General features: G+C 35.9%; 1 protein-coding gene across 1 annotated transcript; it reads right to left on the bottom strand.

Moving 5' to 3' along the window:
- Positions 1 to 9883: 9883 nt before the first annotated feature.
- Positions 9884 to 66780, bottom strand: LOC308428332 (small ubiquitin-related modifier 2-like; the record flags this gene model as incomplete). Its single annotated transcript, XM_080926743.1, has 3 exons — positions 9884 to 10227; positions 58225 to 58276; positions 66640 to 66780. 3 exons carry the CDS (start codon positions 66778 to 66780, stop codon positions 9884 to 9886), a joined length of 537 nt encoding a protein of 178 aa, XP_080782869.1.
- Positions 66781 to 123216: the final 56436 nt, after the last annotated feature.

Genomic DNA, 123216 nt, shown 5'->3' with positions numbered 1-123216 from the left:
AAACTAAGTGAACAAAGCTCATATGAATTCACAGAGAATGAAGCAACAATCACTGGGTCTATACAGGGCAGCATTCTTTCCTTGCCCTAAGGAGTGTTTCAAGGTCTTCCCAACTTTCTCTTCTATTAGGTTCAGTGTATCAGGTATTATGTGGAGGTCCTTAATCAACTTGGACTTGAACTGTGTAGAAAGTGATGAGAATGGTTCAATTTGCATTCTTCTACACACCGACTTCCAGTTGTACCAGCATCAGTTGTTGAAAATGCTGTCTTTTTTCCACTAGATATTTTTAGCTTCCTTGTTAAAGATACAGTGACCATAGGTGTGTGGTTTCATTTCTGTGTCCTCAATGAAGAACTGAGTTGGAATTTTGATTGGGAGTACAATGAATCTGTAAGATGGTCATGTTTACTATATTAATCCTGTTAATCCACGAATTTAGGAGGTCTTTCTATCTGTTGAGATATTCTTGTTTCTTTCTTCAGAGATTTGAAGTTCTTGTCATACAGATCTTTCACTTCTTTGGTTAGTGTCACATCAAAGTCTGTTATATATTTTTTTTAACTAATGTGAAGAGTCCTGTTTTCCTAATTTCTTTTTTGGGCTGTTTATCCTTTGTGTAGAGGAAGGCTACTGATTTAAGCTGATTTTATATCCAGCTACTTTGCTGAAGTTGTTAATCAAGGATAGGAGTTCCCTGATAGAATTCTTATGGTCACTTAAGTATACTTTCATATTATCTGCAAATAGTGATATTTTGATTTCTTTCTTTCTTATTTGTATCACTTTGACCTCTTTTTGTTGTCTAATTGTTCTGGCTAGAACTCCAAGTACTACATCAAATGTAGGGAGAGAGTGGACAGGCTTGTCTAGTCCCTGATTTCAGTGTAATTGAATCAATTTTCTCTTTATTTCTTTTGATGTTGGCTACTGGTTTGCTGTATATTACTTTTACTATGTTTCAGTACAAGCTTTGAATTCCTAATCGTTCCACAACTTTTGGAATGAAGGGGTGTTGAAATTTGTCAAATGCTTTCTCAGCATCTAATGAGATGATCATGTGGTTTTTTTCTTTGAGTTTGTTTATATAGTGGATGACGTTGGTGGATATATTGAACCATCCCTTCATTCCTTGGATGAACCTTGGATGAAGCATACTTGATAATGATGAATGTTCATTTTGATATGTTCTTGGATTCATTTGTGATATTTTTATTCAGTATTTTTACATCAATGTTTATAAGGGAGATTGGTATGAAGTTCTTTTTCTTTGTTGAGTCTTTGTGTGCTTAAGATATAAGCATAATTGTGGTTTCATTGAACGAATTGGATAGTGTTCATTCTCTTTCTATTTTGTGAAATAGCTTGAAAGAGAATTGGTATTAAGTCTTCTTTAAATGTCTGATATAATTTTTAACTAAATCCACCTGATCCTAGACTTTTATGATTGGGAAATATTGATTACTGATTCTATATTTTTAGGGGTTATAGGACAGTTTAGATATTTTCTCTGATTCCGGTTTATCTTTGGTAATTGGGATCTGTCTAGAAAATTTTCCATTTCATTCAGATGATTTTCCAGTTTATTTGAGTAATGGCTTTTGTAGGTAGGATCTGATGATTTTTGATTTTATTTATTTCTGTTGTTATGGCTCACTTTTAATTTTTAATTTTGTTAATTTAGAGTACTCATTCTGTGTCCTCTATATAGTCTTACTAGGGGGTTATCTATCTTGATTATGTTCTCAAAGAACCAGCTTCTGGTTTTGTTGATTTTTGTATAGTTCTTTTTGTTCCTAGTTTTTGATTTCAGTTCTGAGTTTTATTATTTCCTGCTATCTATGCCTCTTGAGTGCAGTAACTTCTTTTTGTTTTAGAGCTTTCAGATGTGCTGTTAATCTGATAGTGTATGCTCTCTCCAGTTTTTATTTGGAGGCACTCATAACTTTTAGCACTGTTTTCACTGTGCCCTATACGTTTAGGTATGTTTTCCTTTATTTTCATTAAATTATAAAAATGTCTTTAATTTTTTTCTTTATTTCTTCCTTGGTCAAGTTCTCATTGAATAGAGTACTGTTTACCTTCTATATGTATCTGGATTTTTTTGTCATTTTCATTTTTATTAAAGACCGGTCTTAGTCCATAGTGATCTTCTTGCATTTGTTGAGGCCTGTTTTTGTGACCAGTTAGGTGGTCAGTTTTGGAGAAGCTACCATGAGGTGATAAGAAGAAAGTATATTCTTTCATTCAGGATGAAATGTCCTATAGACAACTGTCAAATCTTTTTGGTTTATAACTTCTGTTAGTTTCACTGTGTCTTTGTTCAAATTCTCCTTCTATGAAAAGAATGTAGTGTTGAAATCTCCCACTATTATTATTTTTTTGTGTGTGTGTGCAATGTATGTTTTGAGTTTTAGCAAAGTTTTTTTTATGAATGTGTGTGCCCTTGAATTTTGAGCACGGGTGTTCATAATTGAGAGTTTATCTTGGTAAAATATTTTTTGATGTGCATGAAGTGTCCTTCCTCATCTTTTTTGGTATCTTTTGGTTGAAAGTCAATTTTGTTAGATATTAGAATGGCTACTTCAACTTGTTTCTTGGGATCATTTACATAGAAATTTATTTTCCTTCCTCTCACTCTGATATAGTGTCTGTCTTTGTCACTGAGGTGCATTTCATCTATGCAGCAAAATGCTGGGTCCTGTTTACTTATCAAGTCTGTTAGTCTTTGACTTTTTATAAGGGAAATGAGTCAATTGCTGTTAAGAGATATTATTTAATAGTGATTGTTTTTTTTCCTTTTACTTTTTCTATTAGAGGTGAAATTTGTTTGTGTGGATATCTTCTTTTGTTTTTGTTGCAGGAAGACTATTTTCTTGAATTTCCTAAGATGTAGTTTCTTTCCTTGTGTTCAAGATTTCCATCTGTTATTCTTTGTAGGGCTGGATTTGTGCAAAGATATTGTGTAAATTTATTTTTGTCATGGAATATCTTTGTTTCTCCATCTATAATAATTGGGAATTTTGCTGGGTATAATAGCCTGTGCTGGCATTTGTGTTTTCTTGGGGTCTGAATGACATCTGTCTAGAATCTTTTATCTTTCATGGTCTCTGTTTAAAAGTCTAGTGTAATTCTGATATGTCTTCCTTTATATGTTATTTGACCTTTTTCCCTTACTGCTTTTAATATTCTTTCTTTCTTTTGTGTATTTGGTACTTTGACTATTATGTGACAGGAGAAATTGCTTTTCTGGTCTCATGTATTTGGAATTCTGTGAGCTTCTTGTATGTTCATGTTTATTTTCTTTTTAGGTTAAGGAAGTTCTCTTCTATAATTTTATTGAAGATATTTATTGTTTTGTAAGTTGGGAATCTTCACTCTCTTCTATGCCTGTTATTCTTAGGTTTGGTCTTCTCATTGTTTCCTGGATTCCCTGGATGTTTTGGGTTAGGAGATTTTTGCATTTTACATTTTCTATGTTATTTCTGCCCCTGAGATTTTCTTTTCTATCTCTTGTATTCTGTTGTTGATGCTTGCATCTTTGATTCCTGATGTCTTTCCTAGGTTTTCTATTTCTAGGGCTGTCTCCCTTTGCAATTTCTTTATTGTTTCTATTTTCATTCTTTGATCCTGTATGGTTTTGTTCAATTCCTTGTCCCAGTTGGAGGTATTTTTCTGTATTACTTTAAAGAAGTTATTCATCTTCTTCCTCAACTCATCTATCATCCTCATGAGATATGATTTAAAATTTAAATCTTGCTTTTCAGTTGTGATGGGGTTTTTAGTACTAGCTATAGTGGGAGAACTGTGTTTTGATGATGCTATGTAGCCTTGGTTTCTGTTCCTTACATTCTTTTGCTTGCTTCTTGCCATCTGGTTGTCTCTAGTGCTACCTGCTCTCGCTGTCTCCAACTGGAGCCTGTTCTACTTGAGATCCTGATTGTATCAGAACTCCTCAAAGTCAATGTTTCTCTGTCATCCTGTGATTTGGGGATTCTGTGATCCTGGAATCCTGAGTGTGTCAGAGCTCTTGGGAGTAAAGCTGCCTCTGAGATACTGGAGTCTCAGTGTGACCAAGCTCCTAATGTCCTTGAATGTGTCAGAGCTCCAGTGTTCCTGAGTGTGTCTGCTCTCCTGGGAGTCTAGCTACCTTTCTCAACCTGGCCCTGTTAGCATACCTCTGATCCTGTGATCCTGGGCATATTAGAGTGCCTGGCTGACAGGCTTCCTCTGGACATTGTGGGATTGGGTGTGATACCAGAGCCCAAGGTCTGCTCAGGGCTCATGTTCAGTTCAGAAGGGGCCAGGGCCATTGTCTGGGCAGGGTTCCTATGTCCCTAGATTTGGGGGGCGGCTCTGTTACTACGGGTATTGGAACAGATGTTGTGTTCTCCTCACCTGTGATCTTGGGTGTGTTAGAGCACCTAGGTAACAGGCTTCCTCTGGGTGTTGTGGGAGTGGGTGTGGTGCCAGCACCCAAGGTCTGTTTAAGGATCAGGTTCAGATGTATTCTAATTATTTATTGTTACCTTATTTTTAATTTTTTTCTTGTTTTTTTTTTTTTCTTACCAACTGTTTTCCTTGTTCCAGTTAAGCATTGGCAGCAGTGTTCTTGACTGATCATGGGTGAGAATCTCTATCATTTCTAGGAGACACAGCCTCCCATTAGATTTTCTAGTCCTCAGGTTCTTCCAGTCTTTCTGCCTCCTCTCCCATGAGGTTTCCTGATCACTAGCTGTGGGATTTGTTTTGTGGATGATTCTACTGTTGTGTACTCTGCAGGCAGTTCTCTACAATTTGATGAATTGTGGTTTTTCTGTAATGGTCTCTAATTTATTTTTTTAAAGCAAAGCTTCCTTGATGAGGGCTGAGAGCTACAGTTATGTGTTCCTCTTACTGCCAAGATCTGAGTGCTATGATTTCTCCCTTAGGGCTATCTTTTTAAATTTTTACAATATATTCGTTTCTCACACTTTACATCCTGGCTATAGTTCCTCCCGTTCTCTTTAGGTATATCTGTATATGTTATTATTGTTCTGGTATATAGATGCATAACTGGGTAAGACAATAGGTTGTATCCACCTTGTGGAAGCATATATAACACTATGAAAACTATGAGCATACTGTAAAAGTTAGTCCTCAGATCAAAGGCTTTTAGGTTAGATTGAGTTCAGACACTCTGAGTCCTATGTTTAAAGAAGAAAATGTTCTTAGCAGTAGGGACCTTACCTTCTACCAATGTGAGCAACCAAAAACCAGGGGCACCAATGACAGACTGAATTGTTTGGGGCTTGGACTCCTTTGAAAAACAACTCAAATGATGCTTCTTCATGCTAGATATTGTTGTTATTTATTTTATTTTCAATTTTTTAAAAATAGTCTGTGATTCTTGGGGGAGTACTTTTAGCCCAAGTGATATAACTTTATTTAAACCTTATGTATTTATGCACATGTATATGCATATACATATAACATTTACCTATACATTAGGTAAATAAATTATGTATATATATATATATATATATATATATATATATATATATTTCTACATATTAGGTAAATAAAACAATATGACTCCTTAGAGCTTTTATTGGTCTCTACGGTAAAGATCCCTCCAATGCTTGTTTTTCCCTATTTCCATTTAACACCACACACATCCTACTGTTCTCTTTAAACCACCACTTCATGTGCCCATCCTCATGCTACCTTTTTACTTTCCTTAGTTCTATTGCTATTACAGCTGTATTCTTACCTCTAAAGATTGAGAGAAAAGAGCCTTCATTGGGAGATATTATGTGTCATTTCTTCTTCTATGTCTCAGGCACCTTACTCATTGTACAGTTTTCTAGCTCCATCCATTTGATCCAGATTTCATTTTTCCTTACAACTGAGTTCTGTCCCATAGTATTTAGTAGATTTTCTATATACTAAGAAATGAAGAACATTTTCATTATCTGTTCTTCAGTTGAATGCCATTTAGGTTGTTTTTACTTCTTACATGTGTTTAGTGGCAATGAACAATGCTGAGCAAGCATTTATGGAACAGAATGCTTGAGACCTTTGGTCTTGTGCCTAGTCGTAGGGCACATGATGGATTTAATCTTATACTTTTGGGAGTTCTCAACACTGGTGTTCAGAGAAGCTCCAGTAATTTGCAACCTTACCACTAATGGAAAATCATTTCCCTTTTCTGATATTCTTGCAAGAATTTGCTGTTGGTTGTTTTTGTTGTTTGTTTGTTTACCTTAACAAATTTGACTACTGTAAGATGAATTCTCTAAGTTGTTTTCATTGTAACTTCTGAATTTTCCTAATTGCTAAGGATGATGGACATTTTAAAATACATTTTAAAATATTTTTTTCTGCTTTTAAGCACTCTCATTAAATATTTTAGCCCATTTTAAAGGGCCTTTAAAATATTGTTCATGAAGTTCTTTATATATTAGCATAGATATTCTGTCTGATGTAGCTGTCAAGAACTTACAATCTGATAATTTCTTTGTTATCTGACTGATTATATTCTTAGCTGCGCCGAAGCCTTTTAGTTTCATAAGATCTCATTTGTCAATCCCTGGCCTTAATTCCTGAACAAATAGAGCCCTATCAGAAAATGGTTTTCTACACTTATATCTGGTAGCATACCATTTATGTTTTCTTTATGGCCAGTTTTAGTGTGTAAGACTTCACATTCAAGTCTTTGATACATTTGCAGTTATATATGTGTAATAATCCAAAGTATTATGTACATGTCTAATTCTGCTCATGGCCATCTAGTTTTCACAGCACCTTTTGAAAATGGTATCTTTTCTCTACTGTTTTTTCTGTCCTGGCTTTCTTAACAGTCACATGGTTGTTGTGTGGCTGTAAAAAACATAGTTGAAAAGAACATATCTGTTCTATGGCTATGAAGAAACACCATGACAGAGGTTGTTGCATGTAACTTTTTGCTACTCTGCCTATTCTCCAGGAATGAGTTGCACTACCAGCCTCCTTCTAGCTTCCCTTTAGCCCACAGATAAAAGAATCACAGTTGTGTCCTTTCAACTTGCCTTCTTGGAATAATTTCTGGGCACTACTATATCCCTCCAGGGAAATGTGCTATTGTCATTACTCTTAACTCTACCCCTCCCACCTGCCCTAATTTTAGTTGATCAATTGAACCTAGTGCCTGCTGAACATCTCTGATTACCTGCCTATAAGAGCAGCCATTGCCCTCTGCTCTTCCGAAGACCTCACATGGCTGCCTGGTTCTTCTCTTTCCAAAGCATGTCAAACTGTCTCTCCTTCTTGTATCTCTGCACGCCTCCAGGCACACGGACATCCCTTCTCTACCTTCTGCCCAACAAGTGGTCCATGACTTGTTTTATGGGTAGGTCAAGGACTAATAGGGGAATTGTATCTTTGCATCAGAACCTCCCCTTCATAAGGTACCTTTTGAAACCATGGCATTGAATTAGGGTCTTGCTTACAGCTTCAGAGGCTTAGTCTATTGTCATTATGTCAGAATATAGTAGCAGGATATAGCTTAAGGTTACCTCCTGAGCTTTAAGCAAAGAGATATCCTAAGCTACACAGCAGAGATCATAAGCAGAGAGGGACTGAGGTCTGGTTTGCTTGTACTTTAAATACCTAAAGGTTAATGCCAGTTACACAATTCTTCCAACAAGGTCACACCTCACCATCTTTCTAATTCTTTAAACTCCCCATCCTTCTAATCCTTTCAAGGAGTTCTGTTTCCTGATAAGGGGATATTAAAATATATGAGCCTATGCGGTTTATTTATATTTAAACTCCCACCCTTATATTTGAGTCTTCTATTTTGTTCCATTGGTTTTCATTCAGTACATTTCTGTTTCTATTACTGTGTTTCTGTTTTAGATTTTGAAATATAGAATGGTAGTATCTCAGCATTGTCATTTCTCCTAGCACTATCTGGAGATTTTGTTCTTCCAACTGAACTATAGATTTTTTTTTTCAATTCCTTTGAAAAATGAGATGAGGATTTTAATTGGAATCTCATTGAATCTTTAAATAACTTTTGGTAGAAAGATAAGTTTAACAATATTAGTTATATTAGTACATGGATATAGGAAGTACCATTTTTTAGTGACTGTCAAGATTTAAAATTTTCACTATAGAGGTCTTTAATCTTCTCTGTTAAGTTTATTTCTAGCTATTTTATATTATTTTAGGCTACTGTAAACATGAATATGTTCATTTCTCTTTCTTAGGTTGTGCTGTTAATATATAGTAATTCTACTGACTTTGAATAGTTAATGCTAGATTCTGCTACTTTGAACAAATTGTTAAGCATTTTTAGAAGATTATGTCGATTAAATCATTTAATTTATATTTTTATGCACATCATTTTGAAATATAGACAGGTGGCCATCTTTTCTGTTTGTTTATGTTTAATTTTTTCTCTCTAGATCAGTTGCGTTAGCCAGCACTATACTGAAAAAAAGTGGAGATAGAGGATAATCCTATCTTATTTTTATTTTCAATGAAATTCTGCCAAGTTTTTCTTCATGTATAATGTTGGCGGTAGCTTTGACATATATAGCTTCATTGTGTTCATATTTACTACAGTCCTATTCTCTCTAATGTTTATTATACACGACTTTTGTGTGTCTATTGAGACTATCATTTGATTTTTGGTTATAAGTGTATTCATGCAACCTATTACACTTTTTGACTTGCATATGTTGAATTATCTCCAATTCTCCAATATAAGCCAACTTTGTTATATTGTTACTTTCTCTTAGAAAATATGTTTATATATGTTTAGCAAGCATTTTACTGAGGATTTTTAAATCTATAGTTACAATGCAGAGTAAGCTTTTTTTTTTTTTTTTGGAAGATTCATCTATGTGCAAATATAGGCTGCTTCTGTAGGTCTTCTTTGAATATGAGTTATATGAGTTAGGAGTCTGGACCTGGGCTTCTTCAGTGAGCAAGCTCTTAATTACTGTCTCAGTCTTCTCATTTGTTATCAATAGGTTTAGGTTGGAATCTCACCCTGATTTAAATTTGTTTATTGGAAAAATCTAGACACTCATTTGTTTCTTTTACATTTTCTAATATATTGGAGTATTCAGTTTTAAAAGTATTCCATTATAATACTGTTAATTATTTTGTGTCTGCTTTTTTTCTTGCAAGTTCCTGATTCATTTAATTTGGGTATTCTTTGTGTATATATATGTATATATATATATGAATATATTTATTGGCTAGTTGGGCCTAGTGTCTGCTGATCTTATTATTTATTTATTTATTTATTTATTTATTTAAATTTCTTTATTTTTTTAAACAAGAAGTTTATTTAAACAACAAGACAGTTGACTTGAAGGGAAAACTATCTAGGATAATTTTGTTTAAGAATAATTTATCTCTACTTAAAGACAGATTGCCCTACATGTAACAGCTACATACAAAAAAGTTTTATAAAATTGTCCTTCGTTTTACAATATTAAGTGAAAAACATTAAAATTCTCCAATCGAACAAGGTATTCAAGAATTTTGTGTTGTTGGGTTCTTTTGCTAAAGCAATGAGAGCAAAATAACTTACTGGAATATAAAGAGAAGAGTTTAATGAGCCACTAATGGAGAAGGGGGTATTTTCACCGAACCAGTACTTTCCCCAGACCATCTCCATCTGATGTCAACCAAAGGAGAGCTTTGGGCATTTAGTTTAAAAAAGGAAAAGAAAAAAAAAAAAAAAAAAGAGAGCAACATGCTTGTGCACAGTGCACATACACCAGTTACTTTATGTACAACAAAGAAATGAGGACAGGGAGATGGAAGAAGAGAGAAAACTATACTGCAGTAGTCAGCATGTGGTGGCACCAAATTGCGGCTGTCTAATTGAGGATGTATTCTTGGTCTATAACAAAATTCTGGAGTACACTAGCAGGTTTCCTTTACAGTAGTCACCTCCTGTCTGCCGCTGGAACACATCAATAGTATCATCCAGCTCCATGTTCAACTGTGCAAGTGTGTCTGTCTCGTTGATTGGTTGCCCATCAAACTGGAATCTGATCTGCCTCATTGACAAACCCTGACATTCCCAATAGGCTTTCATTAGCTTACTAAGTGGTGCATGCCTCTTAATCTTAAACTGCACCACAGAACCATCCTGTCCCGCCACCTTCAGATTAATATGATTGTTGATCTCCGTCTTGACTCCTTCCTTGGGTTTGGTGAGCACTGGCGTCTCCTCAGCTGCTGCTTCACAAAAGAGGCATCAGGTCCGCACTGAAGGATCACACAATGAGCACCAGGGAGTGGCAGAAGTTGATTTTAATTTCTTCCCTCACCCCCTTTTATTGAATTTTGTTTTGGCTTTGGATTTTTAAGATACAATTTCTCTGGGTAATTCTTGCTGTCTTGAAACTTACATTGTGGACCAGGCTGGCCCGGAACTCTGAGATCTGCCAATCTTTGCCTTCCAAGTGTTGGTAATGAAGGTACTAACTACCACTACTTGATCTGACTTTATGAGCAATGATGCTTTGCCTGAATGTAGGTCTGTGTGAGATTGTCAGATCCCCTGAAACTGGAGTTACAGACAGTTGTGAGCTGCCATGTAGATGGTGGGAAATGAACTCAGGTGTGAGGCAAGGTTATGGTACTAAGGTTGTGTTCCCTAATTGGTTATTCATTTGTCAGTAAAGAAAGTGGAGGGGTGGGTAGCCATTGCTGAGCGAAAGGTACAGGCAGGACTTCCAAGCTTCATGAGAAAAAAGAGATTCAGGGAAAGAGAAAGAAGCTTTTCTGGTATGCTTTGGAGGAAGAAGAACACAGCAATCATGTGAGGTCTTACAGAGAGCTTGGGCCTGCAGCTTCTTCTACAGGAGGTTAGCCCAGGATATTTGGTAGGTGCTAGGTGGGACTAGTCACTAGTTTTAGAGCAGGTATAGAGATGGAGATAAGAAATTGGTAAGGGCATTTTCCTAGTGGGAGATATCTGTGTCCAGCAATTGTGCCGGAAAGGCAAGTTGAAAAGTGAAAAGTTGTGTGTGTCTTTTATCTGTAGATTCAAGGGGGTGGAAGTGGGCTGTAAGAGAGGTCACCTCACAGAGTGTACAGATGGAAGGAGCCAGAACATGGTTCAGTCTTGGGCAAAGGTAGTAGTGCTTTTAAACTACAGCCAACACCCAGGTCCTCTGGAAAAACAGTGCTCCCAACTGCTTGAGCCTTCTCTCCAGCTTCTTGTTTATCTTTTCAAAGAACCAAGTCTTAGACTTTATTGTTTTGTTATTTTTCTTGCTTTTGTCATACGTCTGTCTTGATTTTTATTACTTTTGCTGTCTCCTGAATAAGGGTTTGGCTTCTTCTTTTTCTTTTTCTTCTTCTTCTTCTTCTTCTTCTTCTTCTTCTTCTTCTTCTTCTTCTTCTTCTTCTTCTTCTTCTTCTTCTTCTTCTTCTTCTTTCTTCTTCTTCTTCTTCTTCTTCTTCTTCTTCTCCTTCTCCTCCTCCTCCTCCTCCTCCTCCTCCTCCTCCTCCTCCTCCTCCTCCTCCTCCTCCTCCTCCTCCTCCTCCTCCTCCTTCTTCTTCTTCTTCTTCTTCTCCTTCTTCTTCCCTTTCTCCTCCTCCTCCTCCTCTTCCTCCTCCTCCTCCTCCTCCTCCTCCTTCTTCGTGGCTGTTGTTATTGATTTGTTTGGTTTTTAAAATTGCATTCTTGAATTATTTATTCATTTTCTTTCTGAATTTATAGATAAATTTCTAACACCTAGAGCTATACATTTTTTTTATTCAACAGCTTTCAATGTATTCCAGAGTTTGTATTCTAAATACAGATTTGTTTGCTAGTAGGTTAAATTACAGTGACTGAAATAACATGCAGTTCTTTTAATGTTTGTGAATTTGTGAAGTTTCTTTTGTGTCCCAGGAATTGGTTTATTTCAGAGAGCCTTCCTTGACTGTAGACCAATTCTTTGGTTGTTTAAGTGAAGAATTATATACATATCTGTTGTATATTTGATGTAATGTATCATTTCATTCTGTCAGTTCTTTGATTGTTGTTTTGTCTAGATCATCAATATACTGAAGATATAATCTTTTCTTAATTAATTGATGTTAATATGCATGTTCAGTTCAGATATTATTGTTCTAATAAAATTGGCTGCACCAGAGTTTGGTCTGTGTGGTAGTTTTGATGAAAATAGCTGCTCATATATTTGAACACTTAGTCTTGAGGGAAGAATTAGGAAATGAGTCCTTATTTGAGATGTGTCATTGGTATAAGATTAAGGCTTCAAAAGCCTCTCACCGTCCCTAGTGTATTCTATGTGGATCCTGCCGTTGGATCAAAATATGTGATAGGAGTTGCTAACCTGAAACCGAACTTTTGGTCCGCCATCATAAACTCTTTAAACACATATACTCTCATATACACTTTAAAACTAAAAGCCCCATTAAATACTTTCTCCTATAAAAATTTCTGGGGTAACTGTTTTTATCACAGCAATAGGAAAGAAACTACTACTCAAGTTGGTACCAAGAAGAAATGAATCACTGCTGTGACAAACCTGATCATTGTGTGTGTGTGTGTGTGTGTGTGTGTGTGTGTGTGTGTGTGTGTGTGTGTGTGTGTGTTTTGTTGTTTCTTATAAAGATGAAACATTTGGGGTTTTGGAGTAGGAAAGTGGTTGATGGGTATAAATGAAGTTTAATGAGATTGAATAGCAATTTGGAAAATGGGCTGACAGCTGTGCACATGGTGAAAGGACAACTTCAGAGATGTCAGTGGGGAACAACATTGATAACTGAGTTAGAGACAACTCTTGCTATGTTTTGGCAGAGAAATATTCTGCTTATTCTTCTTTCTGCCTTTTCCCTAAGACCTTTTTTGAAATTAAATAAATGTAATGTTTAAATTGAATTGATAGAGAAAATGTGTAAGGCAGTGCATTGGCTGTGCCATGTATCAGTTATATGCAGGTCTAGAATCAAAGAGCAAGTTGAGCAAAAAGAAATACCCACCATTCGTTTAGATCAAAGTAAGGAACCAGAAGTATGTCTCTGATTTAAAACTCTAATTTCTACCATAGCAAAGAATTTATATCCATGTAGAAAATTGAGTTTCTTAGAATTGGTGATAGATATTTTTGAAAACAGAAAATTGACAGTAATTTTAAAATTAAGCTCATTCTTCTATATATGCCCAGCCTCTAGGAATAATATATGTGAATGTATATATATGTATACATGTATGTATATGATATATATGTATGTATCATATATTTATGAAATCCTTTAATAAAATGCTCTAGCTTTTATACTAAATAAAAACACTTGGTGTTGTAGTAATTATGGAATTTGAATTTCCTAAAATTTTGTGATGAATATCTTAGTAGAATTTAAAATATACTTTAGTTTTTGCTTAAAGCAATTGTCAATATGTTTACCAGGATAATTATTAACCTTGTAGTTTCATTTATTTTCAAAATTGATTTAAATAAAGTACCTGACAGATTACTTAAACTTTGTCTCAACGATTAGTTATACTAGAGGTTGCCAGAATTATAGAAAAACTACCTGACAGTACTCAGTCTAAAATGTTATGGTGCTCTATAGAATATCTTTCTATCAAAATGAAGAAAAACACATTTTAATGAGTCCCTAGAGATTACTCCACTGACCATAGAAGAAGTAGAAGGCATCTGCATGTGAAAACCTTAAAATATATAGAAATTCAGGAACTTGCATACCTAGGGTATTTGACAGGTTCTCAAAAAGGAGCAGAAAGCAGTTACAGAGAAAAAAAATAAAGTTTTTAAGCTATAACTAAGGAAGTAGAGTTTGGAAAAGAAAATGCATTTCTAAGTTTTATTATTCTCATCATCTTGTCCACATTGTTTTTAAAAGCATAAATGAGGAGTGTAACATCAGTGAAAACACTGCATGGAAGAAAGCCAAGAACTTGCTTTTCTGACCCGTGCTTGCTGTATCTTACCCAAGCCACTGGTGTTACAACAATTATGGTCAAGTCTTATGTGTAGACTTTAAGACAGGTTTAAAAAAAACTCCATTTTTGTTCATTAATGTGGTAACTCCAGACACATATGTGAACTTATTTCTCATTTATATTACTTAATCACTATTGACTTAATTTTGGTGATCTAAAGAACTGAAACCAGATAAAACTAATAATGGTATCATAACCTAGATTTTCTATACTTTAATCCATTTAGTTGTGTTTTGGAATTAGGGCTTAAGGCTAGGTTCTTTGCATGCTAGAAACACACTTGCTACTGCTGAAGTACATCTCCAGTGAAAAGTGTTATTTTTTACAGTGAGACAGCTTAGGCAGATGATTTCCACTATAATTTGTATTGGAAGACACCTTTGCTGTCTTTCTGTTGCAGCATGATAAAAATATTGGATTTTGGTGCTCTTGCAACCTATTTCAGTGTGCAGCAGTGGTTACATTTGGTATTAATTTTAGTTTCATCAGCTGGAATATCATTCAGTTTCCCTTCTCATGAAAAATGTGTCCTCAGACAGCTGTTGTACACAGAAGATAATCTCATCAGATACGTTCATCCAAGCCACTGCAAAAGAACCCAGACAGTACCAACTCACTTGTCTCTAATTTTTTTTCTTTAATCCATGATCTAAGGCATTAAATTTATATTTTATCCATGGTTATTCTTCTTCAGTCTCACTAAGTAGTTTTGAAAAATTATTTAATGAATGTTCAACTGACATCTTCATGTTCTAAGAAATTTAGCACAAATTAGTTCAGTAAATTTTGCACACCTAGAATTTTTCTTTGTCTATAGAAAAAGTTATTAGTTGGGATATATGGTACTGCTTTTTTAAAAATTGAAAATTACTAATATAAGTTTTTTTAAGGTCATTTTTTCTTTTTATAATTGAACAATTTTATTTTAAAAAACAAAGATAAATGTACAGATTTTAAACATTTTTGCATAATATAAGTTTAAGACAAAACAAAATACAAATTTTAAAATTATTTTATTTCAAAATAGTATTTAAAATAAAAAACTTAGAAAGAAAATATTTCTAGTTTGCCCTGTAAATAAGAATCACCAACTGATTTTTTTTCATATTGCTAGAAATGTGAGTTTCTCTTATAACTCACTGACAGATTTATAAATCTGACAAATTTGTTAGCCTAGCATAAATAAGTTATTTCATTTTAGCATAAAGAAGGGGAGAAGGCATACAGTTTTATAGTTTGGGCAAAGAGAGTTTAGGTTGGAAAGCCTTCATTTCCAGATATTTTTCAAGGGACCTTTATGCAGCACCCCATCTGCACATTTTCATCATGCCTGTCTGCCTCGTGTGAAACTGATTAGCAGTGGTAAGAATCCTTCAGAGTTACAGACTTAGGGATTCCCGGGACGTCAGACTAAGTTTGCTGGTGCGGTATGATACCCACAACATCCTTCAAATGTCATCAGATCAGAAAATGATGTGCTGTCAATGTTCCCGGAGAGACTTTCTTTTGATTTTAAAGATAGATTAAAATGCTCATCTTCTTGTACTAGATGGATGAAGTTAGAAATTCATGGATGAATGCAACAAATAAATTTAAAATGCTTATGAATGTTACTCAGTGTGAATAGCAAAAGAGGAACTATTTGAGGTCATAGAGAAAATATAAGGGAGATGCCACCAATAGCTAAGATTGTCACTGACCTATTTATTATTTACATAATGTTAATCATTTTTAAAAATCAAATGATACCTCAAATTTCTTCAAGATCCTTGTACTTATAAGCTTTTAAATGTTTCTTCCATTGGAGTTTATCATTTATTTGTAAAATTAAGGCTAAAACTCCTTAAAAGTATGATTTGTATTAAGTTGCAGTGATACTACCATGTAACACTAGAGGTGGCCATGATGCTTTTTATAGAATCTTAACAACTGAAACACCAAAATATATAAACACAGCATTGTAAAAACAGTGCAGTAAATACAGTTAGTTTGTTTTAGTAAAATGACTTCACAGTTTTTTTCTTATTTTCTTTCTTTCTTTTTTTTCTTTCTTTCTTTTTTTTTTTTTTTTTTTTTTTTTTTTTTTTTTTTTTTTTTTTTTTTTTTGGTGTGATCAGGTTTTGGGGTAAATTTCAATCATTAGTTCAAATAGTAGAACCCATCCAAGACCGAAGTGTTGCACTAGATCATGGAAGGTAGAAAAATGGTCATTGTATTTGAAAATAGAAGACAAAAATAGAAAAACATGCCTGCACCCAGAGCTGACCCAGTTGCTCCATAATCTGTACCCAGACCCCACTGGAAGAGAGCCAGTCTCCCAGAAATGCTGATAAATCCAGGAACACAGGTGAGACCATCACCTCTGCTCAAATTCCTGAATTAAAAAATGCACTCAGACCCCCTCAGGACACAGAAGAAACATTGCTCACTTCCTTCTCTGAAGCAACAGTTACACTTACATCTAAACAGACAAGGACCCAAATAAAAAGGAGCACCTCAGACCAATTTCACATATGAATATTAATGCAAAAATAATCAATAAAATTTTAGCAACCTGAATCCAAGAACACATCAAAACAATCATCAATCACAATTAAGTTGGCTTCATCCCAGGGATGCAAGAATAATTCAATGTATGAAAATTTATCAACATAATCCACTAGATAAACAACCTCAAAGAAAAACACCACATGATTATCTCATTAGATGCCAAGAAAGCATTTTAGAAAATTCAACACCCCTTCATATTAAGAGTCTGCCAAAGATCTGAAATTGAAGGCTCATACCTAAGGATAATAAAAGCAATATACAGCAAACCAGTAGCCAACAACAAACTAAATGGTGAGAAACTTGAAGCAGTCCCACTAAATTTAGGGACTATACTAGGCTATCCACTCTCCCCCTACCTATTCAATATTGTACTGGAAGTTCTGGCCAGAGCAATCAGACAGCAAAAAGAAGTCATAGGGATACAAATTGTTAAAGAAGATGACAAAATAACACTATTTGCAGATGATATAATTATATACTTAAGTGACCACAAAAATCTTACCAGAGAAGTCCTACAGCTAGCTGATAAACAATTTCAGCAAAATGGATTGGATATAAAGTTAACTCAAACAAATCAGCAGTGTTCCTCTACTCAAAGGATAACACGTTGAGAAAGAAATTAGAGAATCCACACTGTTCACAATAGTCACAAATAATATAAAATACCTTAGTTGACTCTAACCAAGCAAGTGAATGACGAGAACTTTAAGTCTCTGAAGAAAAAAAAAATCAAAAATCTCAGAAGATATAAAAATATCCCATGCTCACAATTGGCAGGATTAATTTACAAAAGTGGCCATCTTGCAAAAAGCAATCTACAGATTAAATGCAATCCCCATCATAATTCCAACTCAGTTCTCCAATATATACAACAACTCAAGAAGTTAGACTTCAGTAAATCAAATAACCCTATTAAAAATGGCAGATGTAACTAAACAAACAATTCTCAATTGTTTTCTCAAGGAAAACTTTAACATTCTTAATCATAAGGGAAATGCAAATCAAAACAACTCTGAGATTCTACCTTACACCCATCAGAATGAATAAGATCAAATACTCAGGTGACATCAGAAGCTGGCAAGGACCACTTTTCCATTGTTGGTGGGATTGCAAGCTGGTACAACCACTCTCTAAATCAGTCTGGAAGTTCCTCAGAAAATTGAACGTAGTACTACCTGAGGACCCAGCTATATCACTACTGGGCATATACTCAAAAGGTTCTCCAACATATAACAAGAACACATTCTCCACTATGTTCATAGCAGCCTTATTTATAATAGCCTTATTTATAATAGCCAGAATTTGGAAAGAACCCAGATGTCCTTCAGCAGAGGAATGGATACATAAAATGTGGTACATTTATAAAATGGAGTACTATTCAGCTATTAAAAACAACGACTTCATGAAATTCTCAGGCAAATGGATGAAACTAGAAAATATCATTCTGAGTAAGGTAACCCATCACACACACACACACACACACACACACACACACACACACACACACACACACACACGGTATGCACTTGCTGATAAGTGAATATTATCTCAACAACTTGGATTGCTCAAAAAACAATTCACAGACCACATGAACTTCAAGTAACAGGAAAACCAAAGTACAGATGCTTTAATTCTTCTTAGTAGAGGGAACAAAGACATTCATAGGAAAAAAATATGGAGACAAAGTTTGAAGCAGAGACTGAAGCAAAAGGCCATCTAGAGACTGCTTCACCTAGAGATCCAGCCTATATACATCCACCAAACCCAGACAATATCACTGATGCCTAGAAGTATATGCTGAGAGAAGCCTGATATAGCTGTGCCCTTTGAAGCTATGCCAGATCAGGTCAAATACAGAGGCAGATGCTCACAACCAACCATTGAACTGAGAATGGGATCCCCAGTGAAGGAATCAGAGAAAAGATTGAAGGAGCTAAAGGGTTTTCCAACCCCACAAGAACAACAATAGCAACCAACCAGAGCTCCCAGGGACAAAACCACTGTCTAAAGAGTATAAATGGACGGACCTATGGCTCCAGCTTCATATGTAGCAGAGGATGGCCTTGTTGGGCTTCAGTGGGAAGAGAGACCCTTTGGTCCTACCAGGGCTCAATATCTCAGTATAGAGAAATTTCAGCACAAGGAGGCAGGAATGGGTTAGTGTGTAGAGGGGCACCCCATAGAAGCAGGGAGAAGGAAGACGGGATAGGGGCTTATGGAGGGGAAAGGGGAAATATTTGAAAAGTAGATGAAATATGTCAAAAATTAGAAAAGTGCCAGTCAAAATCATTAAATATCAGTAATTTTTTATTGAGTCCAGGTTTTAGTCTAAATTTATTATCTGAGGGTCAGTAGTACAGCTAATTTCCCAGCATTCAAACAAGTGACATATCAAAAGGTACTTTTTTTCCCCTTTATTCTTTTTCTCCACATGTCTTCAATTCTAAATTTATATGATGTGAGCTTCTCTTTACTTAGAATGTATTTCTCTGATTATATTATATGATGATTATTTATGTGCATGCTACAATTACCTTAATGACTTGTAAGACCACTCAAGTAGTAGACAGTCATTTTTTATATTTGACAAAATATGCCTGCAAGTTTGATGTCTTAGACAAATAAACAACAATATTATAATTTAAGAAAGTGCAAGTACATGATGAACCATTTAAAATCATTGTAGTGGTCAAATAGAGATGAGAGAGAGACAGAGAGAGAGAGAGAGAGAGAGAGAGAGAGAGAGAGAGACAGGGACAGTGACAGAGACAGAGACAGAAACAGAGACAGAAAGAGAGGACTTTTAGTGTTCTGTGAATCTGGGGTCGACTTTATGTCCTGATTCCATAGACAGCAGTTACTACCACTCCTGGGGTTTTACATTAAAAGTGGTAGCAACTGAATAAAACAGAAATTAAGCCATGATGTTTAGCATTGTTTAACCCACTATGTTCAGGTATCATAACACTGTTTTCCCATGTTATGGTACCTATTAGGAACTTGCTTACTAGGCAAGGTACTGTCTTATTTGCATATTAAGGGTACCACCTATAGAGCAATAATATACTCACTAATTTCCATCTAATATTTGTAGGGTTTGATGGATTCATGTGGAGTCAAAGTAAGGAGGAAAATCCAAAGGCTGAGCCAAACATAATCAAATAAAAATCTAATAAAACTTTAAACATTTCAGACATACTGTATTGCAACTGAAATATATGCTGGGTAACTTAAAACTTGCAAAGCAAATATAAAAAAAATAAAAAATTGCTTATCAGATCAAAAAAGTAAGAATAAACTTCATGTTAATGAATGCATTAATTTTACTTCCTTTATTATTGGGGATGGGTGACGTTGCATTCTGTTATCATTTGCACTCTATTCATAAACTCTGTTCTTATTCTCTACTATCAGACATGTGAACACGTAACACTAGGTCAGAATTAGTCATGCAATGTTCGAAGTAGAATAGGAAGAAAGTATAAAGGGTGGGGATGTGAAGTCCTGTAATATGATGCAGTCTCAAGCTACTGAGCCATTTTCGAAACTAGCATTTTCTTCTCAAATAATCTTTTAGCAAGATGGTCCCTCAAGACTTTTCCTGTGTCTCTTTCTATGTGCATGGGTTTCTAGGTTCATATCATTCAGTGCTGTGGCTCTCTACCCCCAGCACAGAGCTCTATTTGTCCTGCTACATTCATACAGACCTCTAACTCACATGCACTCTAGAGTATGAACTGAGAAGAGAATTCCAAACATTTCTGTCTTCAATGCAATAAAGAAATGTCCTAGAACATCTTCTCTCCCTGACCTGGCTCTTTCATAATCTGATGTTAATGGCCCCCTAGGAGTCTTTGCATAGAGGGAGTTTTATTTTCCCCTCACCACCTGGTAGTCATTCACAATTTATGTGTAGTCTTGAGAGGGTAGATGGTAGTAATTACAGTACAATGAATCTTTCAAAATGAGTTAAAATAACTCAGTGTTTAATAGGAAATTCAAAGCAGGAGATCAGTACAGAAGGATCATAAAATATAGCCTCAGGTATTATTAAGAAATATCAAATAAGTACATTAGCAGAAGTGGTTTTAAGCAAGGCAAAATTGTCTCCAATTTACCATTTAGTCTACAAACCACAGTATTTTACGAAGGGGAAAATTTCCTCTGAGCTGTTTTATTCGTAAAATTAATAGTACTGGCATATGTTAAGAGAAAAGGTAGATTTTCATAAGAAGATAGATGTTAATATTTTAATTATGTTACCAGAAAGGTACATGAGGCATAATACACATGCTTTTGGGTTTGTTGAATACTGCTTTTCTTTGGTTACTTCGGTTAAAAGCAGGATGTACCATAACAAAAAATTCCTATGGTTTCCTGAATTCCATAGTTAATATCCTCCATTATCCCGACCTAACCTTTATGGACCAGAACAATATTTTTATATAAAGAAGTTATAATTACAGATTAGTAATTAAAGTAAAACATCTTCCTTTGCTCAACTTCTATGGAGTCAGAAAAGTTTAAGACTTCAGAAACCTTATATGCACTTATCAAGATTATTTTTACAGTCCAATTCAAACAATTCCACCACAGATATGTATATAATTAAAAGAAGGTTTTCTGGCAAATGTCTGTAACTTCATTGTTACCTTGTTCTTTACCAAGAATTAGGCACTTACATTTAGTGTTGAGGAAAGTGTCTGTAATATTGGGAAGCAGAGGAGTGCTGGGAAGTTAGGGCTGACCTTGATAACAAAGGTAGAGGGGGAGCAATATTAGGCTTTATTGGATCTAAAAAATAGAAAGAAAATGAAAGGGAAAAATAAAAAGTGCATGCTTCTTTTTTATTATATTTATCTGATTTTTTTGTTTCCTCATACCTAATTTTTTTTTAATTTTCTCTAAGCCCAAATGTATAAAGAACCCAGAGAAAGGACAATTGGGTAGATAGCCAAAGAAAAAGAAATAGCACTCACAGTTGTTAAGTTTTCATGTTCTGCTTTTTAAAAATGTCTTTATATCAACAAGATAAAATTAGACAAAACAGAGAATAAAATTCAGTATCTGAGTATATGAATGCATTTCAAAGGTACAAGAAATCATTTGTCTTATTCACTGTAGATTCTTTTATTTTAAGCATATTTATTCTTATCTCATATATTATACTCCATTTACAGTTAACATTCTCTTCACTCCTCCCAGTGCTTCCTTTCCAGCTCCCCTCTGCCCTAAATCTACTCCTTCCCAGTTTTCACTTCAGAAAACAGTAAACTTTCCAGAGATGTCAAACCAGCACAGCATAACAAAATGCACAAGAGTAGGCACAAACCCTCATACTAAGTACAGGATAAAATCCCATTGGGAGAAGATGGATCCCAAAAGTAGACCCAAAATGTCAAAGACACCCTTCATTCCCACTTTTAGGAAACTCTTTTAGGAAATCACCAAGTTGTATAACCATAACATACATGGAGAGGCCCAAGCTTAGACCTACACAGGCTCCGCGATTACTATTTTTGTCTTTGTGAACACAGATGAGCCCTTCTGTGCTGTTCTTCTGGTACCCTTGACTTCTCTAGCTCCTACAGTCCTTCCTTTCTTTTTCTGTGACTGGGAGTAGATGATGTCAAGATGTACGCCCAAATGTTTCTCAGATCCTTGATGGATTCTAGTATGCTACTTTCTACTTTAGCATACTACAGGGGCATTTTAATGGAACATATCAATAAAGTAACCACGCTGTTTTATTTTTATTGCAAACTTGATACATCCTTGAGTCATCTGGAAAAAGGGAATAGGATATATTGGGTACATGGTTTTCTCTTGCTCAGAAACCTTCATAAATGCATATACTTCACTCCTCAGTCTTTCTCCTCATTTTAAATCTTTGAGGTTGTATATCTCAGTGCTATGTTTTTGAATTGGTTGAGTTTGCCTTTCTGTCTTTTCTTGCGCTGTTAAATGTTCAGTGAATAAAGGTACTAATCATGATATGGTGTTGAAGAAACGTAGCTGAAGCAATCTCACTGAGACTGAGAAAGACTTTAGGAATATACCAAGTTAAGTAAAGTCATTTTGTATTAGAACATGTCCATAAATCTATGGAAACCAAGGAGTGTATTGTGGTAATTTAAATGAAAAATTTTCCCATGGGCTTGTGTAATTGAGCCTTCATGGTCATAGGTCCCTAGGGGGTATTAGTGATGTAGAATGTCATGAAGAAGTATAGCTTTGCTGGTGGAAGTACTTTAATGGGACCAGGCATCCCGAGTTTGTAGCCTTGGTCTGTTTTCGGTTCATTGTCTCTACCTCGTGCTTGCAGTTGAACCAGTTACGGTATCTCAGTTTCTTGTACTAGTCATCCACAGCCATTTCTGCTCAAGAACTCAATCCTCTGGTCCTGTTTGCCAGAGTTACCTCTTTCTTTTGTAAGTTTCTTTTGGTCATTGTATTTTATCATAGGAACAGAAAAAGAACGAATGCAGTAGACATTTATTTCTCCTGAACCAATTTCTAGAGGCTGTGACTAAGCAACATGCTTACTGAATATGTCTTTTTGGACTTCCTGAGTTCTGCAGTGTATAAAGCCTGTTCTCGAAGGCTGAATTATGCTTTAGTTCTCAAGACACATGGGCAGACACTCTGCATATTTTACTTTTTCTAGAACCTTCCCTTGTTTAAAAAAATTAGTCTTGATGTATAAGGTTGCTCTGTCTTGAACAAAAACTTCTAAGTTTCATCTATTAAGAGAGAGTATACATTTGTGTCCTGTCCCAACATTGGGTTTGGCTACTGGGGAGGCAATATGCGGGGAGCTTGATGGTGTTTATCCCACTGGTGCCTTAGCTGGGCATGTGCTGTGCTCCGTAGAGCACTCAGACACTGCTTGAAGCATGTGAAAAGAGAGTGCGAGATGTGGGAAAGCCAAAGCTCAGATTTCCTGTCTTCCTGACCTCCAATCAGTGCTGGGGAACCACAGAGAAGTCAGGAACATAATGTTAGGGGTCAAGGTCTGCAATAAGGCTGAAGGCATGGTGGTTCTCAGACTTTTGGACATCCAGGTGCTGCTGTGAGTCTTGTAAGAACTGAGAATGGAAGAGACTCAAGAACTGAGGATGAGCCTGGGGCCAGGGGAGGGGTGATACAGTTTAGTTCAGTGATGATTGTCCTCAGCTTTGTGAGGGTTGTCTGGAAGCAGAGAGAGACTTTCTGTGGAATACTTAAGCTGTGGCTCAGTAGTTGAAGACTGTTCCTGTGCTCTGTATGATGGTTCTTGAAGAAAGTGACGGTCCACGGTTCTAAACTGTTTTTGACTGTTTATTGAGGAAAATTCATGTGTACCAAATTCTTAGTGTGGACCCAAGATTTAATATGTTTTGCAGGGAAGAATTTCTAGGTAGAGAAGCTTATTGGGTAAAGCCTCAGGGCTTCTAGGTAGCTCATTAACCTGCAAAACTATTCTGGGAATACATGACCACAGGCTATTTTTCTTTATGTGGAAAGTGTGGTATGTGATCCAGGCCAGGAAACTGGCAGGGAGGGAAGATGGTAGGTGTAGGGGGGTACTTACCATCTCAGGCATGTACCTGAGTTTCTGGGGTCTCAAACCTGCTCTACTTTACCAAGCTTCCTGGCACGGTTTATCATCCCATAAGAGTGTATTGCTCACATCAGGACCCTTTTCATTATGCTTTGTGCCTTTTAGTCTTTCACATTGCTATCTCTCCTTCCCTTTTCTTTCACATCTACATTCTGCTCTTTTCTTTAAATAAGCCAACGTTTCATCTTACTCTGACAGTTATTTTCTGTGGCTAAACATCACTTATGGAGATATTGTTTGTTTTCTATTTATACTTTGGGATATCTTTTAACGTTTACTAAGTTCTATGATTTCACTTTGACATAGAAACACATGTAAATGTGTGTGTATACACATTCACTTAGACAACTGTTCAAAATTCCATCAGAGCAAATTTCAGCATCTCTTCAAAGAGCACATGCTATATTTGTTATGCTTTGATAGCCTTACCCAATACCTTGTTTTGGAAGCCATTGACTGACTCTATTATTTGATTCTTGGCATTTTCTTAGGCATGATTTTGCTCCTTGTATGAAAAACCTCAGCTGCAAAAAGAAAGATAAGATACAATGAAGAATTCACTTGTTAAGTGAATATTGGGCAATAGATTTTGGCATGAATGTAGCTCCTTCTACTTTCTGATCTGTCATCCTCAGCATATCCTCAAGGCTGCTCCACAATAAAGATGGCTGCTTATAAAGTCATCACATCAGCAACCCAGAAAACAGGTAAGAGAGAGCAAGGAAGACAAATAATGCCACTGATCAGTTATTCAGAAAGGCAGAAGCAGGTGCACCAAAAGTCCAAGGTCAGCATTGTTTTACAGAGTGAATTCAAGGAAGCTGTTCCATTACTATTATTTTAAATAATGAAACTAAGTTGTCTTAAATTCTGTTAACAGACTTTGCATGTCCTCTGGAGGGTTTAGAGATGTGAACTCATAGTTAAATGCATTGCATTGTGGTTATTTACTAGGATAACAAAGGGAGATTGGATAATAGATGGTAATAGGAATTCTCCAATTCAATGCACTTTTATTTCAAGGCTGACCAATTGTGTTACATAGAGGTAAAAGAACAGTGCTCAGAGAAAGACTGAAATGATTCACATTCATCCTGACAAATGGAATGGGGAAGCAACTCTGGTTCAGCTGAGATAGTCAGCTCTGCACATACTTCCTTACAAACACCATTTTAGTGTTTACAAAGGAGATAAAGCAATCCTCAAGAAAAGGATTTATTCATTTTGAAATATAGTTTAGTTTCCATCAAGTGTTGTTAGTTTATATTGAAGACTCTCTCTCTCTCTCTCTCTCCCTCTCTCCCTCCCTCCCTCCCTCCCTCCCTCCCTCCCTCCCTCCCTCCCTCCCTCCCTCCCTCTCTCTCTCTCTCTCTCTCTCTCTCTCTCTCTCTCTCTCTCTCTCTCTCTCCTAACTCTCCCTCTCCTCACACACATTTTCTGTTTAAATAGAATTTCTGAATTTCATTTTATTGTATCATTTCATTGAATGAACTAATGCTCAGTCTTTGCTGTTGACAGAAATGGGATAATTTCAAACGAGTATTAAAGGAAGAAGTCCTCAGTCTTCAAGCTGCTATCATAACTATCAGAACTATTACCAAGGACTTGGTAAAGACACTTGATTCAAGTCAATTACTGGTGTTTGTTCCCTGAATCACATGTGGTGGGAGGAAACCTCTGACATCCACATATGACGTCTAGGAGTCCATTTACACACATACATATTTTGCCTTTTCTAGAAAAAAAAATACTTGTTCTGAAAACTTTAGTAAACTTAAGAGCCAAGATAATAATGTTGGTCAACTTTGTAGATTAATTTGATTAGAAATTTATGGATTATATTAAAAGCTCTGAAAATGTTTATGATCTCTTTCAGTACACATTAGAAATTAATTTATTTATAATAGATTTATAAACAATATAAACTTTATTCTGAATTACAAAATAAGCTTCAAGTAAATCGAAAGAATTTGCCTCTTACCAAGTAATAGCTCAGATTACAATTCAGTTTGAATTAAGTAAACAGTAGAACCTTTGAAATTTATCAACAAATTTAAGAACTGAATAACATTTATTCACTCAAAAAGGAATTGTATTTTAGTAACTCATTATAGTTTAATGAACACATTTAATATACCTAAGCTATTATAATACCCCAACATACATTATACATGCTCAGAATATATACCCCATTGTCAGTGTTGAAAATAATACAACACAGGACTAATATTTTACTGGAAATGTTGAGTATTTAATCAGTTTTTCTGAGCATTGTATTAAAAAGGAAAGACACTATATCATACATGTATGTCTTTTTCTTCATTGCAAGGCAAATAGTTATGAATTCAGACACTGTGGGTTGCAGTTATTTGAAGTAATTCAGGGCAAATCAAGTAGTATTTGAAAAGCATATCAATAAAAACCTAACATGTTAAAAATTACTGGGTACAAGGAAAGCAACATTTGGGCTCAAATATACAGCAGTAAATACCGCTATGATAAAGAAGACATTCTACATATATATAAACTCACCTTCTATCTTACAATATTAGAAACAGAAACGCAAAAAAAAAAAAAAAAAAAAAAAAACACTTGAAGAGCGTTGAATAGAGAAAATATTGGTAATCAGTTTTGTGTGGAGATAAAATCTTAGTAAATCTTTATTAAGGTGCATATATTCAAAGATCCAAACTGGAACTCCATGAATGTTTGAGCTAAGTGCAGCAAAGACTTGCTTGTCCAAATTTGCTTTCGATTTGTGACAAATACATTGTGAATTAGTTGGAATCTAGAGTGTCTGTCTAGCAGTCAAACAGCTCTGATTTGATCTCTAGTGCCACAGAAAGCAGGCCATGGTGGCATGTATTTTACTTATAATATGTGATAGAGAACAAAAAGTTGACAATCATTCTTTACTCCATAGAGCAGTGGTTGTCAACCTGTGGGTCACTACCCCTCTGTATGTGTATATATGGGGGTCAGGGCTTGAATGACTCTTTCACAGGAGGTAAATAAGACCTTGAGAAAAACATAGATATTTATATTAGGATTCATAACAGCAGTAAGCTTTCACTTATAAAGTAGCAATAAAAATAATTTTATGGTTGGGGGTCATCACAACATAAGGAACTGTATTAAAAGTTACTGCATTAGAAAGGGTAAAAACACTGAAAGGGAATTCCAAAATACTATGGGCTAAATGAGATCCCATGTAAAACAAAAACAAAAACAAAAACAAAGACTGGTAAACCAAAATAACAAAGAAAAACACTGAAAATAAACTAGATGCCCATCAGCATATAAAGGAATATATAAATTGTCCATAAAAAATAGAATAAATTACAGACATAGCAACATGAATGGATCTCAAGTTGATAACCCTAAGTATCACAAACCAGAACATCTAATCCTGACCCCTAATGTATGGACTATATGATTCTATTTATAAAATGTCAAGTTATGCTAATTAACACATGCTTAGAAAACATGGGTCTGGGATGCATGGCAGTGGGTAGGGAGTAAGGAACATGTCTTGCATGGTCATGGTCTAAGGAATTCTACCTTATTGATCACCATGAGAATTACTTGGGTGTAAAGAGATTTCAAGAAAAGCTGACTACACTTCCATGGAGCTGTTAATATTAAGTGTGGAGCTTTTTGCACCTGACTTGTAGAATTCCTTTTTGTATGAAATGCAAGGGAGAGACTCACACCTGGGTTTTGGTAAATGGCAGGTATGCTTCCATAACATCTATGGGCTTTATTTTTCTTTTCTTTTTTTTTCTTGCAACTTTATTTAAAGAAGAGAGATATATATACAGATTTTTTAAAGTATTTTGGCAATTCTTTTAGAGGTTTGATAGCATGCTTTGAAATCCCACTAGTTACCATAAGCATAAAGTACATGTAGAACAGAATCTAACATGGAAACAGAGTTTTCTTATTGTGTATAGATTAAACATGATGATCTTTGGATGCAAAAAATTGCCACAAGGCTATATTTCTCACTCTTGGATTATTAATGATTAAGGTCCAGGTCTATCACACTCTGAGAGGGTGCTATACACTTATTTTATTCCTAAGAAGGACTGAGGCTTTTACTATTTGGCCTTTGTTACTTTTGAGCTTCCTATGACCTCTGAGTATTTTCTGGCACATTCATTGCTTTCTGGGGCTAGTATCTAATTATCAGTGACTGCATATTATGTCTGCTTTTCATTAGGTCCCTGGTGAAGTGATGCTCTGGGCTCCAGGGCCTGGGGGACTTTTGAAAACTCTGGCCTCCCCGTGAAGGTTCTGGTGCTCATTGCTTATCCAAAATTCCCTTCCCTCCAGACTGAAAACTGTGGTACACAAAATAGATTACACTCAACTTAGCTGATGGTGAACATTTGTTTTTCTCTTGACAGATCATGTGTTTATCTTGAACTAGTGTGCATCTAAGTTATTCTCAATATTTTATTCTTTACTCAGAGTCTTCCTACTCTTTACCTATATTTACCTTAGTATTTTCTTCTTTTTCTGGTGCAGCATCTCTACATAATTCACATATTATTTATCCCAAGTCATGCACAGTTTTCTAACATAACAAATGTCCCATTAAGCTTAAGAATAATGCTCAGAAAGATCAATTTTCAACTTGTGTGTGTGTGTCGCTCTGTGTGTGTGTTGTAATGTTTTTGTATACCATTTTTTCTTTCAAAACCCATTTGAAAGATGCTTCTTTTTCTACATTTAATAATCTGCTAAAAAATTTTGGGCACAAAGCTGCTTCTTATTCAAACACATATGAGACTGAGACAGATAAGCCAGGATCACCTGCTTCTCCTTTTGACAAATGTGCTATGCCTTTATATATATACATTATTTAAGAGCACCCTGGTGTACTTGTGCCAATAAGTTATCACTGATATTGCATGCATTTTATCCTGCATCTCCTTCATTTTCAGATTATCTCTGACACATATGGGTTTTTTTTTTTGTTGTTGTTGTTTTTAAGTTGTAAATCTGTGATTAGCTAATGGTGCCTGCTTTTCTTCAGATACATCTTCTAAAATAAATAACAAACAGGCTTATTCCACCAGCTTGGATGTTATTACAGCATTTAACCTTTATATATGGATCACTAAAAAAATTCCTCCTTGGGTTATCTTCATAAAATTTATCATGCTGTTTTCAAAAGGAGAAACCAACAACAATATTGACTGCATTAGCCTCTAAAGTGATCTTGGTGGTACATCACTTTGGAGTAGTTTTATGGCTATATGCTGTACTTTTCCTGTCACTGAATTAACTTCTTAACCATAAGCTTTCTTATAATAAAGCATACAAAAAAATCACACACCAAACTAACCAGACCTAAAAACTACAAATCTATGCATCTCAATGAATTTCTGCACAGTAAGAATAGCCATGTAGGATGGGAACTGTATGGTTTCACATTACAGTTTACATTAACACAATTGAGTATTTATTTTACTCCTTTATCTTTAGCTTATAATTTTAAAATAACCATGCTGGCTTCTGCTAGATGCCTGCAACAGCCTCTGGCTGGCTTTGCCAAGCTGCCCAGCAGGTAGCAGGTGTCCCATCTGAGAATGCCTGGAGCTACCTTCCATCCACCCCTGAGGTAAGATCAGTGATGGCCTCCAATGACTACATCCTCTCACTTACCCACCTGAATTGTAGCAAATGGAAAACACCAGACAATCTTAATAATTAAAATCAACCAGATGAGCCAAATGCTGAGAGCACAATGTATTGTTTTAAACTCATGAGCTATTCTATGCTGGGATTCGTTCACTGCTTCTATCATCTCCTCATACTACATTCTGCATATTCTCTTTCTTCACTGCCTCAATGAAATGCCCCTTTCTTTCTCTCATGTCCTCTGGTTCCTCTCTGGGTCTCTCAGAGCAAGAAAACCTGCATCCTTATCTTTACTTTATTAGCCAACCAAATAATAAGGGGAAATCCCCCTTACACTTATCTACCAGCAAAGCCAAAATACCAATGACAGAGTTCAGATTAGAAAAAGTCTTTTATAACATATTTACACTATGGTCATTCAATATTTCCTTATCACATAATTCTTAGACGTTCTTGGTTCTCTTTTCTACATGATATACTGTACCCACATTTACATTTTTAACTTATATAAATATATTATTGACTATATTCTATATATGAAGGAAATAGCATGTCTTTTCTTTCTGTAATTATTATACAATCTAAGTTCTTATATTTCCAGGCAAACTGTGTGTGTGTGTGTCTCTCTCTCTCTCTCTCTCTGTGTGTGTGTGTGTGTGTGTGTGTGTGTGTGTGTGTGTGTAACCAGTATTTATTATCTATTCATCAGTGTCAACTGATGAAAAACTAGCTTGATTTTAATTATTTGCTATAGTAAAAAAGCAGCAAAACATATCGGGGGATAGGAATTAAATATGTCATTTCATAGTTCTTTTTAATATTTAGAGAAATCTCCAAACTAATTTCGACAATGGTTGTATTAATTTTCATTCCCATCAACGGTGCATAATGATTTTTTTTCCTTGACATTTTCTACAATATTTGTAGTTAGCCATTCTGACTGGAGTGAGGTGATATCTCAAAGTAATTTTAATTAGTATTTCCCTGATGGCTTGGGATATTGAATAAATTTTAAAGCAGTTATATAGGTGATTTGAATTCTAAAAATATCTATTCAATTTCATGTTATTTTACTTTTGAATCGACTCATTTTTAATCGATATTTTATTTATTTACATTTCAAATGTTATCCCATTTCTTGGTTTCTTCTCTGGAAACCATCTATCAAATCCTCCCTCTCCACGCTTCTGTGATGGTGCTCTCCCACCGACCTCCCCGCCCTGGCATTTCCCTACACTGGGTTATCCAGCCTTCCAAGGACCGAGGGCCTCTGCTACTGGGGCCATGGGTCCATCCAGGTATATTCTTTGGTTGGATGTTCAGTACCTGGGAACTCTAGGGAGTCCGGTTTGAAGATATTGTTCTTCCTGTGTGTTGCAAACTTATTAAGCTACTCCAGTCCTTTTTCTAACTCCTCCATAGTAGACCCCAAGCACAGTCCAATGGTTGGCTGTGAGCATCTGCCTCTGTATTTGTCAGACTCTGGCAGAACCTTTCAGGAGATAGCAATATCAGACTCATGTCAGCTAGCAGTTCTTGGTATCAGCAAAAGCATCTGCATTTGGTGTCTGTATATGGGATGGATCGCAAATGGGGCAGTCTCTGGATAACTTTCCATCAGTCTCTGCTCCACACTTTGTTTCTGTATTTTCTCCCTTTGGTATTTTGACCTCTATTCTAAGAAGAACTGAGGGATTGACACTTGGGTCTTTCTTCTTCTTGAGCTTCATGTGGTCTGGGAAATGTAACTTGGGTATTTTGAGCTTGTGGACGAGTAACCACATAACAGTGAGTGCACAGCATTTGTGTTTATTTGTTCCTGGGTTACATCACACAGGATATTTTCTAGTTCCACCCATTAGACTAGGAATTTCAAGAAGTCATTGTATTTAATAGCTGAGTAGTACTCCATTGTGTAAATGTACCACATTTTCTGTATCTATTGTTCTGTTGAAGGACATCTGGGTTCTTTCTGGCTTCTGGCTCTTATAAATGAGGCTGCTATGAACATAGTTAAGCATGTGTCCTTTTTATATGTTGAAGACTTTTTGGGTATATGACCGGGAGTGGTATATCTGGGTCCTCAGGTAGTATTATGTCCAAATTTCTGACAATCCTCCACACTGATTTTCAAAATGGTTTTTCCAGCTTGAAATCCCACCACCAAAGCAAGAGTGTTCTTTTTTCTCTATACCCTCTCAAGCATTTGCTGTCACCTAAGTTTTTGATTTCAGCCATTCTGATTAAAATGTCAGGTAGAATTTCAGGGTTGTTTTTATTTGCATTTCCCAGATGACTAAGGATTTTGAACATTTATTTAGGTTCTTCTCACCCATTTTATATTACTTAGTTGAGAGATCTTTGTTTAGCTGTGTATCCCATTTTTAATTTTTTTATTGCATATTCTCTGTATTTACATTTCAGATGATATTCTTTTCCCCCAATCTCATTCCCCCTCTCCCTCCCATTGTCTCCATGAAGGTACTCTATATCCCAGCCACCCTTTCCCTTCTCAGTACCTTGGCATCCCTCTAGAGTGGGAAAATGAGCCTTCCCTGGATCAAAGACATCCTCCAATTGAGGCCAAAAAATATTATCCTCTGTGGCACATACACCAGGAGCCATGGGTCTCTCCATGTGAACTCATTAGTTGGTGTTTTAGTCCCTGGGGCTTGGGATGGGTTTGGTTAGTTCATAATTTTGTTCTTCCCATGTGGTTGCAGACTCTTTCAGCTCTTTCAGTTCTTTCTCTAGCTCCTTCATTAGGGTCCGTATGTTCAGTTTGATGGTTAGCTGCAAGCATCCTTTTCTGAATCAGTATGGCTCTGGCAGAGCCCCTGAAGAGACGTCCATATCATGTTCCTGCCAGTAAGGATTACTTGGCATCAGCAATAGTACATGGGTTTAGTGACTGCATATGGGATGGATCACCAGCTGAGGCAGTCTCTGATTGATCTTTTCTCTAATCCCTGCTCCTCTATTAGTCCCTTTATTTCTGTCTAGGATGTTTTATTCTCACTTCTAAACAGATCTGAGGCATCTACCTTCTAGCCTTCCTTCTCTTTGAGCTTCATAAGTTCTATTAATTGTTTCTTGCTTATTCAGAATGTTTTGAGTTAGTATCCACTTATCAGTGACTACATACAATGAGTGTTCTTTTGTGACTTGGTTACCTTACTCAGGATGAGAGCTGCAAGTTCCATCGACTTGTCTAGGAATTGCATGAAGTCATTGTTTTTATAGCTGAGTAGTACTCTATTATATGACTGTACCAACATTTCTGTATCCATTCCTCTGTTTAAGGTCATCTGGGTTCATTCCTGCTTCTGGCTATTATAAAATAGGCTTCTATGGTAGAGCATGTGTTCTTGATATACATTGAAGCTTCTTTTGGGTATATGCCCAAGAGTGGCATAGCTGGGTCCTCAGGTAATACTATGTCCAATTTTATGAGGAACCACCAGACTGATTTCCACAGTGGTTGTACCAGTTTACAATCCCACCAAGAGTAGAGGAGTGTTCCACCTTCTCCACATCCTTGCCAGCATCTGCAGTCACCCCAGTTTTTGATCTTAGCCATTCTGACTGCTGTTAGGTGGATTCTCAGTTTTGTTTTGATTTGTGTTTCCCTGATGAGCATTTCTTTAGGTACTTCTCAATCATTTGGTATTTGTTAGGTGAGAATTATTTGTTTAGCACTATACCCCATTTATAATAGGATTATTTATTTCTCTAGTGTCTGATTTCTTGAGGTTTTTGTATATATTGAATACCAGCCCTCTATCAGATGTAAAATTGGTAAAGATTTTTTTTCAATATGTTGGTTGCCATTTTGTCTTTTTGACACTGTCCTTTGACTTACACAAACTTTGTAATTTTATAAGGTCCCATTTGTAGATTCTTGATCTTATAGTATAAGCCATTGGTGTTCTCTTCAGGAAATTATTTCCCTCTACCTCTGTATTCTAATCTCTTCACTACTTTCTGTTTCATTATTTTCAGTGTACCTGATTTTATGTGGAGGTCTTTGATTCACTTGCTCTTAAGCATGGTACAAGGAGATAAGAAAAGATCAGTTTGTATTCTTCTGCATGCTGACTGCCAGTTGAACCAGTTCCATTGGATGAAGATGCTGTCCTATGTTTCCATTGAATGTTCTTTATCAAACATCAGGTGACCATTGGTGTGGGTTCTTTTCTGGATATTCAATTCTATTCCACTAATTTACCTGACTGTCATTGTACTAACACCATGCAATTTTTATCACTATTGAATTGTAATACACATTGAGGACAGAACTGGTGATTCTCTCAGAAGTGTTTTCATTTTTTTTAAAGAACTTTATTTTACAAAACAAAGATAAATGTACAGATTTTAAACATTTTTTGCTTAAAATTATACATTTTTGTCAGTACTTTTTTTCAGATTTTAACATAATTTTTACATAAAACTATATGAATATATTTTTTAGTCAGTACTTGATTTTTTTCAAGGTTTGATAGTATGCCTTGAAAACTTAATAGTTACAATGAGCATAAAGTACATGTAAAATAAAGTGTAACATGGAAAGAGTTAAAGTTTTCTTGTATTGTAAATTTTTTTTTGTTTTGTTATGTTTTCTTTATTTCTTGGACTTCATACAGTCTGTGAGTTGTTTCTGGGGGAGTGCAACCATCTGGGGTTAGCATCCCACTATCAGTGACTGCATATGATGTCTGTTCTTTGTGACTGGGTTATCTCACTCAGGATGATATTCTCTAGATGCAGCCATTTTCTTAAGAATTTGGTTAAGTCATTGTTTCTGGTGGCTGAGTAGTATTCCATTGTGTATATGTACCACAATTTTTGTATCCATTCATCTTCTGAAGGACATCTGGGTTCCTTCCAGCTTCTGGCTATTATAAATAGAGCTGCTATGAACACTGTGGTGCATATATCTTTGTTGTGTATTAAAGTGTCTCTGGGGTATATGCCCAGAAGTGGAATAGCTGGGTCTTCAAGTAGTACTATATCCAATTTTCTGAGGTATCGCCAGACTGATTTCCAGAGTGGTTGTATTAGCTAGCAACCCCACCAACAGTGGAGAAGTGTTCCTCTTTCTCTGCAGCCTCGCCAGCATCTGCTGTCATCTGAGTTTTAGATCTTGGCCAATCAGACTGGTGTGAGGTGGAATCTCAGGTTTGTTTTGATTTGCATTTCCCTGATGGCTAAGGATGTCAAGCACTTCCTCAGATGTTTTTAGGCCATTCGGTGTTCCTCAACTGAAAACGTTTTGTTTAGCTCTGTACCCCATTTTTTAATAGGGTTATTTGATTCTCTGTTGTCTAGCTTTTTGAGTTCCTTGTACACCTTGGATATTAGGCCTCTATCTGATGTGGTGTTGGTAAAGATCTTTTCCCATTCTGTTGGTTGCCATTTTGTTTTCTTGATGATGTCCTTAGGCTTACAGAAATTTTGCAATCTCATTAAGACCCATTTGTTAATCTTTGACCTTAGAACTTGAGCCATTGGTGTTTTGTTCAGAAAATTTTCTCCTGTGCCTATGTGTTCTAAGGTTTTCCCTAATTTCTCATCTAATAGTTTCAGTGTATCTGGTTTAATGTGGAGATCTTAAATCCACTTGCACTTGAGCTTTGTACAAGGAGATAAGAAAGGGTCTATTTTCATTCTTTTGCATGCTGAGTGCCAGTTGGACCAGCACCATTTGTTAAATAGGCAGTCCTTTTGCCATTTAATGTTTACAGCTCCTTTGTCAAAAATCAGGTAACAATATACATGAGGGCTCATTTCTGGATCTTCTATTCTATTCCATTGATCCACATGCCTATTTCTGTACCAGTACCATGCAGTTTTCAGCACAATTGCCTTGTAATATAGCTTGAGGTCAGGGATAGTGATTCCTGCAGATGTATTTTTGTTGTTGAGGATGGATTTCGCTATTCTAGGTCTTTTGTTATTCCATATGAAATTGCACATTGATCTTTCCAATTCCATGAAGAACTGGGTTGGAATTTTGATGGGCATTGCATTGAATCTGTAGATTGCTTTTGGTAGGATGGCCATTTTTAAGATGTTGACTTTTACAATCCATGAGCATGGGAGATCTTTCCATTTTCTGAGATCTTTCTCAATTTATTTCTTTAGAGTTATGAAGTTCTTGTCATACAGGTACTTCACTTGCTTAGTTAGAGTCACACCAAGGTATTTCATAGTTTTTGTGATGATTGTGAAGGGTACCTTTTCCCTAATTTCTTTCTCCACATGTTTGTCCTTTGAGTATAGGAAGGCTACTGATTTGTTTGAGTTGATTTTGTATCCAGCCACTTTGCTGAATTTGTTTATCAGCTGTAGGAGTTCTCTGGTGGAATTTTTGGGGTCACTCAAGTACACTATCATGTCATTGGCAAAGAGTGATGTTTTTATCTCTTCCTTTCCAATTTGTATCCCCTTGATCTCCTTTTGCTGTCTAATTGCTCCTGCCAGGACTTCCAGTACTATGTTGAATATGTAGGGGGAGATTGGGCAGCCTTGTCGAGTCCCTGATTTTAGTGGGATTGCTTCAAGTTTCCCGCCATTAAGTTTGATGTTGGCTGTTGGTTTGCTGTATATTGCTTTTATTATGATTAAGTATGGACCTTGGATTCCTGTTCTTTCCAGGACTTTTAACATGAAGGGGTGTTGGATTTTGTCAAATGCTTTCTCAGCCTCTAGTGAGATGACCATGTGATTTTGATCTTTGAGTTTGTTTTTATGGTGGATTACGTTGATGGATTTTCTTATGTTAAACCATCCCTGCATCCCAGGGATGAAGCCTACTTGGTCATGATGAATGATCGTTTTGATGTGTTCTTGGATTCGGTTTGCAAGGATTTTTTTTTGAGTATTTTTGCATAAATGTTCATAAGTGAGATTGGTCTGAAGTTCTCTTTTCTCGTAGGGTCTTTGTGTGGTTTAGGTACAAGGGTTATTGTAGCCTTAAAAAATGAGTTGTGTAATATTCCATCTGATTCTATCTTTTGGAATAGTTTGGAGAGTATTGTGATATCCCCAATAAATGTCTGATAAAATTCTGCACTGAACCCGTCTGGACCTGGACTTTTTTTGGTTGGGAGGCTTTCGATGACTTCTTCTATTTCTTTAGGTGTTATAGGGTTATTTAGATGGTTTACTTGGTCCTTGTTTAACTTTGGGATCTTGTATCTGTCTAGGAATTCGTCCATTTCCTCCAGATTTTCCAATTTTGTGGAGTATAAGTTTTTGTAGTAGGATCTGATGATTTCTTGAATTTCCTCAGTTTCAGTTGTTATGTCGCCACTTTCCTTTCTGATTTTGTTAATTTGGATACTCTCTCTTTGCCCTCTAGTTAGTCTGGCTAGAGGTTTATCAATCTTGTTGATTTTCTCAAAGAACCAACTCTTGGTTTTGTTGATTTCTTCATTGGTTCTTTTTGTTTCTATTTGGACTATTTCTGCCATAATTTTGATTATTTCTTGCCATCTACTGTTTTTGGATATATCTGCTTCCTTTTGTTCTAGGGCTTTTAGCTGTGATGTCAGGTTCCTGATGTAGGCTCTATCCAGTATTTTTTTTGGAAGCACTTAGGACTATGAGTTTTCCTCTCAATACTGCTTTCATTGCATCCCATCGGTTTGGGTATGTTGTGTTTTCGTTTTCGTTGAATTCTAGAAAATCCTTAATTTCTTTCTTTATTTCTTCTTTGACCCTGCTATCGTTTAACAGAGCGTTGTTTAGTTTCCATGTGTATGTGGGCTTTTTGTTGTCTTTGTTGTTGTTAAAGACCAGCCATAGACCATGGTGATCTGAGAGGAAGCATGGGAGTATTTCAATCTTCTTATATCGATGGAGGCTCTTTTTGTGTCCAATTATGTGTTCAATTTTCGAGAAGTTGCCATGGGTTGGTGAGAAGAAGGTGTATTCTTTTACTTTGGGATAGTATGTTCTGTATATATCTATTAATTCTAGTTGGTTCAAAGTCTCTGCTAGTTTTGCAGTGTCCTTGTTCAGTTTCTGTTTCCCTGATCTGTCCATTGGTGAGAGTGGGGTATTAAAGTCTCCCACTATTATTGTGTGGGGTGAGATGTATTTTTGAGCTTTAGTGGGGTTTTTTTTATGAGTGTGGGTGCTTTTTTATTTGGACCATATATGTTAAAGATTGAGAGTTCCTCCTGACAGATTTCTCCGGTAATGAGTAAAAAGTGTTTTTCCTTATTTTTTTGATAACTTTTGTTTGGAAATTTACTTTATTTGATATTAGAATAGCCACTCCAGCTTGCTTCTTGGAGCTGTTTCCTTTTGAGGTTTTTTCCCACCCCTTTACTCTGAGATAGTGTCTGTCTCTGTCTCTGAGATGAGTTTCCTGTATGCAGCAAAAGGATGGATTTTGTTTATGTATCCAGTCTGATAGTCTATGTCTCTTTTTTGGGGAGTTGAGTCCATTTATGTTATAGATATCGAGGAATAGTTGTTTCTGTTTCCTGCCATTATTACTTTTTTGGGTTGAGTTTTGTCTGTGTTTTTTTCTTCTTTTTGTTTTCTTGTTTAGGAGTTTTCTTGTTTTTACTAGGCTGTATTATCCCTCATTGTATTGGGTTTTCCACCTATAATTCGTTGTAGTGCTGGCTTTGTGGTCAGATATTGTGTGAATTTTGATTTGTCTTGAAATATCTTCATCTCTCTATCGATGGTGATTGATAGTTTTGCTGGGTATAGCAGCTTGGGCTGGCACTTTTGCTCTCTTAAGGAGTACATGATGTCTGTCCAGGCTCTTCTAGCTTTCATAGTCTCTGTTGATAAATCGGGTGTGAGTATGATTGGCCTGCCTTTATATGTTACCTGACCTTTTTCCCTTACTGCTTTTAGTATTCTTTCTTTGCTTTGGGCACTTGATGTTTTTACTATTATGTGTCGGGAGGTATTTCTTTTCTGGTCCAACCTATTTGGAGTTCTGAAGCCTCTTTATGCTCGTGGTCATCTCATTCTTGAGGGTAGGGAAGTTTTCTTCTACGATTTTGTTGAAGATATTTACTGTGCCTTTTAGTTGATACTCTTCTCCCTCTTCTATTCCTATTATCTTTAGGTTCGGTCTTCTCATTGTGTCTTGGATTTCCTGGACATTTTCGGTTAGGAGCTTTTTGTTTTTGGCATCTTCTCTGGCTGTTTTGTCTATGTTTGCAATGTTGTCTTCTGCTTCCGAGATTCTCTCTTCTGTCTCTTGTAATCTATTGGAAATGCTTGCTTCTGTGACTCCTGATTTTTTTTTTTTTTTTTTTTTTTTTTTTTTTTTTTTTTTTTGGTGTTCTGTCTCTAGGGTTATCTCTTTTAGCGTTTTCTTTATTGTGTCAATTTCTCTTTTAATTTCTCTCTTCCATTCCTTTATTTCTTTGGTTCTGTTTTCCTCTAGTTCTTTGAGTGTTTTTCTTGTTTCTTCTTTAAAAGCTTCTGAATCTTTTTGCTTTTCCTTTCTTTCTTGTTTAAGTATTTCTATCATCATCTTGAGGTATGATTTCAGGTCCGTGTCTTCTTTTTCTGGAGTGTTTGGAATTCCGATGTTTGCTGTTATGGGAGAGCTGGGTTCTGGTGTTGCTAGATTGTCTTGGTTTCCTTGGGATATACTCTTTCGCTTTCCTCTTGCCATTTTGTTGTCAGTGATATGTTCTTGCCTTTCCCTTGTATCTGGTCTGTGTCCTTGGATCTCCACTGTTCCAGGTGTCAGAAGGGCCGAGCCCTGTACTATGCCTCAGAGTCTTCGGGTGAGAACAGAAGTTCCAATGTTTTGTTCCTGGTCGCTGGCTCTGGCAGGGCAGGGCAGGGCAAGGCAGGGGGTGCACTTTCCGTGTGCACTCCGCAGAGATCTCTCTGCTCCCCTGCAGCCTAGGTCTCCCACTCACCATTTGTTCAGCCTTTATGTGCTGCAGTTCCGGGTAGCAGATGGGCCGGTCTCAGCTCTGCGTACTGAAGTCGCTGCTGGGTGGAAACAGAAGTTCTAATTTTTTGTTCCTGGTCCTGGATCAGGCACGGCAGGGCAGGGCAAGGCAGGGGGTGCACTTTCCGTGTGCACTCCGCAGAGATCTCTCTGCTCCCTGGCAGCCCAGGTTTCCCACCCACCAGTTGCTCCAAGTGTTTTCATTTTTGAGAATAGTTTTTGCTATCTTGTTTTTTTTTTTTTTCTTTTTCTTTTTTAACTCCAAATGAGTTTGGAAATTTCTCTTTCTAACCCTATGGAGAACTGAGTTGTAAATTTGATGGGGATTGCATAGAATATGTAGATTGCTTTAGGTTAGATGGCCATTTTTCTATGTTGATCCTTCTAATTCATGAGCATGAGAGATCTTTCCACCTTCTGAAATCTTTAATTTCCTCCATCAATGACTTGAAGTTCTTGTTATGCAGATTCTTCACTTCCTTTGTTAGGGTCACCCCAAGCTATTTTATATTCTTTGTGTCTATTGTGTAGGGTATTGATTCTCTAATGTTTTCTCAGCTTATTTATCCTTTGAGTGGAGGAAGTCTACTGATTAGTTTGAGTTAATTTTATATCGGGCCACTTTGCAGAGTTTGTTTATCAACTGTAAAAGTTCTCTGGTGGAATTTTTGGAGTCACTTAAGTATACCATTATATATCTGCAAATAGTGACATTTTGATTTTTTCTTTTGCACTTGTATCTGTTTGATCTCCTTTTGCTCTCTGATTTCTCTGGCTAGTATTTCCAGTCCAATATTGAACATTTAGGGAGATAGTGGGCATCCTTGTCTAGTCCCTGAGTTTACTGGAATTGGTTGAAGTTTCTCACCATTTAGTTTGTTGTTGGCTACTGATTTGCTGTATATTGCTTTTACTATGTTTAACTATGGGCCTTGAATTTCTGTTATTTTCAAGACTTTTAAAAATCAAGGTGTTTTGAATTTTGTCAAATGCTTTCTAAGCATCTAAAGAGATGGTCATGTGGTTTTTTCATTTAATTGGTTGTATAGTGGGTTTTACCTTGATAGATTTCTTTATACTGAACCATCCTTGCATCTCTGGAATGAAACCTACTTGATCATGGTGAATGATCATTTTGATGTGTTTTTGGATTCCATTTGCAAAAATTTTATTGGGTATTTTTACATCAATGTTCATGAGGAAAATCCGTCTAAAGTTCTCTTTCTTTGTAAGTAGGAATGGATTTTATTATGGCTTTGAAACATCAGTGGGGTAGTATTCCTCTATTTCTGTTTTTGAATTACTCTGTTTCTGTTTTTGGAGAATATTGGTATTAGGTCTTCTGTGAAGTTCTGATAGAATTCTGCTCTAAACCCATCTGGTCCTGGGCTTTTTTTGTTTGTTTGTTTGTTTGTTTGTTTTGTTTTGTTTTGTTTTGCTTTCCATTGGGAGCCTTTTGATGACTGCTTGTATTTCTTTAGGTGTTGTGGGACTGTCTATCTGATCCTGATTAAAAGTTGGGATCTGGTATCTGTCTAGGAAAATATCTGTTCCTCAAGATATTCCAGTTTTGTTGAGTATAGGCTTTTGTAGTAAGATCTTATGACTTCTAGAATTTCCTCAGTTTCTGATGTTATGTCTCACCTTTCATTTCTGATTTTGTTAAGTTGGGTACTCTCTATGTCTCCTCCAGTAATGCTGCCTAATGGTTTATAAATCTTGTTGATTTTTCTCAAATAATCAGCTCCTGTTTTTGTTAATTTTTTTGTATGGTTCTTTTTATTTCTATTTGGTAGATTTTATCTTTGAGTTTCATTATATTCTACTGTCTGCTTTTCTTGGATGTATCTGCTTTTGTCAAGAGATATCAGGTGTGCTGTCAAGAAGTTACTGTATGTTCTTTCCATTTTCTTTTTGGAGGTACTCAGAGCTGTGAGTTTTCCTCTTAGCAATGCTTTCTTTGTATTCCATAGGTTTGAGTATGTTGTGCCTTCATTTTTATTAAATATAAAATAGTTTTTTATTTATTTCTTCATTTCTTCCTTGACCAAGCTATCATTGAATAGAGCAGTGTTTAGCTTTCATGTGTATGTGGGTTTTGTTGCTTTTGCTTTTATTGAAGACCAGCCTTAGTCTAATGTGATCTGGTAGGATGCCTGAGATTATTCTGATGGTCTTGTATCTTTGAGGTCTATTTTGTGCCCTACTATGTGTTCAATTTTGGAGAAGGTGCCATGAGGTTCTGGGAAGAAAGTTTATTCTTTTGTTTTAGGATAAAGTGTTCTATAGATGTTTGTTAAATTCATTTGGTTCATAAATTCTGCTTTTTTCACTGTGTCTTTGTTCAGGCTCTGCTTCTATGATTTATCCATTGATCAGAGTTAAGTATTGAAGTCTCCTACTATAATTTTGTGTGGTACAATATATGCTTTTGGTAGTTTCTTTTATGAATGTGGGTACCTTTGTATTTGAAGCGAAGATATTCATGATTGAGAGTTCATCTTGATAGACTTTTTCTATGATGAGTAAAAAGTGTCCTTCCTTATGTTTTTTGGTTTCTTTTGGTTGAAAAATCTATTTTATTTGATATGAGTATGAATACTCCATCTTCTTTCTTGAAAACATTTGCTTGGAAATTTTTTCCCAACCTTTTATTCTGAGGTAGTATCTGTGTTTGTCTCTGAGATGAGTTTCCTGTATGCATCAAAATGTTGGGTCCCATTTATATTTCCTGTCTAATAGTCTATGTCTTTTTATTGGGGAATAGAGTCTATTGACATTAAGAGATATTAAGGAACAGTGATGTTTCCTGCTATTTTTGTTGTTAGAGGTAGATTTTGTTTGTGTGCTTTTTTCTTTGGAGTTTGTTGCAAGAAGATTAATTTCTTTTTTTACCTCTGGTGAGGTTTCCCTCATTGTGGTAGGGTTGTCCATTTATTATCATTTGTAGGAATGAGTTTGTGGACAGATGTTGTGTAAATTTGCTTTTTGGTGATTTGATTATTATGTGAATGGGGAAATTTTCTGTCTGGTTTAGTTTACTTGGAATTCTGTAGCTTTCATGTATGTTCCTGGGCATTTATTTTTTTAGGGAAGTTTTCTTTTAGAATTTTCTTTAAGATATTTAGTGGCACTTTATGTTGGGAATTTTGCTCTCTTCTATACATATTATCATTAGATTTGGTCTTCTCAGTTTGTCCTGCATTTTCTGGATCTTTGAGGTTAGGAACCTTTTTGCATTTTGCATTTTCTTTGACTGTTGTGTCAATGTTTTCTACAGTATCTTCTGCACCTGAGATTCTCATGTCTTCCATCTCTTCTATTTTGTTGACGATGCTTTTATTTATGACTTCTGATCTCATTTCTAGATTTTATATTTTCTTCCTACCTTTGTGATTTCTTTATTGTTTCTATTTCCATTTTTAGATTCTTGATTTTTTTCAACTTCTTTACCTGTTTGGTTGTGTTTTTTCTCTAGTTTTTAAGAGATTTTCTTGTGCTCCTTTTTTACTTACTTTTACCTGTTTACTTGTGTTATCTTGTATTTCTTTAATTACTTACTTCTTTCTTATAGAACTCTTATCATCTTCATGAGATGTGATTTTAAATCCTATTCCTGCTTTTCCAGTGTGCTGGGAGTATCAAGGACTTGCTGTAGTGGGAGAACTGTGTTCTGTTGATGCCAGTTAGCCCTGTTTCTGTTGATTTTATTCTTGTGTTTGACTCTCACCATCTGTTTATCCCTGGTGTTAGTTTGTTTTTGTCTTTTACTGGAGCCTTCCGTCCTGTAAGCCTGTGATCTTAGATGTGTCAGCTCTCCTGGGAGATTAGCTCTATCTGGGTGGGATTTGGGTACAGGGAGCTGTGCTACCATATTAACTCTGGGGTGTAGACGATTATCCATAACATCTGTCCTTAGTTGTTCCATGGTTCCTGAGTTCTGTGGTTTCCAGTCAGGTATCCATTTAGACAGTTACTGGAACAAAAATCTTTGTCTCACCTGTGGACTGAGGAGTACAGCACTTCTGTGAGACCAGCTCTCTCTGGGTAGGTTTTGCATCTTGAGAACTGTACCATTGTGTAAACTCCAGAGCACAGATGGAGACTGGAAGTTGAATATCTCTTAAGGGAGAAAAAGAAACATTGCTCCAACATCAGGTAGATTTTTATTTCATTTTATTTTTTTATTTTCTACTCTAACAGTAGTAGCAGAAAGATTTGTTGAAGTCTTGTTATAAGTACTAAGGCAATGTACTCAGTCTGAAACTTTAGGATTAGAATTTTTGTGGGCAAACCAGTCATGGATATCTTCTGTGTGGTACACCTACTTGCTGAGTTAGGTCTGCTGTGTGAGTAGGTATAGAGGTTCCTTGAGGACAGCTAAAGTGTCTGTGCTTTTATAGAAAGAAAGAAAGGTATGATTTAATATGTAGACTGAGACCTTAATTGTTCAGTATAAGAAGCTATGGGGAATATCTACCAGTGTATCTGCTCAAATTTGCAATATACAATCAAAGAGTCCCTTGAAGCCTACTTCCTTGTAACAAGTTGTAACAAGTGAGAGCAGATGGGATCAGTGTGAGTGCTACAGAGGCAGAGTAACTGAATAATATAAGTATACAACTCTCCCTATGAAGAGGCCACATAATCTGAAACAAAATTGACAAAATCCATTTCCAATGGACTGGCTTATAAGAAGCATTAGAAACACTTGCTAATTTCTTTCTAGTCCCCAACAATACTCTGGAATGGAAAGCTGGGAATATGAAAATCTGTGTTTGATTCCAGCTCACTGGGTCACTTAGAAGTTGGTTCACAGAAAAGTTATAAAAATACGGTGGTCCAGCAGAGACTTTTAATGGCTTTGTAGTGTTGGGACTTGATACATATGTAATAGTAGAAGCTTCTGTAGACTTGAATGACCTAGACCACTGTATGAAGCAAGTTTATAAGATGCTAGAGCACTTGAAAGGAAATGAAAAATGGGAGTAAATAGACAATAGTTTCTAGCAATTACTTAAAAATAAATGTAGTGGTATTTGTCTTGACTGAGAGACAGAATGTTAAGCCTATCTTTGGTTGGGTAAAATAAGAACATGTAAAATACCCTACTCTGAGTAAGCTGATATGTGTGCAAGAGTGTAGATTGCTTAGTGGCTATAATGAAATTACAAAATTATTAGAGTTTTTAAAACTTTGAGATTTTTTTCTTTTTGCTCAGCTGAAAGCACATCATAGCCCAGTACAGCTTGTGACCAGGCTGTTTCTAAAGCATAATCATCGCATTATTGAGAGCTACAGAAGGTCCTTCTCCCCATCCATGTTGCTTTGCCCAGCATTGCTCTTCATTGAACAACTGATGCAAGTGATGATATGTTTCCAGGATATATTATATTTTAATAATTCATTTTTAAATATTCCCTTAGGTTCTGGCTACTAAGAACAGTCTGCATTCACTTGGTCACTGTCAACAGTGGGCCTTCAAGTTACTTCCCCATGCTTACCTCCATGGACTCACTGTTTTTCATGAGATGGTGGCTTGAGATCTTGCTTTATTATCCTGTCTGACATATGTAAAATGTTTTCACTACAGAGATGAGCCAAAGATAATCTAGGAATTACTTTACATATTTAGGACAGCCTTATAATGGCATTGAGGTCCACCCAAAGTGATAAGAATTAGAGACCAATTTATATGAACTACACAGACCAAGAATGGCTATAAGGTACCTGGGAGAAATATGGTAAGAGGACTGAGATAAGCTGACTCCATGACATGCTTCAACTTGGCAGTTCAGTAGAGTAGGCTTAGATCTCTGCTTCTAAGAACTAAGGAAGTCCAGACAAATCAGTTACTGAAAAATTCCTAGGCCTTGGGCAATCAATCAGAAACTGACCTTGGCCTGAGGCAAGGGCAATGGGTCAGTAACAGTTTCCAGGCTTCCACAACAATAATTTCCAGGCATAAACCCCACAGAAATGGATTTGGAATATCCATAAATACAAAGTCAATGCATTAAGATTAAAAATCACCTTCCCTTTTCTGGAATTTAATACACTTTAAGTTATACTATATTGGGCCTGTAAGTTCACTTGGGGGGATCTTCATCTTTGTAAATGGTAGATCCCAGCATGCCAAATATCTGTAGAGTAAAACTCTTTGCTTTTGCAGACTATTTGAGTCCAGGGTAGCATTCCTTGGTGACTCATGGACCCTTACCATGGTTCCATAAATCATTCTTGACAAAGTTATTTAAAGAAATTTATAACAGCCAATACCTGTAAATATTAATGAGCTGCAAGTATTCTTGGGACTCCTTGGATACAATTCACAGATCACATGAAGCTCAAGAAAAAGGAAGACCAAACTGTGATGCTTCAGTCCTTCTTAGAAGGGAAAACAAAAATATTCACAGGAGGAAATACTGAGTCAATTGTGGAGCAGGACTGAAGGAAAGGCCATCCAGATCTCCATCTGGGGATCAGTGTATAACTGAAGGATTCTATATCCTACTACACAGGTACACCCATCTATGGTATGGCTGCTTAATAAACAATGCCTAAGGGATGTACTTTATCAGCAAATGTAGGGATGATTAAAGCAGGGAATTTTACAAATGGACTTTTATTCAGCTATAAAAAAATAAATGTATGAATTTTGCAGATTAATGGCTGGATCTGGAAAACAAGTATCTGAGCAAGTGAGCAAAATGACCTGGTCCAGAGGACCAATGTCACATATTCTCTGTAGAGATCGAAGTGTAGAAAGTGGCTTTGCTTGTTAGGGCTTTTATAAGTGCCCCATGAAAGCGAGAAAGCATAATATAGGTAACAAGAAAACAGAGAGAAAATCTGGGATGGAAAGGTTTAGATGGCCTCCTTTCCTGTCCCTTCCTACACCTGATCCTGACTGTCCCTTCATTATCCTCCATATCTCTCCTCTTCCTCCCAGTTCCCTCCATCCCTCTGTCCCCTATGACTATTTTATTCATCCTTCTAAGTAAAATCCAAGTATAATTTCTTGAGTCTTCCTTCTTGTTTAACTTCTTTGGGTCTCTAGGGTGTATTATGGCTGTATTTTATGGCTAATATCCACGCATCAGTGAACACATACCATGCCTGTTCTTCTGGGTTACCTCAATCTGGATGGCATTTTCTACTCCATCCATTTTTATGCAGAATTCACAATGTTCTTGTTTTCAAGAGAACCACATTTCCTGTATCAATTCTTCAGTTGAGGGGCATCAGAGTTGTTTCTAGTCCTTTGCTCTTACAATTAAACTTATTATTAATAGAGCTAAAGCAGTTGCCCAGTTGACATTCCCCAACAGGGCTGACCTGTCTGGCGTCAGTGGAAGAGAATGTGTCTAATCCAGGGTGGAATAAAAATGGGGTGTGTATGTTTCTCTATGAGAGGAAAGGGGAAGGGTAAGGAAGGAGGGACTCTGGGAGGGGGACTGTTTGGGTAGTAAATGAATAAATAAAATTTTAAAAAGAAAGTATTAATATAAAAGGAGGACATATAAAGAGCCACATAAAAACCTACTTTGTTAGTCAATTAAAAAATATAAGACAAAATGTATGTGTCCCACATGGCTGGACAGTGTTTCCCCTAAAAGCCATAATATGAGTCTGAGGACATTTTTTTTGTTGTTGTTGTTGTTGTATTTATGGATGTGAGCATTTGCAGACATTGTTTCCTGAGATTCAGATACTGTGTTCACTTGATATCTCTTCAGTCATGAAAGCTGTTGTTTTAGAAATAGAGTTGACTGCCTAAATTTCTGAGGTAACTGTAGGAATATTACAAATTTTGAAAATTCAGTTTTCCAAATTTTAGAGATCGAGTAGATATTTTCTAGATCTCTTCTAAAAGTTAAGTGGAGTCTTAAAATCCATTGAATCATTAGTATTTACATGTATAAGTTATTTCTGGACCTCACCTGCAGGAAAGAAATGTGCACAGCTTGCCTGGAAGAGCAGGATGATCAATTGTCCAAGACAGCAGCATTTTGTCACATCTGATGATGCAGAAACATTGCTCTTTGGAAATCATTAAGAAGAATTCAGGCCAATAGGAGAAAATTCTCTATGTGTCAACTATTTTAATCAGTGTAAAACCTTTAGAGTGGTGGTGACAGAAATATATCCTTGAGATAAGGATGGATAAGAAGAAGCCCTCTTTCATTTTAAATTTCTTGTGCAGATTTGCCCAGTACTGTTAAAATAAACTCTTATTTATATAACATGTGTGTGTGTGTGTGTGTGTGTGTGTGTGTGTGTGTGTGTGTGTTTGTGTGTGTGTGAGAGAGAGGGGGGGGAGCAGGTTACAAGTAACCTCTGTAAATGGATAGCTATTTGAAACTTGTTAGAAGCACAGCAGAGAAATTCAATATAGCTTTTAGCATCCTGGGTTTTTCTCCCTGTCCTTTCAATCTTTTTGAGAGAAGCCATCTATTTGTTCGATAAATATTTCCTGACTTTCCTGCCCTATGTCTGACACAGAAGTCATAGTGATGAACATTGCAGTATTAACCATGGATTTCATGTTCTTTCTTTGTTAGCTTTTGAATGAATCTGTTTTCTGTTGCCAATAACTCAATGATAAAACTTAGAGGTGTGAGAAAGAAGAGAAGTTCTTAGCTCACATACTGTGAGTTTCAATAACCATCTTCTTGAGCTGAGGCATCGCAGGAATCACATGGCAGAAGCCTTAGAACATACGTGTGTCTGAGTAGATAACCTTCTGGTCTTTATCCTTATTCAAGCAACATGAAGGTTCAGTCATCTAAATGCTATCTTGAGGTATTTTTCTAATCCCCAATTCAATGAGATAAAACCTTTTCTTGATACCTCCAAATGTAGATGGACATTTAAGAAGCCTTGTGAGACTAATATACCACATGTGAGCCATAGCCAACGTGTTACTGAAGGACATGCAATAGCAAATGCAAGAAAATTGTTTCAAGAATCTTTTCTGTGCAGCACGGTACACAGAGAGAATGTTTGGGATATGTGATCTAATAGAGGAGCAAACAAAACTGAGTACAATTGAGCAAGCTTCCAGCAACACTGCCTGCTCTGACTCTGAAGACCTGGAATGAATATGAGGTTTTCTTGTACAGCAACTGCTCTTATGCATCCATTTCCACCTGTGCCATCTATGTCATCCATGAACATGGGCATAGATAGGCTGTCCGAAGGTCTGTTGCTCTAAAATGTAGGAACAAAGGTTTCTATTTTCCCTGTAGTTGCTATATACCCATGCACTTTCAGTGACTCTTATTTCCCTAGTCACCAACAGTAATTTGGTCTTTCCATGGTTTTCAATATATTTTTCCATCTCCCTGGAGCACTATAAGAATTACCTTCTTTTATGCCTTATTCTGTAAAAGGCACCTTCAAGGTCCAAGGAGGAAAGGTGCTGTGTGTAATACAAGTAATCTTATACTGCTGCATTGCAGGAATATTTCAATGAATAATCTTTAAAATATGGTGAGAACTACAGAGGGCAGGTGCTATTGTCCTTTTCTTCTGTGTAACTAGGCTCATAAACAAAAGTGTATATCTCTTTTCACAAGGGTGGGATTAATTATTATGTATCTAGGACTGAAAAAATAGCTGAAGTAAGTGAAATTCAAAGACATTGTTTTGACGATAGTCTAATAAATTTTATTGTGGGTTACATTTCAGAAAGTTCACTGATGTGGGAAGGTAGTAGCTATGATCTGGTTGATAATAACTATGTATCATTTGGAGACTCACAATCTGCTATTTCTATATATATATATATAATTAAATTGGGGACTTGCTTACAATTTTCAGAGGTTTTGAGTATAATTCATATAGTGGAGATCATGAGAACACTCCAGTAGGCATAGTAGTAGAGATTTCTACATTTAGACCAGCAGGTAGCAATAAGAGAGTGTAAGGGTGGTTTGAATGCTAAGGTCCTGCACACAGTTGAGTTTTGATTTATCAGTAATGACACCATGGGCAAATTACTGGACAGGGGGCCAATTCTGGGTCACCTCAGTAAAGCAGCCAGATGCAGAAGAGAGAGGAAGGAAGCATTTGCCATGTTTTTGAGAGAGAAAAGCCAAGCTGCCATGTGAGATTTCAGACAGAGTGGCTACAGGCAGACTGTTGGATGTATTGAGCTGTGACTAAATATAACTGAGTAAGGTGAGGGCAGGTGAACAGGTAAGGAGCTAATACTATTGATAAGAGCGTGCTTCCATAGGCAGAAAATAAGTAGCACCCCAACAAGTGTTCCCAAAGGACAAGTTGGAATTGAAGAATTATGTACATCTATGTTTTTCAACCATAGACCCAATATTCTCTGGGTGAGAGATGATAGTGTGGTCCATTCCTAGAACTTAGGTGGGATAGCAAAAGCTACATGCAAGAAGCTACACACAACAAGAAAGAAATAAAATGGGCTTGGCTTGTGCCTTTGAAACCACAAAGATATGGTCACCCATGCTGACACATTTCTTTCAATAAGGTCATACTTTCTAATCCTTTTAGATTAGTGTTGCTCCCTAAGACTTCAAATATATGAAACTATGGTGCCCATTATTATTCAAATCACCACCTACATTATTTTGATTCTATATAAATCTAAATATTCTAGTATATATATATGATACAAAAAAGGGTAGACCTTTGACAAATATTTGTTGAATGGATGTGTTACTATATTAGTCCTGTTAGATATTTGTGAAATGGTATTGACATCCTGTAATCCTAAAGTATAAATCATAAACAGCACTTACTCAAAGGACAACTGATAAATTGCAGTCATTAATATATTAATGTGGGAAAGTAGTCAAGACAATCAGTTCGTGTCCTATGAAATAATACTATTTCAGATGCTAGCAGAGATAATCTGTGAAAGAACTTCATGGATTATACTCTAAACTTAAGTGTGTAATATTTAATGTATTTTTAACTGTCAAGTATAGATTGTTTATGTAGCTGGCTATGATGTCATGGTTGATGGTACTCCATTAGAAACATTTTGGTTATCAATGTATAGAATAATGGAGTCTATTTGATCCTGAAAAATTGCTTCACAGAAGAAAGTTAATAAATACATGTGACAGCTTTCTACCCAAGATGGTTGTGATGGTTTGAATAGAGTTTCATTATTAGTAGGAATGGACTTGTTGGGGTAAGTGTGCTCTTGTTAAAAGAAGCATGTCTCTGTGGGGGTGGGATTTGAGGTCTCAAATGCTTAGTGGTATACAGGCCTTTTTTTCTGCTGCCTTCCCATTAAGAAGTAGAATTCTCAACTTCTTCTCTAGCTCCATGTCTACCTACATGCTGCTATGCTGCCCCATGATGAAAAGGTACTAAGCTTTTGAACCCAGCCCCAATGAATTGTTTTTATTTATTAGAGTTACCATCCTGTTTCTTCATGACAATAAAAACCTTAACTCTGACAATGGTTGTACAGTAGTTTAAATATAGCATATGCATTCTTGCTTTGAGATACTCCAGAAAAGTTTGTAATTATTAAAGCAAACTTTAATCCCTAGTCTATAAAATAAATTTTATTATTCTTGACACAAATCAAACTAAGAAAGTCAAACTAATCAGCATGGTGGAAGCTGGTTTTGTAGTTAAGAATCTATTAATTTTGCCTCCATTTCTGAAACTTCTATTTCTTTTTATATCTCATGACAGAGTCTCTCTGGGTAATTATGATTGTAGAAAAATATTATTTTGAGAATATTTTTCAAAAACTGAAACCCTGTTTGAAATTTTAAAGAATTCAAAATTTGTGTGTGTGTGTGTGTGTGTATGTGTGTGTGTGTGTGTGGTGTGTGCGTGTGTGTGTGTGTGTGTGTGTGTGTGCATGTGCTATTTAAGGAGAACAAAATTAGGCTTTGTAAAAATGCATTTCAAAAGAAGATAAACTGGGGCATAACTGGGTAAAGACTGGGTTACAGTCACTTAGGATGTGTATTTTGCAAGATTTTTGCCTGTACATAAATTCTTATAAATGAGAAATTTGTAGAATTTGTTTACAATAAACAGCTTCTATGTTTATATAATGTTTGCTAATATCTTTGGAGAAGCTTCTCAGGTGTAGATAAAGTATACATGAATTAGTCACTGAAAACCTTGGCCTATCTAATTTTGTATAGAATGTTTTCAAGGCAAACCTATAAGTTAATAGAATGTGCATTGTTTGTTGCTAATTTGTATCCCTTTAGTCAAATTATTATTCATAGTCTATTTCAAAAGCCTTGACTTTAAATATAACTAATTTTTTATTCTCATTCTCTAAAATTTACCAATTATAAAACTGGTAGTCCTGAATACTCTATTTTCTTTAAAGTATTTTTATATTTTCTGTATTTACATTTCAGATGTTATCTTCTTCCCCTAATCCCATCCCCCCTCCCCCTCCCATTGTCTCTATTAAGGTGTTTCCTTGCCCAACCACCCTGTCCCTCCTCAACCCCTTGGCATTCTCCTACACTGCAAAAAGCAGCCTTCCCTGGACCAAAAGCCTCTCCTCCTATTGATGCAATAAAATGCTATTCTCTGCTACATATGCAACTGGGGCCATGGGTCTCTCCATGCGAACTCATTGGCTGATGTGTTAGTCCCTGTGAGCTGTAGTGTGTTTGGTTCGTTGATTATTTTGTTTTTCCCATGGGGTTGCAGACCCTTTTAGCTCCTTCATTCCTCTTTCTAGCTCCTTCATTGGGGTCCTCCTGTTCAGTATGAGCGTTAGTATCCTTCTCTGTATCAGTATGTTTCTGGCATAGCCTCTGAGGAAGTTCCTGCCAGGAAGCACTTCTTGGCATCAGTAATAATAGTGCTTGGGTTTATTGGGTGCATTTGGGGTGGATCCCCAGCTGAGGCAGTTTCTGTATGATCTTTTTTCCAATCCCTGCTCTTCTATTTGTCCCTTTATTTTCTCTCATGAGCGTTTTGTTCTCTCTTCTAAGAAGGGCTGTGGCATCCACTTTCTGGTCTTCTTTCTGTTTGAGTTTCATAAGTTCTGTGAATTGTTTCTTGGGTATTCTGAGTTTTTTTGAGCTAGTATCAGCTTATCAGGGAGTACGTACAATGAGTGCTCTTTTGTTACTGGATTACCTCACTCAGGATGATAGCTTCATGTTCCATCATCCATTGGCCTAAGAATTTCATAAAGCCATTTTTTAATAGCTGGAATATTTTATTTTCATGCATGTATTTATTTATTTGACTGGTGGAGAGAAGGGTTTGTTATATATCCCTTTCTCACAATATAATGCAAGCCAACTATCACCTTATGTAGCTCCTGGTTCAATCTCCCAGATACTTGAATTCTAGGGAAAAGCAACCATATGTAGCTGGCCTCTTTTGTTTAGTAATAGTCAAGTTCACATAACAACTGACATATTAATACAGTGTAAAAATGTTCTTTTCTTTATTTAGAGAATATTGAGATGATTAAATTGTTTCTTAAATCACAACCAAAAATGTTTTAATACATAATACCAAAACAGTTATGGAATCATAAGTCTCATGAATAAGGGTAGTGTATCTAATATTGTTTACCCTAAGAAAATGAAAGTTCTTCAATGAGGACACCTATATATCTTTTGGTGTTAGATACAGGTAAAATAAGACATGGAATGATGGCGTTTGAACACGTTTGTCTCCTACACACTTTAGAAGAGGCCCTGTATATATGTGTAGAAGCTACAATACAATAAAGCTGCATAAAACGCATGCTGGTACAGAGAAGCTAATAGGAATCATTTATTTTCCTAATGGCTTTCTTTCAGCAGACCCTGGCCTTACTGAGAGAAGCCCTGTTACCTAAGCTGTCATTTCGCATGATCTCAGGATATGAGAGAAATGACAGAGTGCAGCCTTGTGCACTCATTGTAGAATATACTTTCTTTTTTTAGTTCTAAATATCTCATCATTTTTATTCTTGTTTTCCTTTGGCTTTAATGGACTAAAGTTTGATTCAAGGTAAAAACTCATCCAAATGGGAATTATACACTGGAGAAATATTTACAACAGACAGTGTAATCTTTCAAGGTGAGAACATTAGATTTTCTTCCCTTATCCAGACAGTTGAAATTGATACAGTGCATATATCCTTCTCCCCAGGTCACAGTATAAGAATAATATCATTTGGTTTACAAATTATACCTTGGGAATCCGACTTTATTTGGTATTGAGCTAAAGATGGGTTGATACTCTTTTGGCAGTTAACAGAGCAAGTATCTTCTATGCCCTTAGGTCCCGAGGAATAATGAGGAGTTTAGGATTAAATGGCATCCTTATGCTTGAAGTCTGGCTGTAGCTCCCCATCCCTTTGGATGCAGTTCAGTTCTGTCTCTATGACCACAGAGTCATAGCCGACCCTGGCATGCATTCTCTATTAATTTGCCTTCTATCAAACATCCTGTTCACTTGTTACCAGGGTTGTTTCTTATCAGTCCTCTCACACATCTCCCTGGTTCTGTTCTTTCCTTGTGTGACTTGTCTCATCCATTTATCTCACTGGTCTTTCTTTATGAGTTCATTTTGATTGAAATGTATTATTCTATATTAGTCAGATATTAATTTAATCAACTTTGCCTTTGAGAGGTTAAGCGCCTACCTATTCCAGGGAAACTTTCAGAGGAAGCAGAATTATTTTTTATTTATTTTAAAATTATTTTATTGAATATTCTCTGCATTTATATTTCAAATGTTATCCCCTCCCCCATTCCCATTGCCCCTCCCCGCTTGCTTCCATGAAGGTGTACCCTCTTCCAATCAACCTCTCCAACCTCAGTGCCTAGGCATTCGCCTACCCTGGTAAAAGTCACCTTCACTGAACCAAAGGCCTCACATTGATGCCAGACAATGCTATCATCTGCTACACATACAACTGGAGACATGAGTCTCTCTATGTGTGCTCAGTGGTTGGTGTTTTAGTCCATAGGAGTGGTTGGGGTTTGGTTGTTTAATAATGTTGTTCTTCCCATAAGTGTGCAAACCCTTTCAGCTCCTTCAGTCCTTTCTTTAGCACCCTCATTGGGGCCCCTGTGTTCAGCCTGATGGTTACCTGAAAGCATCCTCAACTGTGTCTTTATGACTCTGGCAGAGCCTCTGAGGAAGCATCTGTATCTGAAAACAGAATTTTAATTATTTGTCTATACTTAGGACAAGCATTGGGAAACATAGATCTATTTGTAACAAGGACTAATTAATTTTGAAAAGTCTAGATTTTTCACAAACTTCTACATAGTTTGATAGTCTGTAGATATAAAGAGTTCTTTTACATTCCCCAAGAGCAGTTTCTGCCTGTTTAAGTGTTACAGAGACAAAGTAAGCAACAGTAACTCAAGGAGACTCATACAATATGGTGCTAAGGGGAGTATCTTTTGTTCCTTTTTTCTATTTTATTAATTATTTTCAAAACAGTTTGAGATTTAAATATCCAAATTTGGTTTTTCAAATTCTTACAACTTACATGTTTTCTTGACAAAGTAACCCATGAGATCATCACTCCATCATGGAATAATTAGGAAGAAGAAAGAAATTAATAAAATATTAAAGATGATAATGAAAGATGTCTTTTAATCTTAGAGAACATGTTGAAAGTTTTTGCTATACAACTTTCCTTTGGCTATACATGGTTGTTATCTTAATGTCATATTTGATTTAAGTCCTCAAGAAGAAATGTATCAGAAATAAATATAAATGTATCCATGTTGTAATATACAGTATCTTATTCTAAAATTTAACTAACATGACAAAAGGTTATGTCATAGAATGCTACCAGAAAGTAATAGATATGCATTTGACATGCTTCTAAATATACACTATCAATCCCAGCTTCAAGATGATGAGGCACTTAAATTATGAGTTTAATGCCAGCTTTGTTTGCATAATGTGTTGGGTTGAGAACCACATCATAAACAAACTAATAATACAAAGAAAATGTGAAAAAAAGTGAAGGTGGATCTTTAAAGAGATAATAATGTAATGTCCCATATGAAATTAAATGAATTTCATATTAAGTTAATAACTCTGAGAACAAATTAAGTTTTTTTAGAAATATGACTTAAAAAATTGATAAATTATGGTGAAAATGGGGGAAACTTAAGGAGAAACTGAAAATTGAGAAAAGAACAAGAAAACAGTCACCAACCTTTGGAACAATAAGACGAAAAATTTTGATAAAATGTGCATTTTTAAGAAAATCAGTGTTTTGTTATATTTTTATATGTTGCATTATTCTACTATGCTATATATACTATACTATACTTCTACAGTACAGAAATAGTTTAATTATTTAGAGTATCTTTATTAATTAAGTAAACAAATGAAAGTATCTTCCAATTTAGGTACTATATTGAGAAGAGCTGTTTTCTGCTATACATCTATCTATATCTATGCTATAGCTGATATTCCAATATTCTATATGCACTCATATCATTTACAGTTCTCCAAATGAAAAGTCTGAGGTCAGATAAACCCATTGCACTGATCCATGGAAAGGGTCCAGTGGTAGATAGCACCATGGAGGCAGACCGATCATGGCATGTGAGAAAATACAAGCTCTTGGAGACTTAACTAATATTGCAGGTGACTTAAAGCTTTCTTGTATGATATGACATTCATTCTTTTTAAAAATCATGTATCTATTCATTCCCTTTATAATCTAATATAAGCCGCTCTTCTCCTCCTAGTACCCCATCACTTAAGTCCTCCCTCATTCTCCCTTCAGTTTCTCTTTTTAGAAGGGGAAATCTCCTCTGAGTGCCCTCATCCCCACAGAGACATCAAATCTCTGGGGACTAAGCACATCCTCCCCCACTGAGGTCCGACAAGGCTATTCATTTGCGGACACAGGATCCACAGTCAAGCAGGAAGGCAGAGAGGCAACAGGTTCGAGGGCAGCCCCTGCTCCAGTTCTTTTGGAGACCCACATGAAGACCAAGCTGCTCATTGGCTACATATGTGCAGAGGGCCCAGGTGCAGTCCATGTTCACTTCTTGGTTGATGATTCTGTCTTTCTGTCTGCGGGAGCCCCCAAGATTGCTCTGTTTGTCTTGCTGTGCAGTTCCTGTCCCCTTCACATCCCTTAGAGTTCCATCTAAGGTTTGGATGTCTCAGCATCTGTTTCCATTGGTTGCTAGGTGGAGCTTCTCAGAGGGTGATTATGCTAGGTTCCTGTCTGCAAGTATAATGGAGTATCATTAATTGTGTCAAGAATTGGTTCTACCATGCCCTGGGGAGCAAGTGAATCCTTGCTAATCTAAATATCATCCAAACTGAAGCTTTCAACGCAAAGTTTTTCTATTAAAAATCGGTTATCCAACACCAAGTAATCATAGGCTTAGAGGGGTTTTGCATTTGCTCTATTACAGAGCATGGCCACTAGGGGAGGCAGAATGAGGGAAGTTTGATTTTATCCCATGCCGCTGTTGGGGTGGGGTCCCTTGGATTTCAAGGAGGTTATAAGCCACATTATTTTATTCTTGTGACAAATTATGTTACTCTTTTATAAAGACACTTACAGTTATACACCTGTTTCAAGAACTAAATAATTATTATAAATATCACTTTTCATAACAAATTTGTTTCCTTTTAATCTCAGGCCTAGTATTCCCTCCCTTTTCTCCTCTAAGTCCTTTTGCCTATATCTGCTCATCCACCCATTCTCCTTTTCTCTTTAGAAATCAAACAACCCTGGCATATCAAGTTGCAGTAAGAGTAGGCAGACCCTTTCTTTTTTTTTTTCTTCTTCCAGATTTTAAAAGCATTTTTGCATAAGACTATATGAATATATTTTTCGCAGTACTTGACCTTTTCCTTTTGAGTGTAGAGGAGGCAGCCCAATAGGAGGAGAGAATCCCAAAGTAAGTTAATACAGTTAGACACAGCCCATGTTCCTGCTGTTAGGAGTCCCACTTGAAGACCAAGCAATACAAATGGAATATATATGCACAGGGCCTAGGTTAGTCTCATGCATGCTCAAAGATTGGCTCTGTGAGCCTCTATGGATCATAGGTTCAGATTAGTTGATTCTGTATGCTTTCTTGTGATTCTCCTGATCACTCAGGTTCATATTATTCTTCTCTCTCTTCTGCAGAATTCCCCAAGCTTCTCCCCCAAGCAGTGGGTCTCTGCATATTTTCCCATAGGTTGCTGAATGAAGCCTCTGCCATAAAAATTATCTTGGGCTACTGTGTCCAAGTATAGCAGAATACCCTTAGCAGTATAAGTGTACAATATCATTTTTAAGGGCTTTAGACATATATTAAACGCGAACACCCACTGAAAATAGTTTCAGTATACACATCTTCCATTAAGAAGGGATGACAGACTGATTAACACTTTAGCAGAACATAGAGAGGTAGGAATGTTTTCTGGAGTGGCAATATTCATGTACAGCATGGAGTGAATCCTTCATGAGAATAAAAAAGCCTGAGATGACAGTGGAGGTAAACAAGAGACATGTACGGTCAACATCTCTACATTAGAAATACTTACTGTAGCCAATCGAGAGGATGAAGACAATCTCCACAAGAGAAACACTTTTATTCTGTAAGATCAATAAAAAGTACATGTGAGTGTATACACTTGGGAGATGATAGGATACAGTGAATTTTAGTAGAGCTAAGGTAGAAGTGGAAGAACAGCCTGTCTTGAGTTTCTGTTGGGTTTGTGAAGGAAACTTGGCCTCTCCATTAAATAAAGAGATAGGCAATGTAGGAAGCTGCTCCCATCCTGCTCCACCTTTTGTTTCTTTCTGGTTTTAAGTGTCACTCATCTAGTCCTGCATTACTACTAAGGTTTTACAGGTTATTTTTTGTTTGTTTGTTTGTTTGTTTTTTGTTTCTTTGTTTGTTTGTTTGTTTTATTCCTCACTACTAAGTCTTTCAGTTTTTAGGTATCCAAGTCACTATTTTAGAATATTGAAGTTAACAAACTTAAAACCATGAAGCTAAAAATATCAACTATTTTTTCAGCCACATAGTCTTACTGAATCCTTAGGTCGCATTTATGTGTTAAAGCCCTTTACAGTGAACACTTAATCCTCAAAGGATCTCTTTCAGAGACTCTCAAAATATTTTACTATAGTAATGAAATTCATCTCACACCTCCTTAAGGAAGTATGCAAATTATTTCCCTATTGTATAAATATGGTCCCATATTAAGTTTCTGCTTCATAAATATGGCATAGTCAGAAGCACAGGTACTCATTAAGTGTCTGTTTCTTACTTTTATTGTGATATGTGATTGTTTATTAGCCTCAATACGATGCTCTGCCAGAAAGAGAACTGTCAATTTCATAAAATTCATTGACTAAAACATAGAACTTGGATCATAAAAGTAAGAGTGGAGGGGAATTGACAGATACTTGTAAATTTCATGCACATTATCTCTTATTCTCAGGCACTAATGCAGGTATAAATTAAGCAGAATTATGCATACACATGAGGAACTCGCATGTGGTGATAACAGTAAAGTGGGATTCAAATGGATGAAGATGTCTTTAACTAAATTCCATCTATAAAATAAATAGATGTAAACTGCACATTGATCACAGCAAATGTTTGTGTGCTGATCCTTCTCCATTGTGAGTTATAAACACCTCAGCAATGTACCGGTTTTATCTTCCCATGAAGATGGAAAATCACAAAGTATTTACTGTAGTTATATTCCATAGTGGAACTTAAAGATATTGTTCGATTGTTCTACATGAAACTCATGTTATCTTTCTTAAGAGAAACCTGTGAAATATTAAGGAACTCTGAGTGGTTTACTTTGAAGAACATCAAGAGCAGAAATGAAAATCAAGGCCATTCTTTTCACTATTTCTCAGAGCTGTATTCCCTTATGTGATCTGTGCATACTAACTGTTGTGGAGACCAGGTGATTCTAATTCTGTATGGCCTTCACTGTAAATCTGTGTTATGGAAAATACAATTAAAGAAAGTGAGAATGGCACCCTCTTTCGTTGGACTGATGTTGGGGGTTTGAGTTAGGTGCATTTGTGAAAGTTCCTATCAAATTGTAGATTCTATATGTGGTATCTTGTGGGAGTAGTGTAAACAGAAATCTGTTGTATATCAGCCTTCTGAAAACATCAGATAGTAGTGAATTTTACTATACAAAGGAAATACAAAGTGAAAACATGAATAAGTAGATTTGATATTTAGTATACATAATTATACATATGTATATGTGTGTATATGCCGGCAAGAATGATCTTTCAAATGCACAATCACACATACATTATTTTAACTCTCATAAATATACCACAATAAATTTCATGATATTTTATAAATCAAGTAGCTATTACTTATGGATGGCCAGAATCATAAAGGTACAAGGAAGTTTTTAGTTTGCCATATGCAATTGTGACTCAGAATGTTGTAAAAATATTAGGATATGAATTGAATAGTAGTATATCAAACCTTGTCACCCACATAGGTGTGCAAATTTGGTCTACCCAACAAAGTCAGTACAGGTAAAAGAAAACAGGTTAGCAGTTTAGATAAATCTTTGCACAGTGTATTTATTGAGGGTATTCTGGGACAGGAATTTCTCATTCTCACTCCAGGCTTGTCTGACAAGCACTTAGCACAGCCGACTTGGAGTACTGCAAAAAAAGACTGCGAAGAATAGAACTTGTGTTCAGTTATGGGGCATCCAGAAAATAAAACGCGATTTTGCTACCTAACTTAATTTATCTTCTTTTCCTGAAAAAACTTTTTACCAAATTGGATGCCCCTAAAACTGTTTACTCAAGGTTAAGAAGTAATTAAAGATTTAAAGGACATAGTATTTTTAATAATCCACAATTAAAGTAATTGTCAGATTTGTCTAAAAGCATGTACTTTGTTTCTACACTAGAAGATATCGAAAGTGGATGGTAGTCTTAATTTTGGATGATGTAGATATAATGTAATATAATATAATATAATATATTGTAATGTAATGTAATATAATATATATATGTGTGTATGTATGTACATATATACATATGGATGATGTAGATATAATATAATATATACATATATATATGGTGGGGGTGGGGATGTGTTATATATTTCTATATAGGGTTGGAAAATTGTGCAGCTATGTTCAAGTTATTATCTGGGGCTCAAATTTAAGAAAACCACTTTGTTTCCATGAATCAATAGGTGCCACAAGATTTCATTGTGTGTTGTAAATGTTCCCTTATGCCTTAGCTTGTCAACAGAAGTTCCTGTAGTTTGTTATATATCATAGCATAAAAGCATCTTTTCCAGATTGTTTTGTGTTCAAATAGCAATATTTCTGGCCCTTTTGGAATGACATGTTGTTTAGATCTCAGAGCTCAGGCAACCCGCTGGACTTGGGAAGAAGATTGTGATTTAGTAGGCAATATATTTGCCACCCTTGTAAAAATTGGAATGCCACTTTTGAACTTTAACAGAAACTATTCTGTGTCTTTAAGTATTAGACTATTAATGAACTATATATGGTTATGATTCATCAGTCTGCCTTCTACTGAACTGAAAGGTCAGAATTCTGTCTTTAAGAAAAAATTTATTGGTCAGAGATGACATTTTAGTTTGTCACTATTACTTAAAAAGATGATAGCCTAGTGGTATTTGCATGCTAAATTTATACACACATGGTAATAAGGCTACTGTTTCTGTTCATGTAGAAAACACACAAATATAAATGTCGAGCTTTATGTGGTTCTGTTACAATACGAATGCTCATTTGTGACAATTGGGATGTATCACTTAACAACTGAAAAGTGGACCAAGCTTGGTTTAGATTTATTTTTTATTTCCAAGTATTATGTTTTATAATGTGCATCTGAGTTTGTTTGCCAACAGGATTTTAACTGGTTACATACAAAATGGTCATTAGAGCACCGTTCTATTAAAATTACCATCTTTTCTTATTTTTTGTCATTTTTCTTTTGCTTTTAGCCTATAAGAAGCAAGAATTCATCTTTATTTCCAAGCTTGCTAACAGTCAAACAAGCCCTTAGTTTAGGATTTTTAAAAAGACCTGAATCTTTGAAAGCATTTACAATTTTACATGTGCAATTCTAGACTCATCGTGTGGCAGGGAAGACATGGCAGCTTCATAATTTTTACTTCAGCCTCTTCTTCCATTCTTTGTACCCACAAGAAATACATATTTTTTCACCCAGGAGCTTTACAAAATAGAAATTTTCTAATAGAAAGGGAAGCTGAGAATAAGGGCCAAAAGTGATTGCCACATGTTCTGAGGTCCTGAGGAGTAGGACCAAAATTTCAGAAGAGTATCACAGGATTCCATAACAAACTTTTATGTGTATAAAACATATTCAGTGCCAAGGAGCAGCCTTGGCGTGGAGAGGGGTGCTGAAGGAAGAGGTGTCTGAGAATGCAGTGTATATATGTGTTCTGTTCTGCTCTGGACAGCATGTTCTTGCTATTCTCAAAACTCTTTTGTTGAGGCAGCTGTCCCTGCTAGCAAAAATTCCAAATGTTATCAGGATAGCTCACGAATCTGCTGTGGAAAATGATTGGATCTTTTGACCAAGTCAGAAATGCTGTTAAAATTTTGTGGAGAGCTGTTTTTGCTCTCCAGAGATCTCCAGATGATTCTGCTCTCACTAGAGAAAAGCCAAGGATCACTTATCTTGTTCTAGCTGATCTAATGCAGACCAAAAGCCCAGTTTTCTACTTACATATCAATTCAACAATTTACTCCAGGATCTTTTATGATTGTTCTGTGAAACACTATCCTGTGATCCCAGCCCTCGGATTATTAGGAAACAGCAAATGCATATTTTCTTTTTCTTTAATTGAACAACTTTATTTTAAAAAAAAGATAAATGAACAACTTTTAAGCATTTTTTGCATAAAAGTAAATGAATACATGTTTTTCAGTGCTTGGCTTTTTTTTTTAAAGGTTTGATAGTGTGCACTAAGATCTTACTAGTTACAATGAGTATAAAGTACATGTAAAACAGGATGTAACCTGGAATTTGTCAAAGTTTTCTTGGTGTGTAAGGATTAAGCATAATGGTTTTTTCTTTTCACTTTTTTTTTCTTTTCTTGAACTTCATATAGTCTGTATGTTGTTTCTGAGGTATTCGGAGCTTTCTGGGGTTAGTACTCAATTATCAGTGACTGCATATTATGTCTGTTCTTTTGTGACTGGGTTATCTCAGGATGATATTTTTTAGATGCATTCATTTTCTTAACAATTTCATAAAGTCATTGTTTCTGATAGCCAAGTAGTACTCCATTGTGTAAATATATCACAATTTTTGTATCCATTCATCTACTGAAGGACATCTGGGTTCTTTCCAGCTTCTGGTTATTATAAATAGAGCTGCTATGAACATTGTGGTGCATTTGTCTTTGTTGTATGTTGGAGCTTCTCTGTGATAAATGCCCAGAAGTGGAATAGTACTATGTCCAATTTTCTGAGGAATCGACAGACTGATTTCCAGAGTGGTTGTACCAGTTTACAACCCCACCAACAGTGGAGAAGTGTTTCTCTTTCTCCACATCCTTGCCAGCATCTGCTGTCATCTGAATTTTTGATTTTGGCCAATCTGACTGATTGAGGTGGAATTTCAGGGTTGTTTTGATTTGCATTTCCCTGATGGCTAATGATGTCGAGCACTTCCTTAGATGCTTCTCAGCCATTTGATATTCCTCAATTGAGAACTTTTTGTTTAGCTCTATACCCCATTTTTTAATAGGGTTGTTTGATTCTCTGGCATCTAGCTTTTTTAGTTCGTTGTATACCTTGGGTATTAGGCCTCTATCTGATGTGGGGTTGGTAAAGATCTTTTCCCACTCTGTTGGCTGCCGTTTGTTTTCTTGACAGTGTCCTTAGCCTTACAGAAACTTTGCAATCTCATTAGGTCCAATTTGTCAATTTTTGACCTTAGAGCATGAGCCATTGGTTTTCTGTTATTCTCTTACAACACTGCAAAGGAATTCAATGTAATACGTTGATTGCATTTTCCCCTTTCTCTAGTCCTCCCTGTTCCTACCTGTGACTCCTCCCTTCTGGATCTACTCCCTCTGTTTCTTACTAGAAAAGAACAGGCTTCTAAGAGATTTTAAAAGGTATAACAATTATCCTGTGAAATAAAACAAAGACCATCAGACTGAAGTAGAAAAAGGCAAACAAACAGAGGGAAAAGAACCCAAATAAAAGCACAAGAATCTGAGAGCTATTTTGCCTGCCTCTGTTTTGCCTATGCTAAAAGCCTGCTCTAAAATTAACATTTCTGAATTCATGATTTTAGAGTTCTTTCCCATACACTTAATGGCTGTCCTGAATGTCCTCCGCATTTAACATTTTTGCAGAGACATAGCCACTCCTTTGACTTCCTGGACTCATGTTGTTTTTAATTCTCATGGGATCATTGACATTAACAGGAGGGGGGTATTCCTTGGAGGAATGCGAAATTTGTACAATATTACACAAACAAACTTACTCCCACTGCAGTCATTGACACCCCTGGTGACTCACACCTGGGGCAGGAACCATGTCATTATGTCCCCACCAGGGTCAAACTGGGCACTGGAATTTAGTTTAGCATTTTTAAAGAACACCTGGCTGCAAGAATCAGTGGCATCTGGTTTTTGGGGTTTAATTTGGATCCTTTTCCTTTTGCTGCATTACCTTGTTCTACCTAGATTTGATGGTTATTGTTTTATTGTACGTTTTATCATCCTGCTTTTAAAAACTCTCTTAGAAGCCTGTTCTTTTCCAGTGAGAGATAGAAAGGGGGTGGACCTAAAGGGAAGAAGAGTTAGGAAGAAACTGGGAGGAGTAGAAAGAGGGGAAACTGTATTTAGGACATATTGTATGAGAAAAGAATCGATGTTTAATAAAGTTGTAAGGTGGTCAGAGACTCTCAAGTCCCCAAGGGCTTTGGAGATGGAAATAGTAAGTTTGAAGAAACAAAATTCGGCAGGGACAGCTTCTCCTCAAAACCCAGGCAGAGGAATAGAATAAGGCATTTAATCCTCACATTAAACAAAGAGGAGGGTGAAGGGAACCCTTGAATACTTTTTATTCACATCATCTTATTTTCATCACGAGTAATAGGTTTTATTGCTTCAAAGATACAGGTTGCTTTCCTGATTGTAGATGCTTTTCCTCTATATGTTTGCCATGTGTCATAGGAAGAATCGAGCCAGAATAATGCTGGGTAAGCACAATCCACTGACCGAAAAAGAAGATAGATTGGTGCAGTGGCCTGCAATTCCAGCACTCTGGAAATTGAAGCAGGTGAACCATTCAGATTTTAGGCAATTGTGGCCAGTACTCTACAATCAGGAACATTTAAAATAAAGACTAGCTTAGAATGTATAGTCCTTGATGACCTAAAGACAAAGTTGTAAGAACTGTATCAAGAACATCATGCCTTAAGTTAATGGTTCCTCAATATAGAAAAAAAAAAGATGTTTATTTGTTGCATGAGATTTCAGCTACCCTGATTTGTGTTCCTGGGTAGGCCCCACTAATAGCCACCTACCCAGGGTCTTATTTGATCTTCAGTTTAAAGGCACACAAACACACACACACACACACACACACACTAGTCTATTTCTCTTAATTTGTTTATTGGATGTATTTTATTTACATTTCAAATGTTATCCCTTTTTCTCGTTTTGCCTCCATAAACCCCTTATCCCATCCTCCCTCCCCCAACTTCTATGAGGGTGCTCCTCCACCCACCTACCCACATAACATCTCCTGCCTCCACACCTTGAAATTCCCTTACACTGGGGCATCTAGTCTTGGCAGGGCCAAGGGTTTCTCCTCCCACTGATGCCCAGCAAAGCCATACTCTGCTACATATGAAGCTGGAGTCATGGGTCCATCCATGTGTACTCTTTGGATAGTCCTTGGGAGCTCTGGATTGTTGGTATTGTTGTTCTTCTGGGGTGGCAAACCCATTCATCTCCTTCAATCCTTTCTCTAAATTCTCCATTAGGGAGCCTGTTCTCAGTTCAATGGTTGACTGTGAGCATCTGCCTCTGTATTTGTCATGATCTGTCAGAGCCTCTCAGGAGACAGCTACATCAGGCTCCCGTCAGCATGTACTTCTTGGCATCAGCAGTGTTGTCTGGGTTTGTGTCTGTATGTAAGATGGATTGCCAGGTGGGGTAGTCTATGGATGACCTTTCCTTCAATCTATACCACAAACTTTGTCTTTGTATTTCCTTCTGTGACTAGCTTTTGTCCCCCCTTCTAAGAAGGACTGAAGCATCTGTACCTTTTTCTTCCTTTTTTTAAGCTTTATATGGTCTGAGAATTGTATTTTGGCTAATCTGAGTTTTGGGCTAATATCCACTTATCAGTGAGTGCATACCATACAATGTATGTTTTTTATGATTGTGTTACCTCACTCAGAATAATATTTTCTAGTTCCAACTATTTGTCTAAAAAATTGATGAAGTCATTGATATTAATAGCTGAGTAGTACTCCATCATGTAAATGTACCACATTTTCTGTATCCTTTCCTCTGTTGAACCACATCTGGGTTCTTTCTGGGTTCTGGCTATTATAAATAAGGCTGCTATAAACATAGTGGAGCATGTGTCCTTGTTATATATTAGAGCATCTTTTGGGTATATGCCCAGGAGTGAAATAGCTGGGTCCTCAGGTAGTACTATGCCCAAGTTTCCAAGGACCGTCCAGACTGATTTCCAGAGTGGTTGTACCAACTTACAACCCCACCATCAATGGATGAATGTTCCTCTTTCTCCCTATCCTTGCCAGCACCTGCTGTCACCTGAGTTTTTTGTTTTTTAAGATGCAATACTGGCTTAGTAGCTATACATGTCTAGGCTACCCTCACTAGGGTGCTCTTCCTTCTGGCATTCTTGGCTAAACATCTTCCAAATCTAACTTTAACTTTGCTGCCCAGTTACCTTCTGTGATGCACACTGAACGTTGCTGCCCAAGAAATTTCCAGAGTGCCCTTCTGTGGGCTGCTTTCCTTTTCTGCCTACATTTTGGTTTATCTTCTCTTCAACAACTATGGTGATCTTCTCTCCTTCTCTTTGCATCATAGCACGTGCAGCTCTAAGGGTTCTGCTCTATCTCCATTTTCCCAAATGTTGGCCTCTGGTAATATATATTGATCAATCAGAAACCAACTGGGGACAAAGACCTTTTTCATTAGTAAACCCATATTAAATATGATTAAATCAAAGCACCTGGGCTACTCCCCTACATTTATTGGGTGGAATGATCTCAATTTGGCTTGATTCTAGAAAATTGAAATATAGTTCAAGTTGTCTGCTTTTAAGGTTGCATAAAGATTTAAATACATAACTCTATATCAGCTTGGTTGATTACCTTGATATAAGCCACTATATACACTCCTTGAGAAGCCATAAGAAAACATAGTTCTCATGATTACTATGTGTACCAATAGTAACATAAATCTTTCTTAATATCACCATTAGTTATATATTCATCCATCATTTATGGCTTTGTATTTTCATTAAAGAGCACATTACTTCGAGATAGAATAAATCAAATAAAGTATTTTAAAATACATTCCAGGAAACATGGCTATTTTATTCAAAGTAGTTTTCATGGAAGTATATAAAGTGTCTGTCTTTAAGTGATATGGTGCATTTATATGAAAGTCAACAAAACCTAAGGATTTAATTATTCTTTAATGACACACTCGGCAAGTACACCTATTGGTGACCATAAATTATCCCTTCATTTCAGAACATCTAAATATGAAATATTTACAATATGTATATTGTAAATACAGTTAAGTGAAAGATCCAATGATGCCATTAGCTTCTCTTGTACATGGAGATCTCAAGCTAATGAAGTTCAGATTTATAAGAGAACTAGAAAAGACAGACATAGAAGAGGCAGCCACAGAGATGTAGGGGCGCAGAGAGTGAGATTTTGCAGGTACAATTCAAAAATCCCACAGGATTAGAGAACATCAAAGCTTTTTTGTAGAACATTTGGAAGAAATGAGGTTCCAGCTACAGTTTTCTATAGAAATTCTGATCTATACAATACTATAGGCAGCCAAAGCTTGCCTTATATATTTTAAGACAGTCTAAGAGATATAATACCAGCCTTCTGTTATGGTTTGAAATTGGAGGCCCATACATTTAATCATTTTCCCCAATGCAGCAGTATTCAAATGTGATTAGGTCATGTGAGATCTGAACTTAACCATGGATTAGTTTTTAGTGTATCTATACCTTAACAGAGTATGAGGCAGTTGTGGGAGATGGAATTGGAACATGGTGGGAAGAGGATGTTTGCTCAGAGGGCATACTTGGAGGATATGATTGGCAATCATTCCTATCTTACTCTTCTTTGATTGTCTTCCAATCTTAACAGCCTACTTTATCACATGTTCCCTCTGTGGTGTTCTTCTTCTTCCCATAATGCCAGAGTTACTGGGTGAAGCAAAGACTAAAACTGTAGGATTTATTGCCCAAAATAAATAATATCTGTTAAAGATCATTTTTCTCTGGGATAATTTTGTTGTAACAGAAATATGACTACTCCATTCTCACACACTTGCTCTGCGTTTCTAATATCATAACACCTGTAATGTTCAAGGTAAAACACAGCTAGTAGAATGTAACAGACTTTCTGACATGATTTAGCTTAGTGTCAGTAGGCACAGTTGCAACAATCATTTTTGTGACTTGTAATATCTTCTCTATTCATTGACTCAACCCTTGAAACACCTTTAATGCCTTGATCAGGTGAAAATCCCATTCATAATAACACAGTAACAATATTTACGATAACCTCATACCAGTCATGTATATTTAAGCCTCATAATAACCTTACAATGTTTGTATTGTTGTTTTGTATTAAAACTAGGCTTCTAAATACTCCTGGAGCAACTCCACCTCATAAGAAACGATCATGCCTAGAATTTTCTACCTCTAGATAAAGAGACATAAACAATTCATTGTTTCTCATAATGATACTCAGTCAGGACTCCAAGGATTTATCTTCTATTGCTTATCCAATCCTATCCCATGTGGTCAGTCTTAAACATGTACACATATGAGAAACACTAAAAGGACTCAATAAGCATATATATATATATATATGTGTGTAAATATATATATAAATGTTATATATATATATATATATATATATATATATATATATATATATATATATACAACAGCAATAAAGAAGAGGTTGGGAATACTAAAAGCAGTAAGGGAAAAAGGTCAGGTAACATATAAAGGAGGCCAATCAGAATCACACCCAATTTCTCAACAGAGACTATGAAAGCTAGAAGAGCCTGGACAGACATCATGCACACCCTAAGAGAACACAAGTGCCAGCCCAAGCTGCTATACCCAGCAAAACTATCAATCACCATCGATGGAGAGATGAAGATATTTCAAGACAAATCAAAATTTACACAATATCTGACCACAAACCCAGCACTACAACAAATTATAGGTAGAAAACCCAATACAATGAGGGAAAATACAGCCTAGTAAAAACAAAAACTCCTAAACAAGAAAACTAAAAGAAGAAAAAAACACAGACACAACTCAACCCACAAAAGCAATAATGGCAGGAAACAGAAACAACTATTCCTTGATATCTATTAACATAAATGGACTCAACTCCACAATAAAGAGACATAGGCTATCAGACTGGATACATAAACAAAATCCAGCCTTTTGCTGCATACAGGAAATTCATCTCAGAGACAAAGATAGACACTATCTCAGAGTAAAAGGGTGGGAAAAAACTTCCAAGCAAAGAGCCCCAAGAAGCAAGCTGGAGTGGCTATTCTAATATCGAATAAAGTAAATTTCCAACCAAAAGTTATCAAAAAAGATAAGGAAGGACACATTTTAATCATTACTGGGGAAATGTGTCAGGAGGAACTCTCAATTCTTAACATATATTCTCCAAATAAAAAAGCACCCACATTCATAAAAGAAACCCCACTAAAGCTCAAAAAATACATTTCACCCCACACAATAATAGTGGGAGACTTTAATACACCACTCTTACCAATGGACAGATCATGGAAACAGAAACTGAACAAGGACACTGCAAACTAGCAGAGACTTTGAACCAACTAGAATTAATAGATATATACAGAACATATCATCCTAAAGTAAAAGAATACACCTTCTTCTCAGCACCCCATGGCACCTTCTCGAAAATTGACCACATAATTGGACACAGAACAAGCCTCAATCAATATAAGAAGATTGAAATACTCCCATGCATCCTCTCAGATCACCATGGTCTACTGCTGGTCTTTAACAACAACAAAGACAACAAAAAGCCCACGTACACATGGAAACTACCTATATATCTATTTATCTATCTATCATCTATTTATCTGTCACTTATCATCTAGAATCATCTATATGCAGGGATATAAAAACGTTTGTTGAAATGAAAGAATAGGTTATTTCACAGGCTTGCTTAGATAAGTGATAAATTAGAGATGCAGGATTAAGCCCATGTTTTAATGTTTCTTAGATTAGGTATCATCTCACAAGTCCCCCTGCTATTAAAACATTCTGATCTGTCCGTGCTCTACACTCCTGGAATAACACATTCTATGATTTAGCTCGCCAGGGTTTATCAATGAAGTCCATTTAATGGTGCCTAGATATTAGTATTCATTTTCAATGCGGTTTTACTTTCGGGGTCTCCAAACCTCTTCTCACAGCTAGGGTTCAAAGTTCTCAGGCTCTCTTGGACCAAGTTTTCTGCCCTAGTGTCTTTTTGGACAAGAAATAGTAGAACCTAAAGTTGAAGTTTAAAAGTAGCTCAGATTATAGAGGTGTGTCAATGATGATGTTCACATTTACCTGTGAGTGATTTTAGATGGAAACTGTACTTTTGGTTCAGCAGAGGAAGAAAAAGTCTGGTGGTGGTGTTTATTTAATTTTTTGTTAACTCTTTACTTGAATTTTCATACATTTTGTGTTCTAGGCCCATAAAAACCCTCCTCTCACAGTGCTTCAGGAACACAAATATTTCTGGGCTGATCATAATAATGATTTTTTACTTGTATCGAGTAACATGACAATGTTACATATATAAAATTTCACTCTATTTCTTTGCTCATATGATATGTAAGAAACACAACAAAAATATGTTTTAACGTATAAGTACATGTTATTATGTAACATATACTAAGTGAACCAGATAAATATAGAAAACAAAAATACAGCAGCTACTTTTCTATCAGAATACATTTAAAGCTACTCTTAGCTGTTTGGGAAGACAGGAATAGTTCTGACATGTAGGAACGTTGGTCTTTAGACAATTCACATATTTGTAAGGATGGTGTAAGGACAAACTGAAGATCTGTACCTAAGGTTCTTGGCACATGTATAACTGTAACTGTTCCTGAGAGTCTCTGGAGGATGTTAAAAGTTCAAAAGTGGTGAACTTAAATAAAAGAAATGAAGTCATTTTTATCACCCAATGACCTGAGAGAATTCTTTGTAATAAGCAAAGCCACCAGACAGTATCAATAAATTTTGTAGTACAGTGGGTAGCCACGAAAGGTTTAAGTAGGAACTATGTTATAACTCTGTGGATAGAAAATTAGAGGAAATTTTTTTAATTAGCTGAAAAGATTAGCAGAATGATTGTTGAATTCCTTTTCAAAGCTAATATTATTTTATTGTAAAATTGAGGTCCTCATGACCTGGAGTGATATTTTAACTCTATTATTGATATCCTTTTGAGACTGAATTAACAGCTACTCAGAGTCTGAAGGATAAATACATCTGATGATCTGATGGAAGATAGTTGTGCAGAGACAGAGAATCACTTGGGTGAAAATAGGTAAGAAGGGTAGGGGCAAGAAGAAGTAACTTTGTTGTTTGAAGCGGGGTAATTACATTTATGAAAAACTAACTTTGATCAGTTGAATTTGCTTAGATAAGACTTTGGCTTGTCTTTGTTATATTTACTTGAAGCCTCTAATTATTGATAATTCCTGAAAAATGAGAGGCATCTCTCTCTCCTCTCTCTTTCTCTGTCCCTCAGGCTCTCTCTCTCTCTCTCTCTCTCTCTCTCTCTCTCTCTCTATATATATATATATATATATATGTATATATATATATATTATATATAATATCCACCTATCATATCTGGATCTCTCCATCTCTATTTATATCTATGTATCAATCTCTATCATCTATCCATGTGTCTATGTTTCTAACTATGTATCTATCTATATATTTATCTATGTATATCTATCTATCTATCTAACAATCTATCAGTATCTACTATTTCTCTACTGCTAAAGACAGTCTGAAGTTTTTGGACTGTCCTGTGCTTGGTGCAAAATAGTGGACTACCTTTGACTGCATGGGTCCCTCTTCTGTTGTAGATCCCAGAATGCACATTGAACACCTGAGAATTAAATCTATTTGATATTCCCAGATTGCCTCCCATTGTTAATCAGTCATCTCAATAGCCTTAGCCATCACCCATGGCCTTTGCCTACCCTGGATTTTTCATCCCATCCCCAAAACTATATAACTTTTGGTTCACCTTGAATAAAGTGTATGCATTCTAACCCACCCCAAATAAAGGTATATGCACAAGCTAAGATTGTCTCACAGAGCTGTTTCATTGAAGATTGTTATAGAAGGCCTTAGACTTAAAGAGCTATAACACTAAGATCCTCAGAGGAGTCCTTATCTCTTTTCCTCTCTCTTTTCCCCTTCAGCATTCATTCTTGGCCAGACCAAGATCCTGCCTGATCTTTACACAGCTTCATCTTTCTAGTACAGTGTGCAGTAACATATGGACACATGATGGGGAGAAAACAAAGGAATAACAATTACTGTTCAATACATTCAAGTGATTATAAAACTTATACACAAAATACTTCATTTTGGAAAAAAATATTTTTTAAAATACCATCCGATTCTGTACCATCTTAATGTATAACAACCATAACTTTATTTCTTGTGTCTGTGACTTTGTCCATTTGCCATACTTCATATAGGTTGAATCTTCCAATATAGTCTTAATGATAGCTTACTTAACTTAGTGCATTGTAAGGGCTTATTTATTTTTTAACTTTTGCTAACCAGGTTGCCCTTATTTTAGTATCAATATATGCTGTGTTTCAGAACATAGTTGCCTTATTCATTTGTCTATCAATAGCTGTGTAAAATTTTCCTTTTCTTTGGCAACTTTGAATAGTTTTACTATGAAAATTAGTGTGAAATACCTTTTCCATACTCTCTTAATTCTTTTAATGGCACACTCAGCACTGTAATTCAATGGGAAGTTTCTGCCACTAAGACGATGCTTAACTATGCATGACTTAATATGCTAAAAAGAGCTAAGATATTTACTTATGACATTAAGGGCCAGATACATAGTAGCATATACTTGAAAGATAGCAAGGAAGACTGAATGGGCAAGGGGTAGCATAGGCTTCAAGCAGCACAAGAACAGACTGTAGATTTTCAGTAATGGAGTTCAGAAGATGGGAAGTCTTTGAAGGATGAGTTTCATTCAGTACCTTCCACAGGCTTTGTGGAGAATTTAGTCCAGCCTTGGGATGGAGAGAGAAATGATTGTGGCCATGGGTAGATATGAGGAGAAAAGAGATGGCATGAGTCACGTGGCCTCGATTTAGATCTCCCTTCTGTTTGTAAATTTTAATTTTAGGAAAGTTGAATTCTCATTATCAAATATCTGTGCGTCATAATTATTTTCAGGTGTTGGTTTTGGGACAGTGCTTCTTTGTTTGCCAAAGAGGCTGTTGTTACAGTGAAAGCTTTCTTTTCTTCTGAATAATTTGAAGCTTAAGTGATTATTCTAAGAAGGTCCTGTAGTTGTTGATTGATAGGTTGGCATTTAAATTGAACTATAAATGGTTATTGTTAACATTCTGTCTAAGTTCCACCCCACAGTTACCTAGCAACAGCCAGGTATGCCTGATACTATGAAAAAGGCTACTTGACCCCTCCTCACTCTCTTGCTCCTCTTGCCCTCTTATCCTCTTCCCTCTTTGTCCCTTCTCTCCCCATTTCTTACCCCCTCTCTGCATGCTCATGGCCAGCCTCTACTCTCCTCCTCTCCCTCTCTCTGTCTCTCTTGGTCTGTCTCTCTCTCTCTCCCTCTCTTCCTCCCCCTTTCTCTGACCCTGCTACCCTCTTGACTCCCCTCCCCATAACCTGAATAAATTGGGAAAGGATGTCTCACTATGGGTCCACAAGACAGAAGCAACCCCTTCCCCCACATCTCTCCACAACTTCATAAAACATATCCCCCTTCTCTTTATCTTTTCATAAACATAGCCATTATAGAGAGAATGCATTTCCAGATTTCCATTGTTCTTTCTCCATGTATATAAATATTAATGCACATATAAAATCTAGATAGTTCTTTGTGGATTTAATCACTATTTTATTTAGTGTGCTAGATGCTTTTATTTCAACTTGACCCAAGCTATAGTCCTCAAAGAAGAGAGACACTTAACTGAGAAAATGCTTTCATACGATCTGGCTGGAGGCATACCATAATCAACATTTTCTTGATTAGTGATTGAAGTGTAAGGACTCTCTGCCCATTGTGTATGGTGCCTCCCTTGGGTTGGTGGTCCAGTGTTTTATAAAAAAGCAGACTGAGTAAGCCATGAACAGTAAGTACCAGACCTCCATGGACTCTGCTCCTTCCTCCAGGTTCCTGCCCTGTTTGAGTTCTCTCTTGACTATGGACTATGACATACAGTATAAGCCAAACAAAGCCCCTTTCCTCTAATTGCTTTTGATCATGGTATTTTATCACAGCATTACTAACCCTAAGAAGCACACTTAGCAAATGGATGTAGGTACAATGTAATTAATCACTATATTTAGTGTAGGTAATGTTACTGCAGGAAGATATGCTAAACTTTAGAATGTAGGAAAGGAAAGCAAACTAAGTAAGGCTCGATCCCAGAAAGATATGAAATTTATCAGAGGAAGTATTCTATCAGTGGCAAAACCTGGGTAAGAGTTGCTCCGTAGTTGTTATAAGGGTTTTTTTTTTTTTTTTCTTGTATCACAAAGCGCATTTGTTTATTTTGATCTTGTTTTTATTCCTCCACCCTCCTCCCTTCAACTCAACACCTCTTTAATGTTGGAAGAAATTAATTTACACAATCACTGCTTCGGGCTGCTCTAAGCAACAGCTCATGGCGATAGGTGTTAAGAGGAGAAGAGTGAGTCTGAATACAGCTGCGTACTATGCTCTGCTCCTTCGCTTAACCCTTCCCAGGCACAGAACTGCTTAATGAACCAACTTACACCTAACAACTAACACCATAGGAACTTTAAAGGGGGCTCTGGCCCAATCCCTGAAGCCCCACTTTATTTGTATTTTCTTTACAAAGCAACAAGCTTGCTAGCTTGAAGTATCTGTATGATATGTGAATGATGCCCTGACTTTTTCTGCTTGTTGTTTTTTTTTTTTTTTTTTATCCCACTTGGCACTGCAAAAGCAGTTTCAGGGCTGTCATCTCTGCTGAAAGAAATCAAGCCTCAGATGTCAAGGAAGATCCTCAGTTTAATTCAGAAAAGCTGGGTATTTGCTTCCTGGCTCGGCTGATTTACATCACTTTGTTTGATTTATCTGTGATGGTGGGTGTCCGGGCTGTTGCTGCAGCTCTCACCTTGCAGAACGGGAGGCTAATTAGTCTCCAAGGACATAAGCATTTGAAAACATTGTGCTGGCTGCAGTTTGAGCGGTGAGAGCTCAGGTGCAGACACACTAATGCAGCAAAATGTGTTTAAGGGATTTGCTGGGTACGGGCCTGGGAAGGCGAACCTGGAGAGGTAATGGCTTTATCTCTCTTTTAGGTAAAGAGTCCAGTTGGGGAGAATCCAACAGTGGCATATGCCTAGCAAATAAAAAGATCTTGAACCTAGATTAGGGCTCCTAAGATTTCTCTTGTACATCTCATGCGATTCTTGGGCTACCTTTGCCAGTGTCTCAATACCACCAAGCCTTTGAATGAAAGAACTGCAGTGTTTGGAGGCTAGAGTTGGGAAGGGACAGAACTTCCAATGAGTATGTTGCAGAAACACTGCCAAGTCCCACCTCTTTGTAATTCTGTCACTATACAGATGGTGTCTTCTAATGCCATGAGTTTAGCACTTACTATTTTTAATCATCATTTTCTAAGCTTCAGTTAGCTCAGCACCTAGATATTACGCTTTACAGGGAAAAGGATTGAGATGCAACTGTTCCTTCCGCCAGGTGTGGGCATGTGGTAGATATCTCAGTCCTTGGAAAACTGTCTTTGATGATTATGACTTCAGTCCTTCACCTTCTGTTTATGCACCACTGACTGCAGACATGATTGACAATATATATGAGGTAAACAGTACAAGCATCATGTCTGTCCTTTACAGATTTTACTGGACATTTCTCTGGATAGGTGCACATTTTATTTTTGTTTGGACATACTAGAAACCGTTTTCACTTTTCACAGACACCATGGACAAATGCAGACACCGTGGGAAGTTGTCAGCAGTTTAAGGGTAGAAATAAGACACATTCTACACTTCCCTTATTCACCATAGAGAATCTTAGATGAAGAAAAGTGGATGTACCACTAAGGGCATATGATATGTGTAGTTTTCCTTTCACCAAAAGTTTCTCCCACTTATCTGACATTTCAAATATAATCTTTACTTACCACAGAATTTATGGAATTTCTTTTTCTCAGAGCTCTTTGTGATGCTGAGCTATTGCTAGAAGACATTGCCATTGGGACTTTTACCATGGCAACGGTATCGAAAGGTGTCTTTTTACATGGACAGAAAAAGATAAGAGACCTTAGGAATAACATGTGTAAACATTTGTCTCCAACAAATATGGACATTTTCATTTGTAGTCCTGAATTACATGGGGACCTTGAGTCCATGACTAGGAGTGAATAAATATATTTCCCTGTTGTACCTCAGAAGAACTTTGAAAAAAAAACCGGTAGGACTATTATTATTTTTAAATGTTAGGTTACTTGAAATCTTTAGTGCTAGAATGATTTCTGTTTTCTTCAAAGTATACTGCTCCTGTGTTCAGCGCTCTGCGTCTGAGCCATATACCCATCTCTCAAGAACATGTGTTAGTGGACATGAGAAGACAACTTTTGGAGTCAGTTAAAAGTCACTCTTTTTACCATGTGCATCCTTGAGATCAAGCTCCTGTCACCAGGATCAGGAGCAATCATCTTTCCCATGAATCATCTTGCTGGACACGTAAAGTGATAATTTTCTGTATTTGACATAAGTAAGTCTGCTGTATCAAGTAGCATTGATGTGGAATGTTGGAGAAAGAAACAGTCTCCTCCTGGGTACCATGATTTAGGACTCAGGAGTGCATGTGCATATTTTTAACATATGTCACAGGAGTATGGCTTATCTAAGTCTTGATACACATTGATAGTTCCTGAACTTGACGTGCTTCTGTATCATTTTTCTTGTCACTGAGACAAAACCCTTGGCAAACACAACTCTATGGGGGAAGGATTTATTTTGGTCCCTGGTTGGAGAAGGCAGGAATGGCAAGGCAGTGGGAATGAATACTGTTTGTGGCAGGGGAATGTGGAACAGGTTATCCTATCTTCTTGTGTCTTCAGGAAGTAGAAAAAGATTTGGGGTAGGAGCATGGCTCAGCTCTAAGCCCCAAAGCTTCTTCCATAACAGTGTATTTTTCCAGTTAGTCTATACCTACCACACATACGATAGACTCTCAAGACAGCATCACTAGATGGGACCAAAGGTTCTAACACGTGAGCAGATATTTCACTTTCAAACTGTAACAAGAATAGTTGTTTTCTACTGGGCATGGTTATAAAACCTTGGCAAATTATGAGAACAATGGTAACCTCTGGAGGACATTTCACCACTGGCCACTTGATACATATGAGATATTAAGATTTGCATGTATTAGTTTGCCTATCATCCAGTGGGAAGTTATTTCTCATAATTTCCCTGGTACTTTACCAAATTCATTAGCAAGCATCTTCCATCGTGATAATGTATTGGCCTCATAATATCTACTCTCCGGGGATGTGTAAAAGCTGAGTCCATTCCCTATGGAGGACATTAGATGGAGCTTGAGAAATGCAGAACTCACTGAAAGATGGTGGCAATCAAGGAGCAGGCATGGAGAACAAGGGGTAGTTGAGGAAGAAATAGCTTCTAAGGAGCCCTGCCCATGCTCGGACTGGCTGTTTAGCCTCCAGAAACTTTCTGAGTGTGAAAAGAAGTGGAACAAGGCTAAATGGCTGAATGGAACAAGGTCTAAATAGTTGAATTTGTATCTTGAAGGAAAGGATGAAGACAGTAAGTTTACTCTTGGCTGTGAATGTGTGGGTCACAAAAATATAACAGTTGGACTGCTGTCCCACCATCATTCTCTATGTAGCTTTCAGGGTCAGTGGCTTCTTAAGAAGAAAAGAAGGGTGTACTACAGGTGTTTGGAAAGTCTGATGCAAGTAGAGGCTGGTAAGTATGCAAAAGCCATAGCTGATGTTTATGAGGAAAATCAGTGTTATCAGTATCTTGGGAATAGAGGTGACAGCTTCCATTGAGGGCTGCCTGCCCAGAGCTTACAGGCCCTGTTTGAAGGAGATATGGTTTGTGCTTCCAGCAGAATAGTTCTGTTGGATAATGGAGGTAAAGTCCGACCATTCAATATTTTCAGGCACTATCTTGAATCCAGGTTTTTAGGAGTTTATCAGAAGTTAACAGAAGATTTTTGATAGCTTAAATAATTTTATGTTAATTATATAAATTATAATTTATATGAGTATTCTTTTGACAATCCACATACATGTGTATTACATACTTTTTATTCTGTTCACTTCTACCCCCTGTTATCTCTGGCCACATCTCTCACTTTCCAACTCATAAAGTTCCCCTTCCTATGCTTATGTATTTTTCTGTTTGTTTTGTTTTTGGTCTACTGAGTCCTGTTATGGCAAATGGTTAAACTGCTCTATGCTCCAGTGCACACTGCACACTTCTTTGAGCTCTGGATTTGCAAATGAAAGACACATATATGCCAGCTAATTTTGATATGTCTAACTTGCTAAATGGCTGAACATTTTCAAATGTCTCTGAGGTCGAAGACATTCCTTTCCAGTATAACTGAGTTAGCACCTTCTAAATCAATAGTTTATCTTTCTTGACCTGTCACTTTTTGGGGACCCCCCTGAATATAACTTCTTTCCTTTTACATCTATATTGCTGGATGATTTTTTTACTGCAGCTCTTAAATTAGATCTCTGTGCTCTCAGAGTCATGGAGATTCTTCTTTCTTGGTCCTTTGCCTGGGCTAATCCAAAAGTCCCCCCTCCATCTCCCTGCCCAGCTATTGGCTGTATGGCAATTCCATATTACTAATCAAAGCCAGCTGGATGCAGAGACCCTTGAAGTCTGGAAGCACAGCTTTTGGGAGACAAATTAAGACAAAGCATTAGAACCAATTCCCACCAACATCACCTATCAGTTAATAGGTTTGGAACTATGTAGTGATGCTAGTGGGTATATCAGTGGATACACAACTGAAGACAAGGGATTCTCTGCCAGATTTTACCATTAGCCATTTGTTCAATCAGGGTATGTATGGCTCATGATCCTTTTCCTGCCCACCACTTTCAATGGCCAAACCCAGACTTGTGTGGACCCAGTCATTAATCAACTGACTTAATTGTAGAAAGAGAAGCAAAGGTAAAGGCTAAGGGGAGAAAAAAGAGAGATATGTAGGTCAAAGGAGATGACTCCATTTTTGGAGTTCTGTCTGTGTCCCCAAAGCGCATTTGCCACCTAAGGTAAGGTGGGACATGCAAATTAACTCATATTGTCAGGTATTTGAACAATAATTGTAGGTAATGAAGTTGAAAGTTGCTCCAACATAATTTTACTGTGGACTGGCTATTTTGACATAGCCCAGATGGCTATAGATAATTGTAGAAATAAAGTAAATAAACCATGAAAGTCAATCACTTTTAACCATCTACTTTTCCACTTAGGCAAATGCACCAATTCACAAATACTTACTGACCTATGTGGCAGGGTTAGTATGCATCTGCTCTGAATATATTTATAGAATTATGTTTGCCAGAGCCTGTGCTCATCAGTAAAGAAGAGCCTTTCCTAGTAGGGATTCTACATGATATCATGTAGAATCTGTGAGTGCTATCATTAAAACAGATATTCTTTATAATATCCAGAAATGCTATTTATTTTTATTGTTCTTCCTGTATTTCTCAGCATGCTTTTTTCCTTACCTTTCGCTTGTCTTCTCAGCAAGTAAGAAATTTGAACTGGATTTCAAGTATCAGGGTAGATAATAGCTCTTGGAGTCTGAAAATAGCTCTGCACAGAAGCACATATGCACACTTTTACCCTTGCACACAGACTCCTCCAAGTGAGGCTGCCTTAAGTAATTAAAGATAACGTGTATCAAGTGTTAATTTCAGAATCAGTGTGCTCTTCTAAATGGTGCACAATTATCAGGCAAGCAGCACAAATGTAATCAAGCTATGAAGATGCCCTTCAACTGTGAGCTGTAACAGTTTATTTCCAGCCTTTCAGTTATTTATTAATTATGCATGGCTCTACATATATTCGCCATATGCCTGGATGAGTGGGTATGTGCCATGTAATGAAAGTTATCAAAGCAAGTGCTAGAAAGCCTAATATCTAGGGATTCAGTATTTCTTCAGAACTACTGACTTATTTATTTTGTAGCAGAAGCATTATTGCAACGGAAAGAAAGCTTGGGCTATGGTCATTTGCCATATCCATACTTCTCGGGAAGATGCAAACAACTACAGCTCTTCATATTGTAAATTGGGAACTTGCACTTTCAGGATGCAAAGTAAATCAGTCCGCTTAAAAAATAAATTTAATTAAAATTTTAAAAGTTTATCATTCTTTTTTAATTGGATATATTTGATTTATATTCTAAATGATATCTCCTTTTCCAGTTTCCCCTCCAGAAACCCCCATCCCATCTCCCTTTCCCTGCTTCTTTAAGGGAGCCCCCCCCCACACCTTCTTCCTCATGTCCCTCTGCCCTTGCATTCCCCTACACTGGAGCATTGAGCTTCCACAGGACCAAGGGCCTGTTCTCCCATTGATGCCATACAAGGCCATCCTCTGCTACATATGCAGCTGGAGCCATGGGTCCCTACATGTACACTCTTTGAATGGTAGTCCCTGGGAGATCTGGGGGGTTGTCTGGCTGATTGATATTGTTGTTCTTCCTATGGGGTTGTAAACCCCTTCTGCTTCTCAATCTTTTCTCTAAACCCTGATGGGGACCCTGATCTCAGTCCAATGGTTGACTGTGAGCATCTCTATATTTGTCAGGCTTTGGAGGATCCTCTCTGGAGACAGCTATATTGGGCTCCTGTCAGCATGCACTTCTTGGCAATCACAATATTGTTTGGGTTTGTTGGTAATATATGGGATAGATCCCCAGGTGGATCAGTCTCTGGGTGGCCTTTCCTTCAGTCTCTTCTCCATACTTTGTCTTTGTATTTCCTGCTGTGAGCATTTTTGTTCCCCCTTTTTATGTATAAAACATTTTCATATAATACTACAAGGAAGCTAAGACCTGGGATTACTGATACAGCTATCAGTGACACTCAAAATGTGCACTCGAAGGCCTTAGAATTTTGTCTAGATATTGTTGGTATTGAGGATATAACTGATGATAGCTGACTTTTCAGGTGGAGTGGGTAGAGGATTTCAATACAAGCAAGGTTCTTAGTGTGGCTGATGCTGACAGAAAGTGGAAGTCACTGGTTGTGTGATACACACTCACATGATGTTTTGCTGAGGCAAGACCAGTGGGAAGATATGTGATGTTTGGAGACAGTATAAATGGAATTCAATAGACAGTCATGGGGTGCTTTTATAGCTAGGTGTACAACTCTTCCTTCTCCTGTCTTTGATGATCTTCACTTAGTTGGAAGAGAGACTACAGAGAACTCCTGGCATTTTTGCTGATTCTAGTCATCCTGCTGACCAATGTCAATTTGACATGGCAGTTTTCTGCTAGACCATGCTGATGTTGCTGATGCATGTTTGGTAACACTTTTGAACTGGGCTGTTGGCATCCTAACACTATTATACTAAAATGAAGATTGAAAACAAACCAAAGAACTACTTCTAAACAGGTCCACATCCTTTTGTCTTATTTACCATTATTTTTCACCACTACCTTTGGACAGTTGGCTAGAAGTGGGGTAGAAGTGTTTAAGAAGCTTTATTAAAGTAGGTTTGGAAAATGTCCAAGACTACACTATCAGTTTATAGATTATTATCAGAAACTCTTGTCTCCACAACAAATCTCTTCCTCTTAGGGGTATTCTCTTATTTAGACTCACACTATAGTTGGGGCTTAGGAGCAGATGACTAAATGGTCAGAGCACTTATTAAAAACATTTTTTGTGTACCATCTTACCATCTTTAAGTAGGGATGATCTATGTTTTGGTTAAAAAATGTCACTCTCAGCCTAGATGCTTTCACTGAAGCAAGCACTTGCTTTCACTCATTAAAAAATTAATTTCTTTATATTTTTATTATTGTAATATTTTTCTACAGCTTTATAAATTTTACTATATTCTAATCTTGATCTGCATTTTACTTACCTTTCATAATACATGTTTTTCTTATCCCAATAGCATGAGGAACATTAGTTTTATATATACATAATATATATATATGAGCCATGTAACATTAGTGTTCTTACTTTTTTCCCTCTGTCTTCATAGTACACCTATTCAGTTTAGAAAAAATATTTACTTATAAAAATATTTTTAGGAATACTTTTAAATCATCATATTCTCCGGACACAAAGTAACTTTTAGGAGCCTCTCAAAGACATAATATGTGTGTATAACTCATATAACAAAGACATAATCCCACTGAGTAGGGTTGATACTTGGCAGAATTTTAGTAATTGTTATGGTTTCAACTCTCTTCAAACATAATCTTATATAGCATACAAGAAAAGAAATTTATGTTGTAGTGACATAAAATATGCACAGAAATATATAATATAAACAATTTAAATGATATTAAGTCTATACTTTAGTTGCAGTTTCTATATTTAAATAATGCAATTGCTCACCATTTATCTCCAGAATGTTTTTTTTTTGTTTTCAAACTAAAATTTTAAATTTCCTGTTCCAACACACAAAAAAATTGCAATTTCTTCTTCTCATATCTGATATTCATTATTTAGGTTTCCATACCCTTGGGGCTGACTATATATATATATATATATATATATCAGTGTATTTGTGTGTGTGTGCACATGTATGTGTGGTGTGTGTATGTGTGTGTGTGTGTTTATGTGTGTGTATTGTAGATGCATGTAGTATGCAATGTTTTCTGGCTTGGCTTATTTTTTTTAACAGTCCCTTTAAGTTTCATCCTTCTTATAATGTGTCCTACAAGGAATTTCATTCATTTATTTATTTAAGGACAATAGTGTTCTACTATTGTTGTAATATATATATGACAATTGGTTTGTCTAGTAAATCCTGAGCTGACAAGTTTATGCATAATGATGCAAGTATCATGAAAGAGTAATGTACTATCATGCTATATAGTGTCATTTTTGTTGCTATTGTAAAATAGTCTTGAAAAAAGCAAATTAGAGAAGAAAGACTTAATGTTAGCCCACAGTTTAATATTTTAGTCATCATAGCTTGGGATACAAGGCAAGAGATACTTAGAGTATTTGGTTCCATCATATCTATAGTTAATAGCAGAGAGAAATGAATGCACATGTACTTACTACCTACCTCACTCTTGCTCTCAGTTTATATCAAATAATACAAGCAAGGCAATCTCCCGCAGATAACTCCACAAACCAACCTGATATAGAGAATAGCTTATTGTGACCCTTTTGCCAGGTGATTTTATATTGCATGACATTAAAATCAATGTTGACCATTGGCAGAATTTACCCAATGGTTAAACAATTTTTTACATTACATTAATTCCTTGTGAGGCTAATTTTTTTCTTTGTCATTAAGCTATAAGTAAATACTCAAGACTGCATCTGTTTGACTATTTCAGTGCTTATACCTGAAAATCATAACAGAATTTGTCAACAAATTAAGAGAATATATGGTGTCAGGTATAAAATTTCCTTGCAAGGTTGGATATCTGTCCAGTTTAAAATTTTATAATTCACTCAGTTTTCTTCTAAAACTTGATCCTGAATTCTATTTTGAGTGTCAGAACATTTGACCTAATAAATACACTTATTTTTTTCTAGCTTTCTTTCAACATTAGTTTGTACAAGCTTTATTTTATCCTCTACACTTTAAGTTCTAAAAATTTTCAAGATTGGATCAGAGAGGGGATTGCTTTCTTTTAGTTTTGTCTCAAATGCAGTTTCACTTTTGTTTAGCTGCTCCTTGTTAATGCAGAAAACAATTCCCAGTAGCTGTGATTTCTGCTGTATTCTACTATTTCATTTTATGTTAAGGAAAAGTTTTACGAATATGATGTATAATGTATTGTTTCTCACTACATATAAATCATCTTTCTCTTTATATTACTTTGGTGAATTTTTATTATGTATATTTTGCAATATGCAGATTGGAAAAGGTTTTAAGAGGTTCTTACATATGTCTTCCTTAGCTAGTTAGTATGCAAAGAACAATTATTTACTCGTGAAACTGTTTTTCTCTAAATACTTTCAAAATTCTCTCATTAGAATTTATGTAATGCATGAGTGGTCCACTCAAAGTGAACATTTATAACATTCAAAAAATAATAAAAAAGTAAAACGAAATCAGATAGGTATGTAACATTGAATATTGTTTCCTTCATTGAATTGACCAGTGGCAACAAATAATCAAATCAAATAAAGTCAACTTTGTGTTTAAACACTGCATTCTAAAGGAACATCATACAGAAAGCCCCCTTGAAGGACTACATTCATTGTTCTACCATCCCCTGGGAGGCCACCCTTCTGGAGCAGTTCTATGGTTCTAGGGAATGTATTACTGGTGGTTCCAGATAGTCAGATGGGTGTTTTCGCCTGTTTCCTGATTTTTTCAATGAAGCCACAAAATATTCTCTGCTTTTCACCTCACAAGTTTAGTGGTTTCCCAAAAGTTCATAGGCAGTCATATCATTCAATCTATCTCTTTGTATATGCAGCAAGAATGGAGTTAAGACCAAGGAATGGTAGAGAACTAAGTTCCTTGGGAAACCCATGACTTTGAAGTATTATCAAACATCTTCTGCACCTCCTAGATCTGGAGAATGATTAGAAACATCCATTGATCCTAACTTAGTTTCTCTATCCTGCTTGGGATCCATCATTCAATAACACAATTGTCTCTATCTATCTATCTATCTATCTATCTATCTATCTATCTATCATCTATCTATCTATCTATCTATCTATCTATCTATCATCTATCTATCTATCTATCTATCTATCTATCTATCTATCTATCTTTCTATCATCTATCATCTATCTATCCATCTCATCTCCTCTCTCTGTGTGTATATGTATGTATTTACAACTGTTAGGTTCCACACACCCCTATACACAAACATAGCATAACAGTTATAAAAGTCAATACTTTTTTTCTAACACATAAAGTAGATGGTTCTTGCCATAATTTTTATAATGTCCTCAGAAATATATTGAATTTTATGTAGTGTCCTGTGTATTTTGCAAAGACTTAAACTACTGTTTATGGGTAGGCTGTTCTTTAACCTTTATCTCTCACTGGGCATCCTTTATATTTACAAAACAGACATTAGTGCTCATCATATTTCCCAGCATTCTCTTTGCTATTCTCTTCATGCATTTTTTCAAAAGCAACCTACACCCTTATTCCAGTCTTTCCTCCACACCTCATTCTGTATCTACAGAAGATCTTAAGCTTTATACAAAATGCTTCTGTAGAATCTGTCCATTTCATCTTGACTACAGATGCTCTTTGGCATAGCCCACAGACAATAGACTGGAGCTCACTTTCCCTTTATTCTGTCCTACTTCACATATCTCTGCATCATAGCGTATCACTTATGTATTATGTGTTACTTGTTCTTTCACAGTGAGAGATATATTTTAAATTACACATTTTCAAGATTTCGATTTGTGCCCAGTGTTTCAAAGTTCAAATAGTGAAACTATTCTGTGTAGTTCAAGAAGCTTGCATTTAATACCCAAACTGTTTTCCTTACATGAACTTTTTTTTGAGTAGAATATTTTAAAATTTACTTATGAGAGAAATGGTCTTTTGGAGAGTCATACATCAACTCCTCATCTGACATTGCAGTTCTTTATTCCTAGGGTAGGGAATAATATAAGTAGGTAAGGTTACTGTTGCCAAAGGATTCTAATGAGCACATTAATATTTATAAGGAGGTCATTAGAGTATTAACTTTAATTTGAATTAGAGTGCTATGAGAAATTATTCCAATGATTTTTTTTTTCATGTACTCGGTTGATCCCTGTAAAAAAAAGCCTATCCAATAAATTCCCTTCTCCATGGAACAGTGATTAGCGTCGAGCTTTACAAATAATTTCTGTAATGTGCTTGTGAGTGAATGGAGAAAAGACACTCTTGCTTTTATAGATTACCCTGTTTGCTTAAAGCTAGGACATAAAGTGTAGAATGGGAACAGTGAGGTATGCTCTTTGACTAATAATATGCTTGTTTGAAATACCCATCTTGAAAATGGTTCAAATGAAGAATAAAAGTGAGGCTTTGGAGATGAATGGCAACTCATTCTAGACATGCATGACAGAAGGGTTAAAATAATTTCAAGTGCTTTTTAATTATTGGTCCACTGAAACTATGTATAACAATAATAGTAGTTGTATGTGGTGCCATTATTTTAAATTACTGGTAATATAACACATTTTTATGAGCACATAAAAAATTAATTTTTTTAACCCAAGGCTATTAAAAGCAATACTAACACATATTTACATGTTTTGACCTGCATTGGAAGTAATTTTGTATCTGACTGTGAAACCTCTTTTGGCCATAGGCTTGATTAGATGGCTGTATATAAAAGATAAAAGCATGCTAATTCCAATACACATTATTTATTACTAAAATCAAGGTGATAGTTTTTTATATTGTGTATACTGCAAATTAAAAGATCTCACACATTTTCTTGGACTGTGTCAGATCATGCTTGGGGCATTGACCCTCCTGTCTAACCTCACCATTATTGTTAGTAGGACTACTGTTTGCATTCTTTGTGAATGTTTATGTCATTCCTTCCTTTGCTGGAATGCATTGCTTCTTTGGGATGTAGCTGTATGTCAATCAGAGGCACTTGAAGGCAGAGATCTTTTTACTTTCTTGGTCTTTATATCATGCTGAGTGTATCAAAAGTATTTGAATTCATTCAAGACATTATACATTGAAGATATACCAGATTTAACCATGTTTATAACAAATTCTAAGTTTCAGTAGACAGCCCTAGGCCATAGCTTACTGCTTTTGTTTTGCCAATATGCAGTGTTGTTTAAAGTCAGACAGCATGGGTAAGAACATTCTTGTACTTTGTTTCCCTCTAACCCCTAGTCCTGTGTCCTTTACTACTGACCTTGCTTTTTGTATGCTCCACTTTTCAGACTGCAGTAACACTCTTTAAGTATGCCTATATTCTTATTTTCCAAACTAATGGAATTTTGCTGAAAGTTTCTAATGGTAATAGGAACAATATGGCAAGAAGTATTTTCTCTCCATCAATTGTTTCTCTTCATGGACTAAAAAAAAATGCCTAGTAATAATAAAAGGTAGACAGATATCCATAGAATATTAATTGGGGATACATTATTGGGTATTATAGTTATAGTGTTAAGAATCTCTATTAACTATGATTTTTTTTTGATTAAGGAGACATACCATGTGTGTTATCTAGTGTATTCTCATAATAACATTACAAAAGGATTATTGTATTTATATAACAGATGTTAGAATTAAGTTCATAGAGATTAAATCACTTGCTCAGAGTCATATGACTAATTTAAAGAAAAACTTTGGATCTAATATTTAGTTAAACTTCAAAAATGCCTTTCTTTTTTCTTAGCTTATACACAGATGTAAATATTTGAAGCATTTGCTTTTAAATGTACGTACACATATATGTAATGTATGTAATAAAATAATAAGAGATAAAGGGCCCTGTATTTGGAAGAGATGAAGTAGGAATTATGTGGGGTGAGGTTTCAAAGGAGTAAAAGAGAAAGGGTAAGTATTGTAAATATGTGTGAGTGAATGTGTGTGTGCAAACTTGTGAATGTGTGCACATGTAAGTGCATATGCTTATGTGTGAAATGTATAAATGTGTGTATGCTTTAGTGTCTATGTGGATGTCTGAGGACTACTTTGCAAGTCTATTCTCTGCTTTTTGTGGTGACTAGAGGTGATACTCAGGTCACCAGGCTTATGTAGCCAGTATATGTACCTGCTAAGAGATCTACTGATTCCTGAATAAAAATTTTCAGATTTTATATATTTTAATACTTTTGCCCTTTATTATGTCTTCAGTTTTATTCACTTGAATATATTTATTTCTGAACACATGGTAGTTAGCGATCAAGATCAAAAACTTTCTTATTTGAAAGTTAAAACAATTATGTATAATCAAGTTATCTTTACCTTGATTTATGCATGACCCATGTGCATATGTAATTTACAATACACTTACAATTTTAGTATCATTATGCCTCAAAGGGAATAATCCTGTTTATTTTTAAAGTGAAGTTTTCTGCTTCTTTTGTATGTATGTGATTTTAGGTTTTATTCTTTATAAAGAAAAATCATTGTTTTTTCATGAATATATGCCTTTTTCATATTAATGACTGAAATCCAGTATTGATATGTAAATAGTACCATTCAAATGTGCCTTCCAGTTATAACATAGAATTGATTGGTTCTTCAGTTTTTCACACTATCTGAAAAATTTCAGCCTTCACCATGGTCTTTTTGCCATTACAGACTTTCTAAAAATACTTGAAGTTCAACATCTCCAATTCAATTCACACTTGCAATTTCCATTTCATAAGTTAGATATCATCACATTTCTTCCTGACTAAAATCTTTGAATCATCTATTTTATTTTCCTTCCAAGCTGTGATGTTTTTTCTTTACTTTTTTTTTTTTTTGTAAATATATTTTAATTATGGCTTTCCTGCCTCCTCCAGATCTTTCTCAATTTTTCCTATGTCCCTATATCACAAACTTTAAGCACCCTTTAAAACACTTAAAAAGAAATCCAAACAATGAAAATTGAAATAAATACAAAACAAAATAAATTTAAATGAAGCAAACATACATGGAGTTAATTTTGACTTGGCCAGTAACCCCTGATAATGGGACCTTCTCTGGACTGAGGTTGTTATGCCCACCGACACACAGTTGAGTGAATCTGATTTCCTGTGGCCAAAGGTTTCAATTATAAAAAGCTCTGTGGTCAGGGTTAGGACCATGTGAAGACTCTCTCAACCTTCAGCGCTGGGACTCTGTCTGCCTTACAATGTGCAAGTCTTACCTATTACTCTCACAGTCGCTATGGGTTTACATGTGAATCTGATCTTTTGCATATGGAAGACAATGTTTCCATGTAGTTATGCATCTGCATCACCTCTGGCTCTTATAATAATTCCACATCCTCTTTTTAGTAGATTGCTGTGTCTTTGCGAAGGGTATAAATTAAAGCATCCCATTTACAACTGAGTGCTCTAAAGTTTCTTACTCAGTGCATTCAATTGAGCTGAATTTCTCTGTGCTAATATCCATCTCCTGCAAGAAGAAGCCTTTATGATGTGGGTGGGATGAAAACTGATCTATGGGTATAGAAATATACTATCAAGAATCTTTTTTTACCTTTGGTTCTTTAGCAGAATAACATTAGATTTTTCACTATGCACATGACATATGCAATTTCAGAGGTTTGGACATCTCGACCGTGTCCAACGTGGATTGAGTCTCATAAAATGCTCCTTAAATTCAGTTTTTGTGACAGGCTTGGTTCACTCACAACATTTGTGCCATTATTGCCCCAGTGTATCTTTCAGGCAGGTTTTTGTGTTTGTAGCTCAAGAATATTAAGGATTAATTTTCCTCCCTCTGTTTATGCACACATAAAAGTTACTTGTTAGGAGTGAAATATCTAGACAGGCACCAGTCCAACTTCATGCTTGGTGATATTAGCAAATGTTGGTTTCAGCAATAGAACTTTTTAACCAGGTTGTAGAAAGCAACCAATGGGGTTGACAGGAGTTTGAGATACTCGGAGGACTTCCATGGGATCAACAAGATTGAACACATTCATCAATGTTTGCTATATTACACATCTACAGTAATAAAGCAATATTATATATTACATAATTATATATCTGTAATATTATATAATTTTATAAAACATACTATATATTTTATATATGTAGATATAGATTTTTTTTTCTTTTTATACCTAGGGTAATTCTTATTCATTCCTTAATTTATTTGAAATATCATTTCCTCATCATGAACCTTCTTTTTCAGTGTCAGATTAAAACAAAGTCTTTCCTTCATGATTTTATAGCATATTTTATGTATACTCTTAATAATAGAGCAATGCCTTTGCACTATATTCTTTTTAAACTTAAATTCCATTAAAAATAAGTCAAACACGGTTTTTTGTTCATTTTTCTTAACAAAGACAACAAGGAAATGTTAAAGTAGATGCTATGCACTCAATTGATATTGGTCATTTATCTGAAAGTATTTCTATATTGATATTATCTGACCTTGTTCACTGCTGATTCTGAAAATCACAGGAAGAAAGAATAGCTTAGAAGACTTGTTCTGTCTGAGTAATTCCATACAAAGAGGCACCTGGCTGAAACTTCAAATTGGAACTAAATTATTTTTTGTATTAAAAGCTGGAATGTGGTAGTTATGAGTATTACATGGAATAATACATGTTTCACAAAGTTTGACCTGTGCCATGTCTTGTAAATTGTCTTTCTTTCTTTACCCATCCTTATTCATTCAAAATCAGTTATATTATTGTTCTATAATACTCATTTGAAGTTTCTCTAAATTTCCTATTCAGAAATTCTCACCTTTTTCTGCATTCAAGTGGTTCAAAGCTCATCTTTAGCACTTTTATCATAACCTCCATGAAGACCTATTACATAAAGTATACTTTAAATTTTACAACTTTTGGCTAGAATTTCCTAAGACTGTGATTCTATAACATCTTCCTGAGCAATGATTTTTGCTGACAGATAATGACTAGTTCTGGGGTTTTCTGGGCTGTATAAAGGATAATGCCCAGCATAGTTCTGAATCCTTTCATTGGAACCATACCTGACTACTGCAGACATGAACTCAGCTTGGGGCTCTGTCTGAAGAAATAGGAGGTAGTAGTAGCCTCAGAAAGCAAACAACAAACAAACAAAAAGAAACCCCAAAACAATCTTATTTTATTTTAAAGTGCTCTGTAACATTGCAGATCAAAATTTAATTTTAACCACTGTATTGCAAATACTCTTTAAATGAATTGGTGAGGTAGCTCCATGTTTCAATATTAAACATTTCTATGAACTCTAAGTTCCAACAGTAAATAAAGTCTATTCCCATCAAATAATGTTACTGCAAATAAATATATGATTAGTAGAAATAAAGGTAATCTTTATTTATTCAATTACTCCTGGTAAATAACATAGACATTGATTCTAACATAGACATGAGATTACATTGTCTTTATGATGATATGATACAAGTTTATACACAGCAACAGTGGACAAAGTAGATGAATCAGTAGCAGATTATTGGTTTCTGGCAAACAGATACATTTCTCATATTGTCTTTTTAGTATCAGTGGCTGTAGATTACTAGGTGTTCAAGAGACATTCATTATTCATTTTCTCCTTTTATAATAATGAACTTTATAGAAAAGACCAAGAGACTATATATTTTCCATAGGTCAGAATGCCTGTTCATTGGTGAAGGGAAACACTGAGTCCAGGCTGACCTCTAGAACTCTGCTTGCCATGTCTTTCATTTAGATTTGAGCATTTTAAATGCTATGCAGTAGTCTTCTGAGCTCACTGTCCCTTATTCATGCTATTCTATTGACACAGCCAATTAAAATAAATGCTAGTAGATGCCAAATTTACAAACTGGCTCATTGATCAAAGCAAAGCAAATTACAGTTTCCCATAATGAGACTTGAGAGTATTAGGGATGCCGATTAGGTCTTCCACATATTCTGTTCCTTATTTCACAGAGCAGTTGAAATGTCACCATAGACAGTTTTGACTAAAAGGGCATCCACATCACAGAGTATGAACTCCTAATTTTATAGTTAGGAAATTGCGGCTCACAGAGGTTAAATGACTTGCCTAGATGATTTGTAATAAAAAAAAATAGAAGGAAAAATGGTATTGGGAATTCATACTATTTTAGATTAGGCAGGATTTGTTGGGGGAGACTCAGCGGAGAGAAACTATGCCTTATTGCAGTGTAATATTTTTGGAGCATGTGGGGGAAAATATATAAAGCCTTTCAAGGTTCATACAAAGTAATACAACAAGAGCCAAGGAAATAAAAGATAATCATTATGGTATGTAGAAAAGAACTCGGAAGCTTGGAAGCAAATTTATTCTTCACGGAAACTTCCCCTGTTAAAAACAAGCATGTTGCACCAAAGGCATAATATCAAATGTATAATTTGTTTTAAAGACTGATCATTTGGTACTGGATAGACAATGTATGTGTGCTTCCCTTGGTGAAACGGTTTTTTCTACCATCTACATTATTTTCTTTTCTTTCTTGGAATTCTTTGAGTGGAATTGAGACCCTGTTGTGTTCTCGCATCTACTCTAGCATGCCTATAATTGCCTCTTGGATAACATACATAGAAGTAATAATACACAGACAAAACCGGTTATATTAATGCATATTTGTATATGTGTGTGTTAGTGTATTTGTGTAACAAGATTTACTGAAGAAAGGTCAGGGATTTGAAAGAGAGTAAGGAGTAGTGTGTATATAGGATATTTGGAAAGATGCAAGCCAGAGAGTTGATGTAACTATACAAGGGTTTCAAAAAGAAGGAACAATAAAAAGAGTTAAAATGTATAATTTTTCTATCAAAATGTTTTTAAGCACATTACTTCTGTTAACAGTATCAGAGTGAATTAGGACAAACAAGATGGCTCAGTGCATCCTTATTTGAGCCAAGTTTGTGGATTTTCATTTAATTTATACCTTTTATATAGTAGAAGGAAAGATCTGAATTCCACAAATTATCCTGTGAAATTCATATACATGCTATGTCATATGAACACATAATTATGCACATACAATAAATAAGTGAATTAACAAATACTTATGATTTACAAATAGAAAATACATTTAATGACTGATATTTAACAGTGACTATGATTTAAAAATAGGAAACACATTTAATGGCTGATGTTTAACAGTGCCTGTGAGAGAAAAATTAACTATTGGATCAAATACAGCTCTTTAGACTTGGAGATCATGTAGATATTCTAGAGTTCCTGAGAGCACAGAAAAGGGCTAGAGATCCATCATTGCTGTTCTATTTTAATGCATTGTCAGAATGTACCTTGTACAAGTTCAGATACCTTTGAATGAGTACAAGACATCATTTTTCTTTAGTTATTCTTGAACTGCCTAAGGCCTCAACCCTGGAGGACATAAATTGTAAAATAAAAACTGGTTATTTTTCAGAAAATATATCCAAAATCTACTCAAAGTAGTTCTGACACCCATGTTGAAATACTATAGTTTAAAACAAGCTGCTTCATTTGGGCAATGAATCTGATATCAGCTGCTCAATATCCCCACATGTGCAATAGTTTAACTCCCTCAAGGGGAATATATATCCCATGGAAAATACATGATGATGGGTTTTGTGTCTACACAGAAACCACTAGACATTTCTCATATCACTAAGTCGGTCAGAAGCAGATTCTCTCTTCTACCATCCTTTGAATTTTATATCTCAGACCAGGAAGGACGATTTCTAACCTAACTATAGTGATCTTAGAGTTTGCATAAAAATATCTCATAGCTTTTTCTTTTATAGCCATTGGAAATGAATCCTTGTGGTTATTATTATAAGTTCCACTTAACTACTTACACACACATAGAGACAGGAGAGAGAGAGAGAGAGAGAGAGAGAGAGAGAGAGAGAGAGAGAGAGAGAGAGAGAGAGAGAGAGAGAGAGAGAGACAGACAGAAGACAGACAGACAGACATACAGACAGACGGAGACAATGAGTCAGAATGTTTCAAAACATATATCCCAATGTAAGTGTCAGGTACAGAGAAACATGAATAACTTTCATGGATATGTCTTTGGGTTTCAGCTTAAAAATCACAGCTTGCTAAAACATAGAGTGGTCCAGGGAAGATGGTGGATGAACAGAGACCAGAAAGAGCCCAGGAAATGAGAATAAGATTTCTTATGCAAATATAAACTGGTAAACTCCCCTTTCAACAGAGGATCCAATGATTTGAAATCATCCTTGTTGCCCAGTAAATGAAAAAGTCACATTACAATGCATGTTGATTTTATCAATCTAAACTATTTTCAAGTAGGACAATATCTATTTTGGCTTTTAGGGCCCCTACATGTACAGCCTCTTAAAGTGTATCTTATGCTAATGTGGTATATTTGGGGTGACAGTTCTGCAGAGGCATACATGCCATATGCTTTTCAATTTCCTTTATGTCTTCTTGCATGTTTTCATTTTAAATTGAAAATATCATCTATAATTTTATATTCATGTTTATTTGCAGGAGTTTATTTTTAGATAAAGAAAAAGGAAATTAATTGTTTAGACTTGTGCTCCTCTTAGCATTCAGAGCATTAATGAGAGGAAGGGTAAAACCACTGGAGAACAATCTCATCAGATGGCCTCTCAGAGGGTATAGCATGCTCTAAGTGCTCAGAATCTTGAAAAGGATGCAGATGGCCCAAAGGAGAGTATGTGCTCCCTGGACTCTGCTCCCTCAAAGCCATGAACAGGAAATGTTCCGAGTGCCTTTCCAAGATCAGTAATGACTCCTCAGCTGCTTCTCTGCTGCAGGTAATGGCTCACCCATGCAATTACCTTCTTTTGTCTTCTCAGAGTTCAAGATAAATTATTTCAACCTCTTAGCAGGGGGCATTTGAAGCCAAAGTTATTTTTAGGGAGAAATAAATTTTTCTTATAAGATGCAGAAGTTATTACTCCTCAGGCAGCTTAGAGAAAAATGAAAGGCACATCAAGTCTTTAAAAGCCAAATTCTGATGTTTAGATGGAGATCAAAGAGACACTCAGGAAAGGAAAGGAGGTGGAGGATACTCCAGGAGATGTAGTACTATGTCCTTTGAAGGAGCTGCTTTTACATTTCTGATCTTTGAACTCAGCAGCTTCCTTCATGCAGATGAATCAAATGTCTTGCAGTTGTCAAGCTAATAACTTGGTAAGTTTAGCAATATGTATCAACCTTACAAAACAAGAGAGCAGGCCATATTCTTGTATATAATTAAAACAGGACCAACTAGGGTCATATTGTAACCATTTGTAAATTTACTGAAGCCCATTTACAAGTTTACCATTTACAAACTCAAAATTACACCTGTGAGGAGCAGATTCCATAATTGTTGCTCCTTTACTTTTAGTGTTACTGCCATAGCATTATTGTTAAACATCAATCATTTGTCCATTTGGTTGTATGTCTACCAATAGCTTTGAGAGCTTGGATAACTAATTGTGTTCCTTGTGTTGAAGCTCCCATTTTACAAAACTTAATAAATTAAAGGCTACTAGGAAGAGATTGATTTGGAAAGACTTACCATTATATGCTCTTAACAGAATTTTGTTGTTCAGATATTTGTCATCAAGATGGGTTCTATTTTTACATTTTCATTCATGTGTAGAAAAGGTTGTACAATATTTATTTAAACACTAGGGAAACCCCACTACTGAATTACATGAAAGTAGAGGTTTGCCTTAATAAATGTCCTGCTTACCAAAGGTTACCTGAAACACCATGAAAACAACGCTGTTATTGCCAAAGGAAAACTAGACCCTCTGTTTTTCTCTTTCTTTCTGGTATGAAGAAGTGGGAAAAAATAGCACTAAAGATGCTGGAGCTTCCCAAAAATAGCACTAAAGATGCTTGAGGAGACACCCAAGAGATAAAAACTTCTAGCAATGGGCATGAGGTCCAGGATTGTCTGATACTCTTTTGTCATATGGGAACATAAGTGACCATTAGAACAAGAAGATAGTGTAATATTTCCCACTTCCAGCTTGAATCATATGCATTTCTTGCTAATGTGTGCTTTCTGGTTTTCTTCTCTATTTTATGTGAAAGACTGTCAATACAATAGTTATAGATGTGATTTTCTTTGATATTAGAAATATGTAAAGAAAACGTCAGGATTATAACTTATGTATGCCTTCGTCAAAAATGGTATTACTGAATTTATAGACCAGCTCTATAGATGACTATTATGTCAAAGGGCCCACTTTACCTCATATTTTGTTGGAGTTGCAAACAATGCCAGATAAATGTGGCCCTTTAACCCCCACCAGAAGAAACATTTTTAAAACCCTAGCTAAGGGACAACAGATTTTACTCATTATTTAAGATCACATGATACTCTTCTAGAAGATGCAATTTTGATTTCCAGTACTCAAGCTGGATGGTTCATAATTTCCTTAAACTCTAGCTCCAAAGAATTAGAACCATACTCTGAAACACAGTTATACATACTCTTTCATAAAAAAAAAAAAAAAAAAAACGCACCATCTATACAAAAACACAAACATAAACAAAACCCAGCAGCATCCTATAGCAAATGTAGAGGTTTTAGACTTTTCATTGCAAATATATTATTTTCTATACACTAAATTTCTAGAGAAAATAACACTTCCACTAAAAAGTCAAGATGAAAACTATCCATTCACTAATTTATTTTTAGCATTAAATTGCTTACTGAGAGAAAAAAAATCCAAGGACACTGTACTGGCTATTATATTTGGAAGAGTCATTGATTCTTATTTGGAAGCAGTTTTTACTATTAATTATATAAGTTATGGTTATTGAATTAAGTTATTTATTAAAAAAGAAATTAATACATACTGATATGCAGCACGTGGAAATGTAAAACATAGATCTTTCAAAGACACATAAAATGGTATAAATATAATATACTTCCACAACAGCTCTTCAATAAGCATATTGGGAAACCCATCATGGCTACAAAAAATTAAGCATCTGAAAGGAAAGCATTCTTGACTAAAACTAAGGAAACTGAAATTAAGGAAATAAAAAAGCATTCAAATTTGGAGGTATTTTAAAAGATAATTATGATGAGTTAGAATATTATATGATGAAGAATAAGGGGAATTTTTATGTAATAATGGTTGAAAATATTTCAAATTAGTTTTAGACATGTGTACTGGCTGGTTTTGTGTCAACTTTACACAATCTGGAATTATCACAGAGAAAGGAGCCTTGGTTGGGGAAGTGCCTCCATGAAATCCAGCTGTAAGGCATTTTCTCAACTAGTCATCAAGATGGGAGGGCCCAGCCCATTGTGGGAGGCTCCACCCCTGGGCTGGTAGATCTGGGTTCTATAAGAAAGCAGTTGAGCAAGCCAGGGGAAGTAAGTCAGTAAGTGACATCCCTCCATGGCCTCTGCAGCAGCTCCTGCTTCCTGACCTGCTTGAGTTCTAGTCCTGACTTCTGGTCATGAACAGCAATATGGAAGTGTAAGCTGAATAAACCCTATCCTCCCCAACTTGCCTCTTGGTCATGATGTTTGTGCAGGAATAGAAACCCTGACTAAGACAACATGCACACATACATAAAACCAAAGTACAAAATATCAAACAACTTAAATTTACCCTCCAATCCAGGAAGCTCAATAAATACTGGGCAAGCTAAGTATAAAAAAATAATCACTTGAAAGCATATTACATACTATGTAAAACCAAAGAGGAGGAAGTGTTAAGAACATGATCCAAGAATGTAGTCTGTGTGCTTGTAAGAAAACTAGACAAGGTATTCCATTTTCTGGTTACCTCTCCTCCAAACCCCCTTTCTACAATTGTAATTCCCCTCCTTTGCAAGTATGAGAGTACTCCCTCACCCACCCACACTCTCCTACCCTACTGCTCCAGAACCCCCCTTTACTGGGACATCAAGCCTCCCTGAAACCAAGGGTCTCACCTCTCATTGCTGTCAGGCAAGGACACTCTTTGGCACATATGTATCTGAGCCATGGATCCCTTGAGCTACATTCCTTATACCATTTGAGATATAATGAATGGAATGATTAATAAAAAATAAAAATAAAGAAAAACACAAGGGAAGTGCTTATTTCTCCAAAGACAGAATTATTTTTGGGATGTGCTTTTGTGCCCCTCCTGAGTGTACTGAATATGAGTGTGTTTATTTTAGATTATTATTACTACTACTGTTGCTTGTTTATGTATGCATGTTGTATGTATGTATTATGTTGTATATGTATGCATGTATGTATGGAAGCATGTATTTTTGCCAAATATGACTTGTTCTTGTGATTATATAAAGGTTGAACTCGTGAGACATTTACTCATGTGATCCTTCTTAACCCTCAGAAAATAACTGTCTGATGTAATGAAAAAAATTGAAAATTGAGAGAGATTTTAACATACCTCATTTTTTTGACTAGTCTCTCCAAGGTCAAACCATGAATTAGAGCAGTCATAAGGAGGGAAAGATATCACTTCAGTTGTCCATTTTGTATTAGTGAATTATTAACATGGCTCATCCCTGGGAAAGATTATGTCTCCCTCTACTAGGAATCATTAGTTGCCTAAAGTTCTTTGCCTAGGGATGTGACCTCATTAAAAAGAAATCCCTCTTCCATATATTTATTGGTATTGTCATTGTACTGGTTTTGTTCACACCTTCCTAAATAAGGCAGTGCTCATGGCAAACTTCATGGTATTATGGCTCTTAAAATTTTTTGTACCCCTTCTTCTGCAATGTTCCTTGTGCCGTAGATGTTGGAAAAATGGATAGGTTTAAGGAAGAGGACAGGAACAAGAGTATCTAGGAGGGGCATTAAGAAAAAAAAAGGAAGGGGAAAAGTGACGTAATTCTATTTTAATTAAGAAAATCAGAAACAGTCTATATAGTAGAGATATTTTCTGCCGTGTTGAAACAGTGCTGACTATAATAACATTGAGATATTGATAGACAAACATGTAAACACACACACACACATACACACAAAAACACACACACTGACACAAGTATTTTCCAATACAGATTAAAAAGAATCTTAGAGTATGTCAGTCATCAGCTTAAGATTTTCTTTTTAGGACTATGGGAAATTACCTAGGTAGAGACACATAATCAGAATATGAAGTCCAAAGTGGGTAGGCAGCAAATTACAGTACAAGGGAAAAAATTTCTTCACATAATTGCTATAACAAGTAGATGTTTACCAATATGGGAAAAATCCACAAGGATAAGTGCTTTCAGTAAGAGCAACAACTTTTTCTTGCAAGGAGTACAAAGGAAAGAGTATGCAAACTCATTTGGGAGTTTGAAAGTCTGGTGAAATTAACTGAAAATTTGGACTATAAAATCACTACAATCATTTAAAAGTATAATGCATATGTCTAAAGAGATGATACAGTGTTCCATAAAATAATTGAAACTTGATAATGTAATAATGCTGTAAGATAGGGGAAGAAAAATAAAAATGCAACAAATGAAAAAAAATCACAAATAGCTGATTAATTAAACTGTACTAGATCCTTTAAAATATAAATGGAATAAGTAAAATAATTGGAATGCAGAGAGGATAAAAAAGTGAAAGAGTAATTAAAGGTCAAAAGAAGGAAAAACAAAATGAAACAAAGAATATGCTTTCTAATTGTTAGGATAAATTAACTCCAGATACTATGAACAAACCTAAAGTTAGTTAGACTTTGTAGTTAGACAAAGTAACAACAAAAGCCCTAACAATCCTATTTGTGCATGCACCTAAGACTGTTTCTGCTTCACTCTTTGTCCTTGTATTTCCTCCCATTTGTTTGTTCCCCCTTCTAAAAAGAATTGAAGCATCCACATTTCAGTCTTTCTTCTTCTTGAGCTTCATATGGTCTGAGAATTGGATCTTAAAGATTTTGAGCTAATATCCATTTATCAGTGAGTGCATACCATGTGGGTTTATTTTGTGATTGGGTTACCTTACTCAGGATAATATTTTCTAGTTCCATCCATTTGTCTAAGAATTTTTTAAAGTCATTGCTTCTAATAGCTGAGTAGTAATCCATTGTGTAAATGTACCACAATTTCTATATCCATTCCTCTGTTGAAGGACATCTGGGTTCTTTCCTGCTTTTGGCTATTATAAATAATGGTGTTATGAACATAGTGGAACATGTGTCCTTGTTATATGTTAGAGCCTCTTTTGGGTATATGCCCAGGAGTTGTAATGGAAAAGCCATCAAGAGATTGCCCCACCTGGGCATCCATCTCATATGCAGCCACCAAACCCAGTCACTATTGCTGATGCTACAGAGTGCTTGCTGTCAGAAACCAGATATGAATGTCTCCTGAAAAACTCTGCCAGAGCAAATACAGATACAGATAAAAATGATTGCAGCCAACCATCTGACTGAGAACAGGGACCCCAATGGAAGACTTAGAGAAAGAACTGAAGGAACTGAGGAGGTTTGCAATCTCATAGGAAGAGCAACAATATTAATCAACCAGACACCTCAGATCTTTCAGGGACTAAACCACAAACCATAGAGTACACATGGGGGGAACTCATGGTTTCAGACACATATGTAGCAGAGGATGGCATTCTCTGGCATCAGTAGAAGGAGAAGCCCATGGTTCTGTGAAGGCTTATTTTCTCAATATAGGGCAATGTCAAAGTATTGAGTTGGGAGTGGGTGGGTGGGAGGGAGAGCATCCTCATAGAAACAGGAGATGGAGTATGAAAGAGGGGGAAGCCAAGAAAGGAGATAACATTTGAAATGAAAATACATAAACTATCCAATTAAGAAAGAGTAAATCTGAAAGAAAACAAGAACTCCATTGAGAAAGGTGACATGCCAACTCATCCTTCAACCATCTATAAGTTAACTGCTCAAAATAGAAAACAAAAGTCTAAAAGAATACAATTTTCAACAATCCCATTACCATTTAAAATATTCTATATAACTTAATACACTATAGAAGAGTTGCCTCTTAATCAATCAAAAGAAATATGTGCCATGTTATATTGAGGTAAAATAAAAAGAGCTGCTGTTACCTGTCCCTACTTGTTCTGGCTCTGCCCTAAGCCGTGTGGTCTACAAGGTGCTCCAGTGGTCTATGAGGTGCTCTAGCAGTTTACAAGGTTCTCCAGCAGGAGCTGCTCCCCGGCTGTCTCTCTGCCAGTCACTTCCACACACTGTCTTTTTGGTGGGTTGTTATCATTCCTAACAGTTTCCAGGTCTGACACATACAATGTCTTCTGTAATATGCTCTAGCATAGCACTACACCAGGCTAGCCTCAGGTATTCTATAGCTGACCTCTCCCGGCTGTCTCTCTGCCAGCTGAGAAATCTGCTCACATTCCCTGCAGCCCAGCAAAACCAAAGCTCCAGAAACTTGTATTTTATCAATCAGATTTATATGTTAAATTCTCAATCCACAATACATCCACACAATAAACTCACAGTCTATTCATTAAGAAATAAACTGCCCACCTAGATAAGACAAATGGACCTATAGAGATCCATCCCTTAAAGATAACTTAACTACCCATGGTTCAGTTAAGACAACCTGGATCTGGATAATCCTGCTCCATCATCATTTTGATTCTCCCTACTTCTTCTTCTTTCCCATCTTACAAAAACTCCCTCCCTCACTCTATACTGTCCAATGACAGACTTTGTAACAACCCTCTTAATTTAAACTACAATGATAGGCTCTATTGCAACCACAAAACAGATCGGCATGTAGTCAATCTGAACCATATACAATATATGCATAAACTACAACATAATAAAACGAAAAACTAATATAATGGGAAAATTACAATTTTAATAAAGAATATATTTTAATTGACACATTCAAGATACATATTTAAGATAAATAGTTCTGTTTTGTTATTTGTGTTTGTTTGTTTTGAAGATTATATCATTTCCTCTTTCCTTTCCTTCTCCTTAGTTCCTTATGACTAGCAACCTTATCTAGCTATAATGCCTATGAACTTCATGGCACAATAATGGTATCTGTACCATAGTGGAATCAATATTTTGTCAACAACCTATAGCAGTCTATATGGACTTAAGAGTCATGGCACAAGAGAGAACTCATGCCTTGTACTAGAATCCTAGATAAATACTCAGAGCTAGTAAAGTCACAGATCTTGAAAGAGACACTACTTTATTATGCCAGCATAGTCCCTCACAACATTTTTAATATTTCTCCTTTGTCATTATAGTTACAGATCAGTGAAATTCCCCACCCTCATCAAGGAAATTTTCTTTTAACAGAGAGAGACAATTACAGAGAACCAGGAAATGTTTTAAGTAGATAACTACTGTCATGAAGTCTCTAGTCAGCCAATGATAATTAAAGAGAAAATGTTCCAATTGCTAATATCAGAAAAGAAACATCTACTATATTTAAAAACATGGGAAAAATGGACACATCTACAGAACACTTGTGAATCTAAGGGTCAGGAAGCATTGTAGAGAACAATAACAAAATGTAAGAATGTGTTTTCTAGTAACAGTAGCAACAGACATTAAGTTTCAGTAGCATGGCTGACTAAACATGAGCTGAGCAAGATTAGCACCAATGGACATGTGAAAGTGGGTAAGAAAAAGCACACAAAGCCTCTATAAAAAAAAACAACAAAAAAAAAAAAAAAAAACAAACAAACAAAAATACCTATAGTCACTGAGAACAGTAAGGAGCAGGATAGAGTGTCTTCCCCAGTGAAGAAGATACCAATCATGAACTGCCAAAAGGTGAGCCTTGAAAACATATATACATGTAATATTATATAGACATAACAGGTTATTTTTAGGAATATAAACCTGTAAGTGGCCACCTGATATGGCTGCAAAGAATTAAACCAGGTCAGTTGGGGGTGGGGGGCATAGCCAGACTAAGTCTGTGAAGATTTTATTGACAGCAATAAGACTTCATGTACCTTTTCCAGAAACAATATAATGGTAATTACCAGCATCAGTACAGTTGTAGTTGCCTGGATACAATGGTGTTTGGAAGTGATACAAAGTATGAAAGATTAATGCCCAAGAGCAATTGCCTTGTCATGCTTAACTTCTAGGGGAACATACAGAGAAGCATAAAATGCCCTGAATGCTTCACTGCCTGAGGGAGTGTGCTGTTCTCTCAGTAACTGAAAGGCTCTTGTGCCTCTGGAACTATGGACCGTATCCTCAAAAACATAGGAATTATTCATGGAGGCAACAAGACAGGTCAGCTTCCTGATTCTCTGCATATGCCCATATGCATGCAATAACAATTAGAGAAAAAAAGACAACAGATTTGAAGCAGAATTGGGGAGAAAGCATGTGGGAGAGATTAAACAGAGGGAAATTAAAAAGAATTATTTTAATTATAATCTTAAAAATAAAAGAATTAACTAAAAAGTAAGACAATATTACTAACAAACTTTAAGGGACAAGTTGTTCACTTTAACAAGATAGAACACTTTATTGAAAGAATCTAATGAAAAAATATCATTTGAAGAGATGGGCCTACATTTACTGAATGGAATAAGTCAATAACATAGCTACTGCCCATTACAAAATTGACTTCAAATTGAGCTAGCACTCATTGAAAATAAACAAATACAGTGTGTAAGGTTAAGAAATAAAATATAAATATGTGTCTATATATCTTAGATTTGTTGACATATTTTCACATATAAGAAAATAATCTATTTTATTGTGCATTATACAGTATAAGAATTTGAATCGCAATTAACGTGGGAAACTCTTACTGTTTTTTTTTTTTTGAATTTTTTTATTAGTATTATCTTTTTTTTAAACAACTTTATTTTACAAAACAAAGATAAATGTACAGACTTTTAAACATTTTTTTGCTTAAAATTATACATTTTTGTCAGTACTGATTTTTCAGATTTTAACATAATTTTTACATAAAACTATATGAATATATTTTTTAGTCAGTACTTAATTTTTTTCAAGGTTTGACAGTATGCCTTGAAAACTTAATAGTTATGATGAGCATAAAGTACATGTAAAATGAAGTGTAACATGGAAAGTGTTAAAGTTTTCTTGTTTTGTAAATATTTTTTTTTGTTTTGTTTTGTTTTCTTTATTTCTTGGACTTCATACAGTCTGTGAGTTGTTTCTGGGGGAGTGCAAGCCTCTGGGGTTAGCATCCCACTATCAGTGACTGCATATTATGTCTGTTCTTTTGTGACTGGGTTATCTCACTCAGGATGATATTCTCTAGATGCAGACATTTTCTTAAGAATTTGGTTAAGTCATTGTTTCTGGTGGCTGAGTAGTATTCCATTGTGTATATGTACCACAATTTTTGTATCCATTCATCTTCTGAAGAACATCTGGGTTTCTTCCAGCTTCTGGCTATTATAAATAGAGCCGCTATGAACATTGTGGTGCATATATCTTTGTTGTGTATTAAAGTGTCTCTGGGGTATATGCCCAGCAGTGGAATAGCTGGGTCTTCAGGTAGTACTATATCCAATTTTCTGAGGTATCACCAGACTGATTTCCAGAGTGGTTGTATTAGCTTGCAACCTTACCAACAGTGGAGAAGTGTTCCTCTTTCTCCGCAGCCTCGCCAGCATCTGCTGTCATCTGAGTTTTGGATCTTGGCCAATCTGACTGGTGTGAGGTGGAATCTCAGGGTTGTTTTGATTTGCATTTCCCTGATGGCTAAGGATGTTGAGCACTTCCTCAGATGTTTCTCGGCCATTCGGTGTTCCTCAACTGAAAATGTTTTGTTTAGCTCTGTACTCCATTTTTTAATAGGGTTATTTGATTCTCTGGTGTCTAGCTTTTTGAGTTCCTTGTACACCTTGGATATTAGGCCTCTATCTGATGTAGTGTTGGTAAAGATCTTTTCCCATTCTGTTGGTTGCCGTTTTGTTTTCTTGACGATGTCCTTAGCCTTACAGAAACTTTGCAATCTCATTTAGTCCCATTTGTTAATCTTTGACCTTAGAGCTTGAGCCACTGGTGTTTTGTTCAGGAAATTTTCTCTTGTGCCTATGTGTTCTAAGGTTTTCCCTACTTTCTCATCTAATAGTTTCAGTGTATCTGGTTTAATATGGAGATCTTTGATCCACTTACACTTGAGCTTTGTACAAGGAGATAAGAAAGGGTTTATTTTCATTCTTTTGCATGCTGAGTGCCAGTTGGACCAGCACCATTTGTTGAATAGGCTGTCCTTTTTCCATTGAATGTTTACTGCTCCTTTGTCAAAAATCGGGTGACCATATACATGAGGGCTCATTTCTGGATCATACTGTTTACAGTACATTTAAAATGAAAAGAGTTATCAAGCATAGAAAGGAATATCTTTAATATACACATCTAAAAACTACCTTTTATCTACAATGTAAAAGACCTCTTTAAGTTAACTAGTATTTGGATAGTATCAACTTGAAAAATGGACCTTAGTTCTGAATAGATAGTTTACCATACAGTCATTTTTCTCCTTCTCATCTTCTTACAGATCCTCCCATCCCTTCCACATACCCAACTCCATGGTTTCCTCTTTCTTTTAAGAAAGAAGACAAGTAATACCAACAAACCAGAGTTAAAAAATGCATAAGAAACACTCTCTGTCTCTGTTGCTCTGTCTCTCTTACACACACACACACAGACACACACACACACACACACATACAAACACACACAGACAGACATACACACAAAAAAAACCTCAAAATCAAAAACTTTAATATACAAGTAAAAAGACTAGTAAGAAATATAAAGAATATACCTAGACAGAGCAATACAAGGGGAAAATATACAAAAATACTATTAAACTCACAGCTGCTGCACATACAACCTACATTTAAGTTTGGTTTATGTACCCAATAAATGTCTATTAGGAAACCATGTTTTTTCTCTGCAAGAATTTAACTTGTGGAGATTATGTCTGAACTAGGGATGATGATTGTTTCTATAACTTTAAAATCTGGTATATTCTCTGCTTGGACTAGATCAGGTCCTCTGAAAGCTTTTATTGTCTCTGCATTCATATGTGTGTCAGTCCTAATGTGGCTGGAAAAATTGTTTCCTTGGGGTATTTATCTAACTAGCCTTGTAGAGTCATTTTGTCTTCTCTTCAGCATAGCTACCTGAGCCCTGAAGTTTTGAAGAAGACCTTCAGTTTAAGACCAAGTGTTATAATAATGTCTCTCACTTTCTGCACATTGTCCAGTTGTGGGTCTCTCTTTTAGTTCCCATCTATTGTAGGAAGAATCTCCTCTGATGATGGCTGAGTGAAATGCTTATTTATAGGTATAAGGGATGTCTTTATGGGGTTATTGTATTAGGATGTTTCTTCACCAGAAAAAAAAATAATATCTGAAGTTGACTACTCTATCAGTGTGAACCTGGGAGAACCGGACAAATACTAACTAAGGTATTATACTATTCACTACTTATTCAGAGCATCAGACAGGTTGTACCCTTAGAGTTAAAAAGACTTATATTTGTAAGGTGTTCAATCGTAAGGATAGGCCATATGTGGGAAAACCATATTTTTTCACTGGAACATAGTAAATAACAACATCTACCATAAACTCAGTCATATCTGCTACAACCTGGAAGGCATATAAAAGTGCATTGTAAGAACAGTTCTCTGTTGTGAAGAAACTATTACATCAATCTTGCCTTGTTTTCTTGTTTTCTCTCAAGCAATGAATTCTCACATAATTCCATTCTTGAACTATGTTATGACAATTGTTATTTTCCCCCCTGGACCCATGCCTATTTATTTCCTTTAGATTCTTGGTTATCTGGGGACTATCAGACATCAATTCTATCTCACGGAGTGGGCTGTAAATCTAATCAGATAGTGCTTGATTAGCACATTTGTGCCGTGGTTGTACTAGGTGTCATTCAGGCAACTTACTATTGTAGATCACAGGTTTGTAGCTGGGTATGTGTACCTTTCTCATGTGGTAGGATGCAGAATAATTGTCAGTACCATGAATACCAGTGAGTATTAATGAAGGCTATAGGTTGTTTTTAGCTTATGTTTTCTATGTATTCTTGAGTATTTTATGAGATATGCAAGTGTTATCTTTAGCAATAAGGCATTACTATCAGTTTGGGCAGAAAAATTAATAGTCTTGGCAAATGTCTGAGTTGTTTCGGAATTACCATAAGCTCTTTTTTTTTTTTTCCAACAATTCATTTATTTTTAACCTATTCCTGGTACTGGTGAATTAATGATATCTTCTTGGACTTTGTCTTCCTGATAGTTAGTGACTTCATTTCGATTTACTTCATATGTATATGTTGTAAGAAGATTTTACTGCTGTAGATTTCTACATGATTCTTCAAGTGTCCCTTGGTTAGTAGTCTTCTTCTTTATTATATCATTTACCCATCTCCCATTATTTTCTATACTATCTAAAGTAAGTATTATAAGATATATGTTTTGTGTCTCCCTCTTGATGACTCAGTTTATATTTATAGAATATAAATTCTGAGGAGGGTAACGAAGAGATCAATGGCAGTTTCAATGAGCACTTCCAATTTTAATTGTATTTTAAAAATTACTGTCATCATAACTGATTTTCAAAGGAGCCCAAATTAAGTCCTAAACTATAGTTCCCTGAAATTCAAGATTTAGAGTAAACAGTTATTTCAACAGAGCCAATGTGTGTGTAAAAAACATAGATTTACTACTCTAATTCAGAAAGATTGAACTCCCTATTGAGCAGAGGCAATAAGTACCCTACAGCCTAATTCACTTGTGTGCAAAAATAAAAGAACTCATTTCATCCATGAAGACTAGCTGTCATTATGAAAAAAGCAAGGTCATGGCTTAGAGACCAGGATTCTGGGTATAAAAAGATGAGCACCTCTGATATGCAGCATGATATAAGACTGTGCGTTTTTACAAGTATTGCTAATCCTGTGTCTGTTATCATGAGCTCTGGGAAGATGGGAATCATCACATCTCTCTGCACAGAAGGAAGGGCCATTGGGAAGACCAAACAGAAACTTGTCAGTGTATGAAAGTCTCAGAAATTAAAGGCACACATAGAGTAATGTTACCAATAAAACACTAGCTCTCACAATTATTGTGCATTCACTCAATTAATGTCTAATAAACTAAAGTAAAATGTTGAAAACTTTTCAAGTCTTACCTTTCTCAGGACTACTATGTAATATAAAAACTGTAAAGACAAATAAACATGCATAAAAGATGAAATCACAGTTTGTTATAGTCATTATTGTGATGTCAATTATATTTGAGAGGAATGACAGAGGTATGAGGAGGTGTGGACTTCTAAGTAACTTTCAAGATTAAAGTTAACCATGTAGCTGTGTTTAGACTGTATAGGCTAACAATTTTTCTCATCTTAAAAATTATTTCTATGAAAATTCTATAAATTGTATCTTGACCATATTTCCTTTTGCTCCTATTTCTTCTAGACATTTATAATCATATATCAACATTTTCACTTACTAGCCAAATATTGAGATATATACTATTAATGTACAGATCTGTCAATCCTGCTAAAGATTTTTTTTCATATTATACTTTATAGGTTGAATTGCAACATACCACTTATGAAAATGTTAGTACATTATTTTAAGTCTTATACTTGTATACACATTAGTTTTATAACCTATTAGATAAATAGTTTACATTCTTTACTGCTGTGTAGCTTTTCCTTAGAAGACATGAACAAATGTCTATTTATTCTATATCAAACATTGATGATGACAGACCAAAATAAAAATAAAAAAAAAAACTGTTTTAGTGATTTAGTCAATGGTTTTTATTTTAATTTTATTTTTCTGTTTTCAGAAGTATGGGTCAAGTGTTTCTTACAGAAAAATAGATGATGCAAAATCATCTACTCAAAATAAAAATCAAAATGGGCATTGAAAAGTCCATCCAAGCTTAGGTGATGACTCCTGAAATCTGAAGCTCTAGAACCAGATATCTGACTCTCAGTCAAATCTACAGTTGTGTAGTTTTCTCCCTTTAGAAGTCCTTATTGCTTATATTGTGAGAAGGGACATGTAGAATCTTATGAGATTCAGGAAGTTCCTCAGACATGTGAGTTGTTTATTTCATGACTTCTAATGAGCTCTCCTTCATGATGAACATTTAAATTAAGAGAATATTGCTACATAACAATTCATGTATATAATGCCAAAATATTTGAATATTTATACTTTATATATTTAAGAGTACTATAATTAAATATAAGCAAAATGTAGCTAACATAAAAATATAATAAAATATTAAAAAATTGAACTTACTTGGACAGAATAATGTATATACCATCTGAATTTTCATTCTTCAAATTATAAATCTATATAAACTGGAGTTTTCTACTGTCTTTGTGGAATACAGGTAAGTAGGAGGAATAAATTCTGAGAAAAGTTTCTTCCCTAAAGTAATAGGTGTAAATGTTTCACTAATTTCATGTGTGTGCATAAAGCATCCATTCTATTTGTGAAACACTGTGTGTTTCAAGATTTCTTAAAGCTTAGAAGATAGAGAATTAGGCACAAATAGATAATGCATATTATTTTCTACACTAAGTTTACATTTTCCATAGGGAATGATAACTATATTAGTAAATTTATCAGTTTGTTATCACATGGTGCTATGATATAAAGCTAAACAAAATAATGAAGGAAAGAAAAATACTGTATATCATTTCTAAATAGGACAGTTGGAAAGGTGTTGGTTAAGTGGTATCCATCTATGTAGGAACTAGATGAATGAAGAGAAGCAGCTATATATCTGGGGAGAAATATGTCAAAAAGAAATGGTTCAAAGACCCTTTGAAAAAGTCAGCTTGTTGTGTCTGAGGAACAGCAAGAATCCAGTGAGGCTGGAGAAAAGTGAGCAAGGGCAGACTTGTATAAAAGGAATGAAAGTAACTCCCAGGAAGAGGATCACATAGTACATCTTTTAAATCATAGCTGGGGCTTCTAAAAATATTTTTTTCATCAAGTAGTTTTAAGCACATGGAGAAAAAAAGTGAACTGAAGTCACAGAGATGCCCCATATACCCATTAACCCATCATCCAGACAAATGTGTACTTTCCCTTATCAATATTTCACACAAACTATATATTTTTTAATGTAGCAATGAAACTCATGGTAGGAATTTTGAGTACCACAAATTCCTCCTCATTCCCCTTTGTCTTGGAATGTAAACTACATTTATCATGTTTTATAACAACTCCATCAGTCTTTTCTTAATGAAATAAGAGGCCACTGGGGGGAAAATGCAGTCAGATAAGTGGTGTGATATCTTACTGGTTATGTGAGTGTAGGGCAGATAAAAGAAAACTCAATAAAAAAATTTAAAAAGTTGTTGGAATTCGGAGAAGAGCTACTAGTTACTGGCTACTTGGATTTCAATGCTTGAGATGGAAAAAATTGGAAGTTCTTATTTTATGATTTATTCAAGAGGTAGAGGAGGCCATTTAAGGAAATACTTCTCAGTAATGGCTTTGAACATAAAATTTCAGGAATAGGAGAATAGGTAGGGCAGATACTAGCATTTTGTATCTATATTTATGTGATTTTGAATGCACATAAATATTTCAGTCAGTCTGAAATTTGATCTTTAATTTGGTAGTGATGGGTTGAATGGTATTGCCTTGTCACAGGTTATAACTGATAAAGTCAATTTGGATGACAAATAGATGCTTTATAACCTTGTAGGCCTGTGTATGAGAATAGCGCCCAGAATATGGTGAGATTTATAGAAATAGGTTAAGTACATTAACAAAAATCAGTTCTATAGAAGCCTATTCTGACTGTCTAGGCTGAATCATACATAAGTCTTTAAATTAATAAGACTTGATTTGAAGTTTGAATGCATTCTGTGAAAATTAATTTGCTAATGAGCATCCTCTAAAATCTCTAGCTAATTACCATGGATTCATTAGGGCACAAAGTATACCCTTTTCAATGCTTTTAAACAAATGGCTTTAATAAATGTGATACCAGAACATGTCACTTGTGTGAAATATGCATGAATTCATTTTAGTTTAAAATTTTGTTTTGTGAATCTTTTCTTTCTTTAAAGGGCTCAGACTAGCATAATTAACATAACATTAGCATTTCATCAGCATAGTCTTTCATATGATGTTACTCTGACCCTTGCCTTCAAATTCTACTGTATGTTTTAGCTGCCTTTTGTATTAGAAGTAACCTTTTCCTTGCTCTGTCATCTTTCTGTATTCCCACTTTTAATTTGCCTTTCTTTATTGTTTTTATTTCCTTTTATATTTATGTGCACAGTCCTAGTAATCTCTTATGAATTTCCTGTTTCATAAATTTTCATTTAGTCTTTGCAAATGCAGTTTTGAGTATTTAAATTCATCAAATCCTAATAATTTTTATTCTTTTAACGTATTTGTTCTTATACCTTACATGTTTGTGTTTCATCCCCAGGTGGGTTATTCTATGAATATAAAAGGGTGGACTCATTGTGTCCTTATGCCACTGGGCGATAGTTGCATGATAGTGGGAGAATGAGCTACTCTCAACTTTAGTCAAGAGTGTAATTAACTGAAAGGTTGCAGTGCTAGTAAGTGTTGTGGTTGAAATTAGAGGAACGCAGGCACAAGATCTGTTACTGGATGAGAAAAAAAGGTAGGCAGGAACAAAGTTTTAGAAGAAGAGGGAGAAGCCAGCGAAGAAGAAGGCAAGATGGAGGAAGACAAAGATGATCCTCCCTGTGTGTCTCTGCCTAGCTACAGGATGTTATGAATATTTTGTAAGGGATGGACTTGTATGGGATGATTTGTCTTGTCTAGCTGGACAATATATCATAATATTTGGCTCTGAGTTTATAGTATGGATGTTTTGTGGAATGTAAACTTGACAGAGAAAATTTGAGATAAACCTATTGCTGAATTATAAATATAAGGAGGTTTGAATGTGTTGAGCTCCTTGAAGTGTGGGTAGAGTTTGCAACTGGCCCTTCTGTCAGAAGAGAGATTAGCCAGAAGGTGGCCACAGATGAGATAAATATAATGTTAGTTCTATATGGCTCATTGGTGCTGGAACTAACTTGGGAGAGGCCACCACTGAGATGAATTAATGTTAATTCTATATGGCCTACCAGTGCTGGAACTAATGTGGGAGAGACCACTGGGGTCAGAGAGCCCCAGCGGACAATATTGCATGGTGTCACTCTGGAAATGGTCACTGCATTTTTAATATTTACTACTATTTGCCATTTGATCCTGTAACCAGAGGTAAGAAAAAGATGAGCATGAATAATTGAGACTGTGTAAAAACAGTTATCAGAATAGAAGGCCGTGGCTGCTTGGTACAATTTGCCAGATATTTTACCCATATAGGATTGTTAAAATCACCAATGCTATTTATTGAAAAGAGAGATAAAATGAACAAAAGTAAGAAAGCAGGAGGTTAAAATTGTTAAGTGTAATTAAAATTTAAAAATCATAGTCCCCCTTAGTCCTTCATTTTTGAGTCAGGTTTTGTCTAGTTTACATTTTTAATAAGACTTCATTAGCACTAATGCTGGACAGATATGTATCCTTTATGCTATTACAATCTATTTCCATTAACAAGCCTGAGTTATTATTTAATATGTTTTACCTGGGCTGATCTAAACTCTAGTTGGCCAATCCTCATGCACATGCTTTCTTGACTTCTTACCCATGGCATCTTTCTCAGCTCTCCATCTCAGGGTTTGGTTCTTGCATCTATTTATTATAAGAGATATACTGTGCTCCTAGGAGGAAGAACTATTATAAATGATAAATACTTTAGTTCTACCTCAGGGGCTTCAAGGTATTTGCTAATTTAATCCTAAAGAAAGGAACCAGTATTGGCATTTTGTTGATTACCTTTGAGGTTGTTTGAAAGATCCATAAAAAATATATTATTTTATATACTTAACATACTTACATGTATTATTATATATAAAATATTTTTATCATTAGATATTTAAGTCTATATTAGATAGACTTAAAATATATACAGTATATATATATTCAAGTTGAGTTAACTTTGCTGGAAAGGTGTTATAAGCTTTAGGATATGGCTACTGATTTTGTCAGAAAGTTTTCTCATTCCAATAAAAAATAAAAATGAAAATTATTAACAACTGATGTTAAGGTGAGACTTCCAATACTAATTTAAGTTTTTAGCTTAGGGTTGTTTCAGTGTTTCACCCTATCAAAGAACCTCACATTGCTTGCATATCTAACACAATTTCATACTGATTAACTGCATTGGAATGACATTGCTGATATGACAGGGAAAGCAAGAAGCGGCAAGAAGAACCTGGAAACTTGAAGTCACGGCTACAGGAGAGTATGAAAGAGAGTACAGTTTCCGGGACTGGGTAATCAAGTGTGGGAGTATTGTGTTGTCTGGCATAAGAAAAGAGATTCTCTTTAAAACACAAGAAACAATGCATCTTGTATCCTCTCCCCCAAGGATAGATTGTAAATATCTCATATGAAATATTTACATGGTCATCACACTTCTCTAGCCCATTTACCATATGGGAAGAAGTTTGGCTCTCCATGTGGAATGTGCAGTAAAGAAGATATCAGAAGATCTCGGTCACTGCCATGGCTATACACCCCCTTTCAGGTATGTTTCACATCGACTTGGTACAAGCTTGAGTTATCTGAAAAGAAGATCTTCAATTGAGATAATATGTACAATAGATTGTCTGTAGACAAAACCATAGTGGATTTTCTTAAGTAATTATTTATGTGGCTGATTTCAGATCATGCTGGATGGCATCATCATTGGGAAGGTGGTCTTGGGCTGTAGAAAAATGCAGATACAAAAAAAAAAAAAAAAAAAAAAAAAAACATACAGAGCAGCCATTACTCCATGGTTTCTTGTTCAGTTTCTCCCTCTAGGTTCATCCCTTAACTTCTTCCACCACTGACAGAGTGTAGCTTGAAATTCATAAGATGATTGAAACCTTTTGCTCCTCAAGTCATTTTTAGCTATAATGTTTTATTACAGCAATCATAACCAAAGACCTGACAACTGTGAAATTTATACAGGTAAAACTTGTGTCTGTGTAATGATTTTTGTTGGGGGATCGATTTGTGTTTACGTGGTAATTCTCATGTTCACTGAAGGTCCCTGCCAACAGTTGGTTTTTTGATGGGTCAATAAAGAGCCATCCTTCAATGTTTGGGCAGGGTGACAGAAACAGGTCTTTTAGGATTACAGGGCAGGAAGTGGGCAGGATCAGGAAACTGAGACAGCTAAATTGTAGGTCAAAGTTAAAGCTGCCCCATAGGAGGGCTTCCCAGAAGGAAACAGGGTAGAAAGATAACATAGATTTAGAGAGAGTTAGCACATAATACTAGAGGGAAGTATGTGCTAGCTGCAGGGAGATTCAGAAGTGGCCAGTGATTGAGCTAGTTAACACCAATTAAATATAAGGGTTGAATTGTGTAGGCCTTTCATTAGTAAATCCAGAGCTCCTGGGTTGGTGCAGAGTATTCTGCACCCGCAGGGGGCAGAGACCTGATTAACAATTCACCTCAACAGTTCTTAAGTTTTATTTTAGTAGTTAATTATAATTCCTTGTGACTTTTCAGAGTTCTCTGTTATTTTACCCTCCTCTTGTCTTCTGTATTTTTATTTGACTCTCCTCTCCCTAATTAGCCTCTGTCTTTCTCATTTTCCTGATCAGATCAGTTGTACTAAGCTTCTCTTCTCTATTGCTTCCCAACCCATATGCTGGCAATGGTCCTCTTTTACTTTCAAGGTTTCTACAGTGCATTTGATGATGTGGAAATAGAAGCTTGACACAAAAGAGTACATACCACACTTTCTTTCTCAGCCTGGGTTGCTTCACTCAGTGTGATTTTTTTTTAATTTTTAATTCAGTCTATTTATCTGGACAGCTCATGATTTCATTCCTTGCATATGAGCAGCACTCCAAAATGTGTGTGTTTATCTATCTCTATCTCTATCTCTATCTCTATCTCTATCTCTATCTCTATCTCTATCTCTATCTCTATCTCTATCTCTATCTCTATCTCTATCTCTACCTATACCTATACCCATACCTATACCTATACCTATCTATCTCTATCTCTAACTCTATCTCTATCTCTACCTCTATCTATCTATCTATCTATCTATCTATATATCTATCTATCTCTATCTCTCTCTCTCTTTCTCTCTCTCTCTCTCTCTACATATATATATATATATATATATATATATATATATATATATGTATATTCACATTCATTACCCATTTATCAGCTTTTTTATTAGATTATCTCAATTTCCAAGATAATGTGAGTAGAGTAGCAATGAACATGACTGCACAAGAATATGTGAAACAGGATGTCCAGTCCATTGAGCAGGTCCTGAGAAGTGCTTTAGTGGAGTGTTACAGTAGATTTATTCTTAGCTTGTTGAGAATTCTTCATACTGATTTTCAAAGTAGAGATACCACTTCCCATTCCACCAACAATGAAAGTACTGTCCCTTTTTCCTATATGCTTCCAGCATTTGTGTTGGTCTTGTTGACCTTTCTCATTTTAAGTGGGGTATAGTGAAATGTCAAAGTAGTTCTGATTTGCTTTTTCATGATTACTGAGTAGGGGAGGCAAAGAATATTTTTTGCTATGTATTTTAGCCTTTTAGAAATTGATTTTGCTTTTAATATTCTGTCATATCCTAGGTGTTTTAAAACAAATCAATTGTTCCTGCCTCATCTTAAAACAGATGTGCTCTTGTGAAAATTACAATTTTTTGCAGCAAAATATAAATATAAATGCATCGTATCTGGGTCTGATACATGATTTTTGTTCCTACATGAGTATACAGTCAAATATTCATCTCTCAGTCCCGAGTTTATGTATACAGAATCCAAGGCATATTGATAGGAATGCAAGTATATCATGAAATATCTACAAGTTATTTTCTTCTGATTAGTTTGTTAATTCTTTCAGTTGGGCAATCATTTCATTTAACTTTACTGTTCCATTTCATTTTAGTTTATATTTGAGAAGTAATTTACACTGTAGCTTAGACCGACCTCTAATTTAGGAAGTACTTGCCTTGGCGACATAGATGCTGGGATTGCAACATTTGCCACTGCAGTATGTAGCTTAAAAATAAAAAATGATCCATACTACATCCAGCTAATTATCAGCCAGGTAGTCTTGCCAACCCCCATGGCCAACTTGCTGCCAAGTTGCTCACACTTCCCAGACCATTCATCCCCTGTGGCCAGGCTGCAGGAAGACAGCTCCTGCCCATTCGGATTCCCTTAGCTCCATAAAATGAAAAAAATTGGAGACTTATAATATACCAGCTAGATTTACAATGGTAAATCTCCAACCCCAAAATGCCTGTGCAAAACCCACAAAACTCAATAGATATAAATAAAAGCTGCACACGTAGATTGGGCAAATTGACTCTACATTATTCTTTTGCCCATCTGTGAAATTCCTAGCTACTTGCAGCATGTCCAGTTCACAAGATTTTGTTTCATCTTCTTTTTCCTCCATCTTCTTTCTGTCCTCTTATCTTGTCTCTCCATCTCTTTTTTTTATCTCTATCTAAAACTCACACCTCCTTTTTTTCTTCCACAGTCTAATCACAGGCTCTAGCATTATCTGATCAGTTTTCAACTGACTTCATCTGAGTATTGCTACCCCTCTTGTGGGAGCAGAAAATACAAACAACAATCCACTAATGCCATCAGCATAAGGTAGCTATTGTCTTACCTGATGACACATGACACAACTATCCTAAACTCATCTGAAGTCAACTGTGTATATTGTTCAATGAATCATCGAAGTACCCTTTGCTACATTTTACAGACTGAACTATGAAAATTAATATATGTATACAAAAAAAATTTTATTTGAACAGTAAAGAAGATAAGCTATTAGAGATAAAAATAATTAAAGATATCTATCATATGACTATGAATAAATCACATCAGGATAGTGGACATTGTGAACTGCTATAGCAATTTCAGGAAAAATTAGATATAACTGTGAAGACATTCAAGTTTAAAATGTAAAAGCTAATTTTAAGCAGTAAAATCTAAAGCAAAATTGTATTTACCAATGCATGACAAGATCCACATCTTTGTGTATCCAACATTTCTTTGCTTCTTACGAACCCTTTGTTCCAATAATTAAGTTTATAGTGACTGATCTGCCACCCGGAACGGCGGCTCGTAGAGGCTGAGCAACTGGTGTGTGGGAGGCCTGGGCTGCCAGGGAACAGAGAGATCTCAGCAGAGTGCACACGGAAAGTGTACCCCCTCCCTTGCCCTGCCCTGCCCTGCCCGATCAGGGACAAGGAACAAAAATTTTGAACTTGTTTTTCCACCCGGTGGCGAAATCAGGACGCAGAGCAGAGCCTGGCCCATCTGCCACCCAGAACGGCGGCTCGTAGAGGCTGAGCAACTGGTGGGTGGGAGACCTGGGCTTCCAGGGTGCAGAGAGATTTCTGCAGAGTGCAACCCCTGCCTTGACCTGCCCTGTCCTGCCCGATCCAGTGACCTGGAAGAGAACTTAGGAACTTCTGTGTCCACCCGGAGGCGACTTCAGGACACAGAGCAGAGCCTGGACCATCTGTCACCAGGAACAGCGGCTCGTAGAGGCTGAGCAACTGGTGGGTGGGAGACCTGGGCTGCCAGGGTGCAGAGAGATCTCTTCAGAGTGCACACAGAAAGTGCACCCTATGCCTTGCCCTGCTCCACCCTGTCTGATCCAAATCAGTAGCCTTCCTATACTCAAAAGACAAACATGTGGAGAAAAAAATTAGGGAAAAGATACCCTTCACAATTGTCACAAAAACTGTGAAATACCTTGGTATGACTCTAACTAAGCAATTGATGGACCTGTACGACAAGAACTTCAAACCTCTAAAGAAAGAAATTGAGGAGTATTTCAGAAAATAGAAAAATCTCCCATGCTCATGGATTGGAAGGATCAACATCTTAAAAATGGCCATCCTACCAAAAGCAATCTACAGATTCAATGCAATCCCCATCAAAATTCCAACCTAGTTCTTCATGGAACTGGAAAGATCAATGTGCAATTTCATATGAAATAACAAAAGACCTAGAATAGCGAAATCCACCCTCAACAACAAAAAAACATCTGCGGGAATCACTATCCCTGACCTCAAGCTATATTACAAGGCAATTGTGCTGAAAACTGCATGGTACTGGTACAGAAATAGGCAAGTAGATCAATGGAATAGAATAGAAGATCCAGAAATGAGCCCTCATGTATATGGTCACCTGTTTTTTGACAAAGGAGCACTAAACATTCAATGGAAAAAGGACAGCCTATTCAACAAATGGTGCTGGTCCAACTGGCACTCAGCATGCAAAAGAATGAAAATAGACCCTTTCTTATCTTTTTGTACAAAGCTCAGGTGTAAGTGGATCAAATATCTACACATTAAACCAGATACACTGAAACTATTAGATGAGAAAGTAGGGAAAACCTTAGAACACATAGGCACAGGAGAAAATTTCCTGAACAAAACACCAATGGCTCAAGCTCTAACGTCAAAGATTAACAAATGGGACTAATGAGATTGCAAAGTTTCTGTAAGGCTAAGGACATCGTCAAGAAAACAAAACGGCAACCAACTGAATGGGAAAAGATCTTTACCAACACCACATCAGATAGAGGACTAATATCCAAGGTGTACAAGGAACTCAAAAAGCTAGACACCAGAGAATCAAATAACCCTATTAAAAAATGGGGTACAGAGCTAAACAAAATGTTCTCAGTTGAGGAACACTGAATGGCCGAGAAACATCTGAGGAATTGCTTGACATCCTTAGCCATCAGGGAAATGCAAATCAAAACAACCCTGAGATTCCACCTCACACCAGTCAGATTGGCCAAGATCCAAAAATCAGATGACAGCAGATGCTGGAGAGGCTGTGGAGAAAGAGGAACACTTCTCCACTGTTGGTGGGGTTGCAACCTAATACAACCACTCTGGAAATCAATCTGGCGATACCTCAGAAAATTGGATATAGTACTACCTGAAGACCCAGCTATTCCACTTCTGGGCATATACCCCAGAGACACTTTAATATACAACAAAGATATATGCACCACAATGTTCATAGCGGCTCTATTTATAATAGCCAGAAGCTGGAAAGAATCCAGATGTCCTTCAGAAGATTAGATTCGCCAATATCAAAAATTCAGATGACAGCAGATGCTGGCATGGATGCAGAGAAAGAGAAACACTTCTCCACTATTGATCGAGTTGTAAACTGGTACAACCACTATGGAAATCAGTCTGGTGATTTCTCAGAAAATTGGACATTGTACTACCTGAAGACTCAGTTATTTCACTTCTGAGCATTTACCTCAGAGATGCTCCAACATACAACAAAGGCACATGCACCACAATGTTCATAGCAGCTCTATTTATAATAGCTAGAAGCTGGAATGAACTGAGATGTCCTTCAGTAGATGAATGGATACAAAAATTGTGGTACATTTACACAATGGAGTACTACTCAGCTATCAGAAACAATGAGCTTATGAAATTGTTAAGAAATTGGATGCATCTAGAGAATATCATCCTCAGTGAGATAACCCAGTCACAAAAGAACAGACACAATATGCAGTCACTGATAATTGGATACTAACCCCAGAAAGCTCAGAACACTGCAGAAACAACTCACAGACTATAGGAAGTTCAAGAAAGAAAAAAAAAGAAAAAATGATTATGCTTAATCCTTACACACCAAGTAAACTTTTACTAATTCTAGGTTACATCCTCTTTTATATGTCTCTTTTATATGTAGACTGCTCCTTTTTTGTTCATCCTCCTCTTTTCTAAATTACAGCACCACCGGGCCAGAGGTGCTGCTGAACATGGTGAACCAAGCCCTCCCATAGCAATGATCAATCAAAAAAAATGCACTACTAGCTTGATAACAAGTGAAAGTGTTTGGGACATCTTTAATATATGTTTCCTGTTCCTAAAACTAGCCAGGATGGCACACAGGAACCAGTTTTTCTGTTAATGACTATTCAATTTTAACTTCTAATATTTTAATGCTTGTTATGCTACTTGTTCCTATATGTTGCTAACACTGATGTTCATTTAAAAATAGCTTACATACAGATAAGTAATTTCCTTAGATAATTTTAATCCTTATCTACTCTTAAGATCATGCTTGAAATTTTAAACTTAATTATCTGTATTTAAAAAAAAATAGTGGGTTGGGGCAGTTGCAAAAAATATTTCAAAGGGGGATTATACGAATATCAACTATATATAATGTGACCTAAAAAAAAAAAAAAGAAAAACCAAGAGTCAACTAACCTGGATTCTTGGGATTTTCAGATACTGAAACACCAACCAAAGAGAATACTTGTGCTGGGATTAGCTCTTCCTGCACATATGTAGTAGGTGTACAGCTATGTATTCATGTAGATCCTCTAGAACTAGAGCTGAGATTATCCCCAAAGATGGTGCTTGTATATGGATATGCTCTTTGAGTTAGGGTGCTTTGTTAGGCTTCATTAGAAGGGGATGTGCCTCACCTTGAAAAGATTTGGTGTGCCAGGGTTAGGGGATATGCAGGGTTTTCTTATTCTGTCAGAGGAGAAGAGAAAGGACAGTTGTGGGAGGAGTGACTAGAAAAATGTAGTTAGTGGAATATTAATTGAATGAGTTTAAAAAAACAAAGTTAAAATAAAAAGAACTTTGTAATATATAAAACATAATATAAAACATATCAAATATACTAATGTTAACAGTAAATATCAATGAAAAGAATTTTTTGAAACTTAACTTTTTGTGATCTAGAAAATACTTTAAGTCAGTTCTAACATGTAAAGTGGGTCTGGTAAGCAAAGGGCTTTACTGCATTAACTTAAAACAAGACATCTTAATTTTACTAAAGTAACACAGGAGTTGATATTGTCATTCTGCTGAAATGGTACTTTACTGGAGAATGTAGAAGAAAAACATGCAGTATAAAAGGGGAGAAGTTATATCAGTAATATACACGACTGTTATATTGACCTGTTTGAAGGAAGAGATGATACAAATTCTTTTTAAGCTTTTCCTACCCCCATCCTCCAAACCTGTTTTTCTCAAACCTTAATGTATTAGCAGTGAAGAGGTTCATTATTTTCAATGACTGCGATGAGAATGAAAGAGAACAAAGTTTTGTTTTGTTTTTTTTCCTCATTCATTTTAAGTGGTAAAACATAACTATTGAGACTATAGGGATTAACGTGGTTGCATTTCCAGTAACGTCCTGAGTGTAAAAGGAATTAAAGCAGCCAAGAGTGGTTGAGCTGGAGAAGGAATATAGAAAGGGCTTTTGAAAAAAAGAAAAAAAGAAAGCAGTAAGTATTACCTAACAACTTTTTGTTCCTCATTTGGAATGTTAGGTATGTTAAAAGCCCATACTTGATTTCCCCATAACTCACAATTAGTTTTGCAGAAATGTTTGCAGAATATTGCTTCAGAGCAAGAAATAAAACATTATTATGCAAAATTCTCAGATATATACGATGGAGATTTGAACCCACATTTTCATAAGTACAATCATGAATGGACATCATTCTAAAAGCTGGTCGAATCAAAAAAATAAATAAATAAACAAGTGAAACATTGAAGACAAGGCCGGCAAATGGCTTCCATGCTGCGCAGACTGCCACACCATGTGTGTACTCTAAATCCTGTGGCTCCGTGCTGTTGCAGACAGATTGTGGCAGGCTGAATTGGAAGGTACTTACATCAGGGCCATCAGTTTTGATGTAGATTGGTAATTGCCCAGCAGGCTGTCTTGAAACTTGTTTCAAGCTGTTTATATTCGGTTTTTACTAATTCTGCCCAATGTTTTCATATCTTAAATTGCAATTAATAGTGAAGAGGTTTTGAGATTGTCAAAGTACATTTTGAGCTATTAAATTGATTCATTTATTTTTTTCTTAATCATTACTAGAATCAAAGGGTAGAGACTGTGTACATATTTGCTTAGAACATGCTCTGGGGCTCCTCCTGCGACCAGAGAGATTCATATTTTCTTATTCTTCTAATAAGTTCTATAATTCTTGTTGATTCTGCAGTTGAGATTAGCCCATTCATTCACTCATTCACTCACTCATTATTCAATAAACACTTTTTAATATTTTCAGTAAACATGTCACAAGAGAGCTGAGGACACCAAATGAAATAAGACTAGTTCACCTTTAACACTGAGTTTTTGGTGTTCTGACATGATTTATAAGTAAGAAAACAAAAAAAAAACCACTGTAGTGGTATTTCAGGTAGCTTTAGAATGCTAAGAGTATATATACATACATATATGAATATATGTCCATCTATGCATATGCATATATATATATATATATATATATATATATATATATATATATATGAATAAACCTAAGGATATTATGAATTTGAGATAGTACAATCAGAAGTACATAGGAAAGGTTAAAAGAGGGAAAAAGGGGAGAAATTGATATAATTTTATTTTAATTAAAGCATATAAAGGAAAAAGAAAAGGTTATATTATATAATTACTATTAATTACTGTTTTGTGTATTTCAATTAGTACCAAATAGCATTAAGTATTATTCATAATGTAAGTCATTGCAGTCTGTAAGAAAGACATGTGGAATTCCAGTGCATATACTTATTTGAATATTAGGAATAAGTAATTTCTTCTACATCTGCATTTGATTATTCTTCCCCAAACTTTTCAAATTAATGCACAAAATCCCTGGCTTTTAGAGTCTTTTTTAATTCATTTCAAAGAATCATTTTTTTTTCTTTTTCACACTTTAATGTATAGTGATCTGTTAAAGTAAATGCTGTTAGAACAATGCTTTTCTTGGAGTGGTGCTGAAGTCTTTGATGTTGTTATCCTGTGAGAATTTAATAAACACATAAAGATTGGATTCTTACTTACAGATATTAAATATCTGTTCTACAAGATTCAATATATTCATACGTATAAATAATGTCTTATCTTGAAAAATAGACTCTTAAGTGCAGAACCTAAAATCTTTTGAACAGTATGAAATATTTTAGTTAAAATGTAATAAAAATATTAACCTTTAATCATTTAGACACTATTCAGGTTTTTTTTTTTAAATCTCATTTACTTTAAAGATTACTCATATACTTTAAAGAGATATAT

The sequence above is a fragment of the Micromys minutus genome (assembly GCF_963924665.1).
Source record: "Micromys minutus genome assembly, chromosome: 12".
Lineage (NCBI taxonomy): Eukaryota > Metazoa > Chordata > Mammalia > Rodentia > Muridae > Micromys > Micromys minutus.
Note: the sequence above shows the minus strand (reverse complement) of the source record. Positions and strands in the feature narration are given on the sequence as shown.